We start from the raw sequence: 144,179 nt of genomic DNA, 5'->3' as shown, positions 1-144,179 counted from the left end.
CGGTAGAAATGATTTATATCGTGGTTCCAAGCCTGTCTGTAATTGTCAAAACTCATTAGACTATACATTTAATAACTATGCATTTTATTATGTGTAAATTATGCCTCAATAAAGTTGATGGAAAGATTCATACTGATGTCCAAGAAAGAGTTTAGAAAATATTTATTTCCCAGATTACAAGGATAAATCTTGCATCAGCCTCCCTGTAAATTCACATGTTCGGTAGGCTAGAGGAGGTGGGTTGAATCAGTAAGGTCACGAGTCTGTTGGTAAAACTCCTGCTATCTGTCTCATTGAATTCAAGAGATAGTCACTGAGTGCTTCAATCTGTAGTATAACATGTTAGGCTTTATTGGAAATATAAAGATGAATAATTCAGAATTCCCACTCTCCAGTTGCTAATTATTTTTGGCCTCATGGCGATTTAAAAAACAATGGTCATGCACTGAACTAATAATTGTAAAACAAAGAATAAGCGGGGAGCATAGGGTCATGCTTAATGCATACTTCATACTCAGGAACGTCACAACAAGCTGTTGGATATCTTATTTATACATGTTTTCTAGGCCCTCTGGAAAGAATTTCGAGGGGGACTTTGCAGCCCAAGAATGGATTAGTAAGCACTGGAATTAATACTCTTCCACCAAAAAGTTAGGACAGGGTTGTCTTTCTTCCCCTGGAAAGGATGGCCAGGAATATAGGGGACAAGCTTAAGACGATATTTGAGTCAAGGGGTGAGCACCTACTTTGAGACACAGGGATGGGAATGACAGAAGATAGTTATTAGAATTGTCAAGACCAGGGCTATCTAGAACAGCTTCACATGGTCTTTGGCTAGGTCTACATTAAAGAAAGTTGCAAAACTGGAAGGGTAGGTATATTAGAGTAAGTCATCTCAACAGTTTTACACAATAAAAATTTATTTCTTCCTCCCTCAAAGTGCTGTGTAGACAGTCTTGTTTGAGCAGCTCTCCTGGGCCTCCAAGTGGTGACTGGGATCCAGATTCCTCCATTCTATGACTTCAGAGTAGCTTTGGTGCCATCTAGCACCAAACGGAGATGGAGAAACACACACATAGATTAGGTGGAATTTTTTATAGGTTACACCTGGAAGTGACATACATCAGTTCAATCTGCATTCCAAAGACCAGAAGTCAGTTACACGATCCCACTTAGATAGAAAGGTGGCTGAGAAATTTAGTTTAGCTGTGTGCCCAGCAAAGAGGAGAACCAGATTGGTGAATGCCAACAGTCTTGACCACAGCAATTTGAGAACTATAAATATGCAGTGTTCAATTACTCAAAAGTAGCTGAAAGAGGTTCCATAAAGCAGGGGATGGGGAGTAGCATTCTACTTTTTGAGCAGAAACTGCTGTGCAGGCAGGGCATGGTGATGATTCATGCCTGTAATCCTAGCACTTTGGAAGGCTGAGGTGAGAGGATCGATTAAGGTCAGTGTTCTAGAGTTCCAGACCAGCCTGGGCAACCTAGTGAGACTCTGTCTTTACAAAAAAAAAATTTTTTTTTAATGCTGTGTTCCTTATTGGGAGTAGGCAAGCAAATCATCAACAGTTGAGACCAAAAGAACAACCCTGTGTGGCAAATGTTAGGTTATCCAAAAGCCAAAGAAGAAGGGGAAAAAAAAAAAAACAGCAGAGGTCTGAGATCAGAATAACTCTGTCAAAAACCTGATAAAATGGCTGCTATGCTTTGATGACGTGAAGCCTGGAGTTGGTGTATGAGCTAGATGTGGTGGCTCATACCTGTAACCCCAGCATTTTGGGAGGCCAAGGTAGGAAGATTGCATCAGCTCAGGAGTTTGAGACCAGCCTGAGCAGCATAATAAGACCTCATCTCTACAAAAATTTAAAAATCAGCCAGGTGTGGTGGGGTGCACCTGTAATCCCAGCTACTTAGGAGGCTGAGACAGGAAGATCACCTGAGCCCAGGAAGTCGAGGCTACAGTGAGCCATGATTGCACCACTGCACTCCAGGCTGTGTGACAGAATGAGATCCTGTCTCAAAAAAAAAGCAGAGACTCAAATAGACACTTGTGCACCAATGCTCTTAGCGTTATTCATGATAGCTGAAAATAGAAATAGCCCAAATGTCCATCAACAAATTAATGGATAAACAAAATGTAGCATATACATACAATGAAATAGTATTTGACCTTAAAATGGAATAAAATTATGATAATGCTTCAACATAGATGAACCTTAAAAACATCGCTAGGTGAAATAAGTCAAGACACAAAAGGACAAATATTGTGTGATTTCAGTTATGTGAGGTATCCACAACAGACAAATTCATAGAGGCAGAAAGTGGAAGAGAGATTACCAAGAGCTGTGTGGAAACAGTAATTAGGAATTATTGTTTAATGGGTACAGAGTTTCTGTTTGGGATGGTGAGAAAGTTCTGGAAGTAGTGGTGAGGATTAGATAACATTGTGAATGTACTTAATGACACTGTACACTTAAAAATGGTTAAAATTATAACTTTTTATGTTGTGTATATTTTGCCACAATAAAATTTTCAGAAAAAATGAGGGACATGGACTCTCTAATAGAGAAACAAATAATCTGTTAAGAGCCAGACAAAGATTTCAGTTGGTGGATGGGGATGGGAGGAATCTAGTAAGGCTTCATAGAAGACAGAATTAGTTCAGCTGGGCATTGGAGAATTTCAAGCTGGATTTAGAGAGGAAGAGGACAGAGGAAAGATGTATTTCAGGATGCGTAAGTGTGAACAAAGGCAGAGTCATAAAAGTATGTGGCATATCTAAGAAATGGTGATTAGCCTAGTTTACTCAACACATCTCCTGCTTTCCCTCACTAGGGTTACTGATGGTATTCCTTTGAAACTACGTTGGGTGATTGCTGGTTGCTCAATACTTCCCAGCACCTGGGGCACAGAATACTCCTGCCTGGCTTAACAGGAACAACAGTGACCCTCAGTCACTGCACATGAGTGTTTCTACTTTGTTCACACAAGGGGAGTTTATATAACTATGCAATATACATCTATTACCTTTTTCAAGGGAGCATCATTGTGTTCTGGAGAATTTCATCCACAAAATCTATTTATATATTAGATGCATGGACAGATAATATTTCTGAAATGTTAATTAGTATTTTTTTCTCCCTATTGCTGTCTCCTTTGTTTCTCCTTGTTCTAACAGATTAGGTGAGTTCGTACATGCTGCCTCAAAGGAGGAATGAGACAGGGTAGTGTTTTAGATTGTTACAAAAGCTAGACATGACTCCTTTTCCCTAGACTAGGCATCATTTTTTAAAATAATTTTTTATTATACTTTAAGTTCTGGGGTACATGTGCAGAACATGCAGGTTTGTTACATAGGTATCCACATGCCATAGTGGTTTGCTGCACCCATCAACTCGCTATCTACATTGGGTATTTCTCCTAATGCTATCCCTTCCCTAGTCCCCCACCCCCCGACAAGCCCTGGTGTGTGATGTTCCCCTCCCTGTGTCCACGTGTTCTCATTGTTCAGCTCCCACTTATGAGTGAGAACATGTGGTGTTTAATTTTCTGTTCATGTGTTAGTTTGCTGAGAATGATGGTTTCCAGCTTCATCCATGTCCCTGCAAAGGACATGAACTCATCCTTTTTTATGACTGCATAGTATTCCATGGTGAATATGTGCCACATTTTCTTTATTCTATCATTGATGAGCATTTGAGTTGGTTCCAAGTCTTTGCTGTTGTGAACAGTGCTGCAACAAACATACATGTGCGTGTGTCTTTATAGTAGAATGATTTATAATGCTTTGGGTATATACCCAGTAATGGGATTGCTGGGTCAAATGGTATTTCTAGTTCTAGATCCTTGAGGAATTGCCACACTGTCTTCCACAATGGTTGAACTAATTTACACTCCTATCATTTTGATCCTTTAAAAATCAACAAGACAAGGCCAGGTGCAGTGGCTCACGCCTGCAATCCCAGCACTTTGGGAGGCCAAGGTGGGAGGATCAGTTGAGCCCAGGAGTTTGAGACCAGCCTGAACAACATAGTGAGACCCCGTCTCTACTAAAAATAAAAAATTTGCCAGCCATGGTAGTGCACGCCTGAGTCCCAGATACTCGGGAAGCTGAGATGGAGGATTGCTTGAGCCCAGGAGGTTGAGGCTGTAGTGAGCTATGATCATGCCACTGCACTCCAGCCTGGGCAGCAGAGCAAGACCCTGTCTCAAAAAAAAAAAAAAAAAAAAACAAGACAAGTTTCTGAACATCAGGAATCAGGTGTGTTTATCTGTGAGTGTGATTTTGATATTAACTTTTTCTTCCCTGTCCAAAATAATTATAAGTGACATCAGTAGTGTATTATCTCTTTAGCTGCAGTTTCCACCCTTCTGCTGAAAATTAACTTTACCTTCTCACCTCTGAGCTGTTCTGGGTCAGGAGCTGTTTTAGCTCATCTGGTCTCAAGAATGGATTGACCACATTCCACGGCTAAGCCCTGTAGGTCCACCTGGTACATTCTTTGAAGGAGAGAGATGTTCAATCATTTTATGACTTGTCCTGGGGCAAAAATGAAGAGCTAGAGGGACAGCCAAACTGACCTTCATGGCTGATCAAGTGCTAGTCTCTCTGTAGTGACTGCATCAAACAGGAAGTGAACATAAGTTCTAAACACATCTTTTTATAGTAGAAAAAAATCCAACCATTGTCTAGCTAAGTGATCAAAACTAACATCAGCAATAAAGGGCAAGCAGATACGCTGTGCCTCCAGATGAGATACCCCGGATAGGATGTAACCTCACTGCATTGCTCTAAAGTGACAAACTTGACCTTAAAAACATCTACTGATTGCTTTCAGGAAATGTGGGGCCTACTTGTAGTTAGTTCCCTTGGTAGAAAGATGTACCCTCCCAGGCCAGGCACGGTGGCTCTCCCCTGTAATCCCAGCACGTGGGGAGGCCAAGGAGGGTGGACCACTTGAGGTCAGGAGTTTGAGAACAGCCTGGCCAACATGGTGAAAACCCATCTCTACTAAGAATACAAATATTAACCGGGCATGGTGGCAGAAGCCTGTAATCCCAGCTACTCGGGAGGCTGAGGCAGGAGAATCACTTGAACCCAGGAGGTGGAGGTTGCAGTGAGCCAAGATTGCACTACTGCACTCCAGCCTAGGTAATAGAATGAGACTCAGTCTCAAAAAAAAAAAAAAAAGAAAAAAAAGAAAGATGTACCTTCCCTATATCCATCCCAAAGCAGTGCTTCTCAAACTTTAGCATGCTTGCCAATCACCTAGAGATCTTGCTCAAATGCAGATTCTGGTTCATTAGATCTGGAGTGGTGCCCCACATTCTGCATCTCTAACAAGCTCCTAGGTGATGTGGCTGTTGCTGGTCTGCAGGCCAAACTTTTTAAGTAGCAAGGTCCTAAAGCAGCGGTTGCAATGATTCTCAAAGTGTGGTCCTCAGACCAGAAGCAACAGCATCACCTGGGAACTTGTTAGAGATAGAAATTCTCGGACCCCACCTCAGACCTACTTACTTACTGAATCAAAATCTGGGTGTGTCCAGCCACAGCCGGAACTAATGTTAGGAAAGGAAGTTGCCTAGGGCACAAAATGTAAGGAGGCACCCACTCAGGGTAGTGCAAGTGCAGTGTGTGAGAGTGTGTCAGCCCTAGGACAGAAATCTGTTTGACAATCCCTCCTGGGGATTCGGATGCCTGCTAGAATTTGAGAATTCTTGTCACCTTTCTTCTCAGTAAATCACCTCACTGCTATAGCAGCCTAGTTGTATCTATATCATCTGGGCTCCAATTGAGAACTATTGAATCAGAGCATTTGGGAGTAGAAACATTTTCATCTGGTTAGGGGATGTGAATAAGAATGCCCATCAAAGAGCTGTTTGTCACAACAAGGATATGTAAAGAAAAACAAATATCAACTATGAAGCATTGGATAAGCAAAATGTGTGGAGGCATATGGCAGTTAGAAGTACAAAGCTAGATGTATCATAGAGCTATGCAACAAGATCTTAAAGAGTTGGACAGAAATGGCAAGAAACGTGATTTAGAGCAATATACCATTTATCCAAATTGAAAATTCATATTTTTAAACACTATTTTAATTAAGATACATAAATAGGGTACCAGAGGGGAAGTGGAATGGGAGTGGAACCAAGGATAAGCTCCCCTTTACACTTTGCAACCCAGTAATCCAGTAAATATTATGATGTTTCCCACCCCTAGATCTTTATTCATGCTGTGTCACTCTTTTGATCTTTCTTCACCTGGCTAACTCCTCTTGATTCTTTTCAATTCAGCTCAGGTGCTATCACATCAGGACAGTGTCTCTGACCTCTCTGGCTGGGTTAAGTTTACCCACTGGCTTTCATAGCATTGGGCTATTTAGTCATATGACATTTTATTAATACTAGAATCATTGATCTGTGTGTTTTTAAGCCTCTCCAGCCCAAGAACCTGCTCTTACCACGTTTAATAGCTTAGTACCTGTCAATATTGCACCTGCAACTCAATAGGTTCTTGAATGTGGTAGGGCTTAACCTTAAAGCGGATATAGTAGGGCTTAACTAGCACTAGGAATATTATTTAAATCACTTACACAAGACCTTGTACTGAAAGGACTTAAGGCAGCACTTGATAACTAAACTTCAGAGAAGGGGAAGGTGGAATTTCACTGTAACAAGCCAGCAGCAAAAGCAGTCCCCTGCGGCCACAGGGATCCATCATGGCTGCCTCTCTGGACAGATCATGATCCGGAGCCCAGAGCCTGCAATTCTGGCTGTGGCTGGTTAGCAAATGATCTTCATCCCTGCCTTCTACTGCCATCTCCAGGGGACTGGTTGATTTTCACCCAGCTGCTGGCCTCCAGCTGCTGGGAGAAAGTCACAGCTCTGAATTAAAACCACCTTCATTCATGATAACTCATTCTAACCCCTTCTCTTCCAGGTCTCTGAGAGAGGTATTGCAAACCCCATGTCTTCCTGTCAGGTAGAGACCAGAAGACCATTTTCTACTGTGTACTCATGTACAGCAAATAATTTCTGAATGTATAGCCTCATAAGAAAACTCCTAAAATATAAATTGCCGTTGCAAAACCAGAGAGTTTTTTTGAGAGATTAATGCAGAGAATTGGAAAGTCCATGTCTTAAAAGTTTCACAAACCTTCCCTTAAGAAAACATTTGCAGTTATAGTTATGTTTCCCTCCCACCGAAAGGAAAAACGTTTCATTTGGAGCAATCTTAGAATAAAAAGACACCTGAAACAATCTAAAATGAATTTGCCTATTTCCTGAATTTTCTTCGGTTTTATATCATTATGTTTCTAAAAGAATCATCATAAAGATTTGGTTGTTTTTTTAACACAGCAAGTTATTCTTGCTTAATAATAGAAAAACACAGTTTGGTAAAATCTAAATTCAATTGGCTAGAAAAACCTTTCCTATAACTTGTAAAGTACTCTTTCAAAATGAGTCAAATAATAATCAGGAGAAAAGAATGGGATAATCACTAGAGCAGGATTTCCTAGCTTCAACACTATTGATATTTTGGGTAGGATTATTCTATCTTGTAGAGGTAGGGAGAGAGGGCTTTTTCATGCATTGTGGGATGTTTAGCGGAATCTCTGACCTCTACCCACTAGATGTCAGCAGCGCCCACCCACCTCCAGTCATCAACAATGTAAATATCCCCTGGATGAGGGAGTTGAGAACCACTGCACTAGAATGAGACACAAAGCCACTCACAGACAAGATGGAGTCTGTAAATTAGAACGTGAGACAGAATGCACAAAACTTTCCCCTAATGTAAACCCCAAGGATTTGACTTTCTAATTTGAAAGTGTCAAATTTGTTAAAAACTGTATTTGGAAGCAAATCCTTTTTATTATATAATAACAGTTCAAAATGTAGCTGAGAGACACCCAACAGAGGAAGTCTATCTTTCAATAATTAATATAGTCTTTCACCAAAAAAAAAAAAAAAAAAAACTGACCTTTCGATTTTGGCTTCTAACAAATATGATCCAAGATGACAAAAGAGATATGTTGACCTCAGTGAACAAGCTTAGCCATTCTTGAAAAGAAATCATTAGAAATTTTAAATGCAGTAATTCATTATAAAGTGTCTGTGGTAGGCAGAATACTGCCCCTCCCCGCTGGCTAAGATGTCTGTATCCTAATCTCCAGAACCTGTCAGGCAAAAGGGACTTTACAGATGTAATTAAGGAGATGGTGAGATTAGCCTGGATTATCTAGGCGGGCTCAATGTAAGCACAAGAGCCCTCAGAAGGGAAAGAGGGAGGCAGGACAGTCAGAGAAGATGTGATGACAGACACAGAAGCTAGAATGATGCGACTGCTGGCTTTGAAGCTGGAGGAAGGGGCCATGAGCCAAGGAATGCAGGTGGCCTTGAGAAACTGGAAAAGACAAGGAACAGAGTCTCTCCTGGAGCCTCCAGGAATAGAATTCAGCCCTGATGAAACCTTAAGTTTAGCCCAATGAGACTCTGACCACCAGAACTGTAAGATACTAAATTTGTATATTTAAGCCATTAAATACATGGTACTTTATTATAGCAGCAATAGAAAACTAGTACAATGGCTGTCTATGAGCACAGCACCATCACGGGGAAAATCCAACAGGATTATTGTGTTTTGTGAAGCCAGGAAAAGGGAAGCCATTTCTTAATTTTTATAACCATAATTGGTATTTTAAACCATAGAGATCTCATACAATACAATGATGCACCATTTCACCCTAATAATAGCTTAAATGTATATAGCTTTTAGGTGTCAGACACTACACTAAGGGTTTTAAATGCGATAATTCATTTAATTATCACAACAATATGATTAAAATACCTTCATTATCCTCATGTTGCTGATGAGGAAATAATTTCAAGCTCACACATGGCTAAGAAATGGCAGCACTACGCTTCAAATCCAGGCAATCTGGCTCCACAATCCAAATAAATGTCACCCAGAGGAGATCTATGAAGTTCACGTGTGGAATGTTTAAAAAGCAAAGCCCTGGACTTCTACACCCAAAGAAGATACTTGACCATAAGTACTGTGGCATCTGTGTTTCCAAGTGCAAGGATATCTGCTGTTTTTGCCAGCCAACATGCTTGCCACCTCACATTGACAGTAGCATCTTAAGTTTCCCTTGGGCAACCCTTTTCCACATTGCATACAGTCTCCATGGGACTGTCAATCAAGATGTCCCACCCTTCACCTGGCCAATGCAATACAAACCAGACCAACGCAATCCCCACCTGCCACATCTAGAAATTGAATCTTGGATTCTCCTTAATTCCTGCTATCTGATCCCTGGAGGGTCCCTAGTTCCTATATTTTCTAACACCTATTTGTTCAGCTTTTTCTCTGACTTCGTGGGCAATTTCATATCCTTCCAATAAAGCCCTTTTTCATATAAATGTATAAAAGTATGTTACTTTCTTCACACACACACACAAAAACAAAACATAAAGTTGGCATTCAAGAGTCTTATTTGCTGAGAACCCAAACTGGATGTTGCCTTTCCCACCATGTGAAAAGAGGCTGGAACATTCATTTTATAGGCCTGGAAGAGGCAGAACACAGGAAACTGATTAGATAATAGACAGAGCTCATAGTGAAGGAGGCTGAAGACTGCAGGGCCATGCAAATAAAATGAAGCTGCAGTTCAATAATCAGTCAGGAGCAGTTTGGAAAGTAGACGATTTTTCCTTAGTAATTACTGTTGCATAGACTATGTATCTAGAGTAAACTATGAGCAATGATTCAATCATCCCAGCATCCACTAGTATGAGCACAAACAGTAAGGGATGCATTGAACCTAGATAATGCAAGCAGTGAAGTGAGGATTTCACTGGCATGATGAATGCTTTTATTGTCTTCATGCACTGCTGTAGGTAGCTATCTCAATCCATTGGATACTGTTATTGACCATCGTAGCCAAGATGCTGTTGACAGAATTGACAAATCAAACAAAGATTACTTCCAACAGAATATGACCTTAATGGGGCTTATCTATCTTACAGGTACATATAAAAGTAAGACATGAATAAAACTTATTTTGGATTTCCTAAGCTTCTGCAAGCCTATGCATTGTTGCAATCTAAAAAGTTACATTGAGATAAATTTTCCCTCTGCAGTTATCTATTACATGTATAGCTAAAAAGCCACAGCCTCCAATCTCGCCGTGTTAAGATTAAAAACTTTGAGATGATAAGCGGCTTCGCTGACCTGATTTTAACAGGTCCTAAGGTCACTTTCACTTGTCAAAACTTTTTTAATTACAAAAAGCTACATTTTTCCAATAAATGAAATGTCAAACGCTTTGAGATTGCCTGAGGCAGACTTTTTAAAGTGTTGTGGGTATTTTTTTTAACTTTCCATTCGTGACTGATTCAGGCACATTAAAGTCCTTATGTATATTGTCATCACCTCCTCATCTTTTTCAACAATTTTGTCCTAGATTCAACCTATGGAAGACAGGTTTTACTGTCACTCTTTAAGAAGTCACTCTACTTTTCTGAGATAGCTAACTCCATGCTGGGTAGATCTTATGAAAAATTCTCCAGTTTAGTCTTTTGACTGAATATGATACATTTCTAAGGACATTAAGAGAACAAGAGCAAATTAAGAATGTATTCAGATTTCAGTGTATTTTGTTTTATTACGAAACTATATTACAGTTGACCTGGACTCATAAGTCACCAGGGCAGACTTCTAATCACAGCATACCCACTAATTAGCTATGCCTCTGGGATAGATTGCAAAAAATGTCCCCAGTCCTTCACCTTTCTCTGTTGTAACTTCCTTCATCAAAAGATGGAGTTTATTTCCCCATTCTTAGAATAGTAGCCATTCTTGTGATTTGCTTTGGCCACTATAATGCTGCTGTGAAGTTGTGTGAGTTCTAAGTCTAGGCCTTGCAGCTTCCACACTTGTTGCTCTTGGGACCCAGCACCACTATGTGAATAGACCTGAGCTTGCCTGCTGGAGGTTATGAAGCCATGTGCCAAGATGATTTAGGGGTCCCAACCATCTCAGCCAAGGCCCCAAACATAGAAGTGAGCCCAGTCAGGATCAGCTGAACCTGGTTCAGACTATAAGGACGGCCGTCAGAATTATGAGCTAAATCAATAGTTGCTATTTTAAGACACTAAGTTTTGGGGTGTTACACAGCAAAAGGTAACTGATATGGTAGCACGTAAGCTCTCTGGGTTCTGTAAAATGAGGGGATTGAAGTAGCACTACAATTCTCTCATTGTAAAAACATTCTCAATAATATATGTGTAATATGGTTTGGCTTTGCGTCTCCACCCAAATCTCATTTTGAATTGTAATCCCCACATGTTGAGGAAGGGGCCTGTAATCCCTACATGTCAAGGGAGGGAGGTGATTGGATAATGGAGATGGTTTTCCCCATTCTGTTCTCATGATAGTGAGTTCTTGTGATATCTGATGGCTTTAATAAGTGTTTGGACATTCCTCCTTTGCTCTTCTCTCTCCTGCCACCTTGTGAAGAAGGTGCTTGCTTCCCCTTTGCCTTCTGCCATGATTGTAAGTTTCCTGAGGCCTCCCCAGACATGTAAAACTGTGAGTCAATTAAATTTCTTTCCTTTATAAATTACCTAGTCTCAGGCAGTTCTTTATAGCAGTGTGAAAATAGACTGATACAATGTACCACCCTGTTTACTCCTGAGCACTCAAGTTGTAGGAAGCTAAAATGGGATCCACATGATTACATGCAAGGATTCAAGGTGTATAGTGTAATACATAAAAATGCTTGTAAACATTAAAGCATTATACAAACTTAAGCTGTAATTGTAATTACACACAAATTGGGAATACCAAGTTAGTCTAAGGAAAATAAATGAAGACCAGGGCAAGACTATGGAGGGATGCTCCATCTCCTAGGCAGACTGAGAAATGGTGAAGAAAGAACTAATAGTTACTGAGCACAGGCAATGTTCCCAGTTATTTATGTACTACGCATTAGCTCATTTCACCCTCAAAACGATCCTGAAAAGTAGTTATCATCAATCCCTCTTACAAGTAAGGTAAATAAGGCTTTCAGATGGTCAATAATTTGCCTAAGTTCAAACAAAATAAGATATAATAACCAGGGTATGCACACAGGCCTTTGGACTTTAAAGCCTAAGATATTTCTTTCCTATCACTACCTTAGTTGTTGACATGCCACCCAGCAGAGTCAACTGAAATTAGTTATCATTAAACATTTTTCTTTTTATTTCTCATATTTTTGTCTTAACGACAGAAAGATACGCCTATGGGAAACATTGGCATTAAAGTATTATCCATGCATGCAAGATCCTATTGTCTCAAAACTACTACTGTTAAACATTGGGACATATTTTCCCATGTACTTTCTCTATACTGGGTTTTCTTCAGTAAAAAAGCATTTTAATTATTATTTTTTAAATCATGCCAATAATATATGAACAAGTGTTTATTATAAAAAATTAAGCAATCTAGTTCAAGACCAGCCCAGTCAACATAGAGAGATCCTGTCTCTACAAAAAGTAAAAACAAATTAGCGGGGTATGGTGGCAGGCACCTGTAGTCCCAGCAACTGGGAAGGCTGAGGCAGGAGAATAGTTTGAGCTGAAGAATTCAAGGCTGCACTCCAGCCTGGGTGACAGAGCGAGATCCTATCTCAGACAAAAAAAAAAAAATTTAAGCAAGCAAAAAAATTTGTAAGACTTTTTTTTTAAAGTATCAGTTTGGTGTGTACCCTTGCAAACATATTACAAAAAAGATTATACTGTATTATATTGTATCTTACTTACATGCAGACTTTTTTGTTTTATGTAAATGGGATAAGTCTAGCTATATTTGTTGCAAATTTCTTTCACTTAGCAATATCTCTTGGAGATCTTTCTACATTAGGGCATGTAGATCTGCCACATTTTTTAAAATATGCAAAAGGTGCATGTACCATATTTTATTTAACCCTTCTCTTATCCATGTGCATTTAGGTTGTTTCCAATATGTTGCTACAACAACATAATTATGAATATCCTTTCTTTTAAAAATACTGCAACAAATGTAATTATACATATAGCATTGTAAACGTGAAAGAATTTCTATTTATAGATGAAAACATAGTTTTAATTTGCAAAAATACTGCCACATTTACCCTCTAGGAGACCAATTCCAAATAGGATATAAATGCCCATTTCCACCACACTAGTGAATACCAGATATTATATATTTAATAAATCTGTCCTAATCTGATTAGAGAAAAACAGACCGTTATTGCATAATTTACATTTTCCTGATTTTCAAACAAGGGTTAGTTTGTATGTTTATTGGACATTTGAGTTTCTCCTTCAATAAATTATTAATGTATTTCCTGTGTTCAATTTTAATTGTTTTTCTTTTGCTTTGGAAACCAGATATTATATATATATATATATATATATATAAAATGGACATATAATTATATATAATATAGATATTGATACTTTGATATATATATAAAATATTCTCCCAGTTTGTCACTTATCTTTATGGTATGTGCAAAAATGTTAAATTTGCATGTATTCAGATGTCTATTTTTTATGGCTTCCATGCTTTTAACAATGACTTCCCCCACTCTGAGATTGTGTGTGTGTGTGTGTGTGTGTGTGTGTGTGTGTGTGTGTCTGCCTGCTTCTAGTACTTCCTGAGGGTTTTTTTAACATTTAGGTATTTAATCCAACTGGAATTTATTTTTGTATTTGATGTACAGAATGGGGCTGACTTTTAACCCAATGGATCGCCAGTTTCCACAACACCATCTTCTATCACCCACCATGTTCTATGCCAATGTATTTTTTAATTGATACATAATATTTTACATATTTAGGGGGAGGATACATGTAAGTACTTGTTACATGCGTAGAATGTGTAATGACCAAGTCAGGATATCTGAGGTATTCATCACTTTGAGTATTTATTATATCTATGTGTTGGGAACATTTTGAGTCCTCTTTTCTAGCCACCTTGAAATATACAACACATTGTTGCTAACTATAGGCACCCTACTCTACTACAGAACACTAGAACTTATATCTTCTATCTAACTGTATGTTTGTACCTATTGACCAACCTCTCTTCATCCTCTCCCTCAACCACACACCCTACCTGAATGCCAAAGTATTTTTATTATTTTAGCTTTTGTATTAGTCCATTCTCACATTGCTATAAGGAAATACCAAAGACTGAGTAATTTATAAAGAAAAGAGATTTAATTGACTCACAGTTCCACATGGCTGGGGAGGCCTCAGGAAACTTACAATCATGGTGGAAGGCATCTGTTCACAGGGTGGCAGAAGAGATAATGAATGCCAGCAGGGGAAATGCCAGATGCTTATAAAACCATCAGATCTCATGAGAACTCATTCACTATCACAAGAACAGCATGGTAGAAACTACCCCCATGATTAAATTACCTCCTCCAGGGTCCCTCCCACCACATGTAAGGATTATGGAGGTTACAATTCAAGATGAGATTTGGGTGGGGACACAGTCAAACCATATCAGCTTTACAACATGTTTTTTTGTCTGGTACAGCAAGTCCCCATCACTATTTCTATTTTTCAAAAATGTCTTTATTATTCTTGTATATTATCTATATCTAAATTTTATTAAATTTGGAATCACTTTATCAAGATTCTAATTGGCATTGCATTAAATTTAGAGATTAACTCTGGGGGGAAATGATAGCTTTATGTGACAGGCAGACTAATGCTCCCCTCCCTAAAGAATCCATGTCCTGAAACCTGTGACTATTTTATGTTGCATGTCAAAGGGGAATTAAAGTTGCATATGAAATTAAGGTTGCTAATCAGCTGACTTTAAAATAGATTATTCTGAATTATCTGGATGGGCCCAATGTAATCATAAGGGTCCTTAAAAATGGAAGAGGGAAGTGGAAGAATAGAGTCAGAGGGAGATAACGACTATGGAAAAAGGGTCAAGAGATGCAATGTTGCTGACCTTGAAGTTGGAGGAAGAAGACTGTGAACCAAGGAATGCAGTGGCTTATAAAAGCTGGAGAAAGCAAGGAAATCAATTCTCTCCTAGAGCCTCCAGGAGGGAATGCAGGCCTGCTGACACGTTGATTTCAGCCCGGAGAACTTCTAGCTGGCACAGATGTAAGATAATAAATTTGTGATTTTATTTTATTATTTTATTTTACTTAAGTGCTGGGGTACATGTGCAGGTTTGTTACATAGGTAAACACGTGCCATGGTGGTTTGCTGCACCTATCAACCCATCACCTAGGTATTCAGCCCAGCATGCATTAGCTATGCATCCTGATGCTTTCCCTCCCCCGCACCCTGACAGGCCCCAGTGTGTGTTGTTCCCCTCACTGTGTCCATGCGTTCTCATTGTTCAGCTTCCACTTCTAAGTGAGAACATGTGGTATTTAGTTTTCTGTTCCTGCATTAGTTTGCTGAAGGTAATGGCTTCCAGCTCCATCCGTGTTTCTGCAGAGGACATGATCTCACTCCTCTTTATGGCTATATAGTATTCCCTGGTTTATATGTATCACATTTTCTTTATCCAATCTATCACTGATGGGCATTTGGGTTAATTTCATGTCTTTGCTATTATGAATAGTGCTGCAATGAACATACACGTGCATGTATCTTTATAATATAATGATTTCTATTCCTCTGAGTATATACCCAGTAATGGGATTGCTGGGTCAAATGGTATTTCTGGTTCTAGGTCTTTGAGGAATCACCACACTGTCTTCCACAGTGGTTGAACTAATTTACATTTTTTACAGCAGCAATAGAAAACTAATACACTCTACAATATTGAAATTTCTGTAACAGTTGGGATATTTAGTTGCAAGCAGCAGAAATAGACTATGGCTAGCTTAAATACAAGAGGAATTTATTGTGATAATATTAGAGATTGTATAAATATCAAAATCTTTGGAAATTAGGATCTGGAAGTGAAGCAAGAACCAAGGGAGGCCAGATGGCAAGATGCATAACCAGTGTTTTGACATCAGTGTTCAATTGAAAAATCAGAAACCACTTTAGATATTCAAGCAAAGGGAATTTAATATAGGGAATTGATTAAATGGGTGTTGGAAGTGCTGAAAGAGCAAAATGCAAAGGGGGGGCCAAAGAAAAAGTGAGCAGAAGGAACAACTATGGATAGGAGTTACTCAGGGATGAGTATGATACTACCGCGCCTGAGCTGGAGACCATGAGACTGCACTCACCATTGAGCTTCTGAAGACACCACTATTGCTACCACTACTGTTGAAACTGAACCATTTCTGCTGAGCAGGAAACCAGGATCCCATATCTCACAAATGATGCTAGAGCCCAGAGCTTTCTAGTTACCCTCAATTAATTTCTCTGATGGTGCTGTTGCCAGAGACTTCCTCCAAAAGTGGGGGAAAGATTTATCCTTTGCCTTAAAGTCTTTCTTCAGTACTTTCTATTGGCAGAATCTAGCAGAAAGCCAGCTACTAACGGAGTTTGGGGATGTAGTTTGCAGGGTTTTAGCACCAGCAATTCATAAGTGAGACTAAGATTTGAGTACAGAGGTGAGAGACACCAGGCATCATTTGGCACAGAAAGAGTATGTTTGGCATGTTAGTTTTCCACTGCTATGTAACAAATTATCACAAATGTAGCAGCTTACAACAACCTACATTTATTATCTCATAGTTTCCATGACTCAGGAGACTGGGCGTGGCATACCTGGGTCCTCTGCTCAGGACTCTGATCAAGATGCCAGCCAGGGCTGCTGTCTCATTGGGTCTCCAGATCCTTGACCAAACTCACATGCTTGCTCACAGAATTAAGTGCCTTGTGATTGTAGGACTGAGGGCCATACTTTCCTTCTGGCTGTTGGCCAGGGGCTATTATTCCCTCCTAGAAGTTGCCCACAGTTTCTTGCCATGTGGCCCTCTCAGGATATAGCAGCTCACTTCTTCAAGGCAGCAGGAGGATCTCTTTCTCCAGTCCACTGAGACAGAGTTTTATATAATGTCACATAATCAAGGGAATGACTATCCCATCACATTCACTATATTCTACCGGCTAGGAGCAAGTCACAGCTTCCACCCACACTCAAAAGGAAGGGATTCCTTAAGGATGTGTCCACCATAGTTAGCAGATAGATGCTGATATCAGCACCACACAACACTGGTTCTGGACTCTTATGACTGCCACAGGTATGAATAATTTCTAAATTTCTCTGTATCTTGACCCCTCACTCCTTCAAGATTCAAGGAGTGTAGCATTCATTGGCTGAACTCTTGTCATGTGCTCGCTCATTCCCTTCCTAGATAGCAAGGAAAGGGAGAATTTCCCTCCTTTATTTTCTTTTTTATAAATTTATTTTTTCTTTATAATTGACATACAATTGTTGTACATATTTATAGAGCACAACATGATGCTTTGATACATGTATGCATTGAGTAATGATCAAATCAGGGTAATTAGCACATTTATCACCTTAAATATTTATTATTTCTTTGTGATGAGAACATTCAAAAACCTGTCTTCTAGCTATTTTTGACATATACAATACAATATTGTTTACTCTTATTATCCTCCTATGCAAGAGACCATCGGAACTTATTCCAACAACTGTGGCTTTGTACCCATTGACAAACCTCTCACCATTTTCCTCTTCCCCCTACACTCCCCATCCTCTGATAACAACTGTTCAACTCTCTACTTCTATGAGAACAACTTTTTAGAATCCACATAAGAGTGAGATCATGTGGTATTTGTCTTTCTGTGCCAGGCTTATTTCACTTAACATAATGTCTTCCAGGTTCATCCATGTTGCCACAAATGACAGGGTTTCATTCCTTTTTAAGACTAAATAGTTGTGTATATGTACCACATTTTCTTTATCCATTCATCTGTTAATGGACACAGGTTGATTCCATATCTTGGCTAGTGTGACTAGTGCTACAATGGATATGGGTGTGCAGACATCTCTTGGACATACTGATTTCATTTCCTTTGGTTATATACCCAGGAGTGGAATTGCTGGATCATATGGTAGTTCTTCTTTTGTTGTTTTATTTTATTTTTAATACTAATTGTAGATTTTCATGGGGTATAGCGTGATGTTTTGATACATGTATACATTGCATAATGATCAAATCAGAGTATTTAGCATATCCATCACCTCAGACGCTTATCATTTTTTCTGTGGTGAGGACATTCACAATCCTCTTTTCTAGCTATGTTGAAATATACAATGTAATATTGTTAACTATAGTCACCCTCCTTTCTTTTTCATAGTGGTTGCACCAATGTTACACAAAATAGATCCCTCCCAAATAGAATGTTTTATTGGATGTTCACTTGTTATATCTCTCCATTTATTCAGGTCTTCTTCCAGAAAGTGATGTAAAGTGTCGTGGTTTTTTCCATACAAGACTTGCATGTTTTTGTTAGGTTTCTATTATTAGTCAAGAATCTCAATTGCAGGTGACATGAACCATAACAAATGAGCTAGAAGAAAAAAATAAGATATATGGGCTCAGATATTGAGAATACTAGAGATGCAGCTAATTTAGAAACCCCAGAAAAATCTTTTCCTCTCTCTCTCTCTCTCTCCCCTACCTCCTCACCCTGCCCTTTCTTATGATCTCGTAGTTTTTTGTTTGTTTTTTTTTTTTGAGACAGAGTCTCGCTGTGTCGCCCAGGCTGGAGTGCAGTGGCGCAATCTTGGCTCACTGCAAGCTCTGCCTCCCGGGTTCACGCCATTCTCCTGCCTCAGCCTCTCCGAGTAGCTGGGACTACAGGTGCCCGCCACCACGCCCGGCTAATTTTTTTTTTTTTTTGTATTTTTAGTAGAGACGGGGTTTCACCGTGGTCTCGATCTCCTGACCTCGAGATCCGCCTGCCTCGGCCTCCCAAAGTGCTGGGATTACAAGCGTGAGCCACCGTGCCCGGCCTGATCTCATACTTTATTTTTATTTTATTTTTTGAGACAGAGTCTTACTCTGTCCTCCAGGCTGGAGTGCAGTGGCACTATCTCAGCTCACTGCAACCTCTGCCTCCCGGGTTCAAGAGATTCTCCTGCCTCGGCCACCCAAGTAGCTGGGATTACAGGCACATGCCACCACACCTGGATAATTTTTGTATTTTTAGTAGAGATGAGGTTTTGCCATGTTGGCCAAGCTGGTCTCAAACTCCTAGCCTCAAAGTGATGCACCTGCCTCAGCCTCCCAAAGTGCTGGGATTACAGGTGTGAGCCACCACGCCCGGCCTTATAGTTTATCTTTTACCTGCAATCCCTCCAATAGCAAAAGACCTTTGTTTGTGAGATAGGGAAATGTGTGACTTATCTGCACAAAGATAGTAGGTATTAAATTCACAACCCAAAAACCTGAATGCATAAACATTTAACTTTCAAATCTGATGTTTAAATATTTCGTTGGAAGTCAGAAAACTCATAAATTATGAGACAACTTTTATCATTTAATCACCATAGAAATCCTTAAAATAACGTGCTTTATATATATATGTTACTTAAAATCATTAAACTTTCAAAGAACCTTAAAAAGTGTAACTTTCCTCCTTTCTCTTTAACTGTACTTAATTTAGCTATTAAGCTCACAAGGTAGTCAGCAGTATAAAACTTAATTTTGCCAATTCAAGGTAACTCAGCCATTTCTAGCTTGAAACTTAGAGTCTTTTGAGTAACTTAATATTCCTAACCTCTTCTTCTCCCCAGGAATGAGCTAGTTTCCTTCTAGGTGGCTTACTACAGATCAGACTTCAGTATGGAAAAGCTTGCATGCAAGCCTTGTCTTTTACCAGAGTTTATTGAAATTTAACTCGCTTATCTGGTCTTTGTCATTGAGTTCTGGCATTTATTTCCTTTGGTTATATACCCAGCAGTGGGATTGCTGGATCATATGGTAGTTCTTTTCTTGTTGTTTTATTTTATTTTTAATACCAGTTGTAGATTTTCATGGGGTAGAGTGTGATGTTTTGACAGAAACAAAGTCCACTTTGTTTCTGAAGTCCATAATCCCATCATGGCCTGTGGCCACCAGGACACAACTCTGATTCTTCTTCATCCTGACCCCAGGTACCGTCAGGTCCACTGGTGCTATCTTAGACTCTCAGAGGTTTAGGATCACTCGGCTACTTTCCCCACACCAGGCTAATGTGCATGAGGCCCTGTGCGGCTGACATCAGGTAGATCTGCTTGGGGACCTCTCGGTCTCAGTGTCCTCTGTTCTGGTGCCTTGCTAAATGAGAGGCTTCTCTTAGAGGCTTTCAGTCTCCTGGCTGCAGTGGAGATGTATGGTGTAATTCCTTCCATATCACCCCCTCTCACTCCAGACCCATTCCAGAGAATGGGGGATGAGTCCCTGTATTCTGAGGGACACTCACTGATCTCAAATGTTCTCATTTTCCTCTCTGAATCTGAACTCTTCCTCTCCTTAATGTAGTCATCACCTAGTATGGGGCAGGAATTATTTTTACATCACTGTGCATTCATACTCACTTTGTTGTTTATGGCTAAATCTCATGTTCTACTTCACTTAAGAATTTGTAAAGGGTGTGAAATGTAAAAAAAATGCTCTTTGAAAATTCGAAACTTCTTTAAAATATAAGGTGGCATTTCAACTAATGTCCTCATAATGGATAATGCCTGCTTAGTTTGAAATTAGTATTTCTTTAAACTTGGGAGAGGGGGTAGGGAAAAATAAGCAGTCCACAATTGATTATCCTAAAATCTGAATTTACAAAGTTGTTTGGACATGGTATTCTTTAACAAAATACGCTCTCTCTCTAGGGCATGATTCCCTTTTGCAGAAATTTGCATTAGCCATAATAGCAGTTGATTTTTCTTCTAGGCATCAAAACTACTTTTAGGCTTTATTTTTCTTGCTCATTGTGTCATATGCAATTAATTTTAAGATGACTCCCTCAAAACACATTGACCACACTATTAATATATTCAGGTTAGCCCAATCAATGGTATAGAATTAAAATGGTGAAGAAAATGTGTGACATTTAACTTGAAATCAGAAATATGGTGTCCAAGAAGTATCAGAGAATTCTACACATCAAGGGACATTTTCATAATCTTTTCTCATTCTTGATCATGCGTCAGGCCATTCTTAGGGCAGTTGAACCACAATGCTTGAAATTTTGTGCTTCCTTCTTGTACTTTAAACAATTTTAGCCTGATATAATTTGATTTTAAAAAATTAGATGCAGCCTTAAACGAAAAAAATATGTTACCTTGAAGAGAGTATATGGAAGGGAGAGGGGCTTGTTGCATCTACCAATTTTACTTTGATGATGGCACCCTGTAATAATAGTAATATTATTGATCACTTATTGTAGGCTAGGCACTGTGCTTGACCTTGCACTTACACTATCTGATTTAATCATCACAACAACTCCATGAGGTAGACACTCTCGTTAGCTCCATTTTATAAATGAGAAAACTAAGACCCAGAGGATTTAGGTGACTTGCTCATGATCATCACACAGATGGAATATTGGGATAATGAAAGCACATAACTCATAAGGTTGGTGGACCATGAAATAAAATATTAGAATATTGTAGAAGCTTAATAAATATTAGCCATCAGGATGAGAAAGAAAAAGAGAAGAGAGCTGGTCTGCAATGAGAGAAAGTCCAGTCAATGCACAGAGAAAAGTGAAGATAAAATTCAGGGAGAGAAAAAGAAATATTGGCGATCACACCTCCGGTTCCAAATATTCCTCAGACTCAGGTACATCCTGGAACTATGTGAGCCAATAAATGCTCCTTTCTGATTGAGCTATACTTTGAGTAGGTTTCTGGAGTTCGCAACCAAATCCAAACCGTGCCTTCCCCTTCCTGCTTTCCTACCTGAGTGTAAGCTCAATTCCAAAGACCATAGAAATGGCTCCCTCAGGCACGACGCCATGGCTCATGTCTGTAATCCCAGCACTTTGGGAGGCCGAGGCGGGCAGATCACTTGAGGTCAGGAGTTTGAGACCAGCCTCGCCAACGTGGTGAAACCCTGTCTCTACTAAAAATACAAAAACTAGCCAGGTGTGGTGGCGCACGCCTGTAATCCTAGCTACTCAGGAGGCTGAGGCAGGGGAATCACTTGAACCTGGGAGGCGGAGGTTGCAGTAAGCCGAGATTGCGCCATTGCACTCTAGCCTGGGCAACAGAGTGAGACTCCATCTCAGAAAAAGAAAAAAAAAAATGCGTCACTCATTTAGGATTTAAATAGAAGAAACTCATTAAATGGGTAAGAAACAAATATGTCTTTAAACTCCTAAGTTCACTTTTGGTATTAATTTGGTAATTATAGGCAAGAAACATAGTCTTTGTAGAGGATACATCGTTGTAAAAACCTATTTGCATAAACCAAAGCTGGGCAAAATAGATGTCTGAGCTTGGGTTTTCCTAAAAGCAGACCCTATGACAAGGATTTTCATATTAGTTGTTTATTTGGAAGGTGGTGCCAGGACGCACATGTGAAGAATTGGGAAAAATGAGAAAAGAAAGAGAAAAAAGCCTACAAAATATGTGTTCATAATAAGGTTGTCATTGTAGGCAATTAGGGTTCAGTCCTGCTGAGAATTATCTGAGATATGTATGGAATGCCCCTCAAAATTGCCCCAGTAGACGTTGAGGATGCTGAGGAATTTATCCAGCAACTCTTCTCTTCCCTTGCTTGAGAGTTGTCTCCAGGGCCATAAACTACTCTGCAGAAGTTGCGCCTACAGGAAGCTGAGCAAGCTTTTGCAGTGCCAGAGAAAGCCCTTGGCACAAGAGTAGAGATACCCAGATACTTTGCAGTGAGAAGTTGCTAGCTTGCTGGGAGTGTCCATAGCTTCAAGTGACCCAGGCAAGCCAAAAAGATCTGGAACAGAATATGAACGGTATCTATTATTTTAGATACTCTCTCTTCCCTAATGGCTCCTGGAACTGTTTCAGTGTTGCCAAGGAAAGCTCTTTCATCACTTCCAAATTTAATTTCTCCACATTTACTTATCTTTCTCAGTAACTCAGGAAGGCCACAGTTAACCCCCACCCCCCACGATTTTCTCCATGTAGACACCACACCTGAATTAGTAGAAAAGTATTTTTCCTTACATTTAAGGTCTTCTGGAGGAAATTTGAGTTTATGCCTTGAAAACTTAAATTTCTATTTCCAGCCATGGTGGGGTAAGTGGGGCTTAACATATTCTCCCACCATAAATAATTACAAAACTGCTCAAAGTACGTGAGACAATTTTTAGACATTGGACAACAGGCAGTACAGGACCATAAGGATGTAAGGAAAACAAACAAATGAGGTTAGTTATACAATCACCCCAGTTTTCTGCTTAGAGGCAATTTCCAAACCTTGAATCCCAAGAAGAGCAAGGAGATGTTGATGAATTGAAGAGATGGCTATCAGTGCTCAGGAAGACTTAGATGGCTGGAATTTATAGGATAAAGTACCAGGGAGGAGGGAGATGTGCAGAGAAATCAATCCAAAAATAAAGATAGAGATTCCCTTGAGTCTGTTGCTGAATACTAAGCTGCATGTGCATAGAGTGAACATGCTTGATGTTGGGCAAAAGATAAATTGGAGCTGTAATCTGAACAACTCCCAGAGACCACACAGGACTGTGCATTGGTTGAGTTCTGACTAATCAGAGAAGAAATTTCATGCTGAACATCCAGGCCTTCAGTGAAGAGCTCAGAGGATCACTCTTTATGAGAGAAGCTAAACTAGCCCTAGAGTAAAGGCTAATCTAAACCCACCCTTAAAAAGCTAGGAGAATGGGAAGTTATTATGTGATGGGTACAGAGTTTTTGATTGAGACAATAAAAAATTTCTGGAAATGGACAGTGGTGATGGTTGCACAACATTGTGAATGTACTCAATGCCACTAAATAGTAGACTTAAAAGTAGTTAAAAGGGTAAATTTTATGTTATGTATATTTTGCCACAATAAAAAAAAAGTATCAGAGAGAAAATGAGAGACATGAGAAATACATTGAGAAATTATACAATATGTCTGATAGGGTTACAGAAGAAGAAAAAGGGGAAATAACAAAAAGTAATATTTGAAGAAATAATGTTTTTCCTGTATTAAAGAATTAATAATTAATAATTGTCCTGTATTAAAGAATTCTCTTCATTTTTTAAAGTACATCTTAAGCATCAAGCTCAATAAATATAAATCCACAGATACATTGTACTTAAAACTGCAAAACATCAAAAACTAAAAGAAAATCTTGGTTCTTACTCTCCTACTCAAGTAAAGCTAGATGCTATAGCAGACAACACTCACATCTCAATGGTTTCACAAAATAAAAGGTATATTTCTTGTTCATTTCACAGAGCTGTTGAGTACTTAAGAAAAGACTTCCATATGACCTTTCAAAGACCCAGCCTCTTTCTATTTTTCAGTCCTTGTGATCTTCCACTGGAATCACTACATCTAGCCAGAAAACAAAGGAAGAGAGTGTGTGGGTAAGACACACACACCAGGAATATGCACACAATGGAATACTAGTCAGCTATAAAAAGAATGAAATTATGTCTTTTGCAGCAACATAGATAGAACTAGAAGTCACTATCTTAAGTAAAACAAGCCAGGCATAGAAACACAAATATTATATGTTCTCACTCATAAGGTTGTTTAATGGATGCTAAAAATGTGTTCACATAGATGTAGAGAGTGGAATGATAGACGAAAGAGACTCAGAAAAGTGGGAGGCGGTAGGATGGTGAGAGATTGGTTAATGGATACAATGTACATTATCTGGATGATGGATGTGCTAAAAACCCTGACTTGACCACTACACAATCTATGCATGTAACAAAATTGCATATGTACCCCATAAATTTGTACAAATAAAATGGAAAAACAAAAACACAACAGCTCTCAACTGCTTTATATCAGAAGTAACACATTACTGCCATTTATGTTACACTGGCATCAATAGTTGAATAAATAAATGATTTATGATACATCAAAAAAGTAGAATATGGTTTAAATATTGAAATTACCCAAAGCTATTCATATATATGTGTGCACATATAAATCTTAAAAACACAATATTAATAGAAAAAAGGAAGTTGTAGGACATGTACTTTATAATGGTATTTCGATAAAGCTTTTAAAATGCAAAAACTATCAAATATTATATACATATAATATGCATAATACATTTATGTACATACACGTGTGGAGTGGTATTATATACATATTAAATATATGATTTTGGCAAATCTAACATTTTGGCAAGTTCAGGAAAGTGGTGAACTTTAGGAGGGAGAGAGAGGAATTGGTTGGAGAGGGGTCAATACAGAGGGCTTTGTCTATCTCTGAAATGTTTTATTACTTAAAACGTAACTAGCAAATATGGCAAAATGTTAACATTTGATAAAGACAAGTATTAGGTACACAAGTATTTCTCATTTTATTTTTCATATCTTTGTGTGTTTGCAATATTTTATAAAATATTTCTAGCACCTAGCAATCAGTTAATATTTCCTACTATAAATTTCCAGACATGTCCTAGGCATATATATGCAAGTGTATAAGTTCATGCTTTAAACAATATTGAGCTCATAGAATTCATAGTACTTTGTTACATGATATTTTCACTCAATAGTATGAATATCTTCTTTATTAATAACTACATATTTAAAATATTTTAATGACATAATATTTCATTATACATTCATGCTATAATTTTTAACCACTTATGTATTGTCATATATTTCATTGTTTCAAGTAGTATATTGTCATAATCAAAACTACAATAAATATTATTTTACAGATGCCTTTCAATTATATGATTATATTCTTCTAAAAAAATTCCTTAAAGTGAAGATGCTTGGATAAAACCCATATGCTTTTTAAAGTTTTGATACATATTGACAAGTTGGCCTTTTAAAAAATGTATTCAATATTACAGTTTTAAGCGTGTCCAAGATTGTGGGGGGTTTTTTATATTTTAGTCTTTACCAGTTTTAATCATCTTTATTTGTGGATCTTTGAAAACCTAAACATCACAATTGACAGAGGGCAGCCAAGGCTGGTTCTCCATAAGCAGTCGTACTAAGAGAGCTGTATTTGCTTAAATGTAAAATTTCTCAACAAACAATATACAATTATAATTTGCATATTGATGAGTGTTAGGAAATGTGACATATGTTGAGAGAATACTATTTATACCCTTGAGGTCAGTGCTATACATTATATTATAGGTATTTTGTACTCTGTAAAAAGTGTACAGTTTTACTTCACTTCAACTGTTGACTTAACTTGTCGTAAAGTCTATTTACCCTAATTGGATGGGGATATTAAAAGGCTGAGAAAAATAATGGAGAGCAAGGGATTTCTTTTTCAAATTTCATTGGCAATTTCCTACTCTTTCCTGAAATTGCCCTGAATACCCAAAGAGAGGAGCTTCCCCTTTCATTTCTAACAACAGACCATTGACAATTAAAATCGTGTTTCAGGTGTTGGTAAATGTGGGCCTTGCCCTTCCAGTTTCTGGTTTGACAAGCACCGTTGGGATGCAACAAAACAAAACAAAACATAACCTTAACTAGGATAATGTGGTGTCATGTGAAAAGACATACAGAAGAGGTCACCTTGGAGGAGGTTATTAAAGGTAACTCTTATTACAAACTTATTGTATAAGAAATGCTTAACTAAAGTAATAAGTTTTAAAATGCTTTAAGTTAAAAAAATGCATATGTAAAACATGTCCTTGTTACATTACACAATTGACCCAAGTTAGGCCTCTGTAGGCACTAATGAACATAGTTTAGAGGACACTGTGAATCCATATTTTGAATCTGGTGAGTGAGATTGAAGCAGCGTGTTCAGATTTCAGCTGACACCCAGAAAGTTTCCTTTACTCATCTTTCATAATCCAAAGCAACTGCTTATAATTTTATTAACCCTCTTAAATTGCATTCCTGATCAGGCTTTCACATAGTATCATTATTTTTATGGACATTTCTCTAATTCAGCCCAAACTACAGACCTATTGGTCTGCTGATCACTGAATTTAAATTCAGTGTCTGCTCCTACTTGAAAAACTATATGTGTCAGATTGTGCAGACAATATTTCACATGGGCATGAGCGGCCACTGATATACTCATTTATAATTTTTGCCAATAATCTATTAAGAAATATGAGTCAATTGCAGGTCTAATTTAATTGACTGCTCCTTAACCATTCACTGACAGATAAGAATAACAATTCTGTGATCTCAATATGGACCACTGATTATTCATACTTACTAGACCCATAGCCTCAGCACTATTGTGAGACTTGGGGTCTGTCCTAATGGCCGCCTAACAGATAAATAAAAAAAAATTTAAAAAATTTTAGAGGCAGGCTCCGGCTTTGTTGTCCAGCCTGGCCCTGAACTCCTGAGTTCAAAGGATCCTCCTATCTCAGCCTCCCAAGTAGGTAAGACTACAGGCATGAGCCACTGCCCCCAGCCAATCAATGATGGGATTTTTTTTTTTTTTTTTTTTTTGCTTAAAACAACACAACTGTATTCTCTTAAAGGCCTGGGGGTCAGACAATCAATGGTTTAAAGTGATGTAATATAAGACTGCATTCTACCTCCCTTCCCTTGCTTTGTGTCTTGACTATTTGCAAACCTTTTAGATAACTTAGAATCATACCCTCTCACTTTAACTCCCATTGTAGAATAGAAAGATCAGTATGTTTTTTTATTCACATGAACTGGCAGCAATATCAATAGGCAGTTCTGTTATCTAATTATCAGAAATACAGTAAATACTTCTTAAGATCAATTACTCTAAAACACCACAATTGTTTTGGGCAAATAATCCTATATCATGATTAGGATTGGCTGTGAGTGACAAAACCCCAAAGTAACATTAGCTTAAAACCAATTGAAGTTTATTTCTCTTTCACATAAGTGGAGTCCTAAGCAATCTTGAGCTGGCAGGGAGACTATTATCAGGGACCTGTGCTCTGTGTAATTTGCTGTTTAACCATCCTTAAAACACGCTACCACATTTACGGTTCAAGACAGTTGCTTCAGGTTCAGTCTTCACATCCAGTTTCCAGGCAGCAGAAGAACTGAAGGCATTTACTCTCCCTTTTACAATGGCACTTAAACTTGTAGTCTGTTGACCAGAACTTAGTCAAAAGTTCACCTAACTGCAAATGAGGCTGAGAAATTTAGTCTTTATTTCAAACATCCATGTGCCTCCCTAAAATTTGTTGTAGGTTCTATTAGTAAACAGGAAGTAGAGAGTAGATATCAATGTGCAGTCATGTGACATTTTCGTCAATGATGAGCCATATATACTACAGTAGTCTCATCAGATTATAATGGAGCTGAGAAATTCCTATCACCTGGTGACTTCTCAGCTTTCATAACACATTGCTCACATGTTTGTGGTGACGCTGCTGTAAGCAAACCTACTGCGTACCAGTCTTATAAAAGCATAGCACATACAATGACGTACAATACGTAACACTTGATAATGATAATAAATGACTATGTAACTGGGTTATATGTTTACTATACTACACTTTTTATTGTTATTTTACAGTGTACTCTTTCTACTTGTAAAAAAAATAGTTAACTGTAAAACAGCCTCAGGCAAGTCCTTCAGGAGGTAGTACAGAAGAAGGCATTGTTATTATAGGGGATGACAGCTCCCTGCATGTTAATTGCCTCTGAAGAATTTCCGGTGGGACAAGATGTGAAGGTGGAAGAGAGTGATATTAATTATCCTGACCCTGTGTAGGCCTAGGCTAACGTGTGTGCTCTGTCTTGGTCTTTAACAAAAAAGTTTAAGAAGTAAAAAATAAAAAAATTTAAAATAGAAATAGCTTGTAGAATAAGGGTATAAAGAAAGAAAATACTTTTGCAGAGCTGTACAATGTGTTTGTATTTTAAGCTAAGTGTTTTACAAAAGAGCCAAAAAGTTTTTAAAAATTAAGTTTATAAAGTAAAAAATGTTTTATAAATTTAGCATAGCCTAAGTGTGCAGTGTTTATAAAGTCTGTAGTCGTGTACAGTGATGTCCTAAGCCTCCACATTTCCTCACCACTCACTCACTGTCTCACTCAGAGCAACTCCAGTCCTGCTAGCTCCATTCATGGTAAGTGTCCTATACAGGTGTACTATTTTTTATCTTTTATACTGTATTTCTACTATACCTTTTCTGTGTTTAGATATGTTTAGATACACAAACACTTACCATTGTGTTATAACTGACTACAGTATTCAGTACAGTCACATGCCATGGAGGTGTGTAGCCTGTGAGCAATAGGTTATACCATATAACCTAGGTGTGTAGTAGGCTGTACCATCTGGGTTTGTGTAAGTACACTAATTACCTTACAACACATTTATCAGAATATGTCCACGTTGTTAAGTGATACATGACTGTATAATCTTCAAATACACACACACACACACACACCCTCTCTAAGAAAGATAAATCCAAAGTCCTATCCAGTTATTGCATCCACCTCATGGTCTTGGGGATCATATCTGTCTTGGCATAAATTCCGTACTATATCTTTTTCCACCACCAACACCTCCAGTGCCATCGGGTCTACTGGATCTGTAGGGCTGATTGCACTATAGCCTGGACTTGCTACATAGCCCTTTCAGGCTCTAGATTCACTCAAAGGTGGTAGTGTTTTGTGTCACCCAGTACATGCCTAAAATGCTATTCCTAGGGATGAAAGGTATTGTCTCCAGAACCCAAAGAGATCACCAGGTGTTATGATTCCTTCTTTGTGGGAGTGATATAAGATGCAACAATTAGTTTACTTTACAGAGGATGTCTCAGTGTGCCCAAGCACTGGACTCTTAAAAATTTTACTGAAGTATAAGATTCCAGCTGGCCCCCTCTTCCTCACTTTTCTCAATCAGCATAATGTCATCAATATAATGGGTCAATGTGATATTCTGTGGGACTGCCCAGATCTCTTTGGCCTACGTTATGACAGAGGACAGACAAGTTAAGAAAGTCTTGTGGCAAAACTGTGACTGCATAGTTTGTCCATTCCAGATAAATGAGAACTGTTTCTGATTCTCTTTCCTGACTGGGATAGAAAAGAAAACACATGCCAAATCAATGGCTGCCTATCATTTACCTGAAGCCACATTAATCTGTTCTAACATGGATACCATGTTCAGTCTGGCAGCTGTGGATGGGCTTATTGCTTGGAACAATCTGTGATCATGCCCCAGGATCCATTCAGTTTCTGCAGAGGCCACACTAGCAAATAAAATAATTCATGAGATCTTTTTAGATTCTTAAGGGCAGCACTAATTCTTGCAATCCCCCAGGATGTGATATTATATTTGAGTTACTACCTTGGCTGCTTGGGGGTTGGGGTAAGTGACAGAGAAAGAGGTATGTTTCACCCACTTGGCCTTCCCTACTATGATAGCTGTTGGCCCTACACAGGCCAAGTACCCAATGTGGGGGTTAAATCAATTGCCAAGTATATCCATCCCAATTATACAGAGACTAGGCAAATAACCACCAGGTGAGTCCACAAAATCAGTAAGCTAGACTTTGACTCCCATATGCCTCCACTCTAACAGGGGGCCATGATGATGCTTAGAGTGTCTAGACCTCAATGTCAACTAAGATCCTCTGTCCAACAGTCCTCAAATTGTCTGCATATTTCCCTTTCCCCAATGTAACAGTCATCTAAGTTAATAACAGTCCCTTTGGGAAAGGACTGGTGGAATTGTCACACTCTACACTGTCATAGTGTTTCAGTGTCCTTCCTCCTGGGGACCTGGAGACCTGGTTCCCTGATAATCTCTTCAGTCAATGGGTTTTGGTCCTAAAATCTGGCTCAGACTCAGGAAATGGGCAATGTGTCAGGACTTTCTATTGAATGGACACTCTAAGCCTTCTATGCGTACATTTTTGCATCCTTTTGATTAACCAGCATCCTGGTTGTATGCCTATTGGTTTTGCCCTTAGGGAGCTGTAGTTTTTAACCCTCTTCACAATTCTCTGCTAGTTAAGGCCCTTTGGCAGTCATTTCAATCTTTCTGGTCATAATGATAATTGCACCCCCGTGGCTTCTGGTGATTAACGCCACCACCACCTGGCCTCTTGCTTTTGAGTCCCATCATCCCTATTGCTATCAACAAATCAAGTTTTGCGACAGACTCCCTGATTTAACCCAGGCGTGCATGCAGCAGAAGCTACCACTAAATGTCTTAATGGTGCTGATGGATGGCCATCTCACCAGCACATTTCTGATGGCCTTGGCAAGTCCTCTGTCCTCTGGGCATAATCCACTGGTGGACCTTTTGGCCTTGCATAATATATGCATTCCTGTCTGCCCACTTATCTCAGACTCTTTATTCCTTGCTCTACAGTTTGTTATAGCAATTTAGACACTTCAATTTTGCTCAGTTTAGGCTGCCACTTTCTCTGGAGCCACCCAGCAGTGACTTTACCCCACGCCCGAGGTCCTTGCCTGCGTGTCCCAAGAAAGTACCATCAAGTCAATAAACCCTCCCTTATCCAGTCATAGTTTTCAGCCCCATCGATCAATTACCCTCAAAATCCAGCCAATTGGTAAGTACTTCCCCAGCTCTTGTCAGTGCATGCTTGACAGGTCTTGCAGCTCCTTTGGGGTAAATTCCCTTTCCTCCCTTATCAGATCCAGCACTTTCCCAATAGAGACATAACATAATCCTAGTTATTGCCATGGCAATCAGGAGATACAGTGGAGACAGATCCTGAGAGCAGCCTCTATAGCCTTGTGGGGAAGAAGATAGTGCTGGTGTATCTTTCTACACTGGAGGGTAAGAGGGAGCATGCTAGCTTGTAATAGGGAGAGGTGGGCCCCTGTGAAGGTTCTCAGGGTTTAAAGAGACTGGGGAGCCAAAATCATCAAGAGCATCCACCCACGTGTCCTCATCCCATGTACCAGAGTACAAGTTTGCCCCAAACAGGGCTCCAACTTTTGTATAATAAACTCCCTCAGCTGAACACTCAATCATTTCTGAAGGTCAATGAATATAACTATTAATTATTGAGTTTTGTCCTCAGCTTTTTCTGCTATCCCACTTCTGGAGGTAAGGGCCTCTTTGTAAACTACCAAAAAGGACTTCTGGCCTTCACACCTGTTTTTCAATTGTTTACTAAGTTCCCTCAGTATTTCATTATCTCTCTGTAGGGTGTCATTGAATCTTAATAGCAACCAGGCAATTCCACTATTCTTATATGTAATATGACCACACACCTCCACCCCTACCTCCCCCTACCATGGAATTTTCAAATCCTTACACCAGCCAGAGCATTTCCCTCTGTCAGAATTTTTTTCTCAAATCACTACCAGTGGAAGTCATGGCAATTATACTGCAAGATTAGGCCAGGGTCCATCATACCTCCCAGCATGGGTTCCTCAGTCACCATTCCCCATCGTTTCTCCTGATTTCTCAGACCACTTCCAGTACCAACTGCATCTGTTCAGGTCCTCTGGGAAGTAAATGGTAAGATGGAATGAGGAGTGCAAAAAGTTTATTGAGGGGTTTAGCAGAAAACAAAGAAGTAGAAAGCAGGATAAACACACAAAGCCTTAAGATGGTGATGCAAATCTGACATCTATCAAAAAAAAAAATGAGAGAGGAAGTAGAAATAGGCAGAGAAAGCCTCAGACGGCAATGCAGATCTGACAAAGGCTCAGCCAACCCAGTGGGGAGCTCTGAAAAAAGATTGCCTGTTAATGAAGACCTGTGTTCGGCAGAAATGGCCACGTCATTGTGGCCACATTATGCTTGCCCAGGAAGCAGGGCCTCACAATTATGTGCTGAGGCAGATCCTGGAGACACTGCAGTTGGGGGCTATCAGCTAACTGCACTCTGCAGCTGATTAACAAGTTTTTTTTCTTTAAAGAAGATGCAAATGGCATACCCTGTTTGCCACGGCAGGCAAAAACAACAGATGTCCACCTCATTTTCGTCAGTAATATGAATCTCTTCTATACTAAACAAGTCACAGAGACTTTTATTCTCATAGTTTCTTTTTAAAGATAACTGCTTCACTTACAACCTCCACTGAGAGAAAAGCAGATAAAAAGTATAATCACTACCATTTATTAAACACCTGCTATTTTTAGAGATGAAACAAGGAGGCTGGCATAAATTATCTTTAACCTTTACACTATTCATTGTCCAAGGATAACCTTAATCTTCAAGGATAGGCCATCCCACACCATAGGCAACACTGAATAGTACAAAAGCTGCCACATTCTGTGACTCAAGTTCACATTTCATTTTTGTCTCCTTTCTCTTAGCATTTTATTTTTTGAACTCCAAACTTGTGTGTGACTTTGGCTGACACATGTTCTTGGCTTTATCTCTGGGTTTCTTCTCCTTTTGACTCCTCTTTAGATTTGCTGCTCCTTTTTACTTTGTTTCCTTTCAAGGTTTCCCACTCCCAGATATGGTGACCTAGGCCCTGGTGCCTGACCCTAGGACCCAAAGGTTTCTCCTCCTAGTCATGAGTGTGAAAGTTACCCAACTCCGTCTTATGTCTAACCAGGGATTATCTCTACTTAGTCTCCCATTAGTTGGAGAGTAAGAAAAGATAATCAGGCATGACAGATATTATTATCTCGATTTTACAGATGAAGAAATTGAGTCTCAGAGAAATTAGGTAATTGTTCAAAAGCTAGTATATTGCGTAGTTAGATATCCTAGCTATTGTTAAGAAACATATTTAAAACTTGTGAAATAAGGGAGGAAATTGGATTATATGATGTTTTAATGTCACCCTGGGGTATTGACAGGATTACCCAAGCATTATTTAATTATCAAGGGAGATGTATCTGTGGGCAACTTTGCCATTTACTATTAATTAAGGGCTCAGACGCTGTAGTTATATGTTAATTTTTATGTCCAGTAGAAAATATAACCCCAAAGGAACGGTTTCATTGCTGTTTGGATATTAACAAGTTTTGTCTGTAACTTAGTACATTTATTTCAAAGTGGCTTTCCCCGTGACTATAAATATGCCAGTAGTCAAAATGCTCTTTGAACCACCCCTGGGAGTCGGTACAAATTTCTAATACCTTGGACTATGAGTATCCTTTGCTGAGAAATGTACTTAAAATTGATCTTGGGCCGGGCGCGGTGGCTCACGCTTGTAATCCCAGCACTTTGGGAGGCCGAGGTGGGCGGATCACGAGGTCAGGAGATCGAGACCATGGTGAAACCCCGTCTCTACTAAAAATACAAAAAATTAGCCGGGCGTGGTGGCGGGCGCCTGTAGTCCCAGCTACTCGGAGAGGCTGAGGCAGGAGAATGGCGTGAACCCGGGAGGCGGAGCTTGCAGTGAGCCGAGATTGCGCCACTGCACTCCAGCCTGGGCGACAGAGCGAGACTCCGTCTCAAAAAAAAAAAAAAAAAAAAAAAAAAAATTGATCTTGAATTTACGAAATTTGCAAGGCCAGAGCAAAGACAAATGTTAAGCCATCCAATTATAACACCTCCTCAACCCAGGACACACAGAGGACTCTCATGGAAGTTAATTTCCACAGAAGAGCATTTTGGTTAACTTACCATCTTATTGATTCCCTCATTCATGACTTGAATAAAATCTCTGACATATTTCCATTTTATATTTGTATGAGAGTCATGTTTTTAACTTTTGAAAATCACTCTTTGGTGCTATAATGTTTGACTTCAAAGTCCTTGGTCTTTTCCTATAGTAGATTACCTTTCAAGATGAGCATGCCAATATATATGGGAATAGGAAAAGAGCCGTGCTCCCTGAGATTAATTTTCTCTGGAATTGGGAAAGAAATCTTATGCTGTATCTCTCCTTATGTTAGGCTATGCCTCCATCTTGGACCATGTTTTGGGGAAGAGTTTTCTCCTCTTGCAAAGACTTCTGGTGAAAGGAACAGCTCAAGTAGATTGACCATGAAATCTGCCTAAAAAATTATTCCAGAGATTGTTGAAATCTTGAAACAAAGCCTAAGTGCTTGAAACAGAGGCTAAAATTCTTCTTTGAGGGCTCTTTTGCTTTGGGAGGCCTGAATGGACTCTGCATAATGTGAAAAATTGTTTTCATTGTGGGCAGGGTGACATGCTGAGAGTTTACACTGCTTTAACTCACAGTAATTATTGTTGCCTGGCAAGATGTTAAAGTCCCTTTTACTCCTACTTCATTGAAAGGCTAGATAAGGCTGAGGTGGGAGGACTGCTTGAGCCCAGGAATTTGAGAACAGCCTGGGCAACATGATAAAACTCCGTCTGTCTCTCTCTCTACACACACACACACACACACACACACACACACTATATATATACACACATATATACATATATACATATATATATATATACATATATACATATATACATATATATATATATATATATATATACATGTATCCAAGGTATTACAAATTTGTACCCACTCCCAGGCAGAGATCATATTCAGGGTTCCGATTTCTTGCAGGTAGCTCTATTCTTGCCAATGGCCCAGGGTGGGTACACTACTTGTGTGTATTCTACTTCTACTCTTTGACAAAGGACAGAAAAACCCCTTCCTAGTGCCCACGTTTATTTAGAGAACCTAGATGGGGGTAGAGAGAGTGCCTGCAGGTAATTGATCCCCTTCTTAGGAACACATTTATGGGGTTCTTTTTTCCCTCTGAGTCTCCTCTCTGCTAGTCCTGGGAAAACTTTATATAGCTTTAAGCAGCTATTATTGATCTGGTCTTTTTCCAGATCTTTCTGTGTCTACCCTGAAGCCTTCAGGACCTTAGGTTTTGATACTCAAAATACTCAGGCTCCTGCAGCCCCAAAATCTTTTCTTTCATAAATATAAGTTCCACAAAGAGCTTCAAAAGCCTATTTTGTAGCACAAAAGTAAATGATTCTCTTTTCTTTCTGTTCATTTTAATAAGGGGAGGGCTGTGGGGGTAAAAAGTAATCACCAATAATGAAAAACACATTGGTTTATGTTGCAAAATACTATTCTGCTATATCACATATATAGGAAATATGGTATTGCTTTGTTTTCTATAAATCACCTTAAATTCTGTTTTGGGTCTCCATTCCCACTGGGCAGATGATCCCAATCATTATTAGACTAGCTCCTCTCTCATTGTTATATCAGAATCCAAGAGTCTTATAGAAAATGGGAAAGGGTCCTGTGTAGTAAGGAATTTGGCCTTGCTCAAAGAGTGGTCTGGCCTTTGTCCTGGCTCTTGAAGGTAACCTCTAAAGCCTTGGAATTTTTGGAGTAATGGGACTGTCTTTGTTATCCATGGTCATTCACTTGGACCACACCCAATAGTTCATGCTAAGGAGATGACTCAGGGTAGGGCAAGCCACACTGGATAGTCTTTTGGTGGAGGCTAGACATACCAGAAAGGTTAATTATGTGATGGGGGTGGGAGCTGGAGATTGAATTCAACCACAACTCAATCAGCCTACACAATGAAGCCCCAATAAAAACTCTGGATATAAAAGCTGAAGTGAGCTTCCTGGGTTGACAGTTTGCACAGAATATTGTTGGCAATCCTTTCTGGGTATCGTTACACATTGCTGTCATGAGAGTAATGCATCCTGAGAACAATGGGAGCTTCACGTTTGGAATCCTTGGGAATCCTTCCACACTCTGCCCTGTGCATCTTTTCCTGATTTTAATATATCCACAGTAGTACTATTTATAATAGTCCCAAAGTGGAAACAATGTTCATCAAAAATAGAATAGATAAGTAAATTGTGGTTGCTATGGTTTGAATGTCCCCTCCAAAACACAGATTGAAATGTAATTGCTATTATAACACAGGTGGGACTTTTAAGAAGTGATTAGGCCATGAGGGCTCTGCCTTTGTAAACCATAAAGTATCTGAGACAAGTTTCAATCAGTTTAGAAGGTTAAGGGCACACCCATGACACAGCCTCAGGAGGTCTCTGAGAACATGTGCCCGAGATGGTGGGGTTACAGCTTGATTTTATACATTTTAGGGAGATAGGAGTTAATCAATGCATGTATAGCATACATTGGTTTTGTCTGGAAAGGTGAGATAACTTGAAGGGGAGGTGGGGTGGGTGGGGGTAAGGGGGTTCTAGGTCATAAGCAGATTCCAAGATTTTCTGATTGGCAATTGGTTGAGTTCACCTAAAGGCCTGAAATCAATAAAAAGGAATGTCAGGGTTGTGGTAAGGGGTTGTGGAGACCAAGGTTCTTATTATGCAGATGAAGCCTCCAGGTAGCAGGTTTCAGAGAGAGTAGATGGTAAATGTTTCTTATCGGACTTAAAGAGGTGCCAGACTCTTACTTAATCTCTCCTGGGTCAGGAAAAGACCTGGAAAGGGAAGGAGACTCTCTACGGAATGTAGATTTCCCCCACAACAGACAGCTTTGCAGAACCATTTTTAAATATGTCAAAGAAATATATTTCAGGGTAAAATACTTTGATTTCTTTCAGATCCTGCTATCTGTCATGTGATGTATCTTATTGCTACAGTCTGTTTGGTCAGTCTTAAGATCTCTGTTTTAATGTTAGTGCTGGTCAGTTGTGCCTCAATTCCAAAGGGAGGAGGGTATAATATGCCTGACCCTCACTTCCCATCATGGCCTGAATTAGATTTTCAGGTTTACTTTGGAATGCTCTTGGCCAAGGAGGTGGGGGGTGGTCAATTGTAGAGCTTAGAATTTTATTTTGGGTTTATACTTTCATGAATGGATTACTGCTGTCATCATGGGAGTGGGCTAGTTATTATGAGACTGGGCTAGTTATCATGAGACTGAATTTGTTACAAAAGCAAGTTTGGTCTGATTTCCTTTCTCTGTCTCACATGCTTGCTTGCCCTTCTGCCATGATATGACACAGCAAGAAGGCCCTCACCAGAAACAGCCCCTTAATCTTGGACTTCCAGCCTCCAGAAGTGCCAAATAGACTTGTTTTCTTTATAAATTATCCAGTCTGTGGTATTCTATTATAGTAGCAGAAAAGGATTAAGAGAGTGATATGGTCATATAATGGGATATACATAACAATAAGAATTGACCAAACTAGATAACATACAACAACATAGATGAATCTCACAAACATAATGTTGAATGAAAGAAACTGGAAATGAGATTGTAAACTGTATGTTTCCATTGAAATAAATTTTAAAACCAGGCAAAACTAATCTAAAATATTTTAAGTAAGGATAATGGTTATTTAAGGGGGTGGTGACTAAAAGAATACACAAGGGGGCTTCAGGGATCCTGAAAATATTCTCTTTCTTGATCGAGATATTACTTACATGTGTGTTTAGTTGGTGAAAATTTGTAGAACTGCACACTTACGATGTGTGCATTTTTAATTTGTATGTTATATTTCAATAAGAAATTTACATAAACATGGTATTCCTCTCCCCATTTACCTTTAAGGGCACCTCTCTTCAATGAGCTCAGGGTTTAGAAAAAAATCCAGATGGGAAGGATCTCGTACATGACTTCTGCTTAGGGCGACCAACTTGTCCTGGCTTGCCTGGGATTTTCCTGGCTTCAGTACTGAAAGTCTCACGTGCTAGGAACTGTTCCCCTCTCAAACCCCCCTACAAGTCCTGAGCAAACTGGGATAGTTAGTTACCCTATTTCTGCCTACAAATAAAATACAAACCCTCCTCTGGGAAGGTGCACAAAAAGAATTACTAACTTTCTGGAATGAAGGAGGAAAAAACAAGAAGAAAGAACGTACATTATGATCTCAATATATTATTCTGCCACAATATTTATAGTTTACTCATTATCACAATCAACAAAAGCTCTTTCTGTTTGGGAAATCAAAGACACACTATATCACTTTGAAAAGTCAGAATCTATATTAACCTAAAAGCTCAAGCCACACACGCACGCACGCGCATGCACAACCATCTGAACCTAGATCCACAGGGAGATACTCAGTTGGAAAGTTTACTTTCCAAAAGGTCAAATTATTCCCCCTGAAGTTCCTGTAGACAAGTGATTTTAGAGATAGAGGCCTCTTGAGATCTAAAGGAAATGCTATGATAATACAAATAAACCTTCTTGCAACCCAGCTGTGACATTTGATACCAGGGGGAATATGACTGAAAATACACAGTGCCACTCTGGCTTTTCTCAAATGAAAAGAGAATTGTCAGAGACAAGTATAACTTGCAAAAACAAAAACCAAAACATGAGAATTTCCATTTATAGTTCAAAGGATGAAGATGCTAAAGGGAGTGGCAATGGTGGGCTGTAGAATAACTACCAAATAAAAATAAAATATTGAGCTCAACCTTGGCCAAACAGTTCCAAAATGGAAAGCCAAAGAGGAGAAGAAGACCAGTTTAAATTAACTTCCCAGTCAATAAGTCTCTTAAACAAAGGGTTGTTCCTTTAAAGTCTTCTACTACACAGTGATTAAATGTGCTCCTACTCCGATTAAAAACATTTTGTGGGGCCCATTTCTCCAATTCTAGTTCTATAGCACTTAATGTTCCCTCCAAAATTGCTTTGGAGAAAGCAATCTCATGTCAGGGAAATGAATTCCAAAGTGCTTCCCTACAAGAGCTGAGGGAAATTCACACCTTCAGTCCACAACTTGGAAAAGAGCAGGCTTTAGATTGCTTTTGGAAGTTCAAAAAATAAATTCAAGAAATCTGATGTTGAGTGAGGTAATCTGTAGACAGTTCACATACACATTTAATTCTTAGAACTATTATTACCAATATTCTTCAGCAGAATATACTTGTTATCTAAGTGAACTATTTTAACAGCATGTTTTGTAAGCATTAGCTTTTATAAAATATCTCCTTTTCAGAGATGGTAATTTAACCTTTTGCCTTTCCAACTTTTGGTCACACTATGTATTTAAACAATGAACATGCATAACTTAGATTTAGCCATAGACTAGAAGGACCCCCTATGCAGCTTTCTAGATCTTTTCTGTCTTGCCCTCTTCCCTCCAGTCCTTTCCCCAATATACATATCTCCCTCCACTGGACAATCCTTCTGGACTCATGACCAATGATGTATGTTGGGACAGCTTGCTTGGCCTTAGGTCCACTTGGGAACAGACCCTTCAGAGCCTCTTTCACACACGGCTCTGTTATTCTTTCCTCCAAATGGATTCTCTGGCAAAAGCCATAGCTTAACACAATTCCAGGGAATACCATTCACATATATGATAGAGGGATGCTACTCAACTAAAGTTGTGTGATGTCCAGACTCTGTCTCACCCCTCAGTCCTTATTTTTCTTCACTGAAATAAGTACTGGTCACTTGTTCACATTCCCCCTAAAGCTGTGGTCTCCATGCTTTGTTTACTGTTTACCCTGTGAATAAAAAGATTTTTGATGACACTTTCCAACATATATGCATACCTTTATTTATAAAATATATATATCTGCATATACATACACAGATACAACATATACATACACACATATTAAAAAACTTTTAAAAGTTTGTAATACAAACTAAATATGAAAAGAACTTCTAATAATTTTTGAGATCATCAGATTGGATGAAAAAGCAAGACCCAAATATGCTGCTTAGAAGAAATCCACTTTGATTTTAAAGATGTAAATAAGGTTAAAAATAAAAGCATGGGAAAATACATACCACACTAACACTAGTAAAAATAAAGCTGGAGTGGCTATATTAACACGAAAGTAGATTTCAGAGCAAAGAATATAACGGATAAAGATGGTCATTCCATAATGATAAAGGGGTCAATTCATGAGGAGTACATAGTAATACTAAGTATTTATAAACTTAATAACAGAGCTTCAAAGTACATGAAACAAAAACTGATAGAACTGAAAGGTGGAATAGATAATTCCACATTTACAGTTGGAGATTGAAACAACCCTCTCAATAATCAATCCAGAGTAAACAGAAAAAACAAGTAAACAGAAAATCAGCAACTATGTAGGAAACTTGAATAATACTATGAACTAAAGTGACCTAATTAACATTTATAAAACATTCTGTGTACCAAGAGCAGAATACACATTCTTTTCAAATACACGTGGAATATTTAGCAAGATAGACCGCATTCTGGGCTGCAAAGCAAGTCCCAATGAATTTAAAAGGATCCAAATTTTGCGATGTGTTCTATAACCACAGTGAAATTAAATTAGAAAATAGTAACAGAAAGATCTCTGGAAAATCCTCAAATAACACAACTTTAAATAACTTACTGATCAAAGGAGAAATTAGAATTTTTAATTATATAAAAACAAAAATATGACAAATTAAAATTTGTGCGATGTACCTAAAGCAGTGCCTGGAATAAAAGTTACAGCACTGAACGCCTCTTTGAGAAAAAAGCAAAGACCTCAAATCAATTATCTCAGCTTGCATGATAAACTAGGAAGTTAAATGGTTCTGTATATAAGCCATTGGGATTCCTCTCCCTCTGAATTCCCTTTTTGGAGGTTTTTTTGCTCAGAATCTTTATTTATTTATTTATTTACTTATTTAGAGACGGGGTCTTGCTCTGTCAACCAGGCTGGAGTGCAGTGGCGTGATCTCGGCTCACTGATACCTCTGCCTCCCACGTTCAAGCAATCCTCGTGCCTCAGCCTCACCCGGCTAATTTTTGTATTTAGCAGAGATGGGGTTTTACCATGTTGGCCAGGCTGGTCTCGAACTCCTGACCTCAAGTAATCCACCTGCCTTGGCCTCCCAAAGTGCTGGGATTACAGGTGTGAGCCACCATGCTCTGCCTGCTCAAAATCTTACTCATGACCTCTTTCTGTGACTGGTGATGACAAATGGGCCATATTTCTTCTTTTCCTCACTCCTTATTCAGCTAAGAAAAAGACCTCTACTCCTACTTGTACCCCTTAGACACTTGAGCAGAAATTAAGTTTGGGATCAGGAGAAAGGACACACAGGAAAGGCCCCTTAGGCTAGTTTCCAGCCTAGGCAAAAACAGTGCTCAATGCCATTAGCGATCCAGTGTATGTTACCTGGGCCGAGATGTCCACTTGGAGTTTTGGAGGGCCATCACTATATAATCACATCATGCTGTCTCCTCTTTAGACTTGAAAAGACCTAATTCTCTTTTGACTACTTTAGTTAAATATTTCCGGTGTATTTTAGAATTATTAAAAGGAAATTCATTGATTTCAATTTATTAATTCAATAAATATTTATTGAGTGTGCACCAAGTACTATTCTGGGCACCAGGTATGTAGCAGTGTGCACCAAGTACTATTCTGGGCACCAGGTATGTAGCAGTGAACAAATAGGCAAAATTTCTTATATTTCTATTGGTATAAAAAACTATAGCAATATGCATTTCTCAAAGTCTATTGGCTTTGTCCCAGAATTTCTTAGAATAGCCATTATTCCCATTTTTAAATAAAATTGATATTTAATTTGTATTTTGACAGTGTGAAATAATGAAGGTATTTTTAGTGCTAGAAATGAAGGAATCTGGAGTGCATTTATCAGATGAAATGAACATCAAGAAAATGACATAATAAATAATATGAACATGCTGAGAAGGAAAAATCTCTGTGACAATCGATAATTTTTTATTCTCTTTAAAGGTTTATTTTATAATGTAAGAAGGAAAGAAATATCATGAGGTATTTAGAATATGTTACAAGCTCCAAATCAACATTGAATATTTCTAAAAGGAAACAAAAGAATTTCAGAAGTAACTTCAGCAATCCGACAACCATATTGAAAAAATTATAATAGTGCATGGCTTTTCTCACCTTTGTCAGCAGGTAGCTGTTTTGTTAGACTTTCAAAATTAATTTCTTTTTTATTTAGTTTTTGACATGAACCAGAAAGTCAGGTTTTTGCTAGTTATAAGATAATCTTTAGGCATCTATACCAGTCATATCAAAACTAGCAAAAATTTAGCCACAATTTTTTGTTTTGGCGAGGAGGAGACTGTCTGGGTTTCCTTTTTACAGTGAGTCCTTTCATACTGTACTGTATGGCAATCTGAGGGTGCCAGCTTTCTATTTCATTGGCCCCATGCCTTCTGCAAGTTGCTGACTCACTTTATGGAATGGAATTAAGAACCTGTCCAAATCAATAGGCATTTGTGTGAGCATGCTAGTTCTTCCCCAATATCCATTTTCTCTTTCTTCCACGGAAATAGAAATTTTAGCTAGGCACAGTATTAACAAAGGTCAGCAAGATCTTAGAAGACAACTCATGAGCATAGCAAGCAATGGCATTGGGGTAAATGATAAGAAAGATTCTAAATGTTGGGGGAATGTATGCTGCATCTTAGTACTTTTAACAACATCCTATAGAATGATGGACACTGGTGAGAGTTAGACAGAAAGCAACAAAAAATGGAGGGAACATAGCTCTGTCAAGAGTACATTCTTTGCCCGTGGCCTGCAATTTCAGAGTCCTACGCAATTGAAAAAACCATCTGCTTTCTGCAACTTCAGAGTAAAGCAGCTTAAAGAGGCTGCAGCAAAGGAAGACTTGGCAGGAAATAATATTGTGGCTCCTCACACACCTTCCTTTTGACCAGTAAATGAGAACCAGAGCAGAGGTAGAGATCATGTTAAGTATGTCAACTTCTCATACAAACCTATTAAGAAGAACCTAAGGAAGCAACTATTAAGTTCAATGAGAGGAAGATGAATCAGCACAGAGAACAGTGACAGCAAAAGAATTTACCTGGAAGAGATCTTAGACTATGGTTACTTCTATATGTAATTGGCAAGTAGCAAATAGACCAGAATCCTATTAAGTAGTAGAGGGAATCCAAAAGCCACAGAAACCAAAAGGCTGGTTTGCAAATGCCTATCATGATTAGAGCCCTCATGTAGTGTTAGGACCCCCCAAACTTCTCAGTAGGAAACAGGCTGTGAAAGCTGAGCAATCCCCAAGAACCGCCCACTGCAAATGTGGCCATAATAATCAATGAAAATGAACCTTCCAGAGAGCAGAGACAAGGTCCATAAAGGACAATGGACAAGGAGTTTTCTTAAGAGAGCAGAGCTAAGAGCTGTCAGATGAGCTAACTAAGAAATTCAATCCAATGTTAGGACAAGGAGCTTTTGCATTTCCAATCCAGTAGGACTTAATAATTACCATAAATAATGACTGCTGAGTGGTTCCCCTTTTCCCTTTCCAACATCAGTGTTTCTGTTCTTGTTACCTTGTTCCTAGTCCACCATTATGTTGTGGATGGGGCACATAACTTGTCTTACTTTTTATAAATCACAGGATCACACGGAGACACATCTGAGCCTGATGTAGAGGATTGCACATCAGCACATCATTCAGAGATCCTGGACTTTGAGATGTATGTAGTAACAGGCTTCTATTTTGAAGTTTTGTTCGTTGGTGACTGATGAGTTTGTTCTATGTGTAGCTGGAAAGTGCAAGATCAAAGAGCTGCTATTTGGTGGCTGGTGAGGGCCTTTTTGCTACGTCCTCACATGGCAGAAGAGCAGAAGGGCAAAAAGGACAAACGTTCCCCACTCACATGGCAGAAGAGACAGATAAGCAAAAGCTAGGTAGTTCACTACAGCCCTTTCATAAAGTTGATAATCCCATTCATGAGGGGTCTGTCTTCATGACTTAATCACCTCCTAAAAACCCCACTTCTTAATACTACCACATTGGGGTTTTAGTCCCAACATGAATTTTGAAGGGGGCACAAATATTCAAACTATAGCAATGGTACAGGCACAAGATTGGAGAGATTGGAGAGCAAGAGGGAAGAGTTTGTAGTATTTTTCTTCCTCTTTTTCTGATTCTTAAAGCATCTCTTCCATGGATTTAGCTTTTGCCAAACCAAACCTCCCTTGATGGTCCCAGCTACTACTGGACAATTCTGACCAGGCAGACATAGCCATGGTTCAGGTTCCCTTTAAATTGCCCTGGATTCTGGAATCTGGTAAAACCACCTCCTCCAAGTAAATGTTTCCTATCCCTAGGGATGGCAGCATCTTTCTGCTGTTGCCAATCTCAGAGTAGTTTCATCACTGACTTCTCAGCTTCTTCATTATCTGTGAAATCAATTTCCTGTTTAATTTTTCCTTTTTTGAAAGTATTAGTTTCTGTGTTTATTGCTGTACCCTGTCTTAATACACAGACAATATAACCCTCTTAGAAACAAGAGCAATAATGATAGTCATATATGTTGACTCAATTTTTTAATCTGAAAAATGTGTCTTTGGAAGATAATATAAAAGAAATATAATATTCGCATAAAGATGTCAATTTTAGCATGACGTATAATAGCAGAAAATTGGAAACTACTTAAATATCCAATATTTTTTAAGTGGCTTAAAAAATTGGTGTGTATACCACAATGGAACAATGTAGACATTATTAATTCAGTAAGCTTTTGCTAGATTATGCTGTGGTAACAGATGATTCCCAAATCTCAGTGATTTATCACAGATTTATTTCTCACTCACATTACCTACCCTTTGCAGGTTAGCTATAGTTCTGCTTCATCCTAGGACCCAGTTGGAAGGACCAGTCCCCATGTTGGTCTCATGGCAGTAGACAAAAAGTAGAACAGAATAACAGGTCTTCAAGCTTATGTTCAGAATTGGAATATTTCATTTCTAGACAAATTCCACTGGCCAAAGAAAGTCACATGACCAAGCCTGCTATCAATGGGACAGATACTACTCCTTCAGGGAGGCCCCTCCCCCAGAAGAGGTTCTATAGAGACGGACCAAGAGGAGAAGGGAAGCAAATTTATTGAAGAATAATAAAACCTACTACATTAATGAAGACTATGAAGAAACATGGAAAATGTTTGATATGAAGAAAAGTAAAGAATCTACAAAAAGATTTTACATATACCATCATGGTGAATTCCGGTAACTGTTCACCAAAATCCATTCTAACCTGCTTCCTAGGCGTATAAAGTTAGACGTAGTCATATTATTAAATTCTAGTCAATGAGATATGAGTAGAAGGGATGTGTGATACTCCCCGGCCGGGTGCCTCCTTTACACATTTTTGGTCATCTACTAGCTGATGTCCGTTTGTGGCAATCCAACCTCAATCTCGTAGGTAACAAGGCTATAGAAGTTATAGAGGCACAAAGCAAGAGGACCCTGGGTCCCTAGATCACCATGTGGAGAACACCTGACCTAGACTATTATGTTAGGGAAAAATAATTGTGTTCTTTAAGTCACTAAATTTTGAGGATTTCTTTGGGGTTCTATTAGCCTACTAACTGATACAAGTATTACTGCATTTGTAAAAGTAAATGATCCTGTCACTTCCTTCAATTTAGATGTCATTTTCTCCATGAAGCCTTTCATGAGTCCCTCAGTCCAAATTAGGTATCTCTACTAGGTGCTCCTCATACCTACCCTTACTACACTTTATTGTACTTGTTTGTGTATCCATCCCTTTAAATGGAAAGCTATAACCACAGATCTTTGTTCACTGCTATGACCCTGGCTTCTAGCATAAGACATAACATCACAGAGCCTCCTTATATATTTGTTGAATGAATGAATGAGTAAAAAGGAAAGTGACTGTTTTATAATAATAGAATTATAGGCAATTAAATGTAATATTTTAAATAATTATCCACTGACTTTTGACTATAAGTCAATATGCTTTATTTATAATTTTCTAGCCAAATATGCCAAATTAAGTATTGTCAACTATTATTCTTCAGCACGTCTTTTGGACATTACACACATGGACCATAACATGGGTTTGAAACTAGTGGTTTTTTTTCGTTTTTTGGAATTTCATTTTGAGACAGGGTCTTGTTCTGTCACCCAGGCTGGAGTGTAGTGGCATGATCATGACTCACTATGGACTCAACCCTCCCAACCTCAAGCAATCCTTCCATTTCAGCCACCCAAATAGCTGGGACCACAGGTAAGTGCTGCCATGCCTGGCTAAGTTTTTAATTTTTTGTAGAGACAAGGTCTTGCTGTGTTGCCCAGGCTGGTCTTGAACTCCTGGACCCAAGTGATCCTCCCATCTCAGCCTCCCAAAGGGTTGGAATTATAGGTGTGAGCCAACATGCCCAGCCTGAAACTGGTTTTTAACCCATCTGGGTTTGAAAGATCTATGCATGCACTTTATCGGCTACTCCAAGACTATTCCTTGTCTAAGGAATATCAAGAGGACTCACTCTCATGCGCCATGATTTAGCATCTCCCAACTGTTCCCTCTCACATCTCTGAGCTCACAACAGTGAGTCAGAAGACTGTAGAAAAAGAAGTTAGAAAGAGTTCTTATGGTGTCATCACTCTCTGACTGAGAGCATGAGATGTGGGAGTAAGCAAATCATCTTTTTAAGTAGTAAAAGGAGACGTTAGCCGGGCGTGGTGGCTCACGCCTGTAATCTCAGCACTTTGGGAGGCCGAGGAGGGTGGATCACCTGAGGTCAGGAGTTCGAGACCAGCCTGACCAACATAGCGAAATCCTGTCTCAACTAAAAACACAAAAATTAGCCAGGTATGATGGCTAACGCCTGTAATCCAACTACTCAGGAGGCAGAAGCAGGAGGATTGCTTGAACCCGGGAGGCAGAGGTTGCAATGAGCTAAGATCGAGCCATTACACTCCAGTTTGGGCGACAGAGCAAGACTCCGTCTCAAAAAAAAAAAAAAAAAAAAGATGTTAAAAAATTCTTTACATAATTTATCCTAAGCAAGATGGAAATAATAATAAATCTTAATTTTGAATTTATTTTATTTATAATAACTGGACATATATTTACTCATTTTTATTATGAGTTTACACATGACCTCCTTCAGGACAAATGCAGACAACTAACTCTCTCCCACCCATAACTTTTCCCAACCCCCACTCTCCCAAACACTTCCTCCAGACCCATAGCTTCTAGAACACCAAAGGCATGAGCTATGGCTTCATTTGCTACATTCCATTATGCTTATTTGTTTATGTGACATTCTTTCTAATAGGCTGCAAATACCTTGAAGCCATGGACTTTGTCTTATTCATCTCGGTATCCTCAGAATGTGGCTCAATAAATGTATGTTGAACGATGAATTAATCCCTAAGGCTATGAATAAATGACACTTACTGTTTCTGATGTTCCTGGCAGAGAGCTCATTGCATTTGGGAAGGGAAGGGCTGAATTCCCATCTTGGCTGGACCAGTTACCTATTACCTTGGGCAATTCTCTTAACTTCAATTTTCATCTGTCAAATGTCTCTTTGTACTATTACATGTTTACTATGGAAAGGAAACGCTGTGGTTCAGGAAAACCTCAAGACCATCAGGAAAAAAAGCTACTAAAACAAGCCATTTTTTATGTTTATTAAAAGGTAGTCTATAGTCTTCCCAAAAGCAAAGAACACTCTCAGCTACGATATTTTGTAAGCAGTATTGATTCATAAATCATTTACTTTTGGTGGGGAGGGGTTTAAATCCTGCCCCTGTCCACTCACTGTGTCACCTTAGGTTCTCCAGGTGTGTTTCCTTTTGTAGAATTACAATTAATTTAACACATGCTTATTGAGCACTTATGTCTTGAGTATTTATTACATGTTGAGCCCTAAGCACTAGGCAAAAATTTGATTCATTTTAGTGAAACAATATAAATATTTTTGGTCACTTTGCCTTCTGTATTAGTCAATTTCCATGCTGCTAATAAAGAGATACCCAAGACTGAGCAATTCACAAAATAAAGAGGTTTATTGGACTTACCAGTCCATGTGGCTGGGGAGGCCTCACAATCATGGTGGAAGGTAAAAGGCACGTCTCACATGGTGGCGGCAAGAGAGAGAATGAGAGCCAAGCGAAACAGTTTCCCCTTATCACACCATCAGATCTCGTAAGACTTATTCACTATCAGGAATACAGTATGGCGGAAACCACCCTCATGATTCAATGATCTCCTACCAGGTCCCTCCCACAACACGTGGGAATTATAGGAGTACAATTCAAGATGAGATTTGGGTGGGGACACAGAGCCAAACCATATCACCTTCCCCATACTCAGTCATGATCTTGAGTATTCAAACCATTCATTTCTTATGCTCATTCATTTATGATATATTCATTTAGAATCTTTTCTATGCAAGTGACAGAAAACGTATCTCAAACAGGCTTATGCAAAAGGAAAAGAGATCATGCAACTAAATAGTATAGAAGATAGGGCTGGTTTTAAGTACTGCATGATGCAGGAGTACAAATGATATCCTCCAAACCTAGTTCTTCTATCTCTGCCTTTATCCCTCAGTTCACTACCTTTGGGTTGGTGCTGCTCTTTAGACAGAGTCCCCACTATAGTCATGATATAGAACTAATTAATAATTTTATATTCCCTCTTTCAGTGTCTTGGTATAAGAGGGCTCAATTCAGTTGTTTCTTGTGCTTATGATACGGAAAATTAGAGTAGGTTGCTCTTAATTCTTCTAGCAAGCTCAAAAGGCATTCTGACACTTGTTATTTAAGGTACTGGCCAGTACAGGGGCAAGTACTAAATGAAGGTTAGGTGGGAAGCAGAGTAGGGGGTAGAATATACAGAAAAAAATTAGATTATGAGAAACCCCTTTTTCATTGAGAATCACTAAATCACAAAGTAAAAATCAATCAAGGGGTCTACACAGAATATTAACATAATTTAAATAGGGTATTTTAGTACAAAGAACAGATTTGTCTAAATGTGATCCTGAGAACTCATGTTGGGTTACAGGCAAAAAGCTAATTGGAACTAGGGATCTGCCCTTTTACCAAAGAGAAAAGCTGCACCCAATTTCAGCTTCCCATAGGACTTCTCCCCTTCGTAGAAGAATTGTTATATCTAATTAACCCCAAGGTCCCAGACAATGCCTATAAACAGTTGGCACCACAACTTCAGATTGCCTGGCATCAAGCAGCCTGAGTAGTCCATCACTGACAAGGCTTCTCTTAGACTTGCACTATAAGAAGGGAAAGCAAAGGGGCAACGGATCCTCTCAATGGAATGCAGTGTTACCCTTCAGGCCCAGCAAGGGTTCCCTCTTACCAAGGCTCAATTAGCTATTACTGGCCCGACCTACCAGCAGCAGAGATCAACACTGAGCCCACAGTACAGCATCATTTCTCAAGGAGACCAGCCGCTTTGGCAGATTGATTACTTTGGATCCCTTCCACATGGGGTGTGGGGAATGCAGTTCATTCTTGCCCGAACTGATTCATACTCTGAATATGAGTTTGGCTTACCTATCCACAGTTTCCCCATGAGCACCACCATTCAGGAGTTTACAAATGGTCATCTAGTAACATGGTATCCCACAAAGTATTGCCTTAAACCAATGGACCCATTTTACCGCAAAGGAGTTGCACATGACAATAAGAACTGCTGGTATCATAGACCTCATCCTGTAGAAGCAGACAGCCTCATGAAATGGTCCACGAAAGGCCCAGCTCACTTTTTAGCTTTTAGACCATACCTTGTGGAGTTGGGGGTGACACTGAATGTCGTTGGTCCCATGAATAGCCTCTATTCTTTTTACCATGAGTGACCCCATGTGAGACCAGAAGAAAAACTGCCTGGCTGAGCCCACCCCAATTTGCTGATCCACAGCATAATGAGCAAATAACATGATTATTATTTTAGACTATGTTTTGAAGTGGTTCGTTAGAGGACAATGGAATATTGATACAACAGGTGAGGCTACAAATATCTGAAACGGTACATAAGATGTGTCTGATGATACAGGTGAAAAGAATGCATACTAAGTACTATCACATTCCAAAGAGAGCTCCTAGGCACTTCTCTACAGGACTCACCAAGCGGTGACAAAACCGGTTCTATGACCTCACTCAAACACTTTCTCCAGCCTAAATAAGAGAAGACTACAAGGGAGAGGTTTATTAGCTATTACCTTCAAGGGGGTGTACATTTTCTCTCCCATTGAAATAGAGGAAGCCAATGAGAAAAATGAGAGTGAGGTGGCCTATGAGAGCTGATTAAGAATGTCTTCAAGACATATCACCCTCCAGATGCTTGGTTACTGAACTGAAGCTATCTGTAGGTCCAACCTGGAGAGAAAGTTTTAGAGACAGCCTGCTATGTATCCCTGGAGTTTGGAGGCCCATGTCAGTATAGACACTGAGACTGCCTCTTGTCAGAATTCTGAAGGCAGAAAACTTGCTGGAGCAGCAATGACAAGGCAGCATGTCTGTTGTTCAGCATGGCAAGGACATGTGAACTTCTCATGGATCAGGTGAGTGTCTCAAAAGGCAAAATAGCTTGAGCCATTTGCTTGTGCCTGCCAAAGGGCTTGCCAGTTGGTGAAGCGATACTGGCAGTAAGAAACTGTGGGTATTCCACAAGAGATGGGGCTGAGGAGAAGTTTAAAAGGATTGAGTCCATATTTAAGAAATGTGCAGTGAAGCGGGTCCTGAACAATCATACTCACCCTATGAGAGCCGGCATTTGGATGCCAGTCACATAGAAGGCATTGACAACCAATAGAGGACTTACAGCAGCATTGAAAAGTAAGAGAGACAAAGGGCTGAGGAGAGAGAGGCTAGATGGAAGAAAGTGCTTCATTTGTGTTCTGAGAGGTACTCCTGAATCTTCCCAGCGGGACCCTAAGAAGAACTCACAGAAGAAATCAACAAAGAGCCAATTTTCGCATTTGCCATGTCCAGAGAGGACAAAGCCATCTTATGAAAGAATCAGTAAAGCAACACCTTGCCACCTCCATTTCTATCCTCTTCATCCCTGGAGGAGATACAGCTATGGTTAGCAAGATGGGGTAGGAGAAGTAGAAGCCTAAGGGATGGAAAGAGAAGGGTTACACCTGCTTCCTTGACTCCAAGCTCCTCATCGGTGGTAGGATCCAACTGGGAGAGAGGACAAGATATAACTTCAAATAAGGTCTGGGTTTTGATAATTTTATGGGGCTTCTGGTTGTCCCCTCAATGTTTTTTTCCAAAGTCATGGAATGTTTAGCTAGTTACAGGACTGCTCAGAATAAGACCACATTTCACAGTCTCCCTTGCAGGTAGATGCAGTAACGTGATTAAGTTCTGGCCAATGGGTTGTGAACATAAGTTGATGGTAACAACTTCTGGGTCATGCCCTTAAAGGAAATGGGTAGGCTTTCACACCCTTGATGACTGAAATGTGACGTCGTGCTGAGCCATTCTGGACCATGTAGTCTAGGACAACAGTCTAGGAATGGTGGAGCAAGAAGACACAGGGAGACTAAACCGTGGCTCACTTTTTGGAACGGAGCTGCTGTATTAGTCCACTTTTGCCACGTAATAAGCAAAAGTCTCAGTGCCATGCTACAATAAGCATTTATTTCTCACTCATGGGTTTGTGAGTTGGCTGGGGCTGCTCTGCTTGGTCCAAAACCTGAACTTGAAGCAGGTTTTCTACAAATGTTTCAGCACGATGGGCCCCACTATGTGGGGTGTGTGATAGGAGTGAATGACCCCCTTTCTCACCACATCCAGCTTCCAAAATGAGTGGCTCTTGACACTGGAGCTGCTCTACTTCAGGATGTGGGTCAAGTTCAGCTCCAATCCAGGTGTCACATTCTCATCCCCAGGCTAGAGGGAGATTGGAAGCTCCCAGAGGGACAGGAGAACTTCCTTCCCATAGCAGCAGTTGGATCCTTTGCAGTTTCCCCACACTTGCAGAGACAACGTTTTGAGCCCCACTCAGAGACACGAGCACCAGCAGATGCTGCTCCTTTCTCAGAGGTCTGAGTTTTACCTCCACAAGGCAACTCCTCTAAACGTCTAAATTGTAATAATCCCAACCTCTTCCCTTCCTCCTCCTAGCTCTAGGCATAGTAGCTGCTTCCTGCAGTTGCTACCTCTGTGATACATTAAGAGTTCTCTCTGACCTTATCAGTTGCCTAATAATCAATTCTTGATATTAAATTCTCTTGGTTGAAATAATTGGGGTGGTTTGTTTCCTGCTATCACCCTGAGTGATTCACTGGACTAAATCCTATGCCCGTCAGACACCGCTCAAGAATTTTCTCTGTGGCTGGGCGCGGTGGCTCACCATCTGTAATCCCAGCACTTTGGGAGGCCAAGGTGGGCAGATCACCTGAGGTTAGGAGTTCGAGACCAGCCTGGTCAACAGGAGAAACCCTGTCTCTACCAAAACTAATCAGCTAGGCATGGTGGCACACACCTGTAGTCCCAGCTCTCGGGAGGCTGAGGCACGAGAATCACTTGAACCTGGGAGGCTGAGGTTGGAGTGAGCTGAGATCACACCACTGCACTCCAGCCTAGGCAACAGAGTGAGACTCGGTCTCAAAAAAAAAAAAAAGGAATTTCCTCTTTGATGTATTTTATGATATCTTCCCCCCATATCTGTCACTCCTCTCTGTACTCATTCCTGTCATAGAACTTACTGTGCTAAAGTGTCATCATTGTTTTTTCTCATTCATCTCCATCCCAGACCAATAGCTCCCTGAGATCACAGCATTTCCTCAGTAGCTGGAACATAGGAAACTGAACAACACACGTTTGAATGAATGAGCAAGAAAAAATAAAATAGGAAAAAGAATTATTAGTATCAGATGGCTCATGTAGCACCAAAAATGAAAGAGAAAGTTAGATGGTGATGTGGGAAACAGGAGGACTGTGGCCGCCAGCTGTGAGGCCATCTGCAAGCACAAAGCAAGAAGCTCTTGATTAATAATGTGAACCCATAACAGGATGAAGAAGGTGCAGCTGAGGCTTTGCACAGAATACTCGGTGACACAACCCATAAGGACAAGCAAAGGGTTGGAAGACTCCCGGGGAAGCAAAAAGTGTGTTGGCCATTCGGGCTCCTGAGGGATGACCAAGCCTTAAGGGACGCCTCTCACTTGGTGCCTGGTCCTGCCAAGCCCTTTACTGGGTTTCTTGACTGGGTTTCATTACCCCGCCCCGCGCCACTAGTGGAAACAGGTAAAACCTGGAGAACTAGGTCCTACTTTAGGGGCCGTTTCGGGCATGCGTCATTACCCGCGCACGCAGGCGCAGTAACTTCCTCGGTAACTGGTACTGCCCATTTCCGATATGGGAAGCGTTTGCTCAGGCTTCCCTAACTTATCACCTTTCCTTTGGAACCCCGCCCTCCTGTTCCTGTGCGGGAAGCTTCGCGAGATCGCCCTTGGCGGTCCCCGGCGGCGCCATCTTTGTGCCTGGCGAGCGACGGCGCCCGACGGAAGCCCTGAAGCCAGAGCTTGCTTGCCAAGCTCTCGCTCAGACCGGATCTAGGAAATACGAGGCGGGCCTCGGTGGGAGGGACGCACTGAGGGAGGAGGGAGGAAAGGGGGCGGCGGCGGCGGCGGCTCACACCGGATCCCGGCCCCGCACGGCGCGTACCCTGGGGGTTCGGGCGGGGAAGCGGCGCCGGCCCGGACCCCCCGCGGGAGCAGGCGACGGGCGTGAAGGCGAGGCGGCGGCGGCGGCGGCCAGAGAGCAGCAGCCGCCTGGTGAGTGTCCGCGGGGAGGCCCGGCACCTGCCCGAGCGGGGACGTCGGGGGCGCCCCCGGGATCGTCCCAGTGACCCTGTGCCTGAGACGGTGGGCGTGTGCGCAACTGCGGGTGTCCCGGGGACTCAGCCCGGCCCGGGACTGCTGCTGACAGCGGGAACTGCGGGGCTGCCGGAGGTTTGCGCAGGGCCTGGCGCGTCCGCGCCCGCCCCAGACGCCCCGAGAGGCCGAGGGGAGAGGGAGTGGCTGGGGTGGGGTGTCCACTTGATTGGCCTTGGTCCCCCAAACGGAGGGGACGATGCCCTTCCTCGCCGGACCCTAGGCATTGCGGAGAGTGAGCCTCTGTGAACCGGCTTTAAGCCCCCAGGAAGGTGTTTGAGGATGAGGACTAGCAGCACCAGCGTGGGGGCCGTTGAGGGTGTTGAGAGATGTGAAGGTTAGTAGCAGTATAGTAAGAATTGTTGGAGAGGAGGTTTACAGATGACTGTTGGTAGGCGTTGAGTAAGGAGAAAACACTGCTTTCCTTTAAAGATCACACAAGCAGTCCTCTGAGGTCCAACAACAGATTAGAGTTATTCCCAGTTGGAGTTCTGTAGTTTACTACCGTGTGCCAGCTCATAAAGGGCGTAAAAGCAGGATTTGAAGGGTGAGGGACAGGTGAGGCATAAAGTAAGCTGCATAAAAAAATCCAAAGTTTGTTAATGTGTTAAAGTGTAAAGCCTTCTGTTTCTACTGAAATGTAACTTATTTAAATTATTTAAGAAAACTTGCCACCTTTGGTCCAGACCGGGCTTGTCAGTTCGATGTGTTTCTTCAGTGACGTTTGCCAATCAGGCAGTCATTTTGGCATACAGTATATTTACTTCTGGTTTCTAAAAGAACAAGAATGAATGAGAAAAGGGAGCAGTTTGGCAGACTGAGCTTTCTTTGCGCACTTTTTCATTTTGAAAGGATAAGAGAATTTACTTTTTTCTTTGCTTTAGCAGTGATTTGCAGTAGTATACAAGAACACGTGGAAGAAGAAAGGTTTTTTTGAGATGAGAGTTTAATTTTGCACAGTGTTAAATTATAAAGGGCCTCATCACCCATGGTAAGTTTTGTGATGGTGTGTTTTTATGAACACCGGAAGAATACAGGCACATACATATACATGCTTTTTAGTCAGTGTGTGATACGAATCTTTACAACCGTAGGGACAGCCCCCGCCCCCACTTGCTTACAACTGGCTTAATCAAGGGAAAGTTAGACTTCAGTGAAGGTAAATATTAAATATGTGATCTTCATGTTCACATCTGAAAGAACATAATCTGCATTCAATCACCCTGAATTTTCTTCCATATGTTTATGTGAAGGAGTCTTCTCCTCAATTATAGATACCACATTGTGTACGGTTTATTGGAGCAAACAGAGCTAACGTCGATTATATTCAGGCACTGGAGATCCTCACAGCTACCCTATGCTAAAGATAATGTTATCCCAATTGCACAGAACAATACTAACCTCCAATATTCTTTGGCGACTTCCCTGAGGAGATTATATAGCTGGTAAATTGCAGAGCTAGAACTCAAACTCATGTAGGTCTGATTCTAGAGCGTGTGTTCTTTCACCATACTCTGCATAAGTTTTTGTGCTGACTGATACAAATTTTATGAAAATGGAAATTTGTGTTACAAAGAAACCTTTCAGTTCTGTTGGTAATCTTGAAAGCTTTCAGTGTCCTTGGCTCCAGATAATCTCAAGGTTTTTTTTTCTTTTCAGATGCATCTATTTTCTAGCCAGAGGTAACACTTGAGCTAGAAGTCTGCTGATCTGTAAAGAGATTCCTAATAGCTGGTAGTGACCTATCTGAAATTCAGATATTTTCAGTAACTTTGCCTCTTGTGTCAGCATGCCCAAGATACTTCAAAGAACAAATATTTTGTTTATTCTGGTCCTGAATAGTATTTCAAATTACATTATTAAATGGCAACTATCTGTAGGGGTTTGAATTTGCTTTATCAGAGTTTAGAGGTACACATACACATCCCTGCCTTCTCCAGCAAGTGGAGTACTTGACAGCTGACCCTGTTTTTCTTCTCATTAATAATTTGATAGAAAGGTTTTGGACCCTATTCATGATTTGCAGAAAAGACGGCAGCTCTTCTGGGATCCACCATAATCTGCTATGGGGCAAGGGAATGAAAGACCTTAACAGGTTCCCAGGCAGTATCTGAGGTGTTGATGAAACAGCAGGAACATCTTGCCAGTGGTCACTTTTATCTCCCACTGGTCTCTGCTGTTGCATTTCTTATGTGCTGCAGAGCCTGCTCAAGAGAAGGGCTCCACATCTGAGTAGAGCTGAAGTGGAAGAACAGCCACAGAAATCAGAAAAAAAGGAGAAAAAGATACTAAATGTCTGGTAGTCATCCTCCACCAAGTCATTTGGTCAGGTTTAGCTGCCTAGTTAATTATCTCTGGCTGAAAGTTCTAGAAACATTTTGAAATTTGGGGTTTGCTGCTTCATCTTTTAAGAAGTACATTGTTTGGGGGCCTTCAGTTAAATGGTCCTGTCTTCATGGAAACAGAAAAAAGTCCTGTGTTCCTCAGTACACATCAGCATGTGTGTGTATTATGTGGCTTTTGAGACTGTTTTAAATAATCCCTTGGCATCTTGATGGGCAATCTGTGGTCTGAATAAGTTTTTAAATATAGTTTAAGAAAGAGTTAAATAAAATATACTTCCTTACTTGTGAAAATAATTACTCATGGTATTTGGGCTATTTATTAGGGTGAAAAAAATCAACAAATGATAATGTAACTGAATGCTTACCAAGTAAATAAAGCCTTTCTGAAATGATTTATATTGCCACCGTATAAAGATAAAACACCAGGAAATTGCCTCATATCTACTTATAAGTTTATTTTCATACCTTCTATATAGTAAACCTCAAATTATTACCATGGCCACAAATATTTATTTCTCTAAAAGTGAAATGGACCTGATGAAATATTTGGAACTATCAAACTGAATTAATCCTAAATAAGAACATTTATTATAATTTAATTCATGGACAGTTCTATTTGTCCAACTCTAACATCCTACTTCCCTCCCTGCTTCAAATTTCTCTACTTTCCATCCTCTCCTTCTGATGCTGTTCCTGCCATTTACCTGGCACCTTTAGTTTTCCATTGACACTGAAGTCTTTGATAGGGTGGCTGCTAACAAGGAAGGCACCAAAACTCCTCCAAGTCCCTTCTCCACGTTCCCGTGCTCTAGGTCAAGATGGATGTGGATAAGACCTCTTAACCCACCCTGTTCTTTCTTGAAAAGGAGGATGAGAATAGCCAGAGTGAGGCAGGCACCATCAAGACCCTCCAATGGTTTCTCCTCTTCTTTCCTCTCCTTAAGCACCAAGGAGGAAAGTTGGTAAAAGCCCACGTGCTGCAGGAACAGGCACTGTACACTCATCCTCTTCAGCAGCCCGCTGTCTTCGCACTGTTTCCTCACTCCTTTCAGCTGCCATCCCCCCCCCATCCTTCTTTCCCAGTTGGTCTTGCCTTCCTCATCCCTGGATCTCCTCCCACCCCAGCTCTGCCTTTTTGCCCTCCTTCATAGTGGAAGCCGAGGTCTGTGGTCCTAGGGAAGCTCAGACTTCCAGTTATGGAAGGGAAGATTTCCTTTTTCTACCTCCAGGGCTAAATGGGTCAGGAGTAGTTGCTGTTATCCTAAGCTGGAATGCTAAATTGATTTTCCTGTAGAAACATTGCCCACACAGGTTCTGTGTTTTGTTATATTTCTGTAACCTTTTGGACATTTAGGCTTTTGTGAGCTGGCTTGGAAACCTAGCATATTGATCATTGTCTCCTGGAAAGGCAAAGTCTGAGTTTCAAATAGATGATTTTAAAAATCAGCTTGTGCTCCAGAAATTGTTGAGGGTTGCCTGCTTTTTGTTAATTATTCACTGAAATGGTAGGTATTAATAGTACACCTTTAGCTGTCCGGAATTAGATTTATGTGGATCAGATGGCTCTTGTGGGAGATAAACTGATAGGCTTTTTAGATTGTCAATGAAGAATTTCTAAATTTAGGCACATGTTTTGAAATAAAATTTAAGTTAGTCCATCTCAGCCTAATATTGTCATTAAAGCAGGCAAATCTTGCAGTTTTGCTGAAAGAGCATAGTTTTGGTTTTTCATAAAAGGAATATCTTGTTCCCACCATGAATTACTGCTGATTTGAAACTTTTCAAAGGTATTGGACCTCTTGCGTTATTTTATCCTCGTTTATTTAGTGTAAACATGGGACAGTGTGTTTGTTTTACTTCAAGATTTTAAAATAAAGTGTTAGCGTGTTGAGGTTACATACTGTTACCACTGTTTGTGATGTTCAGACAATTAAGTGAAGGATTTGAAGGTGATAAAAACAAAGCTAAGTATATTTTAAATTTGTTTTCCATAAATGTGTTCAGTCTTATCTTGGTTGAAGGAAATACTCCTAATAAAGGGCAAGATGGGTTTTTTTTTTTTTTTGGTTTCCAAACCACTCTTTCGTTTGAAAAATGACTGTCAGTAAGCACGCTGTGTTCATTTTAAGAGTTTACCAAGTTATTTAATTACACACAGAGTGCAGAGGTTAAAAATATGATCTCTGGGGTAAAATGCTCAGATGTTCAGATCTGACACTAACTAGCTCTGTGTTCGTGGGCAAATTACTTAATCTCTGACCTGTTCCCTCATTTTTGAAGGGATGATGTGGTACCTACCTCATATAAGGATTAAATGAGCCAGAGGATGTATCGTATTTAAAACATGCCTAGCAATGGTGAATACTCAAAAAGAGTTAGTTCTTATTATTACGTTGTCGTCATCATTACTACTATTACTGTTATTACTTCAGCTACTTTCAAAGATGATACGCCTTCTGTTCTGGGGTGTGGGCATGAAAGATATATTTGTTTACCTGGTAGCAATTTTTTAATGCAGAGTTTATTTGAGAGGTTCAGGGAGAGAGCAGTATGTTAACTGCTGGGTACATCCACAATTGGCCATAGTGCAGGAAATTCATAGAATATTAAGCTTATTTTTTTCAGTAATACCATTCATTTTGTTAGGTATAAAGAACTATGCCTTTTTGATGTTTGAGCAAAACTAGATTATTTGAGTAATTGCAATGTCTTTATTAAAATACAATTATCTTGGTATCTAAAGGCTAGAGTCTGTGCAGGGGGAGCCTCAATTTCTAATGATCCATTGGTAAGACTTTTTTTTAAGCAGCACCATTTTCCCACAGAAAAATGTCACATAGTAGTGTTCAGATTCCCAAGCCAGCCCAACATATCTGAATTTGGATACTGATAGTATTATAAAAACTAACTTTTATGTGTAACAGTGTCTCAGCAGGAACATGCACTGAGTACATCAAGTACTGAAAGATTATGAACACAATCTTGCAGATACGGCAGTAGGGCTATCTTCCTTTGCAGTCCTAGCAAGGACCGTCAAGCCTTGGGAAGAGAACTCTCTCCTCTGGTGGAGGCTGACGGTAAGTAGTGGAGACTGGTCTCTAGAAGGCAGTAGCTTTTTTCTGGCTTGGCTCCTCAAAAGGCTGTATAGTATAGTGGTTAAGCGCATGGACTGTCCACTCAGAGTGCTTATCTTCAAATCTCTGTTCCATTACTTACAGAACTTCTCATCTGTAAAATGTAGATAAAAGTAGTGCCTCCCTTTTGGGGTTCTTGAGAGGATTAAATGTGTTAGTACATGTGTAGCGTTTAAAATAGCACCTGACCCATAAGTGAGTGCATAAGAAATGTTACGTATTTTTTAATTATTCAGCTTGACTGGTCTAGGATCTCTAGAATACCTTTGTCTGCTTGGCTGTCCACTGCCCACATATTTTGCACTAAATAGGATTCTTCTCTTTCCTTTCTACTGAGGAATGGTTTCAGACTTTTCATTCCTGCCTGAAGTATTTTTTAAGGGGTTTAGGGGGGTTTATTTTATTTTTTAATGTTGGAGAAATAGCATTCTTCTGTGAACCCACTCCATTTCCCCATTTAGGCCTTGTGTTGATGGAGATCATCATTTGAAGAAAGATATTGACTGTGGGCATTTAATTGAGTCAGAATTGAGGTACAAATTTCTCAACTTTTAGTAGTTTTTGCTAAGTCATTTCTTTTTAAATAAGCTTTTTATTTTGGAATAATTTTAGACTTACAATGAAGTTGCAAAGATTGTACAGAATTCCCATATACTCTTCACCCAAGTATATATAATCCTGGTACATTTGTCTAAACTAAGACATTAACATTGGTACATTATCGTTAGTGAGACTGTAGATTTTACTCGATTTTACCAGAATCTCACTAATGTCCTTTTGCTGTTCCAGGATACCATGTTGCACTTAGTTGTTAAGTCATTTTTAATTATTTGTTTTTATATCATGGAGACCTCCAGTTCTTTAGTGAATAGATTTCTGTGGCTATAAAACCATTTTCTGTTTTAGTTTTAAGTTTTCTGCACATACTCGAAGGCTAGGTGTTTCCTCTAGGAATGGCAAGTCCAGGGATTTATCTTGGCACTGAACTTTATAGGTTGAAATAAAAGGAGAGAGTCCTATTACAGTGGAAAGAACACTATGGTGATGGAGTGTAGGCTAAAGCATTTTTATAATTTAAAACTGTGTTTTCATGGGACTAAATGAGTTATTTTATGCACTATTCACTTTTGATGGATTTGATTTCAAAATGACAGGTCATTCTTCCTATTAAAAGTGTTAAGCATACTTCTTGGATATAGAAGCTAATTGAAATGAATTGGAGAATTTAATTTTTTAGTACTCATCATAGTTATGATTGATTTAATAAATTAATACTAAGTTAGTATAATTTCAGTAATTTAGAACATTTGTTTATATGCACTTTTAGAAAATCCTTGGTTTTGATTTGTGGCAACAATCGAGTCTTTTTGTTTTTTTTCAGGGATACCATACGTAACAGGTGCCATTGTTACTCTAACTTTTCACACATGCCTTCAGTTTGATGTCAAAGTCATCATTTAGTGTAAACAGCAAGTTATCTGTTAGGCTGCACATCATGAACTTTACTTTTACAAAGTCTTTTATGCCACAGAAATAGCATTTGGTTATTAGTCATGGATGGCAAAGAAATTAATTTTGAGTTGTTTGGATAAAAATGTTTCAGTTGACTATAGTGTGTATTGAGAGACACTGCCAGTAAACAAACTCTCTTGGTAGGTGGAAATCCCCTAGAAGTTACAGAAAATTGGGAGGAGGTGAACTTAATTAAATAATTTGAATTGTTTAGACATATTCAGAGCTTCTTATGACCTTGAAGAAATCACCCAACTTCAAAAGACCTCGGTTTCTTCATTTGTAAAATTAGGGAGTTTGACTAGATGTGTAAATCTAGTTGTTAGTTAACTTCTAAGATGTAAAAACCCTCTCGTTTAACAAAAACCTACAAGATCAAGTTGCTTATCTGAAATCTTTATGAATCAACACTAGTCACTAAGTCTAGATATAAGTCAGTTTATCAATTGGGTTCAAATAGTTTCAAACCAATATTACTGTAAGTGTGAGAGTCACTAGTTGGTTTGACACCTGTTGTATATTTTTGGTAATTAGTATATTGCTTTTTAAAATTTGATTATCTGATTTTTGTGCTTTACCCTGAAGCAATGAACTTCAAACTTTTTTGTTCTCATATTCTCTAAACAATTTTGAAAAATGTACTCCTTTACAGTTAAAAAAAAACAAAAAACCTCTTACTGAAGCTTAATATGCAGAAAGTACACAGAAAGTACGGTAGTGAACAACTCAGTGAATTTTCACCAACTGAGCACACTTGTGTACTAGCACCCAGATCAAGAAATTCTTACTACCTTACCCCCCTCCACCCCCATCCCTGCATATTTTCCTAACTTTTAACACCACAGATTAGTTTTGCCTACTTTTGTACTTTATCTAAATGGACTCTTTTGTCTCTGACTTCTTTTATGCAACATTGTGAATTTGAGATGTATTTATATTGTATGTAGTTGTAGACTGTTCGTTCTCATTACTGTATACTATTCCACTGTATGAATAGATCATTATATATTATTGTTGAGGGATATGTAGGTAGATCTCAGTTTGTGGAGAATGTCTTTGTGACCTTGGAGTAGGCAAAGATTTCTTCAACAGGACTTTTCAAGAGTAATTATTTCTTTTACAGTTTAGATTGGATAAGGAATGGGAGAACTGGTTTATTGAAATATGAGCAGTTAAATTTTTTTTTAATATTAATATGTAGTTAAAAGTTAATATTCTCTAAATCTCAGGGAGAATGTTAGTATTTTTAACTAAATCTTTCAGGTAACAGGTTTGTGCTTTCATGACTATTTTGGGAGGAATTCCTTCAAAAATGTGTCATGTACTTCCTTGTCTTTTTGACTTGCCGATTTGTAGGAGTTTTTTACTATATGCTGGAAATGAGCCCTTGCTGGTTGTAAATATCTTCTCCCACTGTGTGGCATGCTTTTTCTATTTCATGGTATTCTCATAAGATTACCTCCAAGGTATTCTCTCATCTAGAAGCTTTATTGTTTTGGCTTTCACATATAGATCTAGCATATACCTGAAATTGATTTTTGTATTTTGTGTGAGGTAGGGGATAATGCTGTTTTTTCCTATATGGATAGCTAATTTTCCCAGCACACCATTTCCCTGCTATTGTCAGGAATCAAATGTCCATATATCTGTGGTTCTGTGTCTGTGCTTTCTGTTCTGTTCCTTTGGTCTGTTTGTCTCTACTTGTACTGATGCCACATTGCCTTGTTTATTATAGTTTTATCATAAAACTTGGTATCTAGTAGAACAAGTTCTTCCACATTGTCCTTCGAAAGCATCTTCGCTATTCTTGGCCCTTTGCACATTTCTTTGATTTTAATATCATCTTGTCATTTTCCACACACACCCACAAAACCTGTTGCTACTCTGATTGGAACTGCATGGAATCTAGAGATCAATTTGGGAAGAATTGACATCTTTATCATTTTCTAATTCATGAACATGATACATTACTCCATTTATTTAGGTCTTTAATTTCTTTCAGTAATGGTTGTCATTTTCTCCAGAAGATTGTTCACAACTTTTGAGAGTTTTATTTGTAGATATTTGATATTTTTTGATATTGTAAATGTTTATAGCCATTATTTTGTTTATATCTTTATACTGACCTTGTATCTAACAATTTTGCTAAACTTTTAGTCATATATCTTTAGAGTATGTATTTGATCTTTTACTATGTATTCAATCTTCTTATCTGCAAATAAAGTCGTTTCTTCCTTTCGAAATGTTATACTTTTGTTTCTTTTCTTACTGTACTGGCTAGTATTTCGATTATAATGCGGAATAGAAGTAGTAATAGTGGCGCTATTGTCTTGTTTCCTTTCTTGAAAGGAAAACTTTGAACATTTCTCCATTAAATATGATGTTTAATTTTCTTCTAGCTATCATCAGATTAAGGAAGTTTCATTCTGTCCTTAGTTTGTTAGGAGCTTACATCATGAATAGATACTGGATTTTATCAAATGTTTTTCCTATTGTTAATATAACTATAGGATATTCCTCAAGTCAAATTATATTGATTGATTTCCTAATGCTAAATAAACTGCATTCCAGAAATAAACCTAGCATGATCAACATCACATTTTCCTCTAATTTTACTTTGGAATTTTAGATCTTTGTTCGTGAGTGGGATTGGCCTGAAATTTTGTTTTTCTTGTACTGTCCTTGTCAGGCTTTAGTAGCCTTGTAAAATGAGCTAAGGAAGATACGTGCTTTTTGATTCTCTGGAAGAGTTTAGGTTAAGTTTGGTTTTATTTTTTCTTTAAATGCATGATAGATTTTAGCAGTGAAGCCATTTAGGCCTAGAATTTTCTTTGTGGGGAAAGCTTTTAATTACAGATGCAGTTTAAAAAATACTAATAGTATTCTTCAAGTGTTTGTTTTGTTAATATCTGCTTTTATATTCAGGTATATTTTATATACCTTTTTAGGAATTACTTTGCTCTTTTTCTTTCTAACTTCTTGAGATGGGTAGGTAGGTGTTTAACCCTTGTTTCCTTCCTGACATACATATTTAAAGCTATACATTTCATTTTCAAGTATTGCTTTACCTGCATCCCATCATTTTTGAGATGTAATATTTTCATTATTTCACAATATTTTAAAATTCCCACTGTAATTTCTTTTTTGATCCATGGGTTTTTTTAAAGTATATTTCTTAATTTCCAGTAATATGAGAATTTTCTAACTGTGTATTTTTTGTATTTTGTTTCTGGCTTTAACACATTTTCCTTAGAGAACTTTCTTTGAGTTATTTCAATCTTTTAAAATGCCCTGAGACTTACTTTATGGCTTAGCATGTGGACAATTTTTGCAAATATGTAAGCACTCGAAAAGCATATATTCTGCAGTTACTGGATACAGCATTCTATATATGTCCATTGATCAAGTTTGGTAATTGTATTGTATCTCTGTCCCTACTAACTTTTTTGGTCTGCTTATTCTTTTAACTACTGAGAGAGATATCTTTTCTTCCTTTCTTTCTTTTTTTTTTTTTTTTTGAGATGGAGTCTTGCCCTGTTGCCCAGGCTGGAGTGTACAGTGGTGCGATCTCAGCTCACTGCAACCCCTGCCTCCCGGATTCAAGCAATTCTCCTGCCTGAGCCTCCCATGTAGCTGGGACTACAGGCACGTACCACCACACCTGGCTAATTTTTGTAATTTTTGTATTTCTAGTAGAGACTGGGTTTCACCATGTTGACCAGACTGGTCTCGAACCTCAAATGATTCGCCTGCCTCGGCCTCCCAAAGTGCTAGGATTGCAGGCATGAACCACCACACCCGGCCAAGAGATATCTTAGAATTTGCCCCTGAGATACTAATGCATGTGTAATTCTCCGAGAAGTTTTGTCAACCTTTGCTTTATATATAATTTGAGTCCATGTTATCAACTGCATACAAATTTAGTTCGTTATATTGTTCTGGTGAATTAAGCATTTTATGACTATGAAGGGACTCTTTTTAACTCTAGTGATCCTTTTTCTTTGATTCTATTTTGTCTGAAACTAATACAGCAACACCATCTTTAATATAGCAATACCATCTTTATTTTAGCTAATGTTTGCATGATATATGTTTATCCTTTTACTTTTAACCTTTCTGTATTCTTAAGTTTTAGATGGGGCTCTTGAAAGCAACATATATTTGTAGATGTTTTTTTAACCCAATCTGATAATTGTTCTTTTTTGAAACATTTGATTCATTTATACTTAATATAATTATTGACATTTTGGGGTTAAGTACAGCATTGCATTTTTATTCTACTAGCTCTGTATTTCTTTTTCCCCTTGTCTTTTGACTATTTTTATATCTTTTTCCTTTATTACTTCAGATATCACTTATTCATTTTTATTCTTTTTGTGATTACCCTAGCATTTATAGCATGTATTCTTCACTTATCAAAGTCTAGTGTTAACTGATACTTCTACCTTCCTCCTAGTTGAAGCAAGAATATTAAAGCACCTTAGTTCCATTTACCTACCTTGTGACATACATATTGTTGTCCTGTAATTTAATTTTCTGTATGTATTTTAAACATTACAAGACATTATTTTATACAGTCAATATTCGTTTAGATTTCACATGCTTATTTGAACTTCATGGGTCTTCATTCCTCTCTCTATCTGTGACCTTCCATCTTGAGGCAGTTTTCTTTTGCTTCATTCTTAGTGAGGGTTTGCTGGAGATGAACTCTGTTTTTATTTGTCTGAGCCTGTATTTTAATTTTCTTCTTGAAGGATATTTTCTCCTCAGTGGAATACTAGGTTGGCAGTTGTTTTCTTCATGCTCCTTGGAGATACACAGTCTTTTAGCTGCCATTTTTGTTGTTGAAAATTAAGCTATCAATCTAACTGTTGCTTCTTTGAAAGTAATCTCCCCACCCCTGCCCCTGCTGCCCCTCCATCAGGATGCTTTAAAACTTTCCTTTGTCTGGTGGGAATTCATTGAGATTGTTACACATGTGGTTTGACAGGTTTCATAATTTTTGGAACATTTATTCAAATATTGCCTCTGCCCCATTCTGTCTCTTTTCCTTCTGGGATTCTGATTAACTCTTGGATATTAGACCTTTCTCACTGTATCTTCCATGTTTCTTACCCTTTCTTCATTCTGAGCGTTTTATTTTCCCCCGATCTATCTTTTGGTGCACTGTCTCAACAGTGTCTATTGGCTGTTAGACCTGTTTATTGAATTCTTAATTTCGGTGTTTGCATTTCTCAGTAATAAAATTATTCTTTGCTTCTTTTAAAAATCTGCTGTGTAGCCCGGGCAACATGGCAAAACCCCATCTCTACAAAAAAAAATACAAAAATTAGCTGGGCATGCTGGTGCATGCCTATAGTCTCAGCTACTCAGGAGACTGAGGTGGGAAGATCACCTGAGCCCCAGAGGTCAAGGCTGCAGTGAGCCGTGATCACGCCACCGCATTCCAGCCTGGGTGACAGAGCGAGACCCGGTCTCAAAAACACCCAAATTCTGCTGTGTCACATTTTATGATTTCTAGGTCATTGCTGAGATTTTTAAGTTTGGCTTTCATCTCCTTGAACATAGCAAGCATAATTTAAAATCCATGTCTGATAATTCCAATACTTGGAGTCCTTCTGAGTCTGTTCTGATCATCTTATGTTTCCTCGTGTGCCTGATTGTCTTTAATTGCATGCTGGGCATTGTATTTGAAAAATTATTTGAAAAATCATTTGAGACCAAGGATGATAGTTTTTCAGAAAGGAGTGTATGTGTGTGTGTGTACATCTGCTTAAGGGAATCCAGAAAATCCAGAGTTGCTTAATCAAATCTCAGCTTTAGAGACCTTCCTGGGCCAACCAGATGACTCAAGGCCACATCGCATTCAGTGTATGAATTGATTCATTGTGGTTCACCCTTATTTCTAAGGTGCAGCCCTTCAGGGTCCCAACCCAAAAGTGGGTGAAGAGGATTTTCCCTTTTGTCCTTCTGTTTTGGCTCTTTGACACTTTTAAGAAAGGCATTTCTTATATTTTGACCAACCCTATTCCTTGCCTTCAGATAGGGAGGTGCTTTGTTGGCTCTTTATGGGCAGGATTTTCTTAGAAGTGGCAAAGACTGTCATTTTCTGTAAGACTTCAGACTCAGCCCTAGTTCTGTTTAAGCTTTGTTTTATATAGCTGTACTCACTTGTATAATTATATACATTTTTAATTGAAAGATTACATTGTATGCGCGTAAATATAAGTAAATTGTTTCCTAAACACTCAGCAATATTTTAAGTCTCTTCAACCTTGGTCAATTGCTAGACCTTGACAATGGACAGGTTTATTTAAATTTCAGCTACATCTGGAATGACTCAAAATATGAAATCCCTCTTAACTGCTATTGAAATTAGGATGCATAATATCAACTAAAGTTTTTTCCTCTCATGGAAGAGAATACTTTCCTAGTTACACTTTTGCAATCACAACTTCTGTCTTAGCATACCTATATGTAGGTATAATATATATCTGCCCTTGTGAAATAGGAAAAAAAAAAGGCAATTCTGCTGAGATTCCTAGATTTCTGCCATATGAGAACCCTCAAACAACCTAATCAATGAACATTGTGCTTTACAAACTTTTTTCCTTCTATGTAAATTAATAACCCACAGCAGCCTTGTGAGGTAAGTATATGATAGGTGTGATATTAAGCAAAGGATTAGGAAACCGGGCCTAAGAGGTTAAGTAACTCGTCTGTAGTCCCACACCTGGTGAATGGTGTATATTCTTTGTCTATTACTATTACAACATTGTGTTTCAGCTATAATGGCCAGGTAACTCTTGTCTGCAGATGCTCACTGACTTCCCAGTTTTATCATGTTATGCTTTCTTCTTTCTGTAAGTCATATAATATCCTGACCCCATGACTCATGTCCTGAAGATTGAGACAATTGGGAGATTACTCCTTCATGTCTCATCCTCACCGCCTCCCACCCCATTTCTAGAACATGGTACCACCGGCTCTGGAATTTGCCAACCTCTCTGCCCTGTTAGAAAGCTTGCTGTGTCACTAGTCCTTTCTCATCCCTACACATATAGTCCGTTTCTCTCTTTTTAGACATGTCTCAATTTTTCCAGTTCTAAAAGAGATGCATCTTTGCTTTCCAGTTCATTTGCTGTCTTTCTTGGCACTCAAGGCTTCCTTTGTTGCCTCTCCAGTCACTCTTGATGAAATCCTAGCCAGTCTTGTTTGCCTTATCCTTCTGAATCTTAAGAAGGGCAAAAAGCTTATCTGCCTTGTACTTCTTTCCCAGCAATAGTCAATGCTCCTATACTTCTAGTGGTGATTCTGCTTCTGAACCGCCCTCATATCTCATTTTCAAATCATTGTTTTCAGCATCCAGCAACATCCTTGCTACTCACTTGTAATGATAGCCTTGAACAATTATCTTACGTTAGGCCTGTGAATGTCAAATACCCTTGTTTATTTGTAGGTACTTGACATTTGAACGTTTTATTTGAACATTTCTAAATGTACCCAAATGAAAGGTCCAATGAACCTCTGATGCTACAGTTATGTACGTTTTACCATACTAGTTTCATCTCCTTACTCCTCTTTTTTCCAAGAATTTAAGGCATAGCCAAGACATAATTTCACTCCCCAATAATTTAACATCTCTAAAACAACACATTTTCTTACGTAGCTACAATGTTATTATCTTACACAGCACATACAATACAGTTCTTAATAGCACATACAATACAGTTGACCCATGAACAAAGCCGAAGTTAGGAGTGCTGACTGCCTGCAGAGTCAAAAATCCACCTGAACTTTTGTTGTTGTTGTCGTTGTTTTGAGACAGGGTCTCACTCTGTCCCCCAGGCTGGAGTGCAGTGGCATGATCATGGCTCACTGCAGCCTCAATCCCCTGGGCTCAAGTGATCCTTCCACCTCAGCTTCCTGAGTAGCTGGGACCATGAGCATGCACCACCACACCTGACTACTTTTTTATATTGTTTTGTGGAGATAGGGTCTCCTCATGTTGCCCAGGCCAGTCTTGAACTCCTGGGATCAAGGGATCCTCCCGCCTTGCCTTCCCAAAGTACTAGGATTACAGGCGTGAGCTACTGTGCCTAGCCAATGTGCCACTTTTGACTCCCCCAAAACTTAACTACTAATAGCCTACTGTTGAACAGAATTCTTATCAGTAATATAAACAATTAACATATTTTGTATGTTACATATATTACTGTATTCTTACAATAAAGTAAGCTAGAGAAAAGAAAATGTTAAAACAGAAAAATATATTTACTACTCATTAAGTGGAAGTAGATCATCATAAAGGTCTTCATCGTTGTCATCTTCATGATGAAGAGGCTGAGGAGGTGGAGGAAGAGGTGGGGTTGGTCTTGCTGTCTCAGGCATGGCAGAGGCAGAAAAAGGGGAGGAGGTGGAAGGAGAGGCAGGCACACTTGATGTAACTTTTTTTTTATTGAAAAAAATCCACATATAAGTAGACCCACATAATTCAAACCTGTGCTGTTCAAGGGTCACCTGTACTTAGTCCATCCTTAAATTTCCCTAATTGTCTAAAAAAAATTCTTTTTTTGATAGTTGGTTTGTTTGCAACAGGATCTACTCATTGTATTTGGTTATACCCCTTAAGTCTCTTAATTCTCTTATAATTTATAACAATCCTGTCTGCTTTTTTTCATCCTCAGACTATGCCATTCTGGTGAGGTATTTAACTTGTTTCTTTATCCTCTTATTTCATATGGACCGGAAATTAGATCTATATGCTTAATTAGGTTCAGAATATATTTTCTTGGAGGGGTGGGCAAGAGTGCTTGTGGTCACTTCATATTACATCACATCTGGAGGCACATATCATCTGGTCATTTCACCTTAAGTATTGTGAAGATTCATCAGAGGGTTCAAGTGGTGACAGTTTGATCCCTTTGTGAAGCCCAACCTTTTACCTAATGCTTTTACCATCCATTGATTACTGGTGCATGAATTAGTTATGTAATTAAAGGTTGCAAAATTGTGATTGTTCAATTTGGTCACTTCTGCTATTATTAGCTGAAATATTTATGTATGGACAAACTGCTTTCTCATTCACAAGAGCTATTTGGTTAACCTGAAATATGTAGTCATTTATTGAATTGTTAAATGTATAACTCTATTGTTTTACTAAGGCTTATGATAAAGTGATTCTTGAAGAAGTTAAAGCTATTCCTGAATGTTAGATTAGTAATTTTTGTGGGTTGGGTCATGGGGAAGGTCTTCCAATCCTGAGTGAACAGTTCCAATCCTATTGAGAAAAGGTAGGGTAGCAGGGAAAAACAAACAAAAAAAAACCAGAAGAAAAGATTGTATACTCTCTTCATTATTGTGGGCTTGCAGTGCGGGTGTGGTGCTTACTTGGGGTATGGGAATTTTAAGAAGTTCCTCTATTTTACCAGAGACTAAATCAGACTCACCACGGAGTCCTTTAAATTTTAAAGACCTATGGCCCTAAAAGGGCCTCAGCACAGTTTTGCAATCAAATTCATTAAATTTTAATGACTAGTATATCTTGGGAAGCTGCAGGGACTCCTGATGGTTTTCCAGGGATGCAGCTAAAGCTCCTCTTGGTAGCTTTCTCTAAAGCCAAAATCTCAGGAAAGCTTTGTTCGTCCCCTCTGCTGTTGTAACGCTCTACCTTAGGCACTCGAGGTGACGAGAGAGGAGCAGGCTGGCTCAGGCAGTCAGGAAAACTTTCTCTTAGTATCAATTAAACATAAATTTCATTCACTGAAATTTCATGTAGTAAAATGGCTGCCTGCTTTTTCATGACCTTTTATTCATACACTATATCACTTGTTCACACTGTTCTATTTAAAGCTTTCACAGTTTGAATCTTACCTCATTAGCCATTTATTTTTCAGGACACTGTCTTCAACCTTTTCTTCAAGTTTTTGACCGTGGATTGTGTCGTGTCAAACTGGACGAATTATCTTAGTTGAATTTTCACCAGTTGAAAAATTGGAGGTAAGGAGTATATTTCTTTTTTGAAAATGAATCTGTATTACTGTTAACATGTTTACACCCTCCCCTCCATTTATATTCCGTGTCCTTTGTGCATTTAAGAGCAAGGATGACAAAATAAAAGATGTCCAAGTGATTTCATGTGTTTAGATTTAGGCCCTAAGAACAGCAGCTGCTACTGCTACTACTAGTACTAGTACTACTACTACTGCTAGTGGGAGTTACAAGTTCTTTGGACAATTCATTTGCTATTAGAAACCTCACCAGAAAATACAAGGGTAATTTAGCAGTTTATTTTGAATAAAAGGGGCTAATCCTACTCAGGTGCCAGATCCCCAGCATTGGAGCTGGTGGAGATTGAAAGATCTGTCCCCAAGAAATAACTAGATGTGTGTGGGATATACAAATCTTCCAACTTCCTAGCTTTTGTAATTTTTCTTATTCTCAAATCCATGTTGAATAACTGAATTAAGCAGATGGTAAATACAGTATTATGAACAAATAACGGTATAATTTTGTTAGTGGTATTGTAACCATAATTCTTGCTTTGAGCCATTGGTAGATCTGTATCAGGAAAGACTACATAACAATATCAGCCGTGATTTCTACATCTAGTTTATCTTTCTACCTTATGAAAATGTTCCCACTTTTTATAACATCTGTTTCCTAGTATCCAGCATGGGTATGTGCTGTGAATTAAATACTTAGGCAAGATGTTGTGACACCCGTTTAATAATCTTGGCTTTTAACAAGTTTTAAAATCCCTCCAGCCTTTAGTTATCTTCTTGTGTGAAGTGTTTGTATTTGGGTTGAGTTCAGGGTTTCTCAGATTTGGCACTATTGGCATTTTGGGCTGGATAATTTTCTGTTGTCAGGGGCTGTCCTGTGCAGTGTAGGATGTTTAGCAGCATCTCTGGACTCTGCCTGTCAGATGTCAGTAGCACCTTTCCTCAGTATGACAACCAAAAATATCTTCAGATGTTGCCAAATGTCCCTTGCAGGGAAAAGTCACCCCTGGTTGGGAACTACTGGGTTAGATGATGTGGAGTTTCTTCCAGCTTTATAATTCTATTGTTTTTATTTTAAACAAAAAACCTATTTTTTGTAATCCAGCTTAAATGTTATCTCTTCCCTGAAGCTTTCCTCAGCTCTCCTTCTCTTTGTTCTACCTTCATTGTTTCTTTTTCTGACTACTTATTATAGAACTCAACCCCACTCTATTATAACTGCCAGTGTGTTTCTCTCACTACGAGGACATGGGTCTTCTGTATCGCCAAGCTTAGATTTTATTAAATGAATGGGCAATGGATTAGAAATTGTGTAGTTAATGATTATAAATAGCATTTCTGTTAATCTTTCAAACTCTTCCACTAGGAAATTCCCATAGTTGTGGTCTTGGATTTCAGGGTTAATGAGACTGATTATTCATTTTTAAAAAAATCTTTTAAATATATTAGAAGGCAGGAGCCTCCTATAGGTATGTGAGGATGCTACATGAACACATCTAGGCTGCACTTGAGAGAAATCACACAGAAATTCATAACGTGAGAGTTAAGTCATTTCAACTTTCATATCCAGAGAGTTTCTCCAGTACTTCCATTTTGCTTCTTAATCAGAAAGCTGCCATCTATTTAGAAGGTAACAAGGAAAGTAGTAATATTTTTCCTTGTATAACTTAAAATATATCACCATATTTGAAGTCACTATTTCTCAAACCCACAGTAAGAAATACATTTTAATCGTGATCTAGTACATATGCACATACCTGAAACAAGTTTTTTGAATTAGTATTTGCCATTAATGTGTGTGAAACACTTCGATATTTTGTTATTTCTTTTTCTTTTCCCCTTATAGTCATCACCTAGTACATTTGTTATACAATACATTAATAGGTCAAAACCCACCATTTGAAAAACACTGTTCTAAGTAATCTCTTTAAGTAATAAAATGTGCAGATGATCTGCCTCTGGCATATGTCACCAATAGGTTGTTCTGTCTTTCTTTTAAAATAATGTCATTTAGGAATTGGTGCAACTAAGACCTTGAAACACCTTGACCAGAGCAAATTAGATTTCCAGTTATTTTCAAGGCCTATATTTTGTCATTTATATTGAATATTTAGTGTGTACAAGGCACTGTAGCCAAAAGAGCATGTTTGGTTCTTGTTCTCAAGATTTATAGTGAAAAATCCTAGAGGAGAATAAAAAGTTAATATACTAAGTGCTGAAAGTGATAATCAACACACAGTGACTTTTATAGGCATTTACGAAAGGGAGAAAACTTTGTAGGCATTTAGGAGGGGGTTAACATGAATGTGGGATGGCAAAAAACAAACAAAAGGCTGGGCGCGGTGGCTCACATCTGTAATCCCAGCACTTTGGAAGGCCAAGGTGGGCAGATCTCCTGAGGTCAGGAGTTTAAGACCAGCCTGGCCAAAATGGTGAAACCCCATCTCTACAAAAATACAAAAATTAGCCAGGCATGATGGAGGGTGCCTGTAATCCCAGCCACTTGGGAGGCTGAGGCAGGAGAATCGCTTGAACCCAGGAGGCGGAGGTTGCAGTGAGCCGAGATCTTGCCATTGCACTCCAGCCTGGGTAACAGAGCAAAACTCCCTCTCAAAAAAAAAAAAAAAAATGTGGGATGGATTTCGCATTATTGTATCAGAAAGTAGAAAAAAATATTACACATGGTAGAAAAAGCATTTATGTCAGTGCACAGTGCTTCTTGCTCATACTTGAAGTTCATTTTATTTTGGATAATCAAAGTGAGAAATTAAAAAATAAGAAAGTTTGGTAAACTGCAAAATTAAATATATGATATAAACAGGGTATGTTATTTTAGCTCTACTGTGGTTGTAAAATGAAGTTGACTCAGGAGATCAACTAGAAATTTGTATGTATGATAGCTTTGATAAAAGCCAATATATGCCCTAAAATCATAATATTAACATTGAATTACTAGGTTTACTGAGAATGCAGATAATCTCTAAATGGGGAGAGAGAGTGCTCACCTTCAAAATAAGTGAATAAGGTTACTATTCTCTCTCTCTCTCTCTCTCTCTATATATATATATATATATATATATATATAGCTTTTCACTAAACAGAACTAAACAGAAAACAGAGTTTATAATAGAGGTAGCATTTTTCAAAAAGTTATACACACTTTGTGCTATGCAATTAAAAATCATATAGGCCGGGCATGGTGGCTCACACCTGTAATCCCAACACTTTGGGAGGCCCAGGTGGGTGGATCACTTGAGCCCAGGAGTTTGAGACCAGCTTGGGCAATATGGTGAAACCCCATCTCTATGAAAAATTAAAAAATTAGCCAGGTATGGTGGTGCACAACTGTAGTCCCAGCTACTTGGGCAGTTGAGATGGGAGGATCACTTGAGCCTAGGAGGTTGAGGCTGCAGTGAGCCGTGAGTTTGCCACTATACTCTAGCCTGTGTCAAAAAAAAAAAAAAAAAAAAAAAAAAAAAAAAAAAAAAAAATTATATGCATGCTTCATAGGCCTGGGCTTAATCTCTTTTCTAAATAGAATGGAGGCTCAGGATGCTAAGTCAGAACCAGGTGTTGACTTAAGAAAATAAGCAGTGGACTTGTTTTTCTTTTTGAACCTTTGCTTTCTTCTGTGGGATCATGTAGAATTTAGTTGCTGTAGAATATATTTTTGACCTAAAAGAAAAGAAGATTCAGCTTGTAAGGATACTTGGGAAAGAGCCAACCTGCCCTGAAAGTGTGGTCTAGCATCCTGTCTGCTGTTACTTTGAGGCACCAGAAGTCTACTAGTTTTTTGTTATTTTCCATATTGAGTTGGGAAGTTAGCAAAAAGATAACCATCTTTTCGTTTTCTCAGATTTCTAGACTACTGAAAAGAAGTTGCTTTCAGAGCTGGAGATGTGAATTAAATTTCTGTGCCAGGGTTGATAAACCATCTTGAGGTATTTTTTTTTTCTAATTTTAAATAACTCTATTTTTTAGAACAGTTTAAGTTTTACAGAAAAATTGAGAAGATGGTACAGGGAGTCCCCATATACCCTGCACTCAGTTTCCCCTATTATTAACAGCTTACATTAGCATGGTATGTTTGTTAAAATTAGTGAACCAATATTGAAACGTTATTATTAACTGAAGTCTATATTCAGATTTCCTTAACTTTTACTGAACATGTTTTTTTTCCTCTTTCAGGATTCCATCCAGGAAACCCCATCACAGTTGGTTGTTATGTCTCCTTAGACTCCTCTTGGCTGTGACAGTTTCTCAGACTTTTGTTTTTGAGGAGTACTGATCAGGTATTTTGTAGACTATCACTCAGTTGGGATGTGTCAGATGGTTTTCTCATGGGTAGAATGGGGTTATGGGTTTTGAGGAGGAAGACCACAAAGATAAAGTGCCATTCTCACATTCTCATCACATCATACAAACAGTCCATACTATCAACATGACTTATCACTGTTGATGTTGACCTTGATCACCTGGCTGAGAACGTGTTTGTCAGGTTTCTTCACTGTAATCTTTTTTTTTTTTTTTTTAAACACCCCTTTCCTGTATTGTGGTCTTTGGAAAGCAGTCACTGTGTGCAGTCCACACTTAAGAGGTGGGAGGTTATGCTCCACCTCCTTGAGGTGAATTATCTATGTAAATTGTTTGAGATTTTCTTCGTGGGAGGCTCCCCCCACCCCTCATTTATCATTCATTCATTCAGTCATTTCTTTATATCAGTATGGGCTCATGGCTATTTATTTTATACGTTGGATCATAATATAATACTACTTTATTTATTTTGGTGTTCAAATTTTTCCAGCTTTGACCATTGGGAGCTCCTTCAGTTGGCTCCTGTGTCATTTCGACATGCCCTCATCATCATGGGATTTTGATTTTTTAGTACTTTGTTACTTTCTGGTACTACAAGATGCTCCAGGCTCATTCTATATATTCCCTGCCCCAGTTTTAGAATCATCCATTTCTCCACAGGGCCTTGGTTCCCTTTATTAAAGAGAGAATGCAATTAGAAATCAAGAACCGGGTGCTGGGTGTGCTCATTGCTACTGGGATATTCTTGCCTCTGTGTCCTCTCAGCTGAAATTTCTGTGTGTATAGTCTATATATTTATGCATATTTATAAATATTTTTATGTATAATTTTAATGTGGCAGCTAACATATTCTTTGTGGGGGGTGTTAAGTTTAAATTAAATATGAATATATTGTTTCTGGAGGCCATATTTAAATTGAAAATGTTTTTGAGGATTATTTTAATATTATTATTTCAGTCTCATAGTATATCTCTTGAGACTTACAGAATATGAGATAGATGCAGTGAATATGTGACTATTTCAAAATGGTCTCTACTGTAATAAAAATCCTATAGGATGACTGTTTCATAAATTATTTAGAAGGCTTATTTAGGGGAAATAATAACTATTGTATTCCTCTCTCCCTTGTTATTTGGTAGCACCTTTACATATATGCATGAAAAATCCTGAAAATGGAACTCTTATCTCTGCCAGTAAAAGACCATTTGTTATGCCTCAATATCAGCCACTTTTTGTTACTGTTTAACTTGAAGAATTCACACTCTAGTACAAAAACTCTTCTGTTTTAAAAGCAAGGTTTGCTTTAAACTGTTGTTAAGAGTTATGACATCATCAGAGTCTTACCAGGTAGCCAGTAGTACAGAAGAATAATGGTTAAGAGCATAACCTTAAATTTGTATCCTAGCTTTGCTACTGGTTGACTGTGTAACCACAGGCCATTTATTTGCCCTCTCTGAACTTCCAGTTTCCTTATTTGTAAAATGTGGATGATAATATTACCTCTCTCATGGAAGTATTTTAGGGATTAAATGAGGTAAAGCACTTAGCACAGTACTTGATACACAGATACGGCTCAGTAGATATGATCTAAAATCAAAACCTCCAAAGCAGCAAAAAAATAGATGAAAGTTTGAAAGCTTTATACTCATATACATACTATGTTTTGTTCAACAATTATTACTAGGCCAGACCAACCAGAAAAATTAATGATTCTTTTATTTTGCAATCCTAAAAGTTCTCTCAAGACAAGGCTAACAACTTTTCTTCAAACCTGGGAAATGCTCACTCACCTCATTACCTTAATATGCTAGCAGTGGCTGTCAGCCCAAGAAAGTATTGCCTCTCTAGAGGCCACTTGGGGGTGCTACTGAGATTTTATGGGAGGGGCCAGGATGCTAAATACCTTTCATTGCCTGGGATAGTCTTGCATGACAAGGAATTCTTGTGCCCCAAATTATTGCATCAATAGTATGCCGTTGAGACACACTAGAGTACACTGATACTTACCATTGTATCTTTAAACCTTTCTGCAGAACACATTTCGGGTGTCACAAACCCAGCAGGTATCTAGATGAGTGAAGCAAGGCCAGGCTGCAGTGTTTGGAATCAGCAATGGTGTATAGGAACTAGGCAAACTGTCCTTTCTAAAAGGGGAGTGGTACCGTAGCTTCAGCCAGTTGTTGCCTGCAGTTGCTAGATCATGTGATTTTTCAGAGAAAAGCTAGATATGTACATTTTTATGTGAAATCTCCCAGTTTTAAATGTAGCTCAACTTAAAAACAAACAAACAAACAAAAACACACTGTGGCGGCCAAATCAGGCAGATCTGTGGGCTGAATTCATCCCACAGACCATTGGTTTGCAACCTCTGATATAACTGTTTTAGGAAGTGACCTAAAATTCTGACAGAGGTAAAACACTCTGGGCCATAATGGCACCACCCTGTTTATTTGCTGAGCTCAGGAAAAACTGTGGAAACAAAGCACTAGATGTCGACATCATTTTCTAGGGTGTGGGGAATTGTGGCATTAGAGCAGAGCTCTGGGGGAGCTTCCTCTCTGATAGGGAGGAGCAATTCTGTTGGGAGACATCCTAGCAACTGCTTTTTCAGGAACAGAAACCACTGTGCCTTGTGTTACCAGCAGTCTTGAATTAGGGAGGTAGCTGCACCACTGAAGGAAGCCTCTGATTCCACTGCTAAGCATAGCATCTGGGCCCCATAGTCTTGTTTTGCCTTTAAGAAAAGAATCCTCACAAAGCTGACATGCAATAAAGGCTTAAAACTCTGCAGATGAGTTCGTGTCCTTTGTAGGGACATGGATGAAACTGGAAAACATTCTCAGTAAACTATCGCAAGGACAAAAAACCAAACACCGCATGTTCTCACTCATAGGTGGGAATTGAATAATGAGAACTCATGGACACAGGAAGGAGAACATCACACTCCGGGGACTGTTGTGGGGTGGGGGGAGGGGGGAGGGACAGCATTAGGAGATATACCTAATGCTAAATGACGAGTTATTGGGTGCAGGAAATCAACATGGCACATGGATACATGTAACAAACCTGCACATTGTGCACATGTACCCTAAAACCTAAAGTATAAAAAAAAAAAAACAAAAAAAAAACTCTGCGGAATCTCTTGGTTCATGTGGCCCCTGAACTGTGTGATGATCATAGGGTTTATGTCTTTAGTATTTCTTCTTTCTTGATCTAGGGTTGCCGCCTACACAGCTCCACAATCCACAGCTGTGGCCATCTGGACTTTAATGGGGGTGTTTCAAGGGTGTCCCAGGAGTTTGGTCATGCCTGAGCCTAGCCTGTACAGCTTAGATACTGCTTGAGTCCTCTGTCTGGTTTTAAAGTGACAAATCATCATTCAGCACTTATTGTATAAAAAATAGCCCATTATAATGTTAAGAAACAAACTCAATGTGTATTTTGCTTAGTAGTTGTTGCCTACATTGGTATATATGGACAAGAATAGATTATATGCTTTGATCTGCATGGTAGCCACATCTATAATATGACACTATATGACAATGTTTTCATTTTGTTTCTATTGGATTAAATACAAAAGTACAGCATAATACTTTACTGTAAAACTTTGTTTTTAAAGGAAACTGACTATATTAGGCCATTCTTATGTCACTGTAAAGAAACACCTGAGGCAGGGTAATTTATAAAGAAAAGAGGTTTAATTGGCTCAGGATTCTACAGGCTGCGTAAGCATGGCACCAATATCTGCCCAGCTTCTGGTGAGAGCCTCAGGAAGTTTACAATCATGGCAGATGGTGAAGCAAGAGCAGGCATGTAACATGGCGACAGCGGGAGCAAGGCGGGTGAGGGAGAGGTCCTAGAGTTTTAAACAATCAGATCTTGAGTGAACGGAACAAGGACTCACCTAGGATGGTGCTAAACCATTCACAAGGGATCTGCCCCTATCATCCAGTCACCTCCCATCAGGCCCCACCTCCAACATTGGGAATCACATTTCAACATGAGATTTGGAGGGGACAAACATCCAAACTGTATCATTGACTTAATTTATTGGCTGGAATATTTTCTGTTTGTAAACAGAAAGCCTCCCAGTGAGCAAAATGGAAATTGCTTTTTTAAAGTATTTTAACATGATATAGTTATCAAAAAATTAAGTTTGAAAGTGTTATATATTACTGTGAAATACTAAATGATTATTCATGTCAGTGCTGATGTGAGTGAATGTTTGTACAGGGCAGAATGCTAACCACTATTAAGATTACATACATAATCCCTTAAGAAGGATATGTGTTTACCAGTTTAGATTCCTATTTGTTGTGAAAAGTCAGTCTACTATTAATCATCTTTTCAGATGGTAGCCATTTTTGTAAGCTGTTGGCTTCCATTTGAAAGATGCTTTAACATGTTTCTTCAAAGTCAAGTATTTATAACCATTTTTTAAAAAGGCATTTTCTTCTTGTGTGTTTAAACAGCTAACTTATTTGTACAAGAATTATTTTTTCCTTCCCTCTCAGTCTTCCACCTCACCACACACCTTTAGCTCCCTATTTGAATGATAAACTTTATGAGGGTTTGCTCCTTAGCCAGTCAAAGAAAGGCACTCATTAGAAATGTCTCTGATACCTACTAGTGACACAGTGGAAAGAACACAGACTTTGGAGCAAGCAGGCAGGCGTGGATTTGAGTCATGATTCTGCCATATGTTCATTCTTTGAGTTCATTTTCTTATTTGTAAAATGGAGATGATCATAACTACCTTTGAGGGCATATTATTAGCTACCAGTAAATTGTAGCTAATTATAGTGATAAAAATAATGGTAACCTTGGATTCAGTAGCATCTGAGGTTTCTGAAGGCTCTGACAAAGCCAGGTGAGAGCTGGCCGCTCTCAAGATCTCTGAAGTATATGGAGCCTATGCTTTTGACACCTGAAACCTGTCTGTCCTTGTTTTCATTCTTCTTGCCTTTTCTTCTATCTCATAAAAAAGACAATGGTATTGCCCTTGTATTTTAAAGGCTTGTAATTAAGGTTGGGAAATGAATAAAACCGTTTTTGGGAGCCACTGGGAAAGCTGGAGTTAGGCCTTTGGCTGCTTCAGAAGCTCTTTATTGAAGGTTCGATTAAATAGCCATGAAGTGTTCTGAATGTGGTTTAGCACCTAAAATATTGGGATCACTTCCTGTTAGGAAAATTGTTATTTCTGTAAATACAAGCAGATTTGATTAGTTAAGGTCATCCCTACCATTGAATTCAGTGAATTCCGTTTTTCTCCCCATTTCTCCTAATAAATATTTATTGAACCCCTAGCCTGTGCTAGGCCATGTGCCTACTCAATTGTATACCCTCAAAGGAGATGTTGAATTAAGGAATCTAAGAGTTGTAGGTTGTCACCTATTATTTAAATGAAGATCCTAAAGCCTTAGAGCTGCACTGTCCAGTAATGTAGCCACTAACTACAGGTGGCTACTGAGCACTGGAAATGGGACCAGTGTGAATTAAGATGTGCTGTAAGTATAAAATATACACTGGATTTCAAAGATATCATTTGAAAAATATATATAAAATAACTGATTTTATATAGATTACATTTAAAACAATACTTTTGACATGGGTTAAATGACAATTAATTTCACCTGTTTCTAAGTTGGCCACTAGAACATTTAAAATTATACATATGACTCACATATTTTTAGTGGACAATGCTGCTTTAGAGCTTCAGTGACTTGGTAAGATTATACATCTAGCTAGGACTCCTTTGGCCAGTGGAAATTATAAATTGCTTTACTGTGAAAATGGAAGATAGATAATTCAAACCCCATTCAGAAAAAAGTTAAATTAACACCAAGGACTTTGAAATAACTTACATTTTAAATTAAATCCTGGACTGTTAATCTGATAGCATCTCTTAGTATTTCAGATTTGGAATTTTCAAAAGGGACAAACTGGAAAAATATACCCATTGATTTAGTAGCCTAAACCAATTTTTTTCCCTAAGCATTCACAAATTGCCCTATATAGGTGACTCCACTCCCCTGACATTTGCTGGGTGAGGGATGGCAGGAGATGGGGAGACAAGAGTCATCTAAAAGGCTTGTCTATGTATTTTTCTTTGAATATGAATAGTGTTTTATCCAAATCTATCTTATTAGGTAGACTGGTTTAGTATAGTGAAATTGATTCATCATTTAACAGATACTTGGGTAGACATGGGGTTGGGCTCTGTAAATACAGTGGTGAAAAAGGCACAGACCTTGAGTAGAGCTACAAGCTTTTGTTTGGTTAGCTGGTTTTTGTTTTCATTTTTACTTTTTATTTGGAAATAATTTTAAACTGACAGGAATTGTGAGAATAAAAATAGGAGAAAGAACACCACATACCCTTTACCTAAATTTACCTATTGTTAACATTTTCCTGTTTGCTTTATTGTTGTCTGTGCACACATGCATGTGTGCATGTACACACGTTTGTATGTACACACACGTACATATATTTTTTTCTGAAGTATTTGAGAGTAAGTTGCATGCCCTTTACCACTGAATGCTTCGTTGTCTAATACCTAAAAATAGGAATATTCTCTTATGTAACCACAGCACAGTTATCAATTCAGAAAACAGGAAATTCAATACATTTAACATTGATAGAATACTTCTAATCTACCATCAACATTTCACTTTGGTCAATGGATCCACTCATTTATTTTATAACAGTTTTCCCTTTTAGTATAGGATCAGGATCAGGTAAAAGATTTAGTTGTCATGGCTCTCTCTTTTTTAACCTGGGACATTTTTCAAACCTTTGTCTTAAAATGACATTTCCTTTCCCCTTCACTTTTCAATAGAAAAACCCAAAATGAGAAACGTTCTATTTCCTCATGATTAGTTTCAGGTTATGCATTCCTGACTGTAATACTATAAAATGATGTGTTCTTCTCATGGTGTCACATCTGGAGGCCTGTGCAGTCCATCTGGCCCTCATTGGTGATGTTCATCATTTTGATCACCCAGTCAAGATGTTGTTCAGTTTGTCCACTGTATAATTAAATTTTTCCCCTTTGCAACTAATAAGCTTTGGGTACACACTTTTAAAACTGTGTGTATTTCCTGCTCTTCATCCAGATTTTCCCCTAGATTTAGCATCCATTGATGATACTTGCTTGAAGCAGTCTATACTATGATGGCTGCAAAATGATGATTTTTCCAGCTCCAGCACTCCTGCATGTTTACCAATTGGATTTTACTGTAAGCAGGGACTTCCCTTCTCCCCTATTTTTGTAGGTATGTATTTAGCTATCTTCATTGATACGGACACATGGCTCCCTCTTTTCTACAGGTTTATAACTCATTACTGTCTTTTATTATTTTGGTATTCAAATTGTTGCAAATGTGGCCAGTGAGTGCACCTCTTCAAGTTGACTTCCAGGTCCTTATATGTTCCCATCACTTCTTGAGTACTTCCTCACTGTCTTTAATAATGAGCTATATTCCATGTGGGGCTTCAGGTTTTTGTTTTTTGTTTGTTTTTTAAATACGTGAGACCTTTAGGTGCATAGATGGTTTCAGTATAGCATGTTTAGTGTTTCTGTGAGGATAAGCACAGCCTGCTTTGGCAGCATCGTGGAGGGGAGAGGCAAGGCAGCAGGACTAAGAAGGAGTGTCAGTGGAAGCCTCCTTAGAGGAGATGCCACCACTACTGAGATGTATAGGATCAATAGGAATAAAGTAAAATGTGTAACTAGACTTAACCATACTTTTTTTTTTTTAAATAGAAAATGACTGTGGTGCTAGAAGATCATTACTTTTGGAAAGCCGGTTAACATCCATTTCCTAAGAGAAACTTGGCCACCATTTGCTCTGGCATGGCGCAAAGCAGCCCACAGCTTGATATTCAGGTTCTCCATGATCTTCGACAACGTTTCCCTGAAATTCCAGAGGGCGTAGTGTCTCAGTGCATGTTACAGGTAAGTTACCTACCAGTGATAGTGATATTAAGTTCTAGTTTTTCCTATTAGAGCTGGTGATGTGTGATGTAATTAGAACCCAGGTATGTTTTCTGTGTGTGTGTGTGTGTGTGTGTGTGTGTGTGTGTGTGTGTGGTCGGGGGGAACATTTAGAGCAGGATTTCCCCTCAACCTTGGCACTGTTGACAGTCTAGCCTGGATAATTCTCTGTTGTGGGAGTCGGCCTTGTGCATTGTAGAATTACTAAACTTTCTAGGCATCCGAGGCCTCTACCCAGTAAACACCAATAGCATCCCCGCAGTTGTGACAACTGAAAATGTCTTTAAACATTGCCAGATGTCTCATGGGAGGCAAAATCTCCCACCATTGAGAACCACAGATTGGAGAAGAGAATAAAAGCATGTAACAACAAGAAAAACAGATTCTCCTTATGTTTCACTTTTTGAAGTTTTTGGGTTGTACTGTCAGTCCCTAAGTCCTTAGAGTTGAATTTTGAATCTCAAATTTATCATTTTAACTTCTTAGACTATACACTTTTGAGTCTTTTTTAAAAAGTCTGTAGATAATCCACTTCCTGTTTTTCTAATGCTAAATCCTTACTGATACCTAATTTTAAATGTAAGCCCACTTTCACTCACATTACCTTTGTCTTGCTGTGTGTCTTACATTGAATTAAATCTCATCTCTAAGATAGAATGTGTGTTTCCCACTCAGGGGACAACAAACAGAGAAGTAGGCCTGCCACTTTCCCTGTACCCCATCTCCCTATCCCACTGTCCCCTTGTTGTGTTTTATATCATTCTTCACAGGATCTTAGTGTTTTGGGTTATGGCATTTACCTGTTTGCTTAACTTTGGGCAGCAGTACTTCTACCATGCTCACTGGTCTTCCTCACACACAGTCAGTACTCATGTTCAAACTCTACCTTATGGCAGTGTGAGCAGCTCAGGATATAACCTAAACCTATATGCAGGTGTGGTTAATTATAAATAGAGACTCACAGAACAATGATGGTAACAGAGGTGCTTCCTTTGTTTGCAAGCCCGTTACTAGTCTAGAGCTTTGGGCTTATGGTTTTTGTGTTACAGCTTGCCTTTGCTTTTTCTCACACACATTCCCAGCCTGAATCTCAGCTCTTTACTTTAGCCCCATTTTGGTTTCTGGTAAAGCAAAGACACTTCCCACCGGACTGAAACCAAGTAAGGATGAAGCTTTTAGTTTAAACCTCTTCCTAGCAGTCACCTTCCTCACCTATCTTAGGGCCCAACCTAGCCCTGACCTTGTTTTATTTCACTTAGCCCATTATTACCTGCATTTTTCATGACCATTTAACTAAACTGAAGCAATAGAACTTTAAATTCAGCTCAGTGAACATTTGTTGATAATTACACTGTCCTAAGTCTTTCACTTTTTTCTTCCTTTGGGATTAATAAAATATATTGGTATGGAGATTTACCACCTACTGGCTCTGGAAAACTGCTTTATTCACATTAAAATGTACGAGGCTCAGTAGTTTGCATTTAATGTGCAAGCCTTAGAGCCTCACTCTGGGGTATCATCCTCAATTTAGGATCACTTTTTAGGAATATGATGCTTTTTTGCCTCATTCCTTTCAAAAGTGTTCATTATATGTCTTAAAAATTCTTACCTCTGAAATGATTTTGATTTCTTCTTCATGTTTACTGTTTGATACATTTTTTATCCTTATTTTTCTTTAAAGACACTTAACAGTCAAATGTGACATTAGAATCTATTCTGGTAGTTTTCTTTGTACAGTACTTCTGTAAAAAATAATACTTTAATATCTTGGTTTTGTGGTTTTTAATTTTTCTTTTTTTTTTTTTTTTTGAGACGGAGTTTCTCTCTGTCACCCAGGCTGGAGTGCAGTGGCACGATCTCAGCTCACTGCAAGCTCCGCCTCCCGGGTTCACGCCATTCTCCTGCCTCAGCCTCTCCGAGTAGCTGGGACTATAGGCGCCCGCCAACACACCCGGCTAATTTTTTTTTGTATTTTTAGTAGAGACGGGGTTTCACCGTGGTCTCGATCTCCTGACCTCGTGATCCGCCCGCCTCGGCCTCCCAAAGTGCTGGGATTACAAGCGTGAGCCACCGCACCTGGCCGGTTTTTAATTTTTCTTCATAGGAAAATTTACTCAACTTGTCACTATAGACATGCTAACAATTCCAACTTTATATCATTTTGAATTTGGATCCTTTTTGTGACAATACTAAGTAGGCTAACTCAGTGTAGAGAACATGGAATTTCAGGGTTATTAATAATAAAAATATCAGATGGTAAAGTATCCATGACTACCTTATGTTTCAAATGAAACACTCTAGTTTTTGTTTTCCCCTAATCCATAGGTCTATTAAAAAAAAATATATATATATATACTTTATTTCACCTTCCATATTTTTTTCCTTCAGATGTCTGTCAGTGACACATTCTAGTTGGCAATCACTTTGAATCCTTTGGCTCCAAATTTGCTTTTAATATCTTCCCTTCCTTGCTCAATACGATTTTCAAGCAAGGTAAAAATAATTCAAATCTTTGAGTTGTAATGATTTTCTTCAATTAATACATCTTTCTGTGACTCAAAGTATTTTTAAAAGTATTTGAATTTTAAATTTTCTATATTGATTATAATTACCATTTGTTACTATCATCTGGGTAGAATGTTAATGTTTTACACACATGATCTCATTTTTTAAAGTATTTGAATTTTAGTATCAAAAACTTTATATAAAGAAAAGGTTAAAAATGATCTATAGAGTTTTAATAAAGCCAATTCATTAAATTTCTAAGAATTCATTTTGCAAAGATTTGCTTGACTTTTTTTTAAACTTCCTAAAGCTCCAGTTTAATAATGTCCTTTTGGACAGACATCCTTTCCCTTGAAATTACCGTGTGGAAAGAGCATTGGGACTCAGGAGAATAAGAATCTAGAATTGGCTTTTCTGTTAACTAGTGAAGTGCCTATTGTCAAGCCATGTAACTTCCCAGGCATCTTTTTCCTCATCTGTAAATGTGTGTTGAATTGGAGCAGATGAACTCTAATAGGAGTTCTCCCAACTCTAAAATTACAACATTATGGGTCCTGTTTTAGGTTTAACTTCATTTGGTTCTCAGCAGAGATGAATTATTTCCTTTCATTTTTATATAAAATGTACTTTTCCTAAAATAAATATATAGTAATATCTATACATGTACATATCCGTGTGTATATTTATGAACTACAGAGAATGTCACAATAATTGGGAAACTTTTATGGATTACTTCAAAAGTAGTGGATAATATGTGTTTTACGCTAGTAAAATAGTTTGGAATTCTGTCTTTCCATAGAAAACTGCTTTATGATAAATTAACATTTTACAAAGAGGGAACCTTTTATTAGTCTGATTACTGTCAGTTGGAACTTCAAAAGTGTCAGTTTGCTATTACCTTCTTTGTGAGTGTGTAGAATTAAACAATTCAAATCTTTCAGTGATTTTGAAAGTATACCAAGACACCTTTCAGCGGGTAGAAACTTTTGAGACTGTGAGAGTATGAATGAATTTAATTAAGGCAGTCGACACCAGGTTTTTAATTAAATTACCCTAACTCGGGCAAAGTCATGGAGACATAGTTCAAGTTATGGACTTTTTTGATACTGATTCGTTTTGCTTAAATCTTATATAATGGTTCAGACAGTTGAAGTTATTCAAGGATAAATTTAGGTAAAAGAAAAATGAGGGCTGCTTTAGAATTTTTATTGTTTTAACTCTTGAGGAATTTTATTGTAATTCTTTTTCTCCTTTTGTGGTTTTAGTGCCTTTTAAAAACTAAAGCATGGTTATTTTTATGTTTTTTATCAATTTAAATATTAATAATGGATATTACTTATACTTATATTGCAGCAATTGTGGTGAATCCGAGATAAGCCCAACATTTTAATTTGTTGAGATGCAACAAGTATAAAATGAGTCCTGGATTTGGAGTCAGAAAACTTGGGGTTGAGTCACAGTGTTCATTAGTAGGTACTTTACATTTCTGTAGCAGTAGCAGTAGTGGTAGTACTAGTAATGTGAGCTAAATGTTTGTAAAATAATACGAATCATTTGGGATCTCCTTTTCAGGATAGATGATCATGAAGTTTTTTGTGGTTAAAATACTGCTCTCTATTCTGTGACAGTAGTATTTGCATAACTCTCTGGCAAAGCCTGACTTCCACTGTTAGAATTTGTTAATGTTGCCAATGTTACTTTTACCATTTTTCTCCCCTAGAATAACAACAATCTTGAAGCCTGTTGCCGAGCCCTTTCCCAGGAGAGTAGCAAATACTTATATATGGAATACCATAGTCCAGATGACAATAGGATGAATAGAAATCGCCTTTTACATATTAACCTGGGTATCCATTCTCCTAGTAGCTATCACCCAGGAGATGGAGCCCAACTTAATGGTGGTCGAACACTGGTACATAGCTCAAGTGATGGACATATTGATCCTCAGCATGCAGCAGGTAAACAGCTGATATGTTTAGTTCAAGAACCACACTCAGCTCCAGCTGTTGTTGCTGCTACTCCCAGCTACAATCCATTTTTTATGAATGAACAGAACAGAAGTGCAGCTACTCCTCCTTCACAGCCACCTCAACAGCCATCTTCCATGCAAACAGGAATGAATCCGTCTGCTATGCAAGGGCCTTCACCACCACCGCCACCTCCTTCATACATGCACATACCTCGGTATAGTACAAATCCAATTACTGTTACAGTATCCCAGAATCTCCCTTCTGGACAGACTGTACCAAGAGCTTTACAAATTCTTCCACAAATTCCAAGCAATCTCTATGGGTCTCCTGGTTCTATTTATATTAGACAGACATCTCAGAGTTCATCAGGAAGACAAACTCCTCAGAGTACGCCGTGGCAGTCCTCACCCCAGGGCCCAGTGCCTCACTATAGCCAGCGTCCTTTACCTGTTTATCCACACCAACAGAACTATCAACCTTCTCAGTATTCTCCCAAACAGCAGCAGATCCCTCAGTCTGCTTACCATTCACCACCTCCTTCTCAGTGTCCTTCACCCTTCAGCTCTCCACAGCATCAAGTGCAACCTTCCCAGTTGGGCCACATCTTTATGCCACCTAGTCCTTCAACTACTCCACCCCATCCGTATCAACAAGGACCTCCTAGCTATCAGAAACAGGGAAGCCATTCAGTAGCCTATCTTCCATACACAGCATCTAGTTTATCCAAAGGTTCCATGAAGAAGATAGAAATTACAGTTGAACCTTCTCAAAGACCTGGGACAGCAATTAATAGGAGTCCTTCACCCATCAGTAATCAACCATCTCCACGGAATCAACACTCACTGTACACAGCCACCACGCCACCTTCAAGTTCTCCTTCAAGAGGGATATCTAGTCAACCAAAACCTCCATTTAGTGTTAATCCTGTGTATATTACATATACACAGCCAACTGGACCTTCTTGTACTCCATCACCATCTCCTCGAGTGATACCAAACCCAACTACAGTTTTTAAAATTACCGTAGGCCGAGCAACGACTGAAAATCTTTTAAATTTAGTGGACCAAGAAGAGCGCTCTGCAGCACCAGAACCTATTCAGCCCATTTCAGTGATACCAGGCTCTGGGGGAGAAAAGGGAAGCCATAAATATCAGAGAAGTTCTAGTTCTGGATCAGATGACTATGCCTACACACAAGGTAAATTTTAACCCTTTTATGAAATTTAATTTCTGTGGAGAGGCAACAATCTCCCATTCAAATATATTAGCTGTTTAGTTTTAATTAAATGTTTAGTATTAAATGTTAGGCAGTAGCATTGCTATTAAGAATAAAGTTAGTGGCCGGGTGCGGTGGCTCACGCCTGTAATCCCAGCACTTTGGGAGGCTGAGGCAGGTGGATCACCTGAGGTCAGGAGTTTGAGACCAGCCTGGCCAACATGGAGAAACCCCACCTCTGCTAAAAATACAAAAATTAGCTGGGTGTGGTGGTGCATGCCTGTAATCCCAGCTACTCGGGAAGCTAAGGCAGGAGAATCGCTTGAATCCCGGAGGCAGAGGTTGCAGTGAGGCGAGATCACGCCACTGCACTCCAGCCTGGGCAACAGAGGGAGACTGTGTCCAAAACAAACAAAAAGAATAAAGTTAGTGCTTCAGAGTCATCTATAGACTTTGTTTTAAAACATGAAAGTGTAGGCCTAATAAGGCTTAGTTAAAAATATTCATAGAGCGAAAAATACAAGTGACACGGAAATTGTCAAAAATACAAACTACAGAGTAGGAAAAAGAGATTCATGGAGAACAGACTAAAGTTCATCAAATGAAAGAATTTGAATCTTTTCTAAAGAGGATGGCCCAGAGGGCATAATGATATTTACATATAAATAACATATAAGAAGTGGAATTATTGGATTAGCTAAAAAGTAATAATATATAAAAGTGGAATTACTGGATTAGCTAATAGTAGATTATTGGATTAGCTAATAGTAGACCTAAATTAGATACAGAGTTTTTAAAAAGTCTATTCAGGTTGTTTCAAGATACCTGAGAATTTAGTTTTCTTTCAGTGTATAAGAAGGGAAGTAATTATTCAGTGTGCCTGGTAGTCAGCCTATTCAAAACACACACAAGTATAAAGAGAATCTTAGGACAACAGAACAAGAGGGATGTTCAGGTGATGTCACTTTGGTTGCATTCAGAGGGCTAAATTGAAGCAGATATGGAGGCAGCATAGCATTAGAAAGACATGAGAGTAAATGCCAACCCTCAAGTTGGATGAGTCTTTTATACATTAGCAGTGCATATCGAAATTTTCCAGTCACTTGTTCAATGTTGTTCTCTGCAATGACGTTATCTATAATGCTGTAGCCTTGCTGTTACATCAGCGAGCAAGGATGGAGAGGTTAGCAAAGCAATTGAAACTTGAGAAAGAGGAGCTAGAGCGGTTGAAGTCTGAAGTTAACAGTATGGAGCATGACCTGATGCAGAGACGGCTCAGAAGAGTCAGCTGCACCACTGCGATCCCTACGGTAAGTGATCTGTTAGGATGTGTTAATAGGAGGGTTGGGATATTGGCTGTCAGGTCATTTATTTTTCTTTAGGTTTTATTCCTGGCAGAGTTCTGGGTTTTGTTGTTGTTGTTGTTGTTATTGTTGCTTATTTTTAAAACAACAGATGAAGGACTTTTGCCTTTAGTAGTTCTCATTAAAATAATTCATGTATGCAGATTCCATAGGCTCATCAGTATTTTCAAACACTGATGATTATAATCAAGGTATAGCATCTCATTTATTTGTAAATTGCTGTCAAAATAGAAATGAAAAGTGCACCCTGACCAAAAATTTGATGAATTATTCTTTGTGTATTCATTTATTCTTCTAAGCATATGATATATATTTTTTAAACATTTAAAATTTTTTTGTAAGTACATTAATTCAGATGAGTTAGAATAGATCAATATGAATTTTGGGGAAGTGTTGACTGTAGAATATTTTAAGGCAGAGCAGTTTTGTTAAGTATAAATAATTGTAGAAACTGAGATAACAGTATTGATTGATAGCAGTCTTAAAGGGAACTGCTCTAATGAAAAGATTCAGATAATATAGTTTTAACATGTTGGTTAATGTATATGAGTTCTAACGATCCCCAACAACTGAGAATTTTGAAGCATGTTTAAAATCTTGTGACTTCACAAGCGATGATCCAACCTATCATTTCACCTTTCAACATTTAGCAGTTTTGTGCATATAGTTTATGCAGTGTGGTACTATGCTAGATGCTTAGTACATACCTACCAGTGGGAAAAATAGATACATCAACAGATAATTATAATACAGTATGGTAAGTGCTGTATATGTTCACAGGTAATGAGAGAATTTATACATCAGCTTGTTTCTGTGCAGATTCATTGCACTTCTCTGCTCTTACATTATCCTCCTGCTGGAATGCCCTTCTAAAAAGCTCTGCACGTGTAAATCTTGTCTGTCCTGTTCTTCAAGGCTCAACTTAACCTCTACTTTTTCCATGAAGCCTTTCCTCATTTTCCTACCCTCTCTAAACTTAGGGCAATCTCTGAGTTTACAGGTTTAGAGAAGTGGGCATATGTCAGGCCTCTTGCAGTCAGCATGTCTGCAGCCACTCCCTCATAGAGAAGTTTCTACTTGAGGTTCTTGGCTTCAAAGGGGATCTGTGAATTCTCTGAAATTATATGCAGAGTTTCATAAGTGTGTTTAATATGGGAAGTGGGTCTATAGCTTTCATCAGATTTTCATAAAATTATTACATTGAAGGAAAAAAAGAGTGAGGAACCACTGCCCTAAACAATAGGCAAGAGAGAGAAAGGGAAGGCATTTTAGAAGAGAAAAGAACAATAAGGTAATGAAGGCTTGAAGTCAAGATGGAGAGTGACTTTTAGGAGACAGTAACTACAATTCCCTGGCATAAGCATGAGATTTCTGAAGAGTTAACAGAGGTTAACTGGGGCTTTGACCTTGAATGCTAGGTTGAGGTGCTTGAACTTTATTCTGCTGGTAACAGGGAACAAGTGGGAGTTTTTGAGAAAGAGAGTCTTGAGAAATAGGCATATTCACTAATTTAACGACTTTTTTGTAATATCGTGTATAGTCAATATTAGAAGTGAGGAGGAAGATTTTAACTACTTAAAGCACTGGAAAATAACAAAGCTATCTTTAATGGAAGGGTGATGTTAATATAAATCAAATTTCTGCCTCATTTTCTCCATTTGAAATCTTAATTGAATCCTCTGATTGCGGTAGATATTGAAGGACATAACCCATATGGGAATCCACCTGTGGTAGTTGGGTACTTTGGAAACCTTTAGGTACCTGTAGAGCATAAACAAATTTTCTTAGCATAGCAATTTTCTTTAATCATATACATTTTATTTAGCAACTACTTGCTGTGTGATAATCCCTGCTAAATAAAATATTGGTTTTTTTGTTTTTCATTGGAAGTGGAGAACTGTCTAATGTAGCATAGGTTAGTACTAAAAAAAAAAAAAAAGCCCCAGATTTTATATCAGAGCTCTTATTGATGTATCTTTTTTTCTTTTTTTTTTTTTTTTTTTTTTGAGACGGAGAGTCTCACCCTGTCACCCAGGCTGGAGTGCAATGGCACAATCTCAGCTCATGGCAACCTCCGCCTCCCAGGTTCAAGTGATTCTCCTGCCTCAGCCTCCCAAGTAGCTGCGATTACAGGAGTGTGCCACCACGCCTGGCTAATTTTTTGTTATCTTTAGTAGAGACGGGGTTTCACCATGTTGGCCAGGCTAGTCTTGAACTCCTGACCTTGTGATCTGCCCACCTCGGCCTCCCAAAGTGCTGGGATTCCAGGCATGAGCCATCGCACCTGGCCCCCGATCTATCTTCTTGAGAAAGGAAAAAGAGAAGTTGGTGAAACTGCTGCCCTGGTCTGTAATTTAGTTTTAACTTTTATTATAATTTCAAAGATACATAAAATAGTATAATGAACCCCCATGTAGCCATCCCCCAGATTGAGAAATTGGTAGTTCATGTGGGTGCTAACATCTGAGAAATAAGACATTTAAGTGTGTTTCCCGTGTGTTTCCATTACCAAGCCTAGTGTAAAATGGAGGACAATTGTAGTACACAGCAGAGGGACAGTATATGGTGGTTGAGACCATGAGTAGGCTTTCAAGTCAGGTGCCAGTTTGAATCCTACTTCTATTTGTGTCACTCATGTATCCTTGGATAAGTAACTTTCTCTATGCTTGTTTTCTTATCTATAAAATGTGTGGTATAGTACCCATCTTATGGGATTTTTCTTAGGATTATATGAGGTAATATATGTGAAGCAGTTTACACAATGCCCAACAAATAGTAAGTGTTCTTATAAAATATGTGTTGGTTGCAAAATACTAGAAAAATTTGCTTGAGGTTTAGACACACAAATCTGAAGCATTTTGTACTTTGACTTCCTTTGAACTTGAGGAACATATATAAGATTATACTTATGTAGGAAGTTAATCAAGAAATAAATCACTTAGTCAGATTTCCCATTTTGCTCATCAAGGCTCATTTGAGGCACCATGATACAGTGGAAAGAGAGCCCACATAGGCTTGGGAGTCAGAATTGCTCAGGCGCTCACTGGCTATATCTGATTTCCTCTAGCTGTAAAAGAGAATTATAGCAAGTACATTATAATAATTGTCAAGATAAAGAGACAGTGTATGTAATAAGCCTGGCATGAAGTAGGTGATCAGTAGATGGCTAGCCTTATCATTGTCCCACTTGTGTATAGGAATACCCAGTAGAGAATTGACGTTTTTGCTACTAAAGCACACATTGCTACCTTCAAGTTTTCAAACAAACTGCTTATCGGGCAGTGTATACAAAATTGATTAGAAAGCTGCTTGCCTAATGATACTGCAGTGCACATTTGTGACCAGCTATGTGGGGGAGGGGGGTTGTAGAAACTTAGAATAGCAGTGAAATAATCTTTTTCTAAGGAGAGCAGAAGTGCAAGATACAAGATGCATGATGGTGTCATTTCCCTTAATCTGTTATTTGCAAAGCATTGTATAAAATGCTGACAAAGATGTCATGTCTTAGATCTGTATGTGAAATGAGATAGGTGTATCTGTGAGTCTATATGTATTTGTGTGTGAGAGAAAATATAAGGCAGTAAATCAGAAGTGTTGACCAGCTAAATGGTAACAATATAAGTACTTTCAGAGTTTTGAGATAGAAATGTTAGCTTTTTACCTATAGAGTTTATAGATGAAACAGTTTCAAGGAGGAGGGGGAAATTTAAGTTTTACCTTGAAGGATAAGATTTTAATATGCAGAAAGCTGCCAATTACCCCCTCCCTCAAGTTATTCCCCCCCATTCTTCCTGTTCTAATTACGTTTTTGGACTATCCCACAGCTTTGAGTCCCAGAGGCATAACTGAGTCCCAGCCACCAAAGAACATCAGTGGTCTTTGACGCTGGTCTATGCCAGCTTTGGAAAAAAAGCTTACCATTTTTTATTTTGAAATGTTGGCTACAAACATCCTGTTATCTTACAAACAACTTTGAATTATACATACCCAATTTTGAAATTCCTCCTCCACGAAAACTACTTTTGACAAATGGCAGTAATTTCTCAGAAACTGCTTTTTTTCCCCCTCAGTTTAATCAGAAGCTATATGAAAAAGGACATAGGAATCTTACTGATAAACCCTTAGTAAGATCGAGTGGTTCTACTATCTTTGGAAATGAGCCTGTTGATGAGAGTGTGTTTGTTGTTTCTGAGACAGTCTCCCTCTGTTGCTCAGGCTGGAGTGCAGTGGTGCATTCTGGGCCCACTGCAACCTCCACCTCCCCAGTTCAAGCAATTCTCGTGCCTCAGCCTCTCGAGTAGCTGGGACTACAGGCGTGCACCACCACGCCCAGCTAATTTTTGTATTTTTGGTAGAGACGGTTTTGCCATGTTGGCCAGGCTGATCTCAAACTCCTGACCTCAAGTGATCCACCTGCCTTGGCCTCCCAAAGTGCCGGGATTACAGGAGTGAGCCACTGCACCCGGCCTGATGAGAGTATGTTTTTGTTATGAGCAACTGTGTGGTGGCCGCTTCACTGTTTTGGGCCACTGTGGCTGAAACGTCTCTCTTGCCCCCAACTCCCTAAAACCTGTGGAAAAGATAATCCTTTTCAGGTGTTTGACTTTCCCGATAGGTTCTTCCATGTGTTCCTAGGAAGATAGCATCACTGTTTGGAGCCCTTACATTGTCTTTAATTTAAATGTTCAAGTATATGTTTTAAACTATTTGAATATTGCTTGATAGGCAAAGCGCAAAGCATTTTACACATTAATGTCACATAGTTTTAGCCCATAGGAATTAGAAAAGGCAGTCCATAATAAATATTTCTAAACGACTTTTTTTGTTCCTCTAGCATTCTGTGGAATTGTAGCTATTATATTCTGCCTTTTATCACTTATTTTAAACTTTGATACCTGCTTATTTAATGGGCATTCTCAGTTACTCTGATAATACCTCCTAACACCATATGAATTAAGGTATCCTTTCTCCTCATTTTTCTTTCACTGGCATATTAACATATTTAGCGTTTAGCAAAGTACATGTTTTTAACAGAATAGGATTTTGTTCTGTCTTCTTATAGTAGCAGATATTTAATTTTTCACTTCATATGTTATAGTTAAAATCACCCTAGCAATTAATACCTGGGCTGTGCTGAAAGCTTCAGTATTTCAGCCTCTAGATTCTAAACTTTGACTTTTTTACTATACATATATACATATATTTATATATATACATATATATAAATATATGTATATATGTATAAAGAAATTAAGAATGGCATGGGAAGTAAAGGCTTCCAAAAAGCTTTACTGAATGGAAGATTAGGACTCTTTTCACATTTCAGTGCCTCATATGTGCCCCTGAAAGGCCTAAGGAGTGGGCTGGCCTGAAGAGGTAGAGGCAGAAGAAAACAAAGTTGGGGAACAAATGGAATTCATTTGTTTCTGAAGTTTTCATGCGCTAGAGTAACTGCCTCCTTCAATCTAGAAAAAATATGACAAAAATATTTATATATGAATTTATATAGGAGTCTTTTATATAAATCCTGGCTCTACCAATTACTAGCTTTATAACTAAGAAAATTATATAACCTCTCTGTGTCTCAGTTTCCTCATCTATAAACTGGGCACAATATTAGTACCTACCTTAAAGGATTGTTAAGAAGAAGGAATGAGAATTCTGGTAAACACCGTACTGTTGTGATTTTTACCAGGCTGGACAAGACTAAGATCATGGACATGACTCGTTTAAAAGGTTGATTCTTACAGCTTCCCTTACCATGAAAACATAGACACAAAATATTCTCAGTGCTCTATGATTAAAATGGTAGTATCTTGTATAGTAGAACACAGTCCACTACTGCAGCTCGCCACTTTATATGCAGATTTTGTTTATATGTGGCCATTTTGATGTCCCCATTTTACCCGACTATTCCTTTAAAAACATATACATAGGACTTCTTAAACATGCCCTCTTATGGACTAAGGCCGTATTCTTGGTAATACCCAATCATTACAATTAACATGAAACGCAGTTCTTAAATGTTGGGCTTGATAATGACTTTCCCACAATTGCTATTTTGGGTCCTTTCTTACTAGCCTGAGGAAATGACAAGATTGAGAAGCATGAACAGACAACTCCAGATAAATGTTGACTGTACACTGAAAGAAGTTGACCTCCTTCAATCTAGAGGTATAGACTTGATTATTTGGTAAACCATAAGTAATAGTGTGGTATTTTAAGCTGCTTAAATAGCAATAACTTTGGTTTTGTAGATTTAAGAGACAGTTTTTATCCGTAAGATTACAATCCTGGTAAAGAGATCGCCCTGTCCCATGGTCATGGATCAGATTTGGGGATGAAAAAATAGTTTTACTTCGGCAGTTTCATCAAGTTCTTATCATTTAGACTGTTCTATGTTGTTACTTTGCATTTATCCTCTTTTTGTCATTTACTGTGAATATTTTATAAATTGGTGGGTTTTAATTCTAAAACTTAGTAGAGTTCATATTATGTGATAGACATTTAAATATCTGTAAAAAGGGATCCCAAATCAGAGTATCAGATTTCTCAGTTTTAAAATAAACTCTATATGTTATTTTTCATGTTATGTGAAAACATTCAACTATAATCATAGTTTTAGTTTTTTGGATTTTTTTACAGAAGTATACTACAGCAGAAGCTCTCTTAAACTTTCATTTACCCAACTCACCAGATTAGAGATGGTCTTCATTTTCTGTGGAAAATATACTGACTGATGTCCACAGCTGCTGCATACTTTTGACTAGTAGGCTGCATTCTGGTAGGCCCATGAATATTGCTCCCATCGGTTGAATTGTCTGCTTACCAAGAGTTGATTCTGTCCCCAAACCTGTTTATGCCAATTATTGTATTTCTGCAATTTAATGTTTCATAAACTGACATGAAGGAGAAAGCTGCTCTTTCTATGAAAGCCAAAGGCAAATCACTCAAAAAATAAGGATTGTGAATTAGATAGGGTGAAAACAACTGAAAAAAGTCTAAAAGGATTCTGTACTCAACTTGCATTATAAGTGTTCTTAATAGCTTTCTTGCTCCATTCTAAAGCAATTAAAATTATAGATGGGGTTTCAGCAAACTAGGGCCTGTTGCCTGTTTCTGTGAATAAAAGTTTTAGTGGAGCGATAGCCATGCCCATTTGTTTACATATTGTTTATGGTTGCCTTTGTGCTTCAACAGCACAGTTGACTGCTTGCAACAGAGACTCTATCACAGGTCCACAAAGTCTAAAATATTATCTGGCCCTTGACAGAAAAGGTTTGCCAACCTCTGCTGTAGGTCATCCTGGGTGTGGTTTATGTAAGAAATACAATACGGAACCCCAGCCAACAGACACGTAAAAATTAGGTCTTTATCTAACTTTAAAATATAGCTATATACAAGTGTTTTGCTACGTTAAAGTTGACGTGTAATTTTTCTTAACAATTCTGTGTATTAATCAGCTTTCCTGCCCCCCCATCCCCCACGCTTAACTTTTCTTGATTATGGCAGCTAAGAGGTTCTACAGTGTTTTAAGAGTATATAATAAAACATCTCACTGCCATTTTTAGGCAAGATTAAACAAACAGTAGGCTGGGCACAATGGCTTATGCCTGTATTCCCAGCAGTTTGGGAGGCCAAGGCGAGAGGATCACTTGAGCCTAAGAGTTAGAGACCAGCCTGGGCAACATAGGGAGACCCCATCCCTACAAATAATTTTTTAAAAATTAGCTAGGTGTGGTGGTGTGTGCCTGTGATCCCAGCTACGTGGGAGGCTAAGGCAGGAGGATCACCCGAGCCCGGGAGGTTATGGCTGCAGTGAGCCGTGATCGCACCACTGCACTCTAGCCTAGGCAACAGAAAGAGACTCCGTCTAAAAAACAGAGCGCGAGATTAAAGATTAGTGGCAGGTGAACCCAAAAGACATGGCATTATCTGAACGACAGACAGAAGCAAATTTGAATATGAGAATTGAGCAATCTAGTCAGGTACCCTTAAAGTTATTTTCAGAAGCCTAGTCACTCTATAGCCCACTAACTTGAAGCAATCAAAGAATTACTATGCATGGTGTAAGAGTTACATAAACTATTGCTACTATATTTTAGAAGATTGCATCAATTTTTTTTTACTTGTGTGGTCTTTGAAGCAAAACAAACAGTAAAACATTTGGTTAGGATACTTATAGTAAGCCTTTTGTGATCTAGAAATTAGAACATGAGCTGTAACAAGTAATTGAAGAAATACATATGCAGCTTCTTAAAGCATAAAAAGATCCCATTAATACATCAAATAGCACTGTGGCTTTTATGAGCTATCACAGCAATTATTTTCAGAAAATTATCTTAAAACAGCATATTCAAGTGGATAAAACATTTGTGAAAGGGCCTGCAAGGGAAACCAGTATTAAGGTTTTATAAGCAAAGAGCTGTGTTTTTTGTTTTTTTTTTTTTTTTTTGTCTGCATTGGACAATGAGCTCTTTGAGATATTTAGGCATTTCTAAATCTCTTTTCATAACGAATCTAAATGTATCCATTTTATACTAAATTCTCCTCTTCCACACTGCAGAAAACTTTTTATACTGAGTTTCCAATCTAAACTTTTAAGCTAGGGAAGGAATCTAAACCTTTTTCTGTGGTGAGGGGGGAGGCAGGGGAATAAGCATTTAGAATAGATGCAAATCAGTGCATGATTTGATGAAAACCAGCTTTTTCTGTGATTTTTGGTAAGGAAAACTTGTTGGGAAAAAAAAAAAGTAGATCTGGAAATGAAGAGATTTAATATATTTGAACTATCAGTATCAGTACCATACAGCATCTTCTATAAATAAGTATGGCTACAGTTAACCGTAATTGTTTAGAACAAGCAGAACACAGTGATTGATAGGTTCACAGAAGTGAAGGCAGGACCCAAAACCAACCTTGGAGGAGACACAGCAGGAGATGTGGCTGAAATACAGACACTAGACCAGGGAATGAACATTTGAAGACAGGTGAAAATTTTGTGGCAAGACAAAATTCTCAGGTATCGTTCCATCTATTCTGAAACTGGCACCTTTTATCATTGATAAATCTGTAGGAAACATTTAACATTTAGTATAAGATTCTCCTTTTCTTGAAAATAAGAATACACAAACTGCTGATGTTATTTCACTTTTATTGAGGTTGCTTAGTAGTCTCAAAATATAACTTGATTAATCCTTGTAAATGTTTATATTTGGCTTCTTCCGTAGTTCAATTTATAATGAATTTTTAAGGTAAATTATGAAAAATATGAAAGTAAGCTTTCATTATTTAAGTATTCTTTCTCACAGTTTGTTCATTAAAAATCAAAACAAGCAGAAAGAGAAAACAGTTCAACCATCCTTTCATTTTTCTCTTCTTCATTTATCTCCCCAAATGCCCCACATGCCTAATCCTGCCTAAGGAGACTAGCCTTACAATTAGAAAAATATTCCTTTAGGTGTAATACATTGTAGACATACATCTGTGTAGTGGTTTTCTTGGGTCTTTTCTCATAGCGATGAAAACACAATTTCACTGGGAGGATAGAATTATGTAATGAGTTTTGAAATCCTGGAAAACATTTTTTCCCTTCTTATGTGTTTTATTTACATATTTTCTTTAAAAAAAAATCAAATAACAGGAAAAAAGAGTTCTTAAATGCCTGATGAATTTACTTTCTTTATAGGAAACTTTGATCCAAAAGCCATGAATAATTTTTATGACAACATAGAACCTGGCCCAGTTGTACCACCCAAGCCATCTAAAAAAGGTGAGTATGAAAAATGTCACAAATATGATAGAAATAAATGTCAAAATAATTTGGGATTTCACATTTATCTGAAGAAATTTCCACTAGAGGTTAACTTGTTCAGCATAAAGTTACCATATTTTTATTATTTTTAATTTTTATTTTTTTGAGACAGGGTCTCATTCTGCTGCCCCAGCTAGAGTGCAGTGGTGCGATCCTGGCTCATTGCAGCCTCAACCTTCTGCTCCAGCAATCTTTCTGCCTCCGCCTCCCAAGTAGCTGGGACTGTAGGCACACACCACCATGCCCGGCTAATTTTTTTTTTATTTTTTTGTAGAGATGAGATTTCACCATGTTGCTCACTGGTCTCAACAAATTTACCATATTGGTGTTATAATGTGGCAATAATGAAATGTCCCCAAACTTTAGTTTTTAAAAAGTACTGAAATGAGTAACTCTTAGAATTACTGTCAGAGGTAATTTGATGGAATATATAATTTTTACAAACAGAAGTTGAAACACTATATTACATAGTTAACATTATAAATTTACTTAGCATTGTAAAAACTATAACCCTAAAAGATAATTCTCATAAAATAATGAGGATTTTAAAGGTCTAATGTGAGAATAGAAAGTTAGATTTGCAGTAGACTTAAGATTATTTTTCAGACAACAAAAGAATCCTTGTGTACTCAAAAGGGGAGCATAGCAATTAGTAGCGACTAGGTATTTTCCCATCAAGAACAAAAGAAATCCTATATAACCAGGGTTTGAAGGAATTATTTTTGGATAGTTGTTACATAAAAATGATTTAAAATTGAAGATATCAAACGTGTTCTTATTTTTATGTACCAAATGTTTAATTGGCATTTCCGTATCTTAAAAAATTAATTTTAATTGAACTTACACATTCAGTCATTTAAGCCAGACGCAGTGGCTCATGCCTGCAATCCCAGCAGTTTGGGAGGCCGAGACGGACAGATCACGTGAGGCCAGGAGTTCGAGACTAGCCTGGCCAACATGGCAAAACCCCGTCTCTACTAAAAATACAAAAATTAGCCAGGCCTGATGGTGGGTGCCTGTAATCCCAGCTACTCAGGTGGCTAAGGCATGAGAATCACTTGAACCCAGGAGGTGGAGGTTGCAGTGAGCCGAGATCGTGCCACTGTACTCCAGCCTAGGCGACAGAGACCCTGTCATTCATTCATTCATTCATTCATAAATAAGTAGTCATTGAATGTAGATTAACTTTCTGCCTCATTCTTAATATTTTAATCCTCTTTGCCTTAAGCAACTCAAGGTAGATTGATCATGAAGACACACAGAATAGTGGAGAATGCCTTATTTTTGAAAAAAATTACCAGAGAGTATAACATTTAACATCTCATCAGACTTAATTAAAAGAATGTATAAATTCTATCTAAATAATACTACCTGACCTAATTACTTAAATTTTGGTTGAATAGTTTTCTACGTATATTAAGCTCATTACAGAGTGTTTTTTTTTTCATTTATAAGTTGCAACACAGTATCTGTTCTTCTTTTTATTGTTTAATATTACCATCGATGTTTCATCTGATCTACACCTAAAAACAGCCTATTGATTTCTTTCCTTTTTTTTTTTTGAGGTGGAGACTCTCTCTGTCAGTCACCCAGGCTGGAATGCAGTGGCACTGTCTCAGCTCACTGCAACCTCCACCTCCTGGGTTCAAGCGATTCTCCTGTCTCAGCCTCCCAAGTAGCTGGGATTACCCACCACCATGCCCGGCTAATTTCTATATTTTTAGTAGAGACGGCGTTTCACCATGGTGGCGAGGCTGGTCTTGACCTCTTGACCTCAAGTGACTCAGCCTCCCAACGTGCTGGGATTACAGGCATGAGCTACCGCACCTGGCCAAAAAATAGTCTATTGATTTCTAAAAATGGCACAAAGAATCATCTTAGTGGATGACTGCCAAGTGCCAGATTTGGCACTTTGGCAGCATTATATGCAGTTTCTTGCCGAAAGTCACTGAGGTGTATAGTTATCATTGATCAATTTAGTCTTTTGGGTTCATAAAATCAGTCGTCTTTAAACTTGATTTTGCCTGAATGTCTACTAAAGAAGTATCGCCAGACAAACTTTAGTTTTGATTCAAGGAGCTGTATTAAAGGAATTGCATTGGAAATTTTTTACCCTGGAAACAGGACCAAATTGATTAGAAATGGCAGAAAACACGTGCATCATGAGCCATCCCTCAGCATAAACTCCCTATAGGTGTGGTGTATTAGTCCGTTTTCACGCTGCTGATAAAGACATACCCAAGACTGGGCGGGCCTCACAATCATCGCAGAAGGCAAGGAGGAGCAGGTCACATCTTAAAAAGAGAGCTTGTGCAGGAAAACTCTCCCTTATAATAACCATCAGATCTCATGAGACTTACTATCACAAGACCTGCCCCCATGATTCAATTACCTCCCACCAGGCCCCTCCCACAACATGTGGGAATTCAAGATGAGATTTGGGTGGGGACACAGCCAAACCATATCATGTGGTCTGAGGGACCCACCATAAATAACAAAGACACTGCCCTTACTCAGGAAATTTCAAGGTTTTGAGCCAGGGACAAAGCCAGACCTCTCTTTGGGCAAGGCAAAATTCTTTCCTATGCAATAGTTAAAGCAGTGCTTAGAAGGAAATTTATAGCTTTAAATGCTCATGTAAGACAGGAATATCTAAAATTCTACCTTAAGAAATGAGACAAGAACAAAGTAAAAACAAAGTAGAAGAAAGGAAAGATAAGTCAATGAGCTAGAAAACAGAAAAAGTTAACAAAGTAAGTCTGATCTTTGAAAAGATAAACAAGATCAATAAACTTCAAGGTAGACTGATCTGTAAAAAAAGAGAACACAAATTACCACAATCAAAAGTGAAAGATGGGTTATCTATTACAATGATAATGATAATAAGGGAAAGTGATGGACATCTTTATGCAGTAAGCTTGACACCTTAAAGTGGACAAATTTCCTGAACAATATAATCTACCCAAACTGAAAACAAGACAAAACAGTAAATATTAATAAGTGTGTGTGTGTGTGTGTGTGTGTGTGTATGTATATATATATATATATATATATAAATAAAGAAACTGAATCCGCTATCAAAATTTTCCCCCACAAAGAAAACTCCAGATCCAGATAGATTCACTGGTGGGTAAATTCTACCAAATATTTAAGAAAGTAAAAATACCAATCTTAAACTCTTTGAGAAAATACAGGAGGGAATGCTTCCCGTATTTCTTTTTTGTTTTTTCATTTCCTTTTCATGTTACTGAGAGGACGTTGCAGAGATTTTCCATATACCTCCTGCCCCTACAAATTCAAAGCCTGCCCCATTATCAGCATCCTACACCAGAGTGGTACGTTTGTTACCATTGATGAACTTACATTGAGACCTCATAATCACTCAGAGTCCATAGTTTACATAAGGGTTCACTGTTGGTGTTGTATCCCATCTTTTTTTCATGGCGCTAGCAGAACTCTGATTCTAAAACCTGGTAAAGACATTATGTATCTGCCCCTCACAAAAAGAAAACAAAATTTCAGATCAATATCCCTCATGAACATAGAAACAAAAAATCCATAATTCTGTTTTCTATCTCATTGACTTATAGTCACAATATATAAAAAAAGATAATACGTTATGACCAAGTTGAGTTTAGCTTAGGAATGTAATCTTGGTATAAGCATTAAGAAACCAACCAGTGTAATTTACCATATTAAACAAAGGGAGGAAAAGCATGTGATCGTTTCACCAGATACAGGAAAAACATTTGACAAAATTCAGCAGCCATTCCTGACAGACAGACAAAAACTTTTAACAAATTAAGAATAGAAAAGAACTCTTTCAGTCTCATACAGGACATCTTTCAAAAACCTTTAGCTACCATTATTACTTGAATAATACAATTCCGAACTTACTAACATTGGGAACAAGGCAAGGATGTCTATTCTCACCACCTTTATTCAGCGTTGTACCTGGAGTTCCTAGCCCATGCAGTAAGAGAAAAAAAAAAAAAAGCATAAATATTGGAAAAGAATAAAACTATATATACTACAGATGACATAATTATTTTTAAAATCCTAAGGATACTGGAAAACAACTATTAGAACTAATAAGTGAATTTAACAAGGCCTCAGGATGCAAAGTCAATATATAAACATATTTTTACAATATCAGCAAACACTTGGAAAATAAAATTTAAGAGAATTTCATTTACAATACCATCAAAAACCATGTAACACTTAGGAATAAATTTATCCAGAGATGTATACATTGAAAACTATAAAACATTGTCAAAAGATATTTAAGAGGACCTAAGTAAATGGAGTGATATACCATGTTCATAACTGACTGAATCAATATTTTTGAGATACCTGTTCTTACAAGGTTGATATATAGATACAGTGTAATACCAATTATAACCCCATTAGGTGGTAGTGCATTTTTAATTAACAAACTGATTATAAAATTCATATGGAAATACAGAAAGTCCTAGAACATCCAAAACAATCTTGAAAAAGAGCAGCCAGAAGTCTTAGACTGGCTCAGTGCAATGGCTCACACCTGTAAACCTAGCATTTTGGGAGACCAAGGCAGGAGGATCACTTGAGCTCAGGAGTTTGAGACTAGCCTGGGCAACATAGTGAGACCTCATCTACAAAAAAAAATTTTAAAATTAGCCAGACATGGTGTAATTAAAAGTGTATTAAAAGTGTATTAGTGTAGAGCTAATTTAAAAATAGCTCATTGCAGCCTCACCTATAGTCCCAGCTATTCTGGTGGCTGAGGCAGGAGGATTGCTTGAGCCCAGGAGGTTGAGGCTGCAGTGAGCCATGATTGCAGCACTATACTCCAGCCTGAGCGACAGGCTGTCTCCAAAAAAAAAAAAAAAAAAAAAAGTCTTAGACTAACCAACTTCAGGACTTACTATAAAGCTACAATAACCACAGTGTGATATTGATATAGGAATAAAGAAATAGATCATTGGAACAGAATAGGGAGCCCAGGTTTATACCCCCTAGTCACACTGTCATTTGATATTTGACAAAAGCACCAAAGCAACCAATAGAGAAAGGAACATTTTTTTCAACAGGCAGAGCTGCGAGAACTGGATATCCATGTGGAAGAAACACAGTCTGATCTCTACCTCAACATCATACACAAAAATTTGAGATAGATCATACACCTAAGTATAGAAGTTAAACTATAAAGCTTCCAGAACAGAATATTTTGCAATTTAGGTATAAAAGTTTTTGGACAGGTCACAGGAAGCAATAAAAAAAAAAATTGATAAATTAGTCTTCATTAAAGTTTTACACTTCTGCTCATCAAGTGACACTATTAAGAAAATGAAAAGGCAAACCACAGACTAGGAGAAAATATTTGTAAAATATGTTTCTGATGAAGGATGGTATCCAGAGTATATAAAGAATTTCTACAACACAGTAATAAAAAGACAACTCAATAAAAAAGGGTAAAACACTTGAACAGATACTTGACAAAGGAATATATATATATGAAAGATCATGAAAAAAGTAATTATCAAGAAATTTTCCTGGGGTAATGAGATCCTGTGTAGTCAGATTGTGGTTTTCTAGCAGTGGTGATGTTCGTGTTAATATGTCATTCTGAGGCCAGCGTTGTGGCTCATGCTTATAATCTCAGCACTTTGGGAGGCCTGGAAGGGAGGGAGGATCACTTGAGGTCAGGAGTTTGAGACCAGCCTGTCCAACAGGGTGAAACCCCGTGTCTACTAAAGATACCAAAATTAGCTGGGCATGGTGGCGTGCACCTGTAATCCCAGCTACTTGGGAGGCTGCGGCAGAAGAATCACTTGAACCTGGGAGGTGGAGGTTGCAGTGAGCCGAGATCGCACCACTGCACTCCAACGTGGGCGACACAGCGAGATGCTGTCTCCAAAAAAAAAAAAAGTCATTTTGCCTTCTGTCTTTGGGACCAACACCATGTATTCGAGGTGGGAGGTTCCTGTTTGGTATCCTCCTTGGCTGGGCATTGAATAAGGCTTGCATTAATATTCCATGATGTGGTCCCATTAATATCAAGCTTCATCTAGCTCTCTGCAAGTACCTTTACACTAAAAAGACTTTGTTTGTTTGTTTTTGTTTTGAGACAGGGTCCCGCTCTGTCGCCCAGGCTGGAGTGCAGTGGCATGATCATAGCTCATTGCAGCCTCGACCTCCCAGGCTCAAGCCATCCTCCTGCCTCAGCCACCCGAGTAGCTGGGACTACAGACGCACACCACCACGCCCGGCTAATTTTTGTATTTTTTGTGGAGACAGGGTTTCGCCATGTTGCCCAGGCTGGTCTCAAACTCCTGGGCTGAAGCGATCCTGCTGCCTCGGCCTCCCAAAGTGCTGCGATTACAGGCATAAGTCACTGTTCCTGGTCTGAAAGACTCTTTTCTATGGCTCATTTAACTCAAATACAATTTGCAAAAACTGATAGTCCCTTAGAGTTAGTTATAATGGGATTTCGGTTACAATTTCTTAAATATGTATTGAATGCTCAATGCGTAGCTCAATTATGTAGATGCTTGATGTTACAAAGGGAAAACATGACTCCTACCCCAAGCAGTTTATCCTCTACGTATGTACACTTCTAATAAAAAATAGACTAGGAAGCCATCTCCAACAGTCATCTTCACTATAAATGAATTTCTATTTTAGAAATTTAGTAGTTGTAGTTCTATAATAATATATATTATTGGTGAAAGTATAAATGGTTCTATTATATGCCAAATTGTCTTTAACCCGTTTTTTATCTTTTTCTGTTAAAACTTTTAGAAACAGTAGAACTTGATTAAATTCTATAATTTTTTGGTAAGCCTTTCGTCACAGATTTATAAAAGCTATTCAGTTTTCTCCATAAAATCAAGTTTGTTTTCCATTAAGCACTTGCAGATTCCCATTTTGTATTTGAAACTAAATCAGCCTTTTCTAAAAGTACATATAGTTTAGCACAGATTGGCCTGCAATACCACTCAAATACAAAAAGAAAATAGATAAACCAGTAAAACACAAATTACTGGTAGAATAGGTTTATTGAATCGAATAAATGTCTTGGAGTTATTACAGATATATACCAGAAATCCAAGTGTAATATAGTTTATCTGAATCGTAAGTGTGATAATTAGAGAAAGAATGTGAGGGAGATGAAGGAAAGAGAGAGAGAGACAGAGGAACAAGCCTTTTTGGATTGGACTTTGTAGTTAAGCAATACAGTGTGTACGTGCTCTTCAGCGGGCTTAGAATGTCTCCCAACCCTTATTAGTAACTCATAACGGTGGTAGATTGAACTTTGTAGTTAAACAATACAGTGTGTATGTGTGCTCTTCAGTGGGCTTAGAAAGTTTCCCCAACCCTCATCAGTAAGCAAGCAAGCACACTGACCTTGGTGTCCCACAATCTGAGCACTGGTCCTGGTCATCTTGGCCACCTGACCTTGTTCAAACTCAATCTGAGCACCATAGAGGGACAATCCAGCCAAATACTCCAAAGGTTGTAAGAGTTAGTGAGATAAGGTATGTGACTCGATAGAAGTACTTTGCAAATCTAAGAAACAGAACTTTACCTTATTCTTTGGAGCCTAAGGAGACATTCACTCTGCTTTTGTTTACTCAGACAATGGAGTGTTTACGTACCTGAGCACCATGCTTTGGACTCTGGAGCAGTGATTTCCAAAGATGAGTTGTACTGTGGGCTCAGAATTGATTAGAAAATGCAAGATCTTTCTTTGGTTCCTAAGGGCAAATAATATAAAGGCTGCCATTTTTCATTTTTAATCCAAAGGGTTACTTACTAATAAACTATAAATTTATAGAAACAATTTTCTAGCAAGATATTAAGATGCCTACAGTTCTTGTCTGTGTTGCAAAGTGTCTGCTGGGCTTCTGCACACATAGGTAATTGGAATTCAGGAAATGATTTGGGAGCACATGGTTGTCAGTATATAATATCGAGCTGGTTCTGATTTTTCAAGTACTGTTATTTTTTAAAAATCCACCAGACACAGTGGCTCCTGCCTGTAATACCAACACTTTGGGAGGCTGAGGTGGGAGGATCACTTGAGGCCAGGAGTTTGAGACCAGCCTGGGCAACATAGTGAGACCCTGTCTCTACAAAAAATAAAATTTAAAAAATTAGCTGGGTGTGGTAGTGGCATGCACCTGTAGTCTTGGATACTTCAGGAGGCTGAGGCAGGAGGATCACTTGAGCCCAGGAGATCAAGGCTGCAGTGAGCCATTATTGTGCCACTGTACTCCAGCCTGGACAGCAGAACAAGACCCTGTCTCAAAAAAACAAACAAACAAACAAAAAACCTGTCATTTTCATCACATTTCATCATTATAATAGCCTTACTGTATGGATAGTGCCCATAATTTTAAAATAATTTTTAAATAATTATTGCTTAATCAGATAATTGCTAAAGTATAATTCCCCAAATTTTGCTTTCACATTGACATTTATTTGCTATCACTGAGTTTGTATCCCTAATCCATTAAAAAGTAGAAAACAGTGAAATAGGGCATTTGTTCTAAGTAATGGGAGAAGATGTAATTGAAGAAGATGGAAAAAGTTGTAAGAACCACTGCTCTGTGTAGATTGTAAAAGCAGTATTAAATATGGTGCCTGCCCTTGCTAAAGGTAACATGAAGTAATAGGGAGGGTAAATGCACTCAGCTGTGTGGGTTGCTTCAAAGATCTTGTGAGCTTGTCCACTCTTGCAGTTGAAAGACTGGATCACTTCTTTCTGGCGTTGTTTATTCTTATGCAGACTCCTCAGACCCCTGCACAATTGAGAGAAAAGCCCGAAGAATTAGCGTGACCTCCAAAGTACAGGCAGACATCCATGACACCCAGGCAGCAGCTGCAGATGGTTTGTACTTGTGTGTCCAGAGTTTGTGCAGAATGTCCAAAGACACATGTTAATCCATGTAGAATTACAAGTAAAACCATACCTTTATTTTTTGCTTTAAAAACATTACCGAGTTTCTAAGGCTGTGCTGTCCAATAGAAATATAATGCAAGCCACATATATAATTTAAAATTTTCTAGTAGCAAAGATGAAATTAATTTTAATATATTTTATATAATTCAGTATATACAAAATATTATTTCAATATGAAATCAATATAAAATTATCAGTGAGATGTTTTACATCCTTTTTATACTAAGTCTTTGAAATCTGGTGTATATTTTACACTTACAGCAACATTGAGTTTTTAGAGCATGTCCATTAAAAACCAGCAACAGTAAGATACGAATTTTTTTTTAAGTGTTACGTTTTTGGGCATGTTGTTCTTTCAAAAGGTAAAGACAAAATAGGTCTTTTTCTGAAAATGGCATAGTAGGCTGGGCGCGGTGGCTCACACCTGTAATCCCAGCACTTTGGGAGGCCGAGGCGGGCGGATCATGAGGTCAGGAGATCGAGACCATCCTGGCTAACACGGTGAAACCCCGTCTCTACTAAAAATACAAAAAATTAGCCGGGCGTGGTGGCGGGCGCCTGTAGTCCCAGCTACCCAGGAGGCTGAGGCAGGAGAATGGCGTGAACCCGGGAGGCGGAGCTTGCAGTGAGCCGAGATGGCGCCACTGCACTCCAGCCTGGGGGACAGAGCGAGACTCCGTCTCAAAAAAAAAAAAAGAAAATGGCATAGTAAACATTTTTCCTCCAACCGAAGGCTTTATTCCTCCATATGAGACAAAAAAGAAAACTGTATTAAATCTACATGTTTTGGAGTCATGAGCCAAAAAACACAAGGTGGGTGATAATGGCAGTTAAAAAGCAATAGTTGAAGCAAGAGAAACAAGCCCATCTCCTATTTATAGTCATAGGAAGCAGCTGAAGAACCCAGTAATTTTCTGTTATATCTTAAGGCTAAGATCACCTTCCTGTTTGAGGCTGAGCATTATCATACCTTGGGGTAAGGTTCAGGGTCTAAAATTCAGTTCTCTTTACCTCTTGGGGAATGTTATAACATTTGTCATATAAGGCAAATTGATAAACTAGAAGTCAGCTTGTTAATTTCCAGTGGAAGATATGCCTAGCCCAAAATAGTAACTGACAAAGCTTCCCTAGATCTGTTTCTTTTGTTACCTATTTAAAAAGGTGTTGCTTACCTTAGATCTTAATCTCATTTCCAGTTACCCCAGATTCCAGGGTGAATTCCATCTGGAGATCTTTAGTCTCCTATTCATTGACCTCAGTCTCAATAGGGACCTAAAAGACAGAAATCACAGGTTAACTCTAGATGCAAAGAGCTTTTTTGAGCACAAAGCCAGAGGGAATGAGGACCTAAGAGGAATGTAAGTTTGGATATCTTTTTCAAATCCTGGGGACCAACATAAGGTTGCCAGGTATGGGCATTTTTAAAAACTGATATATCAAGGATTTTTAATGCCAAAAATGTAGGAAGGAATATGAGAATAAAAGTCTTTTATACTGAATGAATTTAGCTTTATGAAAAATGAACTGCAGAATCTTTCTCTTTTCACTATTCTGAGGAAAACTTTGATATGAACTGCCACTGCTATTTATGAACCATTAATATAAAATATATGCATATTGTAGAGCTTAAGTTGTCATGGAAGAAGGCACACATTTAGTCAGATGTTTAATATAGTGTGGATAGTATTATACTATACAGAGGAAAAGTCAAGGTGGGCTGAAGTCAGGGAAAACTTACAGAGGTGACAGAATTTAACATGCTATAAAACGTTTCTCTTTTTTTTCATTTGGCTGGAATAAAGCATAACTCTCCGCCATTTACAGGTAATGACCTAGGAGGGCAATCTATTCTGGACATACATCCATCTTCTTATAGCAAAAAAAAAAAAAAAAAAAAGTAATTAGAACAAAGTAAAAGATCAACTTTTTGTTCAACTATGCATTTCCAGTAGATATATTTACTAATTGGCTTACATATTAAAGTAGGCAATTACCTCCCTTGATTTTTGTGGTATTTTTCTTTTCAGTTTGGATTATACTTGGAAAAAGCTTAATCTATTTACCTTCCCCCTCCCCCTTAATCCTAACCTCCCTCAGAGCATCGAACTGGCTCCACACAAAGTCCTCGGACACAACCTCGAGATGAAGACTACGAAGGGGCTCCTTGGAATTGTGATAGCTGCACCTTTCTTAACCACCCAGCACTAAATCGCTGTGAGCAGTGCGAGATGCCACGATACACCTGAATTCAGAAAAGTCTGCACCAGGTTAAAAGTGAAACTTTGAGCACCACCAGAAGAAAAGGAAACCTCGGGACTCTATTCATCCACCCAGCCTTTTCATTTTCGATTGCACAGCGGGGAGGAGGAATGGCTTTGTGGTCGTTGTGCTCACGAAAGGAAAAACGGGGAGGTCTTTTTTTCTCCTTTCTTAACTCACTACAGAGTGAGAGATAGAAAGGGATACTTGAAACTGGGAAAGGATTCACTCTGTGAAAGAATGTACACACAGAAGTCAAGAGCTCTTCTGTGGTGGAATCCCAACTGTTAAAGTTACTGCTGAGTGGCCCTTATTTTTTAAACTAGTACTTTGAATCATAGTATGAAATGTTACAGTTTATGCAAACTGTGAATTCCCAGAGCAGACTTACCTGGTCACCGCTCTCTGGAAAACCAAGGCTCCCCGTGCTTCTTCCCATTGCTTCCTACTAAAGAGGACAACAGGAAAAAGCACCTAGAATATTTGGGGGGGGGGGGCAAATTAATTAAGGGTATTTGTAATTGCTGCTTTTTTCAGGGGTAATTTCCAACACACATACATGCACACAAAGAAAATGTTTTAAAATGTGATTTGTAGCAGTCAGGAACTAGGCATATCATGCCTTTGTTTAAAAGTACAATCAGAGGTGGTAAGATGCCTTTGGCTTGTACAGTGATTCATCAAGCTCTATCAACACTGGTAACTAAGACCTACTTATGCCACATAAGAGATGCATTTTTTAAGTTAACTGCATGTTTTTATTAAGGCCATTGGTTTTCCAAATAACAAGTCCTTACAAAGTATGATTTTATACATGATATTCTCGTAAAACTGTGCTTTGCCAGTAGCACAGTGAATGTATGCCAAATGCAAGTCCATTCCAAAATCCATTTGGAAATCTTGATTTCAGCTGTGGTTCTTAAACTTTTGCAGTCCATAGGGCCTTTTTTTTTCTCTCCTTCCAATTTTGTGATAAATTCATGATGTTTACAGCACAGATAAAATTTTGTGCCATAATCCTAATTTAGCTGAAATCAATATTAACTGTTCAATAAAAACTTACTTGCATATGTTAATAAACCAGTGTGAGGGGAATTACAGTTGGCCAATGACAAAGTTGCACACTGCATTATTTGGGAAACGAGGGATTGTCAAAAATTATTAAGAGAAAGGTGAATATAGAGGACTTTGAAACAGAACTTTTAAAATTTAACATAACTGTATCTAGAGGTCAATTGAGTTTCTACAGGCAGTTCAGGTCATTTTAAAGCCCTCCTTATTTATGAAATAGAACTTCAGGGTGCGGATAAGTGAAGAGATACAAAGTCATGTGACTCACTAGGGTGCATCACTGGAAACTTAATAGCACATTTCATTAAGGTCTCTGCCATTGTTGGAGTTCCTTCTTAGCTCAGAATTGGAGTTTTGGAATCTTCCCCTCATTTTGGTGAGTATAAACAGCAATAAAGTTAGTAGGTTCTCCCATCCTAAAGGATTTTACCTGAGGGATATCGTCTTAGGAATATCCATAGACGCTCCCATCAGGTTTCTCCCCCAACCCCCATACACACACACACACACACACACACACACACACACACACACACACACACACTCACACACCCCGCCCTGCTTCTAATTTAGCAGTAATCTCTGGCAGACCTGGAAAAACAAGCTGCTCTTAATAGCATAATGAAACCAAAGGCATAATAACTCATCATAGTTTTCCATCAGAATCATTTCACACTCTGCCTACAGCTTTGAAAACATTTTTTCATATGTGAAAAATTCCCCAAAATACATCCACTAGTCTCCCAAAGGAAGCGTGGTAATTAACACTGATAAAAACATCTCTCATACAACAACTGTGGCAAAACTGTGAAAATAACGGTGAGAAAGCAGATGGGCTTAAAAGCATGGTCCCCAAAACAGCGTTCTTTAAAGGTTTTTGTAACACTGGTCTCTGTCTCCAATAACAGTCTAGCCGTCCTACTGTTCTGTAATATGCCTTTGCCTTTGTATGGTTTCATATCTCTTTAGTGATGGTCAACCCCACTTGGTTTTAAGTTACAATTTAGGGGAAAATATATATATATATATATATACTGCTTGGTGTCCTAGCTAAAAGGTTTACCAGTATTCATAGTTGATATGCTGAAGTGGAGGCAATTAACTTGGCAGTTGTCAGTTGAGAATGAAAGTAGCATGTCTGAAAACAGTCTGATGCTTTATAAAACCATGTAGATGACTTTAAAACTATTGCATGAAAATACATCAAGGTTAATAAGCTGTTAATACAGTAGATGCATGGTTTCAATCCTTTGGTGTTATATCTAGTCAATCATTGTTTTCACCTGCCAGGAAAAGAGAGCAAACAGTCTATTGGATAGATGTAAAGGGTGGGGTATGCGGTATCAGATTGATTTTAAGGACGTTTTGTACGTTAATTTTTAATTGTGCACGTTTCATATGCCAACATAGGCTGTATTCAGTTTTAAAATAGGCAAAATGACTTGACACTGATAAATCTGGTATGTTTAACTGTGTCCCATATGTAGACTGCTTTTTGCCTATGACCAGTTTGAACAAGAATTCTCCCAACTTTCAAGGTGCCTTTTCAAAAGGATCTTGTAGTCAGTTGGTATGTACAGACAATTGGCATGGAAGTGGTAGGATATAAATCGGATGATGCCTGGCTGCTGAGGTGCCAGCTGGATCAGCTGGTGCACTTCTTGTTTCTTGTAAGAGGTTTGCTTCTTTAAAATGACTAGTTTGATGTATCTGGTAACATATAGGCCTGACTATACATTTTACATTATTTCGCTATTTTGTAAACTGGGATTTTAGAAAGCACGTTTGCTATTTTGTTAAAGTACATTGCCCCTTAAATTTTGGAGTAGTTTTTAAAAGTTTAAAATGGTAATAGAGGAGCCAGAAACTTTTTAAGCATTGTAAAATGTTTTGAATTGATATTGACTTTGTTTGGAAGAGAGTAGAGGCAGGGGGCTTTAAAGAAACAAAGAAATGCATTGTAAAAATGTAGTTTTAGAGCAAATTAATAATGATGGTGGGGAAAGTGTTGCTAATTTGTTTATTTCCCTGGAAGAAATGGGAAGTGTGATAAGCAGTTTAATTTTTAAGGAGCTGGTCTCAATTTTAGTACTTTTTAATTATGCAAATAAATCACTGTTTCCTTAAATTTTGTCATTGCTTTGTCACAGTTGTCTAGGGTTCATATCCAACCTTCTGTGGCAATTCAATTTTATATAGTCTTTTAAGAGGTAATTGTAATGTATTTCTGACAGTATAAACAAAAAGAACATAAGGCATAGAAGAATTGTCCTCTAAAAATATCAATGATGTATCCTGGAATGTGAAGATGTCCCTTTATAGTTAAAAATTGAATTATTTTAATATTGTACCATTGTTAGACCTTGAATGAGTCCATGTTACCGTGTGTGTCTGTATATCTACCTGTAGAGAAAGAAAAATGACAACTGAAATGTTACTTTTAAAAATCAGAATAAATTGGGCACTGTCTGTGTTGCACCACTACTGTATCTTTTCGAAAGAATTAACAGTATTTGCCTATTGTAAAAGTTAATTCTGATGACGTTTTCACATTCACCAGACTTTTTTTCCTGTATTATTTGCATCCCCAAATATTTAATACAAGTAGATTCTGCATGGCTTGGGCATTCAGAGATTAATAGAATGATGACTCAATTTTACTTCTAAAGCCATGAAAAGTTACTTTGAGACTGAACAATTCTGAATTATTTATGATACCCAATGTCCATGTTTCTTTCCCTACTGTAAAAGAATTGATCAGTTTCTTCATTAAAGCAGCAAAAACTTATTAAATCTTGTAAATACCATGTCTCTTTTAGATTTCTGTGTATGCTGTGAATGAAATCATTTTGAGATGAAATTGTACAAAGGCATTTTAAAAGGCTCTGCATGCATCGTACCTCCAAACAGTACATATTCGGAAAGTCAAAGATTCCTGCAAAATAAATAAACTAAAAGCAAACACTACATTCTGCATCTTTTCTGCGTAGTTAGAAATTTACAGTATCAAATTAGTTCTAATGTCAGCACTCATATTTCTGGACTGAAATATGCTGGCTCAAACGTAATCATCACATATGCCTTCCTTTATTAGAACATGTAAGATTTGGGGTATTAAGTGCACATTACTCCAATTGGAAAATTTGGTAAAATTATACATAAGCAGGTTTTACATAAAAGTTGGAATATGTTAGGAACTTCCTTTCATTCCACTTTAGAATGTTATTTACAAAAGAATATGTAGTTTTCTTTTTTAAAAAATCCTTGTCATTTCAGAGGCAAATAATGTTCTGATACTTTGTTAGGGTCTGTAGTAAACCTTTACAGCTTTTACACAGAAATTACCACAAATGAATTATAGTAGGTAACATTTTCAGTGATTAAGCATATTTAAATTCAAAATCATTTCCAGGCTGGGCACGGTGGCTTATGCTTGTAATCCCAACACTTTGGGAGGTCGAGGTGGGAGGAACGCTTAAGCCCAGAGTTCAAGACCAGTCTGGGCAACATAGTGAGACTCTTGTCTATTCAAAAATACACAAATTAGCTGGTCATGGTGGCGTAGGCCTGTAGTCCCAGCTACTCGGGAGGCTGAGGTGGGAGGATTCCTCGAGCCCAGGAGGCCAAGGTCACAGTAAGCCATGGTTGTGCCACTGCACTTCAGCCTGGGCAACAGAGCGAAACTGTCTCAAAAAAAAAGTCGTTTCTACTACATTGTTTTAATACATGAAAAATTGCAAACATATGCAAGTAGAGAATAATGATCCCCCATTTATTACCCAGCTTCCAAAATTATCTATGTATAAGCATTCTTATTTCATCTGTATTTTCATCCCACCTCCCCCTAGATTATGTTGAAACAAATCCCAGACATCATATCAATTCATTGGTAAACTTTCAACATAAGCAGAGTACACTTATCAAAATTAATAATTTAAACATTGAATATCCAGTGGTAAGTTTCTCTAATAGTTTCATGGATTTTTTTAACAAGCTTATCCAAATTAGGGTCTAAATAGAGTACATGAAATTGATTATGTCTCTTAAGTCTTTATATGCATTCACATGTCTCTGTCAGAAACCCAGTCATGTGTTAACTGGATTTTTTTGAGACAAGATCTCACTGTATCACCCAGGCTGGAGTGCAGTGGCATGGTCACAGCTCACTGCAGCCTCCAACTCCTGGGCTCAAGTGATCCTCCTGCCTCAGCCTCCTCAGTAGCTGGGACCACAGGCACACACCACCATGCCCAGCTTATTTTTTTTTTTTGTAGAGATGGGGCCTTGCTATGTTTACCAGTCTCGGAATATTTTTATAGGGGAATTTCCTCATCTACTACTGAGTTATCCTCCACCATATCTTATAGTTCAATTATGCATAGAATGTCAAAGATAATTTTTAAGACAACTTTTTAAATAGTATGTGCAGTATTTTTTTCCCTTCCCCTTGTTCCCCACATCCTGGGTTGTCCCTTTTAAAATCTGTTTGGTTACCACAACAATGGTTCACTGTGGTGCTCATTTTCAGAGACATATCTGAATTTTTTTTTTTTTTTTTGAGACAGGGTTTTACTCTGTCACCTAGGCTGCAGTGCAGTGAGTGGCACGATTTTGGCTCACTGCAGCCTCAAACTCCAAAGCTCAAATGATCCTCCCACCTCAGCCTCCCAAGTAGCTGGGATTACACACGTGTGGCACCATGCCCGGTTAACTTTTGTATTTTTAGTAGAGAGGTCTGCCATATTGCCCAGGCTGGTCTCGAACTCATGAGCTCAAGCCATCTGCTCGCCTCAGCCTCCCAAAGTGCTGGGATTATAGGTCGCTGCACCTGGCCCATAATTAGTCTTTAATCCCACTATCAGTATAATGATTTCAGGCATTACCCAGCTCAGTTTTCCACACAGAAGACTGGAGGACTGTTGTGTAGGAGATGCACAGTGTGTCTCCCACCTGCATTCCTCCAAAGACTTCCTGACTTGACTTTGTCCTCTTGGCCTTTTTTCTAGAATGTTGACCAGGTAATTGTTTTATGATGGAGATTTCAAAGATATTAATAGAATATGTGAGTGAGATTTTGTTTTGCAAGTTCCTTATTCTCAGAGCAGTCAAACCATCTCACTTGTCCTGCCTCTTGAACATTGGTGGGTGTGCTTTTGACCACCCTTTCATGACATCACAGTGATAATATATTGTGCAAGAAAAGTGGTGCTGCCTAGCTTTCTAGAGTTTTGCACTGTGGTAGGAACAAAATGCCAGTTACTACATTCTATATTAATTTGTTTTCTTTTGACTTATTTGTGCACTTATTCCTGGGGACTGAGGTAGTTTTCAGGCAATTCCATTCCCTTGATCAAGAACTGCTAACATTTACAGCGATTTCTAAATGCTATCCCCCAATTCTGTTTTCTTTTAAATCATTTGGTCTGATTTGTGTGTGCAAGATTCAGAAAAAGATATATGGAAGGTATTTGGGGTTGGGGGAGGAGAAAATTGGGTTAGCATATGGAAATAGCTTGCATTTTCTATACACTTTGACAGTGAATCAAATGGTCACATGTGGCAGGAAGACTCTGATTTTAAGATTACGATTTGAGTTTCTCTTCCCAAATTCCACTGGTGTAACTCACAAAAGCATTTTTAAGGACTGGAGAATAGGCTCTCAGGGTCAGAAATTACAGGAAGCAGATGGAGATGTATGGAGGGCAGTAGCAACCAGTGTCAGCCAGCACACAATTCCAGCCATCAGTGAAAGTCAACCTGCAAACCAAGTCTATGAGACTCCTCAAAAGAACCCATGAAGACCCCCAAACTCTGAGCCGTGGGCAAATGGGAAGGGATATATGTGCTGGACAGGAAGCATGTAGATTACAGCATTTGCCTTCTGGCTCACTTGGCACCACAGTTCACTACAGAAAGCATTTAATGGGAGTGGTTTGGCCACCTAGTTAAGCGGCATAAGGCACGAAGTAACTTCAAGCTGCCACAATGAACATAGAGGAAAAGCTTGCTTGGCCCAGATGAGGATTCCAGGGAGCAGTTTTCAACCCCACAATAAATATTTAAAACAGCACCCATTGATGCCTGTTACTGACTGGCTGAAAAGAAATGCTTAGCAAAGCACTGAACCTCCTGATCTTTCTAATACTTTCAGTGATTTCCAACCAAGAAAAATAAGACTACAGAAGTAGAACAATTTTTGCTTAAGATATTAAAAGATTTAAACAATGTGACCCACATGGTATTTAAAATTGTTTAAAAATCAAATGTACATGAAGATGTAGCATTCTGAAAAAAAGAATCTCATTCTACAGAAGGGAAAGAGAAAACCTTAATTTCTAAATTGAATTCCAAACAAAATTTACTACAATGTTGTGTATCTCAAAAAGGAACAATCAGATCAAAAAAGTTTCCTTCAAAGGAAAACTAATTTTTACTAAAACTCTAAAATACAAATACAGGTAGTGAAGTTCAGAGAACTGAGTCAATAGAGATTCTAGAATTCAGAGGAAAGGGATACTGAGATGAGGAGCTGACATATAGAAGAAATAAATGCGAATCTAGACTCAGGAGATGCAATAAGGAATACCAGAAAAAACAAACATAGCAGATAGGGGAGAAGCAACAAATATATAAGAAACATGGGACAGGAGGACTGAAGAAATCTTACCTATGAAGGCCAAATAAAGGAACATGCAAAACAGACAAATAGTGAATATTATCAGTTTGGTTAAATCTACTCTAATAAAACTTTATACCTCCCAATAACCAACTGTTCTTTCAAATGTCCAAACATTTACCCCCCCCAAAATCGAGAAAACCTTAATTTCTAAAACAGAATTAAACAGGCCACACTTTTCTGACTGTAAGGCATCAAATCTAAAAATAACTAAAATCAAGCCACCTGAAAATTAAAAGAAAAAGCTCTTCTAAATAATTAAAAAATGGAATAAAAACAATGTCAGATTTAGTTCAGGTGACTCCTCAACAAGAGTCCGTGGCAAAGACATTATCTCAAACTAAAAAGATTTTCAGCTCCCAAAGAACAGGAGAAAATAGTGCTATACCCCAGTAATGTTTTATACTGTGCAAATGCTGAATTATTTCTAGATGTAAATGAATTGTCCACACTCAGAATAGAAGTTGTTGCACAAAGAAATAATTCAGAACTGTAGTTGATGTCACTTGTGGGAAATACGTTTCCAACACAAGATGTCTCTATGCAAACTCTAACAGTGAAATGGAAATGTCAAAATTTGTAGCCCAGCTATAGTCTGAGAGAACACTCTGTCTAATATGGCCAGTGTCAAGAGTCCTTATGAGCTGGAGAGCTCTGGGGAAAGAGTTGGATCAGAAGTATTCCAAGGCCAAGTTGATGTGTAACAAGTGTGAGAAAGTGTTCTTAGAAGCCAGCAGCTTAAGAATGCATGTGACTATACATAAAGGAGTCAAACTCTCTATGGGCCACATCTGTGGAAAGGTATATATCCACTGTAACCAGCTGAAAACTCATGTAAGAACTCATATGGGTGAGGAGCCTTACAAATGTGAATTATGTGATAAAGGCTTAGCTCAGACTTGCCAGGTAATCACCCATAGTCACATGTATCACGGTAAGGAAAAAAAACCCTGTAAATGTGATATATGTGATTTACAATTTGCAACTTCTAGTAGTCTCAATACTCACGCGAGCACACTGATATGGTTTGGCTCTATATCCCCACCCAAATCTCATGTCAAACTGTAATCCCCATGTGTTTAAGGAGGGGCCTGGTGGGAGGTGATTAGATCATGAGAGTGGATTTCCCCCTTGCTGTTCTCATGATAGTGAGTTCTTAGAGATCTGATGTGAGTTTTAAAAGTGTGTAGCACTTCCCCATTTACTCTCTTCTCTCTCCTGCCACCAAGAAGGTGCTTGCTTTCCCTTTGCCTTCCGCCACGATTGTAAGTTTCCTGAGGCCTCCCAGCCATGCTTCCTGTTAAGCCTGTGGAACTGTGAGTCAATTAAACCCCTTTCCTTCATAAATTACTCAGTCTCAGGTAGTTCTTTATAGCAGTGTGAAAACAGACTAATACAGACACCTAGTGGAGAGAAGCCATATGTCTAAGAAACAGGGGTGGAGAGAGATTTGCCTAACCCAGCAGCAAACTGACCTGTCAGGTTTGCATGCGTATTAAAGGAAGCCTTACGTGTGTCACACCCAGAAGATGGTATTTACTGCCCCTAATTCTCTTATCACGCATACTTGAAACAAACAGGTGAAAAACTATACAAAGCATTTGTGGCAAAACTTCTATTTCTTCAGAAGTCAAACACTTTGAATCCCATCAATAAGACAGACCATTGATGATGCAAAAATTCTTACAAAGATATTAAAAAATGTAAAGAACAAAACAAAAGTTCATTCTGGAACAGACAAAACTCTAGACTTCAGTACAGAGGATCATATCATGCTTGGAGTGAATAAGATTCCATACAGAAAAGTCGTGAATCAGAAACAATGGATTTTAAAGTTTCTGAAATGGCTTTAACACTGACTCTTCCTCTTGGGACTAAGGACCTGTTATCAATAATCAGGCTTTTACAACAGATCCTTCTTGTGGCTAGCTGGGAACTGGAGATGATTTTTTTTTTTTTTTGCAACAACTTATACTGACTTTGTGAGGGGTATGAAATGACTAAAATATCTGTTAGTAGACATAAATATCTCTTGTAAAAATTTCATTCACTGGCCGGGCGCGGTGGCTCACGCTTGTAATCCCAGCACTTTGGGAGGCCGAGGCGGGCGGATCACGAGGTCAGGAGATCGAGACCACAGTGAAACCCCGTCTCTACTAAAAATACAAAAAATTAGCCGGGCGTGGTGGCGGGCGCCTGTAGTCCCAGCTACTCGGAGAGGCTGAGGCAGGAGAATGGCGTGAACCCGGGAGGCGGAGCTTGCAGTGAGCCGAGATTGCGCCACTGCACTCCAGCCTGGGGGACAGAGCAAGACTCCGTCTCAAAAAAAAAAAAAAAAAAAAAAAAAAAAAATTTCATTCACTGAAGTAAAAGCACCTCATACCACATCCTATTTCCCTTAATTTATTATTAAATTGATAAAAATTGTCTTATGTACATGATGCCTGGAAATACGTATACATTGTGGAATGGCTAAATTGAGCTAATTAACATATGCATTACCTCACGTAGTTCTCATTTTTATGGTGAGAACACTTTACATCCACTCTCCCAGCATTTTTCAAGAACACAATATATTGCTTTGTTTTGTTTTGAGATGGGGGGCGGTCTCACTATGCTGACCAGGCTGGTCTTGAACTCCTGGCCTCAAGTGATCCTCCCACCTCTGCCTCCCAAAGTGCTGGGATTACAGCCATGAGCCACTGGGCCTGGCCAAGAATACAATATATTGTTAACTATGGTCACCAGGTGGTGCAATACATCTCTTGAACTTATTTCTCCTAACTGAAATTTTGCATCCTTTGACCAGCATCTCCCCAATCTTCCCACTCCCCGGCCTCTGGTAACCAACATTCTTTTCTTTGCTTCTGTGAATTTGCCTTTTTAGCTTCTACATATGAGGGAGATTATGTGATATTTGTCTTTCTGTGCCTGGCTTATTTCACCTAACATAATATCCTCCAGGTTCATCCACGTCACAAATGACAGGATTTCCTTATTTTTTAAGGCTAAATAGTATTCCATTGTGTATATATGGCACATTTTCTTTATTCATTTATCCATTGATGGAGACTTAGGTTGATTCCATATCTTGGCTACTGTAAATAGTGCTGCAATTAACATGGGAGTGCAGATATCTCTTTGACATACTGATTTCATATTTTCAGATATAACCAATAGTAGTATTGCTGGATCACAAGGTAGTTCTATATTTGATTCTTTAAGGAACCTTCATGCTGTTTTCCATAGTGGCTGTACCAATTTACATTTCCACAAATGGTGTACAAGGGTTCCCTTTTCTCCACATCTTTACCAACATTTATCTTTCATCTTTTTGAGGACGAGTGCGGTGGCTCATGCCTGTAATACCAGCACTTTGGGAGGCCGAGGCAGGTGGATCACTTGAGCCCAGGAGCTTGAGATCAGCCTGGACAACATGGCAAAACCCTGTCTCTACTAAAAACTACAAAAATTAGCCGGGTGTGGTGGCACGTGCATGTAATCCCAAATACTTGGGAGGCTGAGGCAGGAGAATCGCTTGAACCTGGGAGGTAGAGGTTGCAGTGAGCTGAGATCATGCCACTGCACTCCAACTCCAGCCTGGGCAACAGAGTGAGACTCTGTCTCAAAAGAAAAAAAAAAGAGAAAGAAAGGTCTATTCAGTTCCTTTCCCCATTTTTAATTGGGTTGTTTTCTTGCTATTAAGTTGCCTGAATTCCTTATGTATTTTGAATATTAACCCCTGATCAAATGTATGGTTTAAAAATAATTTTCTCCCATCCATAGGTTGTCTCTTCATTCTGATTGTCTCCTGGGCTATGCAGAAGGTTTTTAATTAGATATAATCCCTTGGTCTATTTTCCCTTTTGTGCCTGTGTTTGGGGGACGATATTCAAAACAAATCATTGCCCAGACCAATGTCATGGAGCTTTTTCCCTATATTTTCTTCTGGTAGTTTCACATTTTCAGATTTTATGTTTAAATCTTTAATTCATTGAGTTGATTTTTATGTAGAGTGAGATAATGATCTAATTTCATTCTTCTGTATGTGGATATTCAGTTTTCCCACCACCATTTATTGAAGAAACTGCCCTTTCCCTGTATGTCCTTGGCACCTTTGTCAAAAAGCAATTGACTGTAAATATGAGGATTTATTTCTGGGCTCTTTGTTCAACTGGCCTAGTGTTAGCCCGTTCTCACATTGCTATAAAGAAATACCTGAGAAAGGACATGCTATTCAACAAATGGTGCTGGGATAATTGGCAAGTCACATGTAGTAGAATGAAACTGGATCATCATCTCTCACCTTATACAAAAATCAACCCAAGGGTGGATCAAATACTTAAATCTAAGACCTGAAACCATAAAAATTCTAGAAGATAACATCAGAAAAACCCTTCTATACATTGGCCTAGGCAAAGATTTCATGACCAAGAACCCAAAAGCAAATGCAACAAAACAAAGAAAAATAGATGGGACTTAAACTATAAAGCTTCTGCACAGCAGAAGAAATAATCAGCAGAGTAAACAGACAACCCACATAGTGGGAGAAAATCTTCGCAAACTATGCACCCAACAAAGGACTAATATCCAGAACCTACAAGGAACTGAGACAAAACAGCAAGAAAAAAAAATCACATCAAAAGTGGGATAAGGACATGAATAGACAGTTCTCAAAGGAAGATATGCAAATAGCCAACAAACATGAAAAAATGCTCAATATCACTAACAGGGAAATGCAAATCAAAACCACAATGCAATACCACTCTACTCCTGCAAGAATGACCATAATTTTAAAAATCAAGTAATAGATGCAAGCGTGGATGTGGTGAAAAGGGAACACTTTTACACTGCCAGTGGGAGTGTAAACTAGTATAACCACGATGGAAAACAATGTGTAGATTCCTTAAAGAACTAAAAATAGATCTACCATTTGACTCAGCAATCCCACTAGTGGGTATCTACCCAGAGGAAAAGAAGTCATTATATGAAAAACATACTTGCACACGCATGTTTATAGAAGCACAATTTGCAACTACAAAAATATGGAACCAGCCCAAATGCCCATCAATCAATGAGTGGATAAAGAAACTGTGATACACACACACACACACACACAGACACACACACACCATGGAATACTACTCAGCCAAAAAAAAGGGAACAAAATAATGGTATTCACAGCAATCTGGATGGAATTGGAGACCGTTATCCTAAATGAAGTAACTCAGGAATGGAAAACCAAACTCCGTATGTTCTCACTCATAAGTGGGAGCTAAGCTATGAGGATGCAAAGGTGTAAGAATGAAACAATGGACTTTGGGGACTCAGGGGAAAGGCTGTGCGGGGTGACTACACACTGGGTACAGTGTACACTGCTCACGTGACAGGTGCACCAAAATCTCAGAAATCACCACTAAAGAACTTATCTATGTTAACTAAATACTACCTGTTCCCCTAAAACCTATTGAAATAAAAATTTAAAACACACACACACACACACACAGAGACAGAGAGAGATTCTAGTGAAAAAGTCCCCCAACTTAGGAAAAGAAAAAAAAAGAGAAATACCTGAGACTGGGTAATTTGTAAAGAAAAGATGTTTAATTGGCTCACAGTTCGGTAGGCTGTACACGCATGGCAACATCCGTTTCTGGGGATGCCTCAGGAAGCTTCTACTCATGGTGGAAGGCAAAGGGGAAGCCAGCACTTCACATGGCTGGAACAGGAGTTAGAGAGAGGGGGAGGTGGTGCTACATACTTGTAAACAACCACATCTCACGATAATACACTCACTCACTATAATGACAATGGCACCAAAGTACCAAGGGGGAACTCTGCCCCCATGATTAAATTATCTCCCATCATCCCCCCCCACCCACCCACAACATTGGGGATTACAACTGAGCATGAGATTTGGATGTGATGTTAGCTGTGAAATTTTTATAAATGCCCTTTACCATGTTGAGGAAGTTTCCTTCTATGCATAGTTTTGAGTGTTTTTTTTTTTTATCACGAAAGGGTATTAGATTTTCTCAAATGTTATTTCTGCATCAATTGAGATGATTTTTTTCTTTTGTTCTGTTAATGTGATGTATTACATTGTTGACTTTTCTTATGTCGAACCACCCTTACATTCCTGGGATAAATCCCACTTGGTCATGGTGTACAATATTTTAAATATACTCTTGGACTCAATTTGCTGGTATTTTGTTGAGGATTCTTGCATCTATATTTGTAAGGATACTGGTCAGTAATTTCCTCGTGATGTCTTTGTCTGGCTTGGTATCAAGGTAATGCTAGCCTAATGGAATAAGACAGGAAGTGTTCCCTTCACTTCTATTTTTTGGAAGAATTTGAGAAGAATTGGTGTTAATTTGTCTTTAAATGTTTGGTAGAATTGACCACTAAAGCCATGTAGTCCTGGATGTTTCCTTTTTGGAAGGTTTTTGATTACTCATTCAATCTGTTGTAAGTCTAAGAAATTACATTTCTTCTTGAGTCCCTTAGGTAACCTGTGTGTTTCTAGGAATTTGTCCATTTCATTTAGGTTATCTAATTTCTTGGTGTGCAATTGTCCATAGTATTCTCTCACAATCCTTTTTATTTCTGTAATATTAGTAATAATGTCTCCAACTTCATTTCTGATTTTAGATATCTCTTTTCGTTGTCAGTCTAGCTTAAGGTTTGTCCATTTTCTTTTCCTTTTCAAAGAACCAACTTTTGTCTTCATTGTCTCTCTCTTGTTTTTCTATACTCTATTTTAGTTATCTCTGCTCTAACCATTATTATTTCCTTCCCTCTGCCAGCTTTTGGTTTAATTCACTATTTTTTCTAGTTCCTCAAGGCGTAAAGTTAGGCTATTAAGATTTTCGTTGTGTGGTTTTTGTTTTTGTTGTTTTTGTTTTTGCTATTGTTTCTTGAGACAGAATCTCACTGTCTCCTGGGCTACAGTGCAGTGGCACCATGTTGGCTCTCACTGCAACCTCTGCCTCCTGGGTTCAAGCGATTCTCATGCCTCCGCCTCTTGAGCAGCTGGGATTACAGGCATGCACTACCACATCTGGCTAAGTTTTGTATTTTTAGTAGAGACGGGGTTTCATCATGTTGGCCAGGCTGGTCTTGAACTCCTGACCTCAAGTGATCCGTCCATCTTGGCCTCCCAAAGTGCTGGGATTACAGGCATGAGCAACTACACCTGGCCAAGTAGTGGCATTTACAGCTATAAATTTCCCTCTGAGGGTGCCTTCACCGCATCCCATAAGTTTTTTTTTTTTTTTTTTTTTTTTTTTTTTTTTTGAGACGGAGTCTTGCTCTGTCACCCAGGCTGGAGTGCAGTGGCGCGATCTCGGCTCACTGCAAGCTCCACCTCCCGGGTTCCCGCCATTCTCCTGCCTCAGCCTCTCCGAGTAGCTGGGACTATAGGCGCCCGCCACCACGCCCGGCTAATTTTTTGTATTTTTAGTAGAGACGGGGTTTCACCGTGGTCTCGATCTCCTGACCTTGTGATCCGCCCGCCTCAGCCTCCCAAAGTGCTGGGATTACAGGCGTGAGCCACCGCGCCCGGCTCCCATAAGTTTTGAAATGTGGTGATTTACTTTTCATTCATCTCTAAGTATTTTCTAATTTTTCTTTTGATTTCTTTTTTGACCCATTGGTTGTTCTTGTTTGATTTCCACATATTTGGGAATTTTCCAGTTTTCCTTCTTTTATTGATTTCTAATTTTATTCTATTATGGTCAGAGAAGATACTTTGTATGATTTCACTCTTTTTAAATCTACTGAGACTTGTAAAGCCTAATATATGGTCTATCCTGAAGAATGTTCCATGTGCAATGGATATGAATGTGCCTTCTGCTGTTGTTGAATGGAATGTTCTATATATATGTCTGTTAGGCTTAGATGGTTTAATGTTCCAGGCCTCTATTTCTTTATTGGTCTTTTGTCTAGATATTTTATCCAAGATTTAAAGTGTTGTACTGAAGCTTCCAAATATTATTGCATAACTGTCTATTTCGCCCATCAATTCTGTCATTTTGCATCATATGTTTTGTAATAATGATAGTTTTAAAATAGTAATTATAGCTTAATGATAATAATAGCTAACAGCTTTTTAGCAGTTAGAATATGCTAGGCACTATTCTTTGTGCCTTGACTGTAATAACTCATTTAATTTTCACAACAACTCAATGAGGCAGAGTGCTATTATCATTTACATTTTTAAAATGAGGTGCCTGAATTTGAGAGAAATAAAGCAATTTGTAGAAGATGACAAAGCAAGTAGGTGGTAGGTGGAATAAGGATTTCATAGATAGAATCCTTAACCATTAATAGTCCAGGCTATACCCTAAAACAAAAATAAAACACCATCATAGGAATTCATATGGCATAAAAAGATGTAGTATATATGTGTATGCTTATCCTTGCAGAAATATGGGCATTTTTTAAAAATGAGCTTAACACAAATGGAGGAGTTAATATAGTGTTTCATTCATTGTGCCCATTCAGAAGGTAAATAATTTTTTTTGTACCTAAATGTGAATCCTGAAAGCAATTCATGTTTACTATTGGAAACTAGCATATCCACATCTGGGGCCAGGCGCAGTGGCTCATGCCTGTAATCCCAGCACTTTGGGAGGCCAAGGTGGGAGGATCAGTCGAGGTCAGGACTTTGAGACCTGCCTGGCCAATGTGGTGAAACCCTGTCTCTACTAAAAATACAAAAATTAGGCATGGTGGTGGGCGCCTGTAATCCCAGCTACTCAGGAGGCTGAGGCAGGAGGATAACTTGAACCCGGGAGGCGGAGGTTGCAGCGAGCCGAGATCCTGCCATATTGCTCTAGCCTGGGTGACAAGAGTGAAACTCTGTCTCAAAAGAAAAAACAAAAACAAAAACCCTGCTCTTTGCAACAATGTAGATGGACCTCATTAAGAGAAATAAGCCAGATACAGAAAGACAAATACTGCATGATTTCATTTATATGTGGAATCTAAAAGAGTCAAGCTCATAGAAACAGAGTACATTAGCAGTTGCCAGGGGCTAGGGGAACAAGGAAATGGGGAAGTGATGGTTAAAGGGTGCAAAGTTTCACTTATACAAAACCAAGTTTCGGAAATCTATAGAGCATAGTGCTACTGTATTGCATATTTAACATTTGTTAACAGCAGTTTTTTTTTTTTTTTTCTTTTTGAGATGGAGTCTCACTGTGTCCTGCAGGCTGAAGTACAGTGGCACGATCTCAGCTCATTACAACCTCTGCCTCCCAGGTTCAAGAGATTCTCATGCCTCAGCCTCCCAAGTAGCTGGGATTACAGGTGCCTGCCACCATGCCCAGCTAATTTTTGTATTTTTAGTAGAGACGGAGTTTCACCATCTTGGCCAGGCTGGTCTCAAACTCTTGACTTCAAGTGATCTGTACGGCAGATCTTATGTTTTGTTCTTACCACAAAACAAACAACCAGAAATGGTGGCTCACACCTGTAATCCCAGCACTTTGGGAGGCTGAGGCAGGAGAATAGCTTGAGGCTAGAAGTTCAAGACCAGCCTGGGCAACATAATAAGATCCTGTCTCTACAAAAAAAAATTTAAACTAGCTAGGTGTGGTAGTGTGTGCCTGTAGTCCCAGGGACTCAGAAGGGTGAGGCGGGAGAATTGCTTGAGCCCAGGGAGTTTGAGGTTGCAGTGAACTATGGTTTGTGCCACTGCACTCCAGCCTACGTGGCAGAGTGAGACCCTGTCTCATAAAACACACACACACACACACACACACGAAGAAACTTTTGGATATATTGATGACCTTGACAGTGATGCTTTCACAGGTATATATTTATCCCCAGACTCATCAAGATTAAATATGCGTAGCTTTTTAGATGTCAATCATACCTTAATAAAGTGGTCAAAAAAAAAAGATACTGGAAATCTTAGCTCTTTTAAATCCATCCATATGGACAAGCTGCTTTGTCAAAATATTCATATACATTTCAATTAAGCAGATATCAAATAGTGAATCTAATGATTATTTATATTGAAATATTAATGTGTGAGAGTCTCATTAGATTTTAAACTGCCACATAATCTCTTAGAATAGTGCAATTTATTCTACAGAACTGAATATATTATGTGACTTAAGGATTGTCACATTAATTATAGGCAACCAAATATAAAAGACTCTCAATTAAAATTGAGGATATATGAAGTTGTGGGGACTCCAGATTGATCAGCTAACCATTATGCACTTTGTTAAATGTCAGGCAGATGAGCCTTAAACCGTATTCTAACTAATGAATAGTTCTCTTGCATACACGAATTACCACCTGTTACATGACTAAAGGTTATTTATCTCAAAAGAGCATACCACTATTCTTTTTCTAGGCAATCTTCCACAGTGGAGGCTAGACAAAATTACATCTAAGATGAAATTACTTGGCCCGTTTGTTTCCTTTGCTACAAACCTTGAATGAACTGAAACCATTTTTAATATCAAGTATCATGGTGTTATGCTAAAGTCATAAAAGATGTTACCACTGGGAGAAGGGTTCATGGGACTCTATGTACTATGTTTGTTACATTCTGTGAATCTACAATTATTTTAAAAGATAAAAGTTTAAATATCAAAAGTTTGTAAGGACTTCAAGTTACCTTAGGCAACCCAAACCATTAAACCTGTTCTCAAAAGTGATATGTTGAATGTTGCATCCAGACTAGGCCTTCTAGTTTTCACAATGTTGCTGCTACAAACCTTTATATATATATATATATACACACATATATACACATATATATATGTGTGTATATATATATATGCTCTGTAATGCTGACTCTCAACAATCTAAATTAGGCCTAAGTGAAACTTACGTTAATACAATGGAATCATAATCTAATTTCCACTTTTATTTCTAAACCCAATTATAGAGATTTCCTCAACATCATACCAAAAGTAACTCTTTCATTACTCCTTTCTGAATCATAGAAGTTTTTAAAAACTATGGCATCAAAACCTGGGTGTGGTGGCTTCTGCCTAGAATCCCAGCGATGCGGGAGGCTGAGGTGAGAGGATTGCTTGAGCCCAGGAGGTTGAACCTGCAGTGAGCTGACATTGCACCACTGCACTCCAGCCTGAGCGACAGTGAGACCCCATCTCTAAAAAAAAAAAAAAAAAAAAAACTAAAAATAAAACGATGGAGTTCAAGTTTGCATGTATTTTTGCTGTTAGGAATATGAATCTTTGCTCATTCTTAGAGAAACATAGAGCACAAGGCAGATGGACCCTATCTGCTAAGACTTCCACTTTTCCCAGAATTACGTGTGCCCTGATAAAAATTCTTATAGACAATGCCTCACCTCCCCAGTTGGAAATTAATTCTTCTACATACCCTCTCCCAGGGAGCTCAAATGAATGAAGCAATGTATACTGAAGATGTAAGACTGTATGTATAGACACACATATAGCAAATGCTATTAAGAAATATAGCTTTCTAATGTTACAAAGAAATTATGGCATGTACACGCAACAGAATATTATTCTACTTTAAAAACAAAGGAAATCCTGCCCTTTGCAACAATACAGATGAACCTGGAGGGTATTAGGTTAAGAGAAATAAGCCAGGCACAGACAGACAAATACTATATGATTTCATTTACATGCGGAATCTAAGAGTCAACTCATAGAGCACAGAGTAGAATAGCAGTTGCCAGGGGCTAGGGGAACAAGGAAATGGGGAAGTGATGGTTAAAAGGTACAAAGTTTCAGTTATGCAAACTAAGTTTTGGAGGTCTCTAGGGCATAGTGCTAACAATGCTGTATTATATACTTAACATTTGTTAACAGGGCAGTTTTTTTTTTTTTTGAGATGGAATCTTACTCTGTTGTGTAGGCTGTAGTACAGTGGTGTGGTCTCGGCTCATTACAACCTCTGCCTCCCAGGTTCAAGAGATTCTTGTGCCTCAGCCTCACAAGTAGCTGGGATTACAGGCACCTGCTACCATGCCCAGCTAATTTTTAGTAGAGACGGGGTTTCACCATGTTGGCCATGCTGGTGAAGTTTAACCATAAACTTGAACTCCATCATTTTGTTTTTAGTTTTCTTTTAAGAGATTGGGTCTCACTCTGTCCTTCAGGCTGGAGTGCAGTGGTGCCATCTCAGCTCACTGCAACTTCAACTTCCTAGGCTCAAGCAATCTTCCTACCCCAGCCTCCTGAGTAGCTGGGATTCTAGGCAGAAGCCACCATACCCTGGTTTAAATGACATAGTTTTGAAAAACTCTCAATGAGATTCAGAAGGAAGTAATGAAATACTAATTAAAATGTGTCCGATTTTTAGGGTCTTTTGAGCTGTTTCACCAAAAACATAGGTTTCAAATTTTAAATTATGGGAGAAGTCCATGGTTTTAAAACCACACTAAAAATGATTATGATTGTTTACAAAAGAAGGATCAGGCAGGTTTTGGTAGCAGGTGAGTTTCATAACTCTATGAAGTCAGGCACCTCAGCCTCCTGAGTAGCTGGGACTATAGGCGCATGCTACCACATTCAGCTAATTTTTAAATTTTTTGTAAGGACAAGGTCCCACTATGTTGCCCAGGCTGGTTTTGAACTCCTGAGCTCAAGTGATCGGCCTGCCTCGGCCTCGCCACTGGGCCCACCCTGTAGTGCTTTTTTATGCTCCTGAGCTCTACGCAACTCTTACAAATGGGTATTTTGACAAAAGGACCTACTGATTTCATTTCTGGTCTCTAAGTCTTCTCTGAGGGAGCCCCACATATCTCCAGCAATGGAACGGAAGATGCCTATCTCTGCCACAGAAACGTGAGATTTTATACCCTTTTGAGCAGGTGCCCTTTGTCTTTAGTTTGATCTTGAAGGATGTTTGCCTGATGATTGGGCCCCCTAAGATTGCTAGAGTTATACAATTTCAGTTGATGGATGGATTGTTGTTTTATGTCCTGTATTATCTTTAAGCCAATGTGAGCTGCAGATTTTTATTCCCCAATCTAAGGTACAGTCATGCTTTACATGACTAGATCTTGTTCCCACCTCACCCTAGGCCACCTAACTCAGAAGTTGAATAGCTGTTGGGACCCAGGAATCGATGTTTTAAAAACTCCCTAATAATTCTGATCTCCAGACAGGAATTAGAACCACTGGACTAGAGTAGCAAAAGTTTTTCCTTTAAAATGTCTGAGGACTAGGATTTTGACCTCCTGATAACACCACCTACTTTATTATTTATTTATTTATTTATTTATTTATGATGGGGGGTCTCACTCTGTCGCCCAGGCTGGAGTGCAGTGGTGCAATCTCGGCTCACTGAAACCTCCACCTCCCGGGCTCAAGGGATCCTATCATCTCAGCCTCCTGAGTAGCTGGGACCACAGGCACGCACCACCAGACCTAACTAATTTTTTGTATTTTTGGTAGAGACACGGTTTCGCCATGTTGCCCAGGCTGGTCTCGAACTCCTGGGCTCAAAAGATCCCTCTGCCTCGGCCTTCCAAAGTGCTGGGATTACAGGCATGAGCCACCAGGACCAGCCATACACCATCTACTTTGGTGAAATATCTGAGATCCTATGGATGTAAAGCAATTGTCATGAAAATTTGACTTTGCTAAAGTGGGTCTCTTTTTGAGATTTTTAAGTGTATCTGCATTGAAAGTGAGTCGCAGATTTGGCTGAGTCACATGGTCATCAAAATATATTTGGCTTAAAGTACTTACATCATTAACCCTTTAAATTTTGATAGCTTTTGTGCTGTTTGTGCTTTTGACACAAGAGATCAAATGAAAAAAATTCACAGCCGGGCGCGATGGCTCACGCCTGTAATCCCAGCACTTTGGGAGGCCGAGGTGGGTGGATCACGAGGTCAGGAGATGGAGATCATCCTGGCTAACACAGTGAAACCCCATCTCTACTAAAAATACAAAAAATTAGCCGGGCAAGGTGACGGGCGCCTGTAGTCCCAGCTACTCTGGAGGCTGAGGCAGGAGAATGGCATGAACCCTAGGGGGCGGAGCCTGCAGTGAGCCGAGATCGCGCCACTGCACTCCAGCCTGGGCGACAGAGTGAGACTCCATCTCAAAAACAAAACAAAAAAAAAAAGTGGTTGAGCATTTTTTTTTTGCTGACATGGAGCTGGGACTTGAATATTCTGGTAAGTAGATTTAAGCCACATCTTTCTACCTAATGCTAGCCCTTGTTTTACACACTGCTGAGGAGCAATTTAAGACAAAAGAAAAACTCATGTCTCCAAATGAGGTTTTTTCTATACACATATACAGTCGTACATATTGCCTGGCAAATAATGGGAGCTTCATAAAGACTTGATTGAGGCTGGGTGCAGTGGCTCACACCTGTAATCCCAGCAGTTTGGGAGGACAAGGCAGGAAGATAACTTGAGCTCACGAATTTGAGACCAGCCTGGGCAACATAGCGAAATCCTATGTCTACAAAATTTAGCCGGGCATGGTGGTATACACCTGTGGTCCCAGCTACGTGGGAGGCTGAGGTGAGAGGAGGGCTCGAGCCCAGGAGGCAGACGTTGCAGTGAACCGAGATTGTGCCACTGCATTCCGGCCTGGGTGACAGAGCCAGACCTTGTCTCAAAAGAAAAAAAAAAAAAAGACTCGATTGAATGAACGTCTGGTATACTTGAGTCAATAAGTCAAGAAGATTGTTGGGGGTGGGGATGGGGAGCTGACAATAGTCATATTTCACGAATGAATGGTAGTGCCACTGAGATATTTTGTCACAAAGGAAAGAGAAGCTTAATACAGCCAGCCAGTCTCAATGGAGGATTGAGAGGCAGTGATGGTTCTGACCCCAGTATGAGGACAACACAGGTGGTCCAACAGTGCCAGAGCAGCCCTGGCCCGGGCCACTAAGGAAGTGTGCTATGCCCTAAGGGAGAAGCCTGCATGCAGGAACCCCATTCTGCAGTGTTTCTAGGCCCAAGTACCCCATTCTAGGATCATTCTATTAATACTACTGAGAAAGACGGAGGGAGTGCCCTGTACTCTCTTATTTTTAAAGGGGTGTGTGTAAATGGTGAAGAAACTTTGAAATCATCGCGGATGGACATGAAGGCACAGCTGCGAACTTCAGCTTGGGGGACAGAGAGGTTCAGCAGTGGGATCCCAGCTTATCTGGCCATGGTAGCCCTTTATCCACCAGAACTGTGGACACAGGTAAAGGATCTTGAGAATTCCCAGAAATACTTGGTCTAGTATAGCCCTTAATTGTCCTTCAGGATTCATTTTCCACATCTTCCTTTTAGTACTAGAAACCTCTGAGTTCAAGTTTACGGAACGTAAGAGTATGCCTTCTGTTTGTGATCTATATGTGAGTTTCTGTTACTTTATTCTCCACATAATTACAACTTAGACCAGAATCCCTACTATTTTCTCATGCCAGGGACTTTAATTACTAATAATTTATGCTGAAAAACTAAAGAGTTTAATATTCAAGAGATATTTGAAAATAAACATGTAAATTAAAATGAAAAAAATAAATGGAAAAACTGGAGAGAGAGCAACAGATGAGTTATTTTAATGAGAGAGGATAAGAATCTATTTTCTTATTTAAGTTACTGATATATAAAAGTACACACACCTTCAATGTACAGCCTGAAAATTTTTACATATATAGACGCCCATATACTCAACCAGATCAAGATATGGAATATTTCAGGCATCTCAGAAGGCTCTTTTGTTACCCATCTGAGTTAGTTCTCCAGAAAGGGTAACCATTGCTTTATCACCAATCAGTTTTGCTCACTTTGAACTTGATACACAGTTTGTGTTTTTTGGTGAAGAGGAAAAATTTTAACTAAGATTGCCATAGCTCAGAGAATATTTGATGGTGGGATTCAGGAAAAAAAATCATAGAGTATAAGGAAGATGTGTTCCAAGTCATAATCATTCTAGAAGTGCTCTCTTCCTACCAAAAATGCCAGGGTGAGCTATAAAATCCTTCTCACAGCAGCTGAAGGAAAACACTCTGCTTCTTTAAAAAGGAGGATTTAGTCTTGGACACTGGAGTCTCATTAGGGACAGTAGATGTTTACCATTTCAGTATCACATGGATCTTTATGCAGAGGCAAAAGGAACAATAAAACCTAGAGTAATTAAAAGACAGTTGCTGCGGTGTGTGAGGGGAGGCTGAGAGCCTTTTACAATCAGGATGTCCAATCTGCACTAATGAGTCCCAAGAGTTTAAAACAGTGCTTGGCATATTCTAAGCATTCAATAAATATCTACTAAAAGAATGTTGAATTAAATGAATAATGAATAAGTTTGAAGGAAAATTTCTGAAATATTTATCAGATTATTTTTCTACCACCCAGAAAGTAGTAATAAATTGAAGAATAATAGTACTTTTTGTGAACCTTCAACATTTCTCTTCAAAAATATCCCAGTTTTAATTCTCTCTCAAGCAAATAATGATGAAACAATATGAGCACTATTCCCTAAGCATTTTTTTTTTTTTTGAGACAGGGTCTGGGTCTGGCTCTGTTGCCCAGGCTGGAATGCAGCTGTGCAATCATAGCTCACTGCAGCCTCAAACTCCTGGGCTCAAACAATCCTCCCACCTCAGCCTCCCAAGCAGGTAGAATTATAGGCGCACACCACCATGACCAGCTAGTATTTTCTGTTTTTAATTTTTTATTTTTGCAGAGACAGATCTCGCTATGTTGCCCAGGCTGGTCTGGAACTCCTGGCTCAAGCAATCCTCCTGCCTCAGCCTCCCGAAGTGCTGGGATTATAGGCCTGAGCCACTGCACCTGGCCCATAAACAGTTTTGAAAGATCTAACAGCCCATCCATTTGTTGTTTCATTTTTTTCTGTTGGTGCTAGGGCAGGCTTTCCTCGATAAAATGTTAACCAATATTATGTATTAAATGGCTAAATGTGGACGGCATCTCAACATGCAAGTATTTCAGATAAAAAATAGAACTGTTCTACAATTTTTTGTTCTCTAAGCAGCACCAGATAAATTCTTATCAGTCATGAATTAATTAACAACAGGGAAGCCAAATGCGGTGGCTTACACATGTACTCTCAGAACTTTGGGTGGCCAAGGCACAAGAATAACTTGAGTCTAGGAGTTTGAGACCAGCCTTGGAAACATAGTGGGACCCTGTCTCTACAAAAAATTTTAAAATTCGCTGGGTGTGGTAGCATGCAACTGTAGCCCCGGCTACTTAAGAGGCTGAGGTGGGGGAATTGCTTGGGTTCCGGAGGCTCAGCCGCAGTGAGCCATGATGAGACACCACCCAGGCACTCCAGCCTGGGTGACAGAATGAGATGCAAGGCAAGGGCAAGGCAAAGGCAAGGGCAAGGGCAAAGGCAGAACTAGGCAATGCAAGGCACAAGGCAAGGCAAGGCAGGGCAAGGCATGAGGCAAGGCAAGGCACAAGGCAAGGCAAGGCACAAAGCAAGGCAATGCAATGCAAGGCACAAGTCAAAGCAAGACAAGGGATGTCAAGGCAAGCCAAGGGACAAGGCAAGGCAAGGCAAGGCAATGACAAGACAAGGCAGAAGGCAAGGCAAGGCACAATGGAAGCCTAGGCAAGGCAAGGTACAAGGCAAGGCAAGGCACAAAGGAAGGCTAGGTAAGGCAATGCAAGGCACAAGGCATGGCAAGGCAAGGCAAGACAAGGCACAAGGCAAGGCAAGACCAGGCCAGGCAAGGCAAGGCACAAGGGAAGGCAATGCAAGGCACGTCGCAACGCGAGGCACAATGCAAGGTTAGGCGAGGCAAGGCAAGGTACAATGCAAGGCAAGGCATAAAGAAAAACTAGGCACGGCAATGCAAGGCACAAGGCAAGGCAAGGCAAGGCAAGGCAAGGCAGAAGGCAAAGCACAAGAAAAGGCAAGGCAAGGCAAGTCCAAAGGCAACACAAGGCAAGGCACAAAACAAGGAGAGGCCAGGCAAACCATGACACAAAGCAAGGCAAGGCAAAGCACAAGGCAAGGCAATGCAAGGCAAGACACCAGGCAAGGTAAGGCAAGACAAAGGGCGAGGCAAGGCAAAGCAAGCACCAAGGCAAGGCAAGGCACAAAGCAAGGCAAGAGAAGGCACGGCACAAGGCAAGGCAAGGCTAAGAAGCGATAAGGTAGGCAAGGCAAGGAAAGGCAAGGCAGAAGGAAAGGCAACACAAGGCAAGGCCAAGGCAACGCAAGTCAAGGCAGAAGGCAGGGCATGGCCAGGCAAAGCAAGGAACAAAACAAGGCAAGGCAAAACACATGGCAAGGCAACACAAGGCAAGGCACAACGCAACACGAGGCACATGGCAAGGCAAGGCAAGGCACAAGGCAAGACATTACAAAACACAAGGCAAATCAAAGTAAGGCGCAAGGCAAGGCGAGCCACAAGGGAAGGCAAGGCGAGGCAAGGCAAGGCACAAGGCAGATCAAGGCAAGGCACAAGGCAAAGCGATGCAAAGCAAGGGACAAGGCAAGGCAAGCCAAGGCACAAGGCAAGGCAAGGTAGAAGGCAAGGCAAGGCAGAAGGCACGGCAAGGCAAAACACAAGGCATGACACAAGGCAAGGCAAGGCATAAGGCAAGGCTCCAAACAAGGCAATTCCAGGCAAGGCAAGGAGATTCAAGGGCACAAGGCAAGCCAAGGCAAGATAAGGCAAGGCAACACAAAGCAAGGCACAAGGCAAGTCAGGCAAGGTGCAAGACAAAACGAGGCAAGGCAAAGCAAGGTACAAAGCAAGGCAAGGCAAGGCACAAGGCAAGGCAAGGTAGAAGGCAGGGCAAGGGAAGGTAAAACAAAAGGTAAGGCGAAGCAAGGCACAAGCTGAGTCAATACAAGGTGCAAGGCAAGGCAAGGCACAAGGCAAGGCAAGGAAAGACACAAGGCAAGGCAAGGGAAGGGAAGGCACGAGGAAAGGTAAGGCAAGGCAAAAGACAAGGCAAGATAAGACACAAGGAAAAGAAAGGCAAGGCACAAGACAAGACACAAGGCATGGCAAGTCAATGCAAGGCACAAGGCAAGGAAAGGCAAGATACAAGGCAAAAAAAGGCAAGGTACAAGGCAAGGCAAGGCACAAGGTAAGGCAAGTCAAGGCAAGGGAGAAGGCAGAAGGCAAGGCAAGGCACAATACAACATAAGGCAAGGCAAGTCACAAGGTAAGGAAAGCTTAGGCACAAGGCAACGCAAGGCAAAGCACATGGCAAGGCAAGGCACACGGCAAGGAAAGGCACAAGACAAGGAAAGGCACAAGACAAGGAAAGGCACAAGGCTAGGTAAGGCAAAAGGAAATGCAAGGCGTAAGGCAATGCAAGGCGTAAGGCAATGCAAGGCATAAGGCAAGGCAAGGCAAAACACAATGTAAGGCAAGACAAGGCAAGTTACAAGGCTGGGAAAGGCTAAACACAAGGCAAGGCAATGAAAAGTAAAATGCAAGGCAAGGCAAGAGAGGCAAGAAACAAGGAAAGGCAAGCCAAGGCACAAGGCAAGACATCACAAGGCAAGGCAAGGCAAGGTACAAGGGAAGGCAAGGCAAAAAGCAAGGCAAAGAACAAGGCAAAACAAGGAACGAGGCAAGGCAATAAAGCAAGTCCAGGCAGGGTCAGGCAAGGAAAAAAACAAGGCAAGGCACATGATAAAATGAAGCAAGGCAAGTCAAGGCAAGGTACAAGGAAAGGCAAGCCAAGGCAAAACTCAAGGGAAGGCAAGGCAAAGCACAAGAAGAGGCAAGGCACAAAGCAAGGCAAAGCAAGGCACAAGGCAAGGCAAGGCATAATGCAAGGCAACACAAGGCAAGGCGCAAGGCAAGGCAATGCAAAGCACAAGCAAAAAAAGGCAAGGAAAGTGACAAGGCAAGGCAAGCCAAGGCACAAGGCAATGCGACCTAAGAAAAGGCACAAGCAAGGCAAGGCACAGGGCAAGAAAAAGCAAGTCAAGGCACAAGACAAACAAAGGCAAGACACAAGGTAAGGCAAGGAAAGGCAAGGCACAAGGCAAGGCAATGTAAGGCACAAGGCAGGGTAACTCTAGGAAATATACAAGACAAGGCAAGGCAAGGCACAAGGCAAGACAATGTAAGGCAAAGCAAGACAGAAGTCAAGGCAAGCCACAAGGCAAAGCAATGCAAGGCAATGAATGCACAAGGCAAGGCAAGTCAAAGCACAAGGCAACGCAAGGCAAGGCAAGGCCAGGCACAAGGCAGGGAAAAGCAAAAAAACAAGGCATGACACAAGTCAAGGCAATGCAAGGCAAAAGGCAAGGAACAAGGCAGAACAAGGCAAGGTAGAAGGCAAGGCCAGGGAAACCAAGGCAATAGGCAACACAAAGCAAGGCACAAGTCGAGGCAATACACGGCACAAGGCAAGGCAAGGCAAGGCGCAAGGCACAGGACAAGGCAAGGCAAGGCAAGGCAAGACAAATCATAAGGCAAAGCAAGGCACAAGGCAAGGCAAGTGAAGAGAAGGGACAAAAGAAGTCAAGGCAAGGCAAGGCAAGGAAAGGCAAGGAAAAAGGCAAGGCAAGGCAAGTCATAAGACAAGGCAAAGCAAGGCTAGGCACAAGGCAAGGCAAAAAACAAGGCAAGGCAAGGCAAGGCACTGGGCAAGGTATGACAAGGCACAAGGCAAGTCAATGCAAGGCACGAGCCAAGGCAAGGTGCAAGGAAAGGCAAGTAAGGCACAAGGCTAGGCCACTCAAGGCACAAAATAAGGCAAAGCAAAAGGGAATGCAAGGCAAGAAAAGCCAGGACACAAGGCAAGGTAAGGCAAGGCACAAGGTAAGGTAAGGTAAGGCAAGGCAAGGCTGAAAGCAAGGCGAAAGGAAAGATAAGGCACAAAGCAAGGCAAAAGGCAAGGCAAAGCAAAACAAACAAACAAAAACAACAACAACAACAAATAAAAATGGCAAGGCAAGGCACAAAGCAAGGCAAGGCATGGCACGGCAAGGCACAAGGCAAGGGAAGGCAAGGTAATCCAAGGCAAAACACCAGGCATGGTATGGCAAAACAAGCCAAGGCACAAGGCAAGGCAATAAAAGGAAAGGCACACGGCAAAACAAGGCAAGGCACAAGGCAAGGCATGGCAAGGCAAGGCAAGGCAAGGCACAAGAAAAGGCTAGGCAAGGCAATGCACAAGGTAAGGAAAGGCAACACAATGCTCAAGGCAAGACAAGGTACAAGGCAAGGCAAAAGGCAAGGCAAAGCACAAAGCAAGGCACAAGGCATGACAAGGCAAGCAAAGGCAAGGCAAGGCAATACACAAGGCAAGGCAAGGCACAAGGCAAGGCAAGGCAAGGCAAGGAAAAAAAAAGGCACAAGGCAAGGCAGGTCTAGGCATAAGGCACGGCAAGACACAATGCAAGGCAAATCACAAGGCAAGGAAAGGCTAGGCATATAGCAAGATAAGGCAAATCAAGGCATAAAGTAAGGGAAGGCAAGTCAATAAAGGCAAGACATAAGTAAAGGGACAAGGCAGGTCAAGGTAAGGTAAGGCATCGCAAGGAAAGGCAAGGTGCAAGGCAAGGCAAGGCACAAGGCGAGGGAAGGCAGGGAAAAAGGCAAGGGCAGGCACGGCACACAGCAAGGCAAACCGAGGCAACTCAAGGCAAGGCACAAGGAAAGGCACACCAAGGCAAGGCACAAGGGAAGGCAAGCCAAGGCAAGGCAAGGCACAAGGCAAAACAAAGCACAAGGCAAGGCAAGGCAAGACACAAGGCAAGGAAAGGCAAAGCAAAAGGCAAGGCAAATCACAAGGCAAGGCAAGGCACAAGGCAATGCAATGCAAGGAAAAGCAAAAGGCAAGAAAAGGCAAGGCAAAAGGCAAGAAAGGGCAAGATGGGCAAGTCAAAGCACAAGGCAAGGCAAGGCAAGGCACCGGGCAAGGTAAGGCAAATAAAAGCAAAAGGCAAGGCAATATAAGGCACAGGGCAAGGTACCTGCAGGCAAAAGACAAGGCAAGGCAAGGATCAGTGCAAGGCAAGGCAAGGCAGAAGGCAAGGCAAGGCAAAGAACAAGGCGTGACGCCAGGCAAGGCAAAGAACAAGGCATGACAAGGCAAAGCAAGGCCAGGCAAGGCACAAGGCAAGACAAGGCACAAAGCAAGGCCAGGCAAGGCAACGCAAGGCACAAGATAAGGCAAGGCACAAGGCAAGGCAAAGTAAGGCAGAAGACAAGGAAAAAGGCAAGGCAAAGGAAAGCACAAGTAGAGAATACAAGGCACAATGCAAGGAAAGGCACAAGGCAAGGCAAAACGCAAGGCGAGGCAGGGTAAGGCAAGGCACAAGGCTAGGCATGTCAAGGCATAAGGCAAGTAAAGGTAAGGCACAAGGCACCGCAAGGCAATGCAAAAGGCAAGACAGGGCGAGATACAAGGCAATGTAAGGCAAGGCAAGGCGAGGCACAAGGCAAAGCAAGCCAGGGCAAAAGGCAAGGCAATGCAGAAGGCAAGGCAAGGCAAGGCAAGGCAAAAGGCAAAGCAAGTACAGGCAATGAACAAGGCATGGCAAGGAAAGGCAAAACACAAGTCAAAGACAAGGCAAGGCACGAGGCAAGGCAAGGCACGAGGCAAGGCGAGGCAGGAGGCAAGGCAAGGCAAGGCACAAGGCTAAGAAAGGCTAAACACAAGGCAAGGCAATGTAAAGCAAAATGCAAGGCAAGGCAATGCAAGAAAAAACGAAAGCCAAGCCAAGGCACAAGGCAAAACACAAGGCAAAGCAAGGCAACGCAAGGCAATGCAAAAGGCAGGGCAGGGCAAGGTACAAAGCAATGTAATGCAAGGCAAGGCAGAAGGCAAGGCAAGACAAGGCCTAAGGCAAGGCAAGACAAGGCCTAAGGCAAGGCAAGACAAGGCCTAAGGCAAGGCAAGGCAAGGCACAAGGAAAGGCAAGGCACAAGGCATAGCAAGGCAAGGCACAAGGCATAGCAAGGCAAGGCACAAGGCAAGGGAAGGCAAGGCAGGAGACAAAGCAGGGCAAGGTGCAAGGCAAGGCACAAAGAATGTCAAGGTATGGCAAGGCACAAGGCAAGGGAAGGCAAGGCAGGAGACAAAGCAAGGCAAGGCACATGGCAAGCCACAAAGAATGTCAAGGTATGGCAAGGCACAAGGCAAGGCAAAGCAAAGCAAAGCACAAGGCAAGGAAAGGCATGGCAAGGCAAAGTACAAGGCAAAAAGAAAGTCAAAGCAAGGCATAAGGCAAGGCAAGTGAAGGGAAGGTGCAAAGCAAGGCAAGGCACAAATAGGAAAAAAAAAAAGCAAGGCAAGGCAAAGCAAGACTAGGCACAAGGCAAGGCAAAAACAAGGCAAGGCAAGGCACAAGGCAAGGTATGACAAGGCACAAGGCAAGTCTAGGCAAGGCACAAGCAAAGGCAAGGCAAGGCACGAGACTAGGCGCAAGGCAAGGCCAGTCAAGGTGCAAGGCAAAGCAAGGCACGAAAGAATGGAAGGGAAGGAAAGCCAGGACCCAGGGCAAGGCAAGGCAAGGCACAAGGAGAGACAAGGCAGGGCGCAAAGCAAGGCAGAAGGCAAGGCAAGGCACAAGGCAAGGCAAGTCAGGGCAAAGCAGAAGACAAGGTAAGGCAAGGTAAGGCTCAAAGCAAGGCAAAAGGCAAGATAAGGCACAAAGCAAGGCAAAAAAAAAAAAAAGGCAAGGCAAAAGACAAGGTACAAAGCAAGGCAAGGCACAAAAAAGGCAAGGCAAGACACAAAGCAAGAGAAGGCAAGGCAATGCAAGACAAGGCACAAGGCAAGGTATGGCAAGGCAAGCCAAGGCTCGAGGCAAGGGAAGGCACAAGGCAAGGCAATAAAAGGCAAGGCACACAGCATGGCAAGGCAAGGCACGGCAAAGCACAACAAGGTACAAGGCAAGGCAAGGCAAGGCACAAAGAAATGCTAGGTGAGGCAAGGCACAAGGCAAGGAAAGGCAAGGCAACACTCAAGGCAAGACAAGCCACAAGGCAAGGCAAGGAAAAAGGAAAGGCAGATGGCAATGCACGAGCCATGGCAAGGCAAGGCACGAGGCAAGGAAAGGCAAGGCAAGCCAAGGCACGAGGCAAGGCAAGGCAAGTCACAAGGCAAGGCAAGTCTAAGCACAAGGCAAGGCAATTCTAAGCACAAGGCATGGCAAGGCACAAGGCAAGGCAAGGCAAGTCACAGGACAAAGAAAGGCAAGGCATAAGGTAAGGCTAGTCAAGGCATAAGGCAAGGGAAGGCAAGGCAAGAAAGGCAGGACACAAGGAAAGGCACGGCAAAGCAAGGCACATGGCAAGGCACAAGGCAGGTCAAGGTAAGGCAAGGCATTGCAAGGAAAGGCAAGGTGCAAGGCAATGCAAAGCATAAAGCAAGGCAAGGAAAGGCAAGGGAAAAGGCAAAGCCAGGCATGGCACAAGGCAAGGCAAAGCAAGGCATGGCACAAGGCAAGGCAAAGAAAGGCATGCAAAGGCACAAGGAAAGGCAAGCCAAGTCAAGGCAAGGCACAAGACAAAACAAGGCACAAAGCAAGGTAAGGCATAAGGCAAGCAAAAGCAAGGCAAGGCACAAGGCAAAACAAGGCACAGCACAAGGCAAGGCTAGA

The 144,179-nt window shown here is 39.3% G+C and overlaps 1 protein-coding gene across 6 annotated transcripts; it reads left to right on the top strand.

Moving 5' to 3' along the window:
• Nucleotides 1–54,130: 54,130 nt before the first annotated feature.
• On the top strand, nucleotides 54,131–115,928 carry TAB3 (TGF-beta activated kinase 1 (MAP3K7) binding protein 3). Of its 6 annotated transcripts, XM_055267774.2 has the most exons (11): nucleotides 54,138–54,412; nucleotides 71,399–71,501; nucleotides 75,363–75,447; nucleotides 75,695–75,798; nucleotides 83,586–83,777; nucleotides 88,042–89,488; nucleotides 90,656–90,816; nucleotides 96,951–97,044; nucleotides 100,559–100,642; nucleotides 109,458–109,559; nucleotides 111,729–115,928. In XM_055267774.2, exons 5-11 carry the CDS (start codon nucleotides 83,676–83,678, stop codon nucleotides 111,875–111,877), a joined length of 2,139 nt encoding a protein of 712 aa, XP_055123749.1. In that variant the 5' UTR covers nucleotides 54,138–54,412; nucleotides 71,399–71,501; nucleotides 75,363–75,447; nucleotides 75,695–75,798; nucleotides 83,586–83,675; the 3' UTR covers nucleotides 111,878–115,928. The 6 variants fall into 6 exon arrangements, with proteins under 6 accessions (XP_055123747.1, XP_063490647.1, XP_055123751.1 ...); XM_055267772.2 differs by lacking the exons at nucleotides 109,458–109,559; nucleotides 111,729–115,928 and adding an exon at nucleotides 106,798–109,405 and having other exon boundaries at nucleotides 54,131–54,412; XM_055267776.2 differs by lacking the exon at nucleotides 109,458–109,559 and having other exon boundaries at nucleotides 54,135–54,412.
• The last annotated feature ends 28,251 nt before the right edge of the window (nucleotides 115,929–144,179 follow it).

The sequence above is a fragment of the Symphalangus syndactylus genome, chromosome X (assembly GCF_028878055.3).
Source record: "Symphalangus syndactylus isolate Jambi chromosome X, NHGRI_mSymSyn1-v2.1_pri, whole genome shotgun sequence".
Taxonomy (NCBI): domain Eukaryota; kingdom Metazoa; phylum Chordata; class Mammalia; order Primates; family Hylobatidae; genus Symphalangus; species Symphalangus syndactylus.
This window is presented reverse-complemented; position numbering and strand designations above follow the sequence as displayed.

Bases quoted from the DNA above. Each gene is read 5' to 3' on its own strand.
- TAB3 (XM_063634577.1), top strand. From the start codon at position 83,676: ATGGCGCAAAGCAGCCCACAGCTTGATATTCAGGTTCTCCATGATCTT. The intron at 90,817-96,950 runs GTAAGTGATCTG...CTTTCTTACTAG, and splicing joins GCACCACTGCGATCCCTACG to CCTGAGGAAATGACAAGATT. The intron at 100,643-106,797 runs GTGAGTATGAAA...GTTTTGAGACAG, and splicing joins ACCCAAGCCATCTAAAAAAG to GGTCCCGCTCTGTCGCCCAG.